Source organism: Pseudophryne corroboree, chromosome 6 (assembly GCF_028390025.1).
Source record: "Pseudophryne corroboree isolate aPseCor3 chromosome 6, aPseCor3.hap2, whole genome shotgun sequence".
Classification (NCBI taxonomy): Eukaryota; Metazoa; Chordata; class Amphibia; order Anura; family Myobatrachidae; genus Pseudophryne; species Pseudophryne corroboree.
The window spans coordinates 705,057,632-705,201,810 of record NC_086449.1 but is presented as its reverse complement, the minus strand read 5'-3'; the positions used below and the strand labels follow the sequence as shown (position 1 = coordinate 705,201,810).

Sequence of the window (144,179 nt, the reverse complement as noted above, 5' to 3'; positions counted from 1 at the left end):
TGAATTTGGTGGTGCAGAATTTTTTAAAAAACGACAGGGGCGTGCAAGAGATGCTGTCGGTGGCCAGAAGAATTGCGGGACACTTTCGGCGTACAGGCACCACGTACAGAAGACTGGAGCACCACCAAAAACTACTGAACCTGCCCTGCCATCATCTGAAGCAAGAAGTGGTAACGAGGTGGAATTCAACCCTCTATATGCTTCAGAGGTTGGAGGAGCAGCAAAAGGCCATTCAAGCCTATACAATTGAGCACGATATAGTAGGTGGAATGCACCTGTCTCAGGCGCAGTGGAGAATGATTTCAACGTTGTGCAAGGTTCTGATGCCCTTTGAACTTGCCACACGTGAAGTCAGTTCAGACACTGCCAGCCTGAGTCAGGTCATTCCCCTCATCAGGCTTTTGCAGAAGAAGCTGGAGACATTGAAGGAGGAGCTAACACGGAGCGATTCCGCTAGGCATGTGGGACTTGTGGATGGAGCCCTTAATTTGCTTAACAAGGATTCACGGGTGGTCAATCTGTTGAAATCAGAGCACTACATTTTGGCCACCGTGCTCGATCCTAGATTTAAAGCCTACCTTGGATCTCTCTTTCCGGCAGACACAAGTCTGCTGGGGTTGAAAGACCTGCTGGTGACAAAATTGTCAAGTCAAGCGGAACGCGACCTGTCAACATCTCCTCCTTCACATTCTCCCGCAACTGGGGGTGCGAGGAAAAGGCTCAGAATTCTGAGCCCACCCGCTGGCGGTGATGCAGGGCAGTCTGGAGCGACTGCTGATGCTGACATCTGGTCCGGACTGAAGGACCTGACAACGATTACGGACATGTCGTCTACTGTCACTGCATATGATTCTCTCAACATTGATAGAATGGTGGAGGATTATATGAGTGACCGCATCCAAGTAGGCACGTCACACAGTCCGTACTTATACTGGCAGGAAAAAGAGGCAATTTGGAGGCCCTTGCACAAACTGGCTTTATTCTACCTAAGTTGCCCTCCCACAAGTGTGTACTCCGAAAGAGTGTTTAGTGCCGCCGCTCACCTTGTCAGCAATCGGCGTACGAGGTTACATCCAGAAAATGTGGAGAAGATGATGTTCATTAAAATGAATTATAATCAATTCCTCCGCGGAGACATTGACCAGCAGCAATTGCCTCCACAAAGTACACAGGGAGCTGAGATGGTGGATTCCAGTGGGGACGAATTGATAATCTGTGAGGAGGGGGATGTACACGGTGATATATCGGAGGGTGATGATGAGGTGGACATCTTGCCTCTGTAGAGCCAGTTTGTGCAAGGAGAGATTAATTGCTTCTTTTTTGGGGGGGGTCCAAACCAACCCGTCATATCAGTCACAGTCGTGTGGCAGACCCTGTCACTGAAATGATGGGTTGGTTAAAGTGTGCATGTCCTGTTTTGTTTATACAACATAAGGGTGGGTGGGAGGGCCCAAGGACAATTCCATCTTGCACCTCTTTTTTCTTTTCTTTTTCTTTGCATCATGTGCTGATTGGGGAGGGTTTTTTGGAAGGGACATCCTGCGTGACACTGCAGTGCCACTCCTAAATGGGCCCGGTGTTTGTGTCGGCCACTAGGGTCGCTAATCTTACTCACACAGTCAGCTACCTCATTGCGCCTCTTTTTTTCTTTGCATCATGTGCTGTTTGGGGAGGGTTTTTTGGAAGGGACATCCTGCGTGACACTGCAGTGCCACTCCTAGATGGGCCCGGTGTTTGTGTCGGCCACTAGGGTCGCTAATCTTACTCACACAGCTACCTCATTGCGCCTCTTTTTTTCTTTGCGTCATGTGCTGTTTGGGGAGGGTTTTTTGGAAGGGACATCCTGCGTGACACTGCAGTGCCACTCCTAGATGGGCCCGGTGTTTGTGTCGGCCACTAGGGTCGCTAATCTTACTCACACAGCTACCTCATTGCGCCTCTTTTTTTCTTTGCGTCATGTGCTGTTTGGGGAGGGTTTTTTGGAAGGGCCATCCTGTGTGACACTGCAGTGCCACTCCTAGATGGGCCCGGTTTTTGTGTCGGCCACTAGGGTCGCTAATCTTACTCACACAGCTACCTCATTGCGCCTCTTTTTTTCTTTGCGTCATGTGCTGTTTGGGGAGGGTTTTTTGGAAGGGACATCCTGCGTGACACTGCAGTGCCACTCCTAGATGGGCCCGGTGTTTGTGTCGGCCACTAGGGTCGCTTATCTTACTCACACAGCGACCTCGGTGCAAATTTTAGGACTAAAAATAATATTGTGAGGTGTGAGGTATTCAGAATAGACTGAAAATGAGTGTAAATTATGGTTTTTGAGGTTAATAATACTTTGGGATCAAAATGACCCCCAAATTCTATGATTTAAGCTGTTTTTTAGTGTTTTTTGAAAAAAACACCCGAATCCAAAACACACCCGAATCCGACAAAAAAAATTCGGTGAGGTTTTGCCAAAACGCGTTCGAACCCAAAACACGGCCGCGGAACCGAACCCAAAACCAAAACACAAAACCCGAAAAATTTCAGGCGCTCATCTCTAATCATCATTACTCACTCAGTGTGCATTAGGGAACACAAATTGTTTTTTCTTACACAGAATTACCCCTCCCTTTTAGCACCTGACTGATATTACATCTGATTGAGCAGCTTTCCAATATTTGTTTATTGTATTTAGAGAGGCATGGATGGGTCAGCATTAGGAGGGATTGCTGACTCCAGAGTTCCATTGGAGAAGCCAGGGGTATCTCCAGGTAAGCTGGCTCTCAGATGCTGTAGGAGCCATTATTATGTGGCCTTACACTGGGCATTTAGACCCAGACATATATGTCATTATTTATGGGGTGGGTGTGGGGTGCGGTGGCCCCTGTGTCGGTATGGCTGGGCGGCTTCAGGTCGGCACACCCTAACACTTTATTAACACTCATGATTTTCCCTATCACTTTGTATATATTTTTGTATTTTAATCACACTTCACTTATATAGCACTTCTGTGCTTCTTATTAACCCTTATTAACTTTCACCTGTTTGCTGACCTGGGGTAGCCGACCTGTGCCGGCATGATGGGGTCCTGCACCCCGGACCCATACCTAGTATTAGGGACCCCCAGTGACGGAGAAGCCTTGTCAATCGGCCTGGGGGCTTAACCCTATATCTGCAGATATACGCAACTAAGATCTCCGTATTATCTGATTATTATGTAGTATCATTACTCACTCAGTGTGCATTAGGGAACCCAAATTGATTTTTCTTACACAGAATTACCCCTCCCTTTTAGCACCTGACTGATATTACATCTGATTGAGCAGCTTTCCAATATTTGTGTATTATAAAACAAAGTGGAAAGAAAATGGAATCATTGAAAAGGGAGTTTAGTGACTTCTGCTGTCCATTCTTGTGAATAAAAGATGAGAAAGCCACATAAAAGATCACAGATTGTGCACATTGACTTCAGTGACCTTTGCATTTTACTGTTAGCAAATATGCATTGGCGGTAAATGAGAGAGTTTTATATATATATATATATATTTCTCTTACGTCCTTGAGGATGCTGTGAGGTCCACATTAGTACCATGGGGTATAGACGGGTCCACCAGGAGCCATTGGCACTTTAAGAGTTTGAGAGTGTGGGCTGGCTCCTCCCTCTATGCCCCTCCTACCAGACTCAGTTTAGAAAATGTGCCCAGAGGAGCCGGTCACAGCTAGGTGAGCTCTACAAGCTTCTTTAGTAAAAGTTTATTTTAGAGTTTATTATTTTACAGGGAGGCTGCTGGCAACAGCCTCCCTGCTTCGTGGGACTAAGGGGGCAGTAGTGTCCACCCTGTGGGGTCTGAGCCACTATCTCCGCTGACAGGATACTGAGCTTCTGAGGGGATAGATCCTTCCCCGCCACAGGGGATCACTCACCCCAGCAGCATGCCGCCACACTTTTACAGAGCCAGAAGATTGGTGGCGAGTGAGTCACCGACCTCCCTAGCAAACGGGGGGCCGGTGTGAAGATGGCGGCAACAGGGTATGGAGCGCAGTACTAACTGCGCTCCGGGGCTCAGCGGTACATAGTGCGGTGCTGTGAGGGGCACCCTGAGCCAGCGCCTACACCCTACACTGGTCACACAGCCTGTCGGGGTCCAGGGATCTCTGCCAGCATAATTCCTCAGGCCAGTATAATCCTATGAAGAGCGGGAAGACAGCGCCATTTTGGGGGTGGAGCTTCTCCCCAAAGCGGACCCAGCAGCATTCAACGCTGTCAGTGAAGAGAAAGTCCCTCCAGAACAACTCCAGCCAGGGTCGGACTGGCCCACAGGGGAAACCACTGGTGGGCCCCACTGCCTGTAGGCCCTCCTCCTCCTCTAGGGATCAGGTTCCAGACTCTATCCTAGTGCACTTTAATTGTGCATTATACTTCACAAGAATATGGTTTATTATATATTTACCAAGGGGTACAGAACATGTACTCTGTAATAGTTAGCCAAACCTCTGTGGTGGCTGGCCACACCCTTAAGCATGGGCCCCTCCAACAGCATTCCCCCGGTGGGCCCTTCATACCCCAGTCCGACACTGTCTCCAGCTATCTCTCACGGTACCAGGGGGTTGTAGAAGGGAGGAGGCTGTATACAGGTTGTGTAACCTATTAAGGTGCACAGTCAGGGGTGGTCTTCTGGTTGCCGAATGTCGGAGGGAGAATAAATAGCGTGGCGCGCATAGCGCGCCACCATACCCACAGCGTGGCGAGCGCATCGAGCCTGCAAGGGGCTCATTTGCGTTCGCCACGCTGTTGGTATGCCGGTGGTCGGGCTCCCGGCGCTGGTATGCTGATCGCCGGGAGCCCGGCCGCCGGCATACCATACTACACCCCACAGTCAGCACTGGTTGGGGGTCTCCCTTTACCTAAATGGTCTCCATTAAGCTATGTCCAGGGACTCTGTGTCATATGCTGCAGAGGATATGTCCTCTCAGGATGATCCCATTCCATGTAATCAGGACTGCACTGTTTTAGCACAGATACCAGCAAGGGAGACTGAGTGGTTATCCTCTATCAAATCTATGATTTCTCAGATTTCTACTAGGGTTATGTAAAACCCCACTGGTACTAGGGGGAAATTTACTAAGGTCCCGATTTTGACCGAGATGGTGTTTTTTCTTCAAAGTGTCATCTCGGGAATTTACTAAACTCAAATCACGGCAGTGATGAGGGCATTCGTATTTTTATTACGGCTGTGTATTAAAAATACGAATGAATACACCATCGGTCAAACGCGGCTGTTTAGATCTAGAACTCGGTCATTTACTAAGCATTCGTATTTGAAATCTCTACCGTGAAAATGGATTTGCGGCCGGAAAAAATTACTAATCGTACAAAAAGCCTAAAAAAAAGTAGACCTGCTTTTGAGAAGCTTGTTTACATGTGTTGTCAATTCTACATTAGTCACACCTGACTTTTTGGACCTTTAAAAGGGGCCCAAGCACATTTTTCACCACTCTCAATCTGAAATGGCTGCTACTGTGTGTAGTACTGTTGTCTTGTTTGCTGGGGGATACCTGACACTGCTCCATGAGGCTACAATAAACCCAGGCCAGGAAAATCAACAGGGTGAGCAGGTTGTACATGTTCCGCGTAGGCTGGCCATGGCTTGTTTTTTTATTGGGACTTTAAACGATAACAAATTTGCTGATGACCATGTTATACAGATGCTCAGACTAAATGTAATTCATTTTTTTCCCTCTGTATGACCTTGTCAAACTGACCCTAGACCCTGAGACAGTACGCTCTCGCTCTGTCTCAGGCCTGCACAAACTCCTGCCTGTGTTGCACTTTATGGCTACCGGCAGCTTCCAGCCTGTGACTGGCAATGTAATTAGTATCTCACAGGCCACCTTTTAAAAAGATTTAATTCAGGTGAGTTAAAACATACATACACGTCTATGTCTAAGTGGTGCTTCTGTAATGTAATTGAAAACAGTATTGTATTGATTACAGGTCATGACACTCACATTTAATTTTTGAATGGCCACTCAGGTTTTGGATGTCTTGGATGTCTACATAGATGCCTCTCTCTGCTTCCCTACCCAGGAGTCGCAGTGGTATGCAGTCAGGGTAGCTTTATCTGATCTTGCGGCCATGGACAATGTGCTGGGTGACATAGCTTAGAAACATGTTGAGCTGAGGACACCTAGGGGCAGGCAATATATTTCTAACAATCCACATCTGGGCCAAGACACTAATGTGCATGTGGTTTGTGGAGCTAATTAAACAATACACATATTGCGTGTTACATAGTAACATAGTAACATAGTATCTGAGGTTGAAAAAAGACAATTGTCCATCGAGTTCAACCTATTTGTGGTCTCCTATGCATGATAATTTGATTAAAATTTCTGACTGATGCTGCTGTCAGCCGTTGCATTTTATCCCTATTTATAGTAACTATAATGCATGACTATGCACCATACCCCTGGATATCCTTATCCATTAGGAATTTATCTAACCTATTCTTAAAGGTGTTGACAGATTCCGCCATTACAACTCCCTCGGGCAGGGAATTCCAAACACGTATTGTCCTTACCGTGAAAAAGCCTTTACGCCGTATTGTGCGGAATCTCCTCTCCTCTAACCTGAGCGAGTGTCCACGAGTCCTCTGTGTTGATCTAACCAAAAACAGGTCCCGCGCAAGCTCTGTGTATTGTCCCCTTATATATTTGTAGATGTTGATCATATCCCCTCTTAGTCTCCGCTTTTCCAATGTAAACATGCCTAGTCTTTCAAGCCTTTCCTTGTATTCCATCGTCTCCATGCCCTTAATTAGTTTGGTCGCCCTCCTCTGTACCTTTTCAAGCTCCAGGATATCCTTTTTGTAGTACGGTGCCCAGAATTGTACACAGTATTCAAGGTGTGGCCTCACTAGTGATTTATATAACGGGAGTATAATACTCTCGTCCCTAGCATCAATACCCCGTTTTATGCATGCTAATATCTTATTAGCCTTCTTTGCTGCAGTCCTACTTTGGGTACTACTGCTTAGCTTGCTATCTATGAGGACACCTAAGTCCTTTTCCAGTACAGAATCCCCTAATTTTACCCCATTTAGTAGGTAGGTGTAATTTTTGTTCTTGTTACCACAGTGCATTACCTTACAATTGTCTGTGTTGAAGCACATTCTCCATTTGGCTGCCCATGCTTCTAATTTAACTAAGTCGTTCTGAAGAGACTCAGGCATCCTCCTCTGTATTTATAGCCTTACACAATTTGGTATCATCTGCAAAAATTGACACCATGCTCTCTAGACCTTCTGTTAGGTCGTTAATGAAAATATTGAACAATAGCGCTCCTAATACTGAGCCTTGCGGCACACCACTTAGCACTTCAGTCCAAGTTGAAAAAGATCCATTAACCACAACGCGCTGCTCCCTGTTATCTAACCAGTTTTTGACCCAAGTGCATATTGTGCTTCCTAGCCCTGATTCTTGTAGCTTGTAGATAAGTCTCATGTGTGGTACAGTATCGAACGCTTTGGCAAAGTCTAAAAAGATTACATCCACGTCTTTACCCTGATCTAGGTTTGCGCTTACTGTTTCATAAAAGCCAAGTAAGTTGGTTTGACAGGATCTGTCCTTCATAAACCCATGTTGATTCCTTTTAATGACCTTATTGACTTCAAGGAACTTCTGAATACTATCTCTTAGAATACCTTCCAATACTTTCCCCACTATAGATGTAAGACTAACTGGTCTATAATTACCTGGTTCAGCTTTACTTCCCTTTTTGAATATAGGCACTACTTCCGCTATACGCCAGTCTTTGGGAACCATACCTGATATAACTGAATCCTTAAAGATCAAAGATAGCGGTTTTGCCAGTTCAGAGTGAAGCTCCATTAGAACCCTTAGGTGAATACCATCGGGCCCTGGTGATTTATTAATCTTTAAATGTTTTAATCGGTCACAGACTACTTCCTCGCTTAAATAAGTACCTATCAGTGGTATATTCTCATTATTGAGATTGTGTGTCAGTCCCTGAAATGGGTCCTCTCTAGTGAATACTGTTGAAAAAAACTCATTTAGTGTGTCCGCTATGTCATTATCATTTTTGCTTAGGACTCCCAACTTGTCTTTTAAAGGGCCTATACTCTCCTTCTTTAATCTCTTGCTATTAATGTATTTAAAGATTTTTTTGGGATTCGCTTTGCTTTCCTTTGCTACTAGTTTTTCAGTTTCTACTTTAGCCGCTCTTATTTCCTTTTTGCAAATTTTGTTACATCCCTTATAGTGCTGAAATGACTCTGCTTCCCGGTCAGATTTGTATTTTTTAAATGCTCGCCTTTTCTTGCCCATAAGTTCCTTAATCTTTTTGTTAAGCCACATCGGTTTATGATTTTTATTCCTTTTTTTGCTAGTCATAGGAATAAATTTGAGTGTATTTTTAGCTAGCAGGAATTTTAGTACCTCCCATTTCTCAGTAGTATTTTTTCCTAAAAACAAACCTTCCCATTCAATATCCCTGAAAAATACCCTCATCTTTTCAAAATTTGCTTTGCTAAAGTTTAGAGTCCTAGTTGAGCCAGTATAGGGCTGTTTATGGAAACTGATATTGAATGTGACCATATTGTGGTCGTTGTTTCCTATGGGTTCCCCTACTATAATACCTGATACCAAATCCCCATTGTTTGTTAATACCAGGTCTAAGATTGCATTGTACCTAGTTGGTTCCTCAATTAGTTGGACTAAGTAGTTATCATTAAGTGTGTTTAAAAACATATTGCCCCTAGCAGTATCACATGAATCGTTTTTCCAGTTTATCTCTGGATAGTTAAAATCTCCCATCACTACTATGTCTCCTACTCCTGCTGCTCTTTCAATTTGCTTTAGTAATAATTCCTCATCAGATGCGTTGATACCAGGCGGCCTATAGCATACACCCAATACTAACTTTTTTATTCCTTTTTCCCCGCATGCAATTTCTACCCATAATGTCTCGACAGTGTCTACAGTCCCCTCCTGAATATCTTCCCGTATATCAGGTTTTAAAAACGGCTTTACGTAAAGACACACCCCTCCACCCTTTTTATTTAGTCTGTCTCTCCTAAACAGTGTATAGCCCTCTAGATTGACTGTCCAATCATGAGATTCATCCCACCAAGTTTCAGTAAATTTATTAACACACAATTTAACACACAACTTTTTGAGATCAATCTTAAAGAAAAAACACTGTAATGGTCAATAGATTCTGACCGAACATTATTAATTTTTTTTTTGTGTGTGCTGGGTGCCGATGATTGTGCTGGCTTGTTGGTGCGGGTTCGACTTGAGCGTCGGACTGGGGAATGAACTGGGGTGTGGCTTGGTGTCGTTGTCCCAGAACAAGATGTGGCATGGTGTGATGCCAACACACTTAGGCTTTGACTAAGATTGTTCAAGCTTGCTGTGAGCTGAGTGTTAGCGGCAGTGTTGTTAGCTATCATGCGTGAGAGGTTGTCGTTGATCATTTGGTTGTGTTGTATGATCTGTATAAGTGATTGTTGCTGCCGCTGCTGATCATCCAAGATGCGTTGGAGGTTTGACTGCATTTGGGTGTTGTCTGCCCTCATCTGCTCCATGGAGTTTGCGATTCTGCCCACCTGCACTGTAAGTCTGCCTGAGTTGCGACTCAGTCTAGGCAAATGATGGGGCAGACTTGACAGGTATTTGCTGTGGGTGTTGAGGCTTGCGCAGTATTGCACCTGTTGTGATGACCAACGGCTCCAAAACTCAGGGCCCATTTGTGTGTCAACTTGTGTTGTGCTCAATTGGGGGCTGTGGGATGTTTGGGGTGGTTGGGGTATGTCCTGCGGCGTGGTTGTCTGAGTCGGATCGATGGGCTGCAGGTGGAGTGTGAAAGTCTCCTGGTCACGTTCCTGCTGGGCATCCTCGGTGATGATGGCTGGGTCTGTATGGGGTTGAAGATAGCCACTATTTAGTAAATATGTAGCATTGGTCATACTATAGCTTTACCTAAACATGCATTACTTCTAAATATTAATGTTGTAATTGCTAAATAGATTGTGGCATAAACTTAACTATGTTGCTCACCTGTTTTTATAAATATGTGGCTTCTAACGTTCACTACTCATTTTTTTTTTGGGGGGGGGGGGGAATAGTAGGATTCTGAGCCATAATTACTGTTTAAACACGAAGAACTCTAACAAATACAAAGTAATACATTTACATATTGGGTATGAAGCTTCCTTTGGAACAACACACACAATACAATACATGTGTTGGCCAATACACTCATACATTGTTCAAGGCAGTCAGTGGTCTGCCAAAAACGAAAATAAATATAGTGGCCTAAAATGTACACATTAACAATGGATGAAAAAGTATTAAGGTGCCCTAAGTTTAGAAGTGGTGTTGTTGGCCAAGCAAAACAATTGGATGTGCCTACACATTTCTGTTGTTTTTTGACTACAAAAATTATGTGTCACAAATGTGTTGATATGGCCAACATCCCATCTGACAATTATCCATCTAAAAATACCTTAACACCATCTGCTTGTTGTTGATGATTATTGCAAGGATGACTGGTCATTAGTGTATTTTAATTTTCGATGTACTAACAGTGGGGCAGATGTATTAACCTGGAGAAGGCATAAGGAAGTTAAAAAGCAGTGATATGTGCAAGGTGATAAAGGCACAAGGCAAACAGATCAAATATGTACATTAACAGTTGTGTTTATTTTGTACTGCTGCTTTTATCACCTTGCACATATCAGTGTTTTTTCACTTCCTTTTGCCTTCTCCAGGTTAATAAATCAACAACACTGTTTGTTTACTTATTTACACGTAATTGTTATGTTTACTCACCAGACAACTGAGGGGATTGTGGATCCTCACTTTAGGGGCTGGCCAATAGAGCAAGTGGTGGTACGGCGCCGACACTGCGGAGATGCGCCGTTGGGATGGTGATGCTGGTGCTGGAGCTGGAGCCTCAAGACGGCGTCTCTTGGGTGGCCTCGTTGCCACAGTAACCGAGCCCTGTGATGGGCGCTTAGTGTAGGTGGATTTGCCGAAGAAGAACCTGTGTGATAAGATAATCATTAAAATTTTGTGTTTCTATGTGTTTGCAGAATATGTGTATACAGTTAAATCTTACCGGCATTGCCACCATCTGCATCTCTTGGCAGTGTTGGCTGTGGCCTGGCTGTGCTGCTTCTCTGGCATACTGTAGAAATATGAAGAATGTCCTTATGAGCATACTATTTTGGTGATATGTTTTTGCAAATTCCTTATTGTGATGTAAACATATGTGGTACCTGATGAGAATTAAACTAAACGATGCTTATGCTTTTCTGCCTGACGTAATTGGGTGCGTATTCTTTAATTTAGCATAAATTATGCTAAAAATACAATACACAAAGGCGCATAATGCAAACAATTATACTAATTAAAAACAAAACGTCGTAGCTTGACACAACCACAATATTGCACGCTAAGGTCCCAATTTTGGATAATAATAATAAAACACTAGACAAAAATATCTAGTAAAAAATGGAAACATCACAACCAAATATGCTTTCAAAAACACATCAAGCACACAAAGGGCAACCCATAACAACACACAATAATCATAAATGATATGAAATGTATTTACAAAAAACCTTTGTTTACAAATTAAAAATTTAAATGCATGAAAACACACCTACAAACACTTACTTTTGACTTACAACACCAGAAAAACTCAAAGGCAGCCAGTAATAATTTTAAAAAAGATAAAAAAAAACCAAAAAACAGTACATCAGGCCTGGCCAACCTGTGGCTCTCCAGATGTAGTGAAACTGCCACAGTTTTAGCATTCCCTAATAGCAAAACTGTGGCAAGACATGATGGGACTTGTAGTTTCACAACAACTGGAGAGCCGCAGGTTGGCCAGGCCTGCACTACATCACCAACACATTAGAAGAATGAACAAACTGACAACCACAATTAGCAAGAAGACATTTCAGACAACTAAGTACAAAGCACACATGCTTAAATTTAAAAAAAACTCACCATCCTGCCTTGGGTGATCCGAATACCGGACATAAGTGGCACCAACCACTTCTTGCGGAATGAGTGCACGCACAGGCTCCTCCCAATCTCGGTAAGATGCACGGAAGGGGGGTCCACCCCCGGTTTGGCGGGCCGATTTAGCCTCCTTATCCATCTTCGCCTTGACACGGCGCTTTATGTCGTAAAAACGCTTACGACACGTGTCCTCTGTCCGCCTCACCACACCCTCACTATTCACAGCCGCAATGACCTTCCCCCACAGAACACTCTTCCTGCGTGACGACACCTTTGCAGCATCATGGCCAAACAACTGCCGATGATGCCTCATCAGCTCCCGCACCAAAGCCATATTTTCAGCATAGCTAAATTTGACATTGCGGCCAGTCTTTGTAGTGGTGCGTGGCTGCGGAGCCACAACACCATCACTATCACTGGAGGCCGCAGCAGCAGCCACCCCCTCCTCCTCACTAACCTCCTCCACCTCACTAACCTCCTCCCTCTCACTCACCTCCTCCCTCTCACTCAACTCCTCCACCTCACTCACCTCCTCCCTCTCACTCACCTCCTCCACCTCACTCACCTTTGACTGGGACATAATCAGGACAAACAACAAATAACACTGAGAAAAAAAAACAATAAACACACTCCTCCACTACCACTACACACCACACACCAAACACTCACTCACTCACTCACTCACTCACAAACAATGACAATAGACGTTAAATAAAAAACAATGACAAAAAAGTAAACAAACTTTTAAATAACTACACAACAAGTATGACAAGACTACTTACACACACAGTACAGCACTCAACAATCGCAAAAAACCTCCACAAATCCTCCACAAACTCCAAACAATTCTCCAACTCCTAACACACCTTCCTCTCACCTCTCCACTAGCTAAACCCACGAGGTGCTGACGGTTTGGGGCGTTTTTATAGTAATGTGCACAGATACTCCTCCATCACGAATCAAACCAATCACGGACGAGTGACAAAAACGAAACTTAGGAAAAAAACGCGGCCGTGAACGGACAAACACTACCGTAACCAAAATGTGACGCAGTCGTAAAAAAAACACATAACACGGCCGCAAAGCCGCATTCTACCTTACAAAACTACGAATGACATCGACATCGGAAAACACGAAAAATACAAATACGACAGCTTAGTAAATTAGTCGTAATAATTTCAAAAAGTTGCACAATTACACATTCGATGTCATTCGTGATGAATCTCACTCCAAATCGGTACAGATACGAATTTTAGTAAATATACCCCTAGGTATGAAAAAGCTGCAGTCACTGTGTATAGTGCATGACATTTACTCGGGTTCAGGCACAGATACCAGAGGGTCCCCTGAATTATCAGGTGTTTAATTACAGGTGTATTGTGGGAGTGGACTACAGGTGTCGGTGCAGCGCATAAAGAATTGGGCGCCAGGCCATCTCATAAAACAGAATAACGGTTTATTTTAACATAAAGCAGGGATATAGCAGGGATAACTTCTGAACACTCCTCCAGCACAAAGCTTAATGGTTACATTCGGTTATACATCAGGGCACCTGCTCCAGCACATCACTTAATCACAGTGGCATGAATATGGCGAACAGCATTACGTACCAGGGCATCCTGTGACCAGTAGTGCTACACATACAAGGTTACCGTTTCTCTCTCTGTCATAGCGAGGACTCTTGTCCATGGGGGGCTTCTAATCATGCCGCGTGGCTTCCGACCACTCCCCAAATACATCCTCTCATGAGACTCACACCTGTGGCACATTCTTCTCCTGGCATCACCCTTTCACTGGATTCTGAGTACTGCTGCTCTCACACTGCGATCTCTCCCTCTGTCAGGTGCCTTGCTGTGTCTGGCATCTCTCCCCACATAAACATGTGAGGAGCCCTCACTAAGACTACATCTTTTCAGCTCACACACCACGCTTCTCTCCTAGCTAACATACGTGCTTCTGCTAGCTAACACTCCAGGCTTCTAGGCTGCAAAGACCATGCTGCTGCTGCATGACAGCCTTTTATAATCTTTTATTCCCAGGGAGACATTCTATCTGGGATTTCCCACCCTGAGCTCATTTGGGATTTCCCGCCCTGAACTGCAACTTGGTGAGTCCTGCATTTGCTTTTGCAGGCTGATCTGTTGTGCTGTGAGCTGGGCTGCTAACCCCTTCTGTGCTGCAAGCTGTAGGCTGCTGGCTCAGTTCTATACAGCTCCAACAACCTTTTACTTTTATTACAGTCATGCTGGCACCTGTAGTGCCACAGTTGATTTGTGCTTGCAGGCCCTTGCAGTTCCAGGGTATTACAGTTGCACAGAATGAGTCTGCAACTCAGGCTTTACAGAGCTCTATGGCAGTCTGGCCCAGTTCTGTTGCCTCAGGGCCCCCCGCTGTATATTCCCAAAAACGTGCTATTGCACAGATTATGCAAGATGACACGGATACCGATTCTGACACTGAGGACGGTGATGGGGATGTGTTGCGGGGGGCAGCATCTCTTGCAAAAGGGGTGCAGTTGATGATGGAGGCCATTAGGGATGTGTTGAATATTACTGATACAACCCCTGTGCAGGTTGAGGAGGCTTACTTTACTGAAAATAAGAAAGCCTCGCTAACCTTCCCTGTGTCAAAAGAATTAAATGCTATTTTTGAAAAAGCATGGGAAAACCCTGAGAAAAAATTCCAGATCCCTAAAAGGGTCCTGGTGGCGTTTCCTTTCCCTGTGGAGGATAGAAAAAAATGGGAAAACCCGCCCATTGTTGACGCGTCTGTATCCAGACTCTCAGAAAAGGTGGTTTTACCTGTTCCAGGATCCACCACCTTCAAAGAGCCGGCTGAACGTAAAATTGATAATACGCTCAAGTCCATGTACATGGCTTCAGGGGCTATATTACATCCCACTATTGCCAGTGCTTGGATTGCCAAAGCTATAGTAAAGTGGTCAGGCACGTTACTTGAAGATTTGGATACTATGGATAAATCTGATGTTGAATTGTTTTTGCGTAACATTTAGGATTCGGCAGGATTTCTTGTAGAATCCATGAAAGACCTGGGTTCTGTGGCTGCAGGAATTTCTTCCATGTCTGTCTCAGCTCGTTGAGGACTGTGGCTGCGACAGTGGTCTGCCTACGTGGAATCCAGGAGAAGTTTGGAGACCCTACCCTACACAGGTCAGACTCTCTTTGGGGAAGTGTTAGATGCGTGGATCTCCATGGCTACGGCGGGTAAGTCACCTTTTCTTCCCTCAGCTGCACCTGCTACGAGAAACCCTTTTCTTCAACTGCATCACAGCCCTTTCGGGCTGCCAAGTCACGAAAGGCCAGACTGTCCAACACTTTCTTTAGAGGAGGCCAGCCCAAATCCAAGAAACCGGCTGCGACCGGTTCCCAGGAACAAAAACCTGTTTCAGGTACGCCGAAGTCCTCCGCATGACGGTGGACTGCACTCCCTGGAGGTTGGGCCGGTGGGAGCGAGACTCAGGCTTTTCTGTCACGTCTGGGTGTCGTCCGGCCTGGACCCCTGGGTGCAAGATATCGTGTCCCAGAGGTACAAGCTGGAATTTCAAGGACTCCCTCCTCACCGATTCTTCAAATCAGGCTTGCCAGGTTTGCTAGCAGATAGGGCTGTCCTGCAGACAGACGTCCAGAAGTTGGTGGAGGCACAGGTCATTGTACCGTTCCCTCCTCATCTACAAAACAAAGGTTACTATTCAAACCTTTTTGTGGTACTGAAACATTCTGAACCTAAAATCGCTAAACCCCTTTCTGAAGGAGTTCAAGTTCAAAATGGAATTTCTAAGGGCAGTGATATCAAGTCTGGAAGAGGGGGAAATCCTGGTATCCCTGGATATCAAGGATGCGTACCTCCACATTCCGATTTGGCCGCCGCATCAGGCTTATCTCTGATTCGCACTGTTGGACTGTCACTATCAGTTCCAGGCTCTGCCATTTGGCCTCTCCACAGCACCGAGGGTTTTCACCAAGGTGATGGCGGAAATGATGATTCTCCTCCGCAGACAGGGGGTGAACATAATTCTATATCTGGATGATCTGCTGATAAAGGCACCGTCCAGAGAAGATGTTACAATCCATACTTCTCACGACCCACCTGCTCAGGGAACACGGTTGGATCCTGAATCTTCCAAAATCAAATTTGGAACCAACCAGGCGGTTGTCCTTTCTGGGAATGATCCTCGACATGGGGGTGCAGAGGGTGTTTCTTCCAGAGGAAAAAGCGTTGGTGATACAAACAATGGTCCGGGATGTCCTGAAGCCAGCCCAGGTGTCGGTTCATCAGTGCATTTGCCTTTCTGGGGAAGATTGTGGCCTTTTACGAGGCTCTACAGAAAGGGAGGTTTCATGCTCGGTCCTTCCAACTGGATCTCCTGGACAAGTGGTCGGGATCCCATCTACATATGCACCAGCGAATACGTCTGTCGCCAAAGACCAGGATTTCACTCCTTTGGTGGTTGCAACTACCTCACCTTCTGGAGGGCCGCAGGTTTGGGATTCAGGACTGGGTCCTTCTAACCACGGATGCAAGTCTCCGAGGCTGGGGTGCAGTCACTCAAGGGGAGACCTTCCAAGGAAGGTGGTAAAGTCTGGAAGCCAGCCTGCCGATAAACATTCTAGAACTAAGAGCCATCTACAACGGTCTTCTCCAAGCGGCCCATCTTCTGAGAAATCGGGCCATTCAAGTGCAGTCGGACAATGTAACGATAATGGCTTACATCAACCGACAGGGCGGAACGAAGAGCAGAGCTGCAATGTCAGAGGTAACAAGAATCATCCTCTGGGCAGAAAAACACGCGTTGGCGCTGTCAGCAATCTTCATTCCGGGAGTAGAAAACTGGGAAACGGACTTCCTCAGCAGAAACAATCTCCATCCAGGAGAGTGGGGACTCCATCCATAGGTGTTCACGGGGGTGACAAATCTTTGGGGTATACCTCAAATAGACATGATGGCCTCTCATCTCAACAAGAAGCTTCGGCGGTATTGGTCCAGGTCGAGGGACGCACAACCAGTGGCGGTGAACGCCCTAGTGAGGCCACATCCACTCATTCCAAGAGTGCTAAAGCTCATAAGGAGAAAAAGGGTTCAAGTGATCCTCATTGCTCCAGACTGGCCAGAAGGTCTTGGTACGCGGATCTTCTGGATCTACTGTTAGAAGAGCCGAGGACCTCTTCCTCTTCGGGAGGACCTGCTGCAGCAGGGGCAATTCGCCTATCAAGACTTACCGCAGCTGCGTTTGATGGCATGGAGGTTGAACGCCAGATACTAGCTCGGAAGGGCATTCCGAACAAGGTCATTTCTACCCTGATACAGGCTAGGAAAGGAGTTACGTCTAAACTTTACCATCGTATTTGAAAAAAATATGTGTCTTTGTGTGAGTCCAAGAAGTTTCCTATGATGGAGTTTCAACTGGGATGTTTTCTCCTCTTCCTACAAGTAGGTGTGGATATGGGCCTGAGGTTGGGATCCATAAAGGTCCAAATTTTGGCCCTATCCATTTTCTTCCAGAAACAGTTGGCTGCCCTCCCTGAGGTTCAGACTTTTTGAAGGGAGTTCTGCGCATCCAACCTCCTTTTGTGCCGCATACGGCGCCCTGGTACTTAACGTGGTGTTGCAGTTCCTCCAGTCGGACTGGTATGAGCCTCTACAGGAGGTTGAGGTCAAGTTTCTCACGTGGAAGGCTGTCACTTTGTTGGCCTTAGCTTCTGCTAGACGTGTGTCGGAGTTGGGGGCTTTGTCTTGTAAAAGCCCATACTTGATCTTCCATGAACAGAGAGCTGAGCTCCGGACACGTCCGCAATTCCTTCCGAAGGTTGTGTCGGTATTTCATATCAACCAACCTATTGTGGTGCCAGTGGCTACTGATGCCTCAATTTCATCAAAGTCCTTGGATGTTGTAAGGGCTCTGATAATCTATGTGAAGACGACTGCTTGTCACATAAAATCGGACTCGCTGTTTGTCCTGTATGATCCCAAGAAACTTGGGTGTCCTGCTTCTAAGCAGACAATCTCTCGCTGGATCAGGTTCACTATCCAGCATGCGTATTCTAAGGCAGGATTGTCGTGTCCTACGTCTGTTAAGGCCCACTCTTCTCGTAAAGTGGGTTCTTCCTGGGTGGCTGCCCGGGGTGTCTCGGCTTTACAGCTTTGTCGAGCGGCTACTTGGTCTTATATACAGTCATAAAAAAAAAAAAGGTACTCACGGGACACTATTTCACTGCACAATCAAGGTGTATTGATTTCAATGTTTCAAGGCTTCCGCCCCTTCATCAGGACACACCTGGTGTTGGTGTGTCCTGAGAAAAGAAGAACGAAGAAAGTGATCGCTGCAGCGGCGTGCCCAGGCATTTGGAGGGCGGATGTCTGACGTCAATTCCGGGACCTGCAACCATTGGCGTTTCTATAATGGGTGCATTGTGTGCGGTGCACATGGGCCCCTGGGTCTAGGGGGGGCCCACACCGCACACATCACACCCATTTAAATACTTACCTAACCGGAGTCCAGCGGCGGGCGCAGCGTCCGCGGTGGAAATTGCCACCAAACTGGCCACCGGTAGCCAAATTGGTCTCCAGATCATGGCGGGTGCCATGTTTCCGGAGACCTGCGCAAGCGCAGTAGACTCTGGCACATTGCCGGAGTCTACAGAGCCGTTCAGAGGAGGGGGCCCACCCGGAGGTGCACACGGGCCCCCTCCTATGTAGAAACGCCCCTGCCTGCAATGCTGTATTGATCGCACAGGGTAAGTAACTCTTACCCTGGTCTTGTTCTACACAAAACTTTTTTTGCATAGCAGGGCTGCACAAGCGATCTCAGCCTTGCTATGCAAAAATACACTCCCGCAAAGGTGAAGTCTAGTTGATCGCACGGGCTGCAAAAAGTTGCAGCGCGCGATCAACTCGGAATGACCCCCTTTGTTCGTGGTCTAAATTCTCGTCAGAAAAAAAAACTGATCCAGTTGGTAATAATATAACGTAGGGGGTCATTCCGAGTTGATCGCTCGCTAGCTGCTTTTAGCAGCATTGCATAGGCTAGGCCGCCGCCCTATGGGAGTGTATCTTAGCTTAGCAGAATAGCGAACGAAAGATTAGCAGAACTGCTACTAAATATTTTGCTGCAGTTTCTGAGAAGCTCCAGACCTACTCCTAGACTGCGATCACCTCAGTCTGTTTAGTTCCTGGTTTGACGTCACAAACACACCCTGCATTCGGCCAGCCACTCCCCAGTTTCCCCAGCCACTCCTGCGTTTTTACCTGGCACGCCTGCATATTTTAGCACACTCCCTGAAAACGGCCAGTTTCCACCCAGAAACACCCACTTCCTGTCAATCACACTACGATCACTCGAGCGATGAAAAAATGTCGCTCGAGCTTGTGTAAATCTACAAAGTTTTGTGTGAAAGTACTTAGCGCATGCGCGCTAAGTACCATGCGCATTTTTGCCGTTTTTTTACTTAATTGCTGCACTGCAAAAATCGGCAGCGAGCAATCAACTCGGAATGACCACCATAGGGCCTAATTCAGAGTTGATCGCAGCAGCAAATTTGTTAGCAGTTGGGCAAAACCATGGCCCTCATTCCGAGTTGTTCGCTCGCAAGGCGATTTTAGCAGTATTGCACACGCTAAGCCGCCGCCTACTGGGAGTGAATCTTAGCTTCTTAAAATTGCGAACGAAAGATTCGCAATATTGCGATTACACATCTCGTAGCAGTTTCAGAGTAGCTTCAGACTTACTCGGCATCTGCGATCAGTTCAGTGCTTATTGTTCCTGGTTTGACATCACAAACACACCCAGCGTTCGCCCAGACACTCCTCCGTTTCTCCAGCCACTCCCGCGTTTTTTCCGGAAACGGTAGCGTTTTTTCCCCACACGCCCATAAAACGGCCTGTTTCCGCCCAGTAACACTCATTTCCTGTCAATCACACTACGATCGCCTGAGCGAAGAAAAAGCCGTGACTAAAAATCCAAACTTCATAGCAAATTTACTTGGCGCAGTCGCAGTGCGGACATTGCGCATGCGCACTAAGCAGAAAAACGCTGCGATGCGAAGAAATTTTCCGAGCGAACGACTCGGAATGACCTCCCATGTGCACTGCAGGGGGGACAGATATAACATATGCAGAGAGAGTTAGATTTGGGTGGGGTGTGTTCAAACGGGATCCGGATTGAAAGTCGACAGTAACTAGGTCGACAATGTCTAGGTCGACCACTATTGGTCGACAGTAACTAGGTCGACAGGGTCAAAAGGTCGACAGGGTCAAAAGGTCGACATGTTCTAGGTCGACAGGCCAAAAGGTCGACATGAGTTTTTCCAAATTTTTTTCTTTTTTTGAACCTTTTCATACTTAACGATCCACGTGGACTACGATTGGAACGGTAATCTGTGCCGAGCGAAGCGCCAGCGGAGCGAAGGCACCATGCCCGAAGCATGGCGAGCGAAGCGAGCCATGCGAGGGGACGCGGTGCACTAATTGGGGTTCCCGGTCACTCTACGAAGAAAACGACACCAAAATAACATTAAAAACTCATGTCGACCTTTTGGCCTGTCGACCTAGAACATGTCGACCTTTTGACCCTGTCGACCTTTTGACCCTGTCGACCTAGTTACTGTCGACCAATAGTGGTCGACCTAGACATTGTCGACCTAGTTACTGTCGACTTTCAATACCACACCCGTTCAAACTGAAATCTAAGTTGCAGTGTAAAAATAAAGCAGCCAGTATTTACTCCTCACAGAAACAAAATAACCCACCCGAATCTAACTCTCTCTGCAAATGTTATATCTGCCCTCCCTGTAGTGCACACAGTGGCGTACGTTCGTCCCAGTAGCCCGGAGGCGAGATGGAGCTATTTGCTCCTGTATAGGAAGCAGGAGAATTCTTACTATATGAAGTTACATGTAATTGTCAGAGAAGAAACTTCATGTAGTTAGAATTCTCGTATTTCCTATACAGGAGCAAATAGCTTCATCAGTAAGGTGTCTGCTTCCAGTGTAATAGGTCATGGTTTCTAATCCCAGGTATGACACTTGTAAAATGTATATCTAAAGTATAATAAAAAGGGTGAGATTTGTAAGGTACAGGGACCAGTGAGGCAATTGGCTACTGACAAGAGAGTAGCAGCTATCAACTTAATTTAATGGTGTCACAGAATGGGAGGAGAGGTGCCCCCTTCAGAGCAGGAGCTCGGCGGCAGATGACTCCATTGCCTCCCAGAGTTCTGCCTCTGAGTGCATATGGGCCCTCATTCCGAGTTGATCGCAGAGATTCATCGCATCGCAAATGTGCAAACACTAAGTGTCTGCACATGCGCAAAAGCGTGAATACGCATGCGCGAGCACATCCGTACGACATTGGTGCAAAAATACAAAATAAAAACCCACACGTAACTGGCAAACGAAAACGAGGAGTGGCGTAGGCGTGGCGGAGGCGAGACTTCGCAATGCTTGGACATGGGCGTGAAAGTGGGCGTACAGTGTGGGAGTATGCAACTCGCAATGGGCGTGTTTTTCGCAATTAAACATTGTCGCTGTTAAAACTAACATAGGAAACCGTAGCAACCTTCACGCAGCAGCCGAGTAGGTCTGCAGTTACTCTACATTTGCGAAGTACTGTTACAAGTGTGTATGCAGTAATTAGCTGTTAATTGGAGAGCACATTCATCTGATGGCCAATTACTTGTTAATTACTGCGCAGATGAAAGTTAGCAACCAGCAATTGTCTGAACCCACATTACATGTTTATTCTACTCACATATAAATCTCACACACTGCCAAATAAGGTTGTTATTTGTGTTCAAGTTGGTGTGTAAACATTTGTTAAAATTGTTTTAATGTGTGTAAGACTAACAAATACAAACAAGTGAAATTATTAATAAATTAATTTGAAAGCTGCAACATTTTTGCAAAAGAAACCGACACCCACATAATGCAGCATACACTTTAATTTTGTCAGAAATGTAACATTAATATTTGTTTATAATATCTGACAATGTTTTAAATGATGTCCTGTTGACCATAGATAAATCTAAAAAGTGTTGTGTCAGTTTACTTAATATGGACATTAAAGTGTGGTGCAAAGCATACCTGTATTTTTTGGTTGATGCAATTTTTTGGGATAAATTGCAGATTGGTCTACAAGTGTCTATATGCTGACCTAATCTTTCTGGAACTAAGATTTACCTAATGCATTACCTTGAATAAACTGCACATTTTTTATTTTTTTATTTTTTATTACTGTAGTAATATTTAACAACATGAAAACAACATGGCTACACGTGAGTCTCACAGGCAGAGATGGACCAAGCAGCAAGCATATGGCACTGACACAAATGATATAGCAGAACTCAGTACTCTGCAAAATTCAGCTTCTGACAAAATTATATTTTTTAAGCATAAATAAAACATATTACACACCCTGCCACACAAAAATGTGGACCCAACTGAGAAAGAATTAGGATCCACACACAAACACAACAATACATAGCACACTAGTAAGAGGAAGATGGCTCTGGTGTTTATACAAAAAAACTCACAGGCTACAATACCTCCAAACATAAATAATACATTTCACTAAGAGGGAGTTATCCATTCTGGCCACACAAGCCAACTCCAAAATAACATAGAGGCAACATGAAAAACATGGGTGCTGCCCATCTGGAGAGACATCACTTTCTTTTTTTTCTCCCCGCCTGAGGCTGTTCTTCTTGGCTTGGTCTGCGGAGCGACCTTCGTTGGGCCTGCCCAGTGGGCTGTTCTTCCTGGGCAGGTGCAGGGGAGGGAGCCGATGTGGGTGGCTCTCTGCCACTGTGGGCAAGGGAGACAGCGATGGCCTGGAGCCCTTGCAAGATGTTATTTGCAAGGCTTTGGAATGAGGAGGCAAGTTGTTCTTGGCCCTGCCTGATCTCTGCCAGACCTTGGCAGAGTTGAGCAACACCTTGCTCAACACTGGTTCGGTGCTCAGTGAGCCGGACAGCTATCTGGCTTACCTCCTGGATGACCCTGTCTTGAAACGCATTTAGGCTCTCACCATACCTAGCGATTTCAAGCAGGATCTCCGGGATAGCAGAGGGTTGGGTGGGGGGGCCAGTAGGAACCTGCAGAGGTGGGATTTGTGGCCCCACACTGGCAGACCCACTAGGTCTCTCCACCTCAGCCTCAGCCACATAACCCTCCTGTGACTCAAACTGATCACCCCCCTGTGCTGTGTTTTGTGGCAAGCAAATAGAAGAATGTGTGGGGGAAAAGTAAAATAAAAAATTAGGTTTTTTTTTATAAATACAGTTTAAATTGCAGACAAATACATGTGTAAACTTACCTGGCAAGTCATGTCCCGTCAGGATCTCAGGCAGGTCCGTGTCCATATTAGACACCCCTTGGCCCTCCTCATAACTGACACAGGCCATCGCCATCTCCTCCAAGTCTGTAAACTCCACAGCGACAGATGGTCCTCCACCTGTAGCCCTTGAGGCATTCCACTCCGCAGACCTCTTTGCCTTCAGGCGGGATTTGAAGTCGACCCACCTACATATGTATTGTGAAAGAGGGGCAAAGTAGAGTCTTATTATTTGTGTATGTAAATATATAGGACACATGTTCTGCTTCTGTTTGCTATACATAACATCACATGTCACTACATTTTTAAGTCAACTTAGCACAGAAAAAGGACTGGCAAGATGCACTTACCGTCGTCTAACTTCCTGCGATGTTCTGACGACAGAGCCAACTTCATTCACAGAATGTGTGATGTCCCTCCAGATGCGATCTTTTGTAGCAGCACCCATGTTTTTGGGGCCTCTATGTATTTTGGACATGGCCTGCGTGACCAAGACACGCAACTCCCTCTTAGTGAATGCTGGCTGTCTTTTCTTACGTCTGGAGGTAGCCTGTGAGGTTTCTTCCTGTTGCTCCTCACCATATTCCTCCTCACTAGCAGCTTCTGTCTGTTGTGTTTGTGTGGCTAATGCTGATTCACCCTCAGTTTGGCCAGTATGTGTGTGTGGCAGGGTATCCCCACTCAATTGTTGGGGCTCAGAAGCTGACATTTGCAGAGTACTAGGTCCTGCCTGTTCAGAATCCGCAGAGGCGGATTCCAACATCCGTCTCTGGCACTCTAGGCGTTTTTTCGCCAATGCCATCTGCTGCTGTGCAATGCGGTCCATCTCTGCTGCTAATTCCTCATGAGAAGCCATGTTGGAGATGACGTGTGTACGCCCAGGTGTGTGCCTATTTATACCTACGTGCGGCGCGTTCATTCACACAGGTGTGCAGTATGGTAATCTTGCTAATGATTGCACTGCTTATTTAAGGGCCTAGTTTGCACGCTGTGAGTGTTGGTAGTTTGGAGTTGTTTGGATTTTGCAGTTTGGAGTTTTTTGGCCCATGCGTAAAGGTGCTATTGTGCTTTTCTGAGTGAGTAATTGTCAAGCATACATTTTCCCGTTTGTTCGCGTTTAGCATATAGACAGTATTGCATACTTTTTGCGAAGTTCCGTTTGTGAGTATTCGTGCAATCGTCTTGTTGTTAAATGCAACTCTGTTTGTTGTAGCAATGTATGTTATATTTTTTTAATAAATATTAAATGTTGTTAATCTATATTTTGATTGTCAATTTATAAAACAAAACCTGTGCTTTAGTGTTTCTGTTTTGTGGACTAATGTAAAAATGTTGTTCTTAGTGTCATTTTGTGTCTCTTGTAGGTGTCTTATTTTGGGAGAATTATCCCCTTATTTTATTTGGATTCCCTTACACTTTATTTGTTTAGTGTGCCTTACAACACTAATCTTCTGTTGTTTTTGGAGGAGCCGGTAAGTCCCCTTGGCCTGTGTTTGTGGCTGTTTGTGTTAATGGGCTCTATGTGTGCTTACTGTCATTTTGTGTCTCTTGTAGGTGTCTTATTTTGGGAGAATTATCCCCTTATTTTATTTGGATTCCCTTACACTTTATTTGTTTAGTGTGCCTTACAACACTAATCTTCTGTTGTTTTTGGAGGAGCAGGTAAGTCCCCTTGGCCTGTGTTTGTGGCTGTTTGTGTTAATGGGCTCTATGTGTGCTTACTGTCATTTTGTGTCTCTTGTAGGTGTCTTATTTTGGGAGAATTATCCCCTTATTTTATTTGGATTCCCTTACACTTTATTTGTTTAGTGTGCCTTACAACACTAATCTTCTGTTGTTTTTGGAGGAGCAGGTAAGTCCCCTTGGCCTGTGTTTGTGGCTGTTTGTGTTAATGGGCTCTATGTGTGCTTACTGTAATTTTGTGTCTCTTGTAGGTGTCTTATTTTGGGAGAATTATCCCCTTATTTTATTTGGATTCCCTTACACTTTATTTGTTTAGTGTGCCTTACAACACTAATCTTCTGTTGTTTTTGGAGGAGCCGGTAAGTCCCCTTGGCCTGTGTTTGTGGCTGTTTGTGTTTGTTCAAAGTGTTTTGCTTCTGTTTGTCATCCATCTTTATAATAAATGAACTAATTTTTCCCAGGATTGTTCAGCAAAGTAGTGCTGTTCTTGCCTGTAATAGCTACTAAAGGGCTAAATTTGGATTTTAATCTATTTTAGATGTCTAACCTATTTTTCGTAATTTATACTTAGGTGTTTGTTATGTCTTTGATGCTCTTATTATGTGTCTGTTTGGTTGGTTGACATATTTGTTTTTTTTTTGTCAATAAACTATGTAGGTTTCACACTTTTAATTTGTGTTTTTCCTTTTTTGTCTCGATTTCAAATTGTTCCGGAATTGAACCCAGAAAAAATGTCGTATGCTCCTGCAGTAAGTTGACACCCCGTTTTTAGTTAAAATATTATGTTTTTTTTGTTTTTTTATTGCATTTGTCTTATTCACCATATCCTTTTAATTTTTTTAAGTGTGTGATGTCAGTGTTTGTGGCAGCAGAAGCCCTCCCACCCCAACCCACGGCAGCACTCCCACCCCAACCGCCAGCCCCACAACCACAACCGGCTCCTCATCAACCAAGGCAACGGAGGCGTGCTAGGCCACTAATTTTCCGCACCCGTGTCCTACTTTTTGGGATGCCAGATGATGTTGTTGTGCGTAGATACAGGCTGCCACCACATCTAATCCTAGACACTCTCTCCATAATAGAGATTGATCTGGAGTCTTCAATTCGGTATCCTACAGCAATACCACCATTGACACAATTCCTTGCTGTGTTACATTTTTTGGCCACAGGGTCATTTCAGCATGTTGTTGGAGACCTGGTTGGCATGTCGCAGGGCCAGTTCAGTAAGGTCCTGCGGCGTGTCAGCCAGGCTTTCATAAAGCGTGTGAAGCAATTTATTGCTATGCCTCTGGATGATGGTGCCCTAGATGTGGTGAAGCGGCAATTTGAGGAAGGTGGTAGTCGCTTCCTACATGTTATTGGGGTTGTGGATGGCACACATGTAGCTATTGTGCCACCAAGACATAATGAAGAAATTTATAGAAACAGGAAACTGTTTCATTCTCTGAATGTAATGGTTGTTTGTGGGCCATCCCTCCAGATCCTTTCCCTGAATGCCAAGTTTCCCGGAAACTCGCATGATGCTTATGTCATTAGACAATCAGGGATATGGCACAGATTAAGATCAAGTCAACGAGCAGACATGTGGTTATTGGGTGAGTTGGCCAACATAATTTCCTGCCATTTTTAATCAATTTTAGGAATCTACTCTTTCTAATTTTTTCTTCTCCTCAAACAGGAGACCGTGGATATCCTTGCACCCCCTGGCTCATGACTCCTTACCGTAATCCCAGGCCAGGACCACAGACGGAATTTAACTCCGCGCTTACTGCCACTAGACAGCTGGTGGAGCGCACAATTGGGGTCCTTAAAGGCCGGTTTCGTGTGCTCCACCGCACTGGTGGCGACATCATGTATTCGCCGGAGATGGCAAGTAAACTAGTGGTCCTGTGCGCTATACTACATAACATCGCGGTAAGGAGTAGCGTAGAGCTTCCTCAGCCAGAGGAATTGCCAGATGAGGAGCCAGGGGTTGTCCGTCGATTCGGTGGGGGGAGTGTTACACGGAGGGGAAGCCAAGTCAGGGCAAGCATTGTTGAAGAATATTTCAGGTATAGTGTTTTTTTAATTACTTTTTCGAAATTAATAAAAAACAGTATGCTTATGCTCATTTTGTTACTATGTAATTTGGCTTGCTATTGCAATGTCATTGTGTAATTATTCGGGTGTGTGTGAATCTCTAATTATTTTTTAAACAAATAACCTTAAACAGGTTAAGCTTGCTATGTTTTATTTTAGAATCTAATAATGTGATGTTGCTAAATAGTGTCCTTATTTGTTTTCTTTCATCTAATCGTGTTTTTAATGAAAAAAACACAAACAAATGAAATTAAATGTTGGCCACTTTGTGACTGTCCAGCTGAATTATCACACCAAATGTGGTGAGTACACAGAGTTTTTGTTAAATTTTTAACAAAGTGTGTGTGTGTGTGTGTGTGTGTGTGTGTGTGTGTGTGTGTGTGTGTGTGTGTGTGTCTGTGTTTGTGTGGGTGTTTTAGTTGGTTGTGTGTAAAATTTTTAGTTTATTTTTCCTCTTCCGCGACTGCGTATTTCCGCTCGAGCGAAATTACCACTCTGCTCTTCACAGCATTGCAAAGATCAATAAAGTTTATTGAAATGACAGCATAGATTTTAGACAAATCACATGCTAACACACACTATAAATATATGCCCAAATAAGGAAAACGCCATTGCCATGATGCGTGCAGCACCTTTCACCAGGCGGGAGCTCCGCGTCCTGGTTGCGGTGATGGACCGCCGCGTAGGCCGCGTTGGGCGCTTTATCCCAAATCGGGTTAAGCGCGAGGCCTACGCGGAGGTCTGCCACCTACTGCGGTCTCGCGTCCGCAGCAGGCGGACCATCATCCAACTCGAGAGGAGATGGAGTGATCTCCGCAGGAGGACTCCTGAACTGTTGGCGGAGATCCGCCAGCAAATCCGGCAAATGCGTGCACGCAGTAAGTTACATTACATAACAGAGATTATTAGCATAAACTTAGCAAATTTTCACTAAGTGGTAGTCTGTAATTGCAACACTGACTGAACTAATTTAATAAATATGACAGTGTGTGTGGTTAGGGCAAACAGTACTGACTGTAGCAAAATGATTCTAAACAAGTGCATGTTGTACAGAATTAATACCCAGGCTGGAAACTGTACCAAATAACTTGATCAGTGGTGTCTATATAATAAGGTGGCTTGAATAGTGATCTGGTGATGTTGCCTATACCAATCAATATGACTCAATGGAATAGATTCAGTAATGAGCATCAAAAAAGTTTAGTAGAATCATTTTGGTTGCTGTGGACAACATGAACAGTTTTAAAAATCATAAGAATAAAAAACAAAACAAGCCCTGTGTCTTTTACATGGGACAGAACAGTGTAATTGACAAATGGTGTTTCTGAAATTTAACATGCAATCTAAAATATAACACATATATCATTATAGGATGACCACAACGGCAAGCAGATGCAGGGAGGCAACATCAGGCCCCTTCTCAGCCCCCCTCCCCTTCTCACTCCCCCTCCCCTTCTCACTCCCCCTCCCCTTCTCACTCCCCCTAGCCTTCCCAGTCCCCCTCAGCTTCCCAGTCCCCCTCAGCTTCCCAGTCCCCCTCCCCTTTCCACTCCCCTTCTCAGCCCACCTCTCCTTCTCTTTCTGTGCCCCCTTCTCCTCCTTCCCAGTCCCCTTCTCCTTCTCCTTCCAACTCCCCTTCTCAGCCCCCCTCACCCTCTATTGGACAAACATTCTCTCCGCCCCAAACATTCTCTCCGCCCCCCTCGCCCTCTCAATCAGACCCACCCTCAGAAAATACATCCCCAATCCCTCCTCCTTACCCCATCTCTCCTCCTTCCCCAATCCCTCCTCCTTCCCCCATCCAGCCTCCTTCCCCCATCCCTCCTCCTTCCCCAATCCCTCCTCCTTCCCCCATCCAGCTGCCTTCACCACCCAGTGAATGGGCAGAAGAAGCCCCTGATGGTCTCAGTGGTGATCATAATCTTGCTGAGGAAAGTAAGTGTTTTAACATTTGTAAAATAAATATTACCTACTTACACTTACAATGTAAAAACATGCACTGTTGTACTGTTGAAAATCAGCTAGCAAGGAAAACATTTTAAGTTATTATTGATGGTGTTCATGTTGCATTGTAATTTTTGTGAGTATCATTATATGTAGTGTTTATGTGTGCAATGTTTTGTGTGTCCACTCTAGGTCGACACTCATTAGTTCGACAGGGTTGCCAGGACAACATGGTTTAATATGTGCTCAGTTTTCAGCCTAACATTTCTACCTGAGTGGAGTTTAGTATGTTGTTAGTCTTTTACACTTGTGCCTGTGTATTCATAATGTTTGCACTTTCAAATCACATGCTTCACTTTGTTAGCCAGCCGAACAACACAATGATTTGTGGTGTGAAAGTTACACTCACAAAATGCTTATTGTATTTTTCAAAACCTGTTTGACCTTATTTAGTAAATGCGTTTTTCAGGGATTGTGGGCATGCTAGGATATGTAGTCCTTCTGAAGATGTTGATATGCAGTGTGATGATGCAGGACCAAACCTCCAAAAATTTAATTATCTTCACTACAGATGTGAATGAATGCCAACATGGTGTTACATTTACTAAGATGGTAGTTCTCTTTAACATGGGATGTTGCCCATAGCAACCAATAAGATTATAATTGAAATTTTTATGCCCACTTTTACAAGATAACATGTTTAATTTGATTGGTTGCTATGGTCAACTTCCCATCTTAAATAGAACTCCCGTAGTAGTAAATGTACCCCATGGTGTGGTACACTTTCTTGTTTAAAAAAAAAAAAACATTGCTGAGCAGGCTTGTGTGTTGTTATGCTAATGATTTATCCTTAAAGCAGCCATGATGTAGTCACTTAGGCATTAAAGCAGGCCTGTCCAAACTGCGGCCCTCCAGCTGGTGAAAAACTACACATCCCAGCATGCCCTGACACAGCTTTGGCATTCTTTGACCACAAAACTGTGTCAAGGCATGCTGGTATATGTAGTTTCACAACAGCTGGAGGCCAGCAGTTTGGACATGCCTGCATTTAAGTGTGCTTTGTGCCTTGCTTGGATAATAAGTAATGTGATTAAGTTATTAATGTTTGTGTTGCATCTTAATTTCAGATGTTGCAGTTGGAGATCCCACAAGTTTTGGGGGCATTCTTGAAAACATGCGCCAACACCTGCATGGATTAATGAATTGTATTGATCAGTTACAAAAATGTGCTTGATTTCTTTTTTTTTTTTTTAAATTAATGATTACAAAAAAATTACAAATAAAAACAAGTTGTTTAAAGTTAACCGGGTGTTGTGTTTATTAATGCAAAAAAGGATCAGCAGATTGCCAAGCAGAAATTGATTTCCTAAAACATTTCACACATCTAACGTAAGATTTAAAAAAAAAAAAAAGTAAGGAGATTATTGTGTTAATAAACATGTAAACACCTTCATTCACAAACAACACCTTTAAACCAAAAAAAAAAAAAAAAACATTTAAAACATCTATATTTATCTTTTAGACTTTTACATGTTGATGGCCAATTATGGCAACAAAGTGTTCTTCAGGTATTTTTGGCTGACTTAATTGGTTAGGAACATTATCAATCATTACACTAATTGGATTCGTAATTGACGAGGGCTTGTGGACTTTAAACTGAAAGGTGTAATTTCACTTAATAGCAAAAAAAAACATTGTTGTGCGTTTTTCCTTTAAAGTGTGCACTTTTAATGAAAAATGTGTAAATCTACTACAACTTAGTATTTCTACGATGAAGTATGTGTTAATGCGATAGTTTCGCATTGCTGCGATGGTTTCGCATTACTGCGATGTCATTTGGCGTACGCCCACTTTGTGTAATACTGCGTACGAATGAGCAAAAATACGTTGGGGGCGTATGTTCGCTAATTTACTACATTAACGCAACTTTGCGAATATGTTGTGCGAACGAAAAACTTAGGGTGTGTACACACGGTGAGATTTTTTCTTAAGATTTTGACTATATAGTCAAAATCGTAAGAAAAGTTAGTGCAGATCGCAAGGTGAAAGTCACCTTGCGATCCCGATGCGCGGTCCCGCCAGGTCGGCATCGCAAGAAAAGATAGACTGTGCAGGCAAGTCAATCCTTGCTAGATCGGTGTACTATCTAGTTCTTCTCACATGTCAATGACATCTCACATAAGCCAAAATCTCACATAAGCCAAAATCGTAAGCACACATAGTCAATATCTCAAGAAAAGTTAGTCAAAATCTGTCCTATCTGGCCTCCGGGGAGTTCAAGGGAAATCGCAAGTAAAAATAGAACATAGCAAGGATCTCACCGTGTGTACACACCCTTAGCGACCAACTCGGAATGACCTCCATGGTTTTGCCCAACTGCTAACAAACTTGCTGCTGGATCAACTCAGAATTACCCCCATAGATAGAAAACATAAACCTATATCACAACATTTGAGATCTTTAGTGAGTTCAAATCCAAAACTCCTATTTACAGCATATATTGTGTGATGGTACAAACTTTGAAAATCACACATATGAGTGTAGGGTCTGATTATCAATTACACACAGATTCCAAGATATTAATAGTGATGTGCACCGGAAATTTTTCGGGTTTTGTGTTTTGGTTTTGGGTTCGGTTCCGCGGCCGTGTTTTGGGTTCGGACGCGTTTTGGCAAAACCTCACCGGAAATTTTTTGTCGGATTCGGGTGTGTTTTGGATTCGGGTGTTTTTTTCAAAAAACACTAAAAAACAGCTTAAATCATAGAATTTGGGGGTCATTTTGATCCCATAGTATTATTAACCTCAATAACCATAATTTCCACTCATTTTCAGTCTATTCTGAACACCTCACACCTCACAATATTATTTTTAGTCCTAAAATTTGCACCGAGGTCGCTGGATGGCTAAGCTAAGCGACACAAGTGGCCGACACAAACACCTGGCCCATCTAGGAGTGGCACTGCAGTGTCAGACAGGATGGCACTTGAACAAAATAGTCCCCAAACAGCACATGATGCAAAGAAAAAAAGAAGCGCAATGAGGTGTGACTAAGCTAAGCAACCCTAGTGGCCGACACAAACACCTGGCCCATCTAGGAGTGGCACTGCAGTGTCAGACAGGATAGCACTTGAAAAAAATAGTCCCCAAACAGCACATGATGCAAAGAAAAAAAGAGGCGCAATGAGGTAGCTGTGTGACTAAGCTAAGCGACCCTAGTGGCCGACACAAACACCTGGCCCATCTAGGAGTGGCACTGCAGTGTCAGACAGGATGGCACTTGAAAAAAATAGTCCCCAAACAGCACATGATGCAAAGAAAAAAAGAGGCGCAATGAGGTAGCTGTGTGACTAAGCTCAGCGACCCAAGTGGCCGACACAAACACCTGGCCCATCTAGGAGTGGCACTGCAGTGTCAGACAGGATGGCACTTGAAAAAAATAGTCCCCAAACAGCACATGATGCAAAGAAAAAAAGAGGCGCAATGAGGTAGCTGTGTGACTAAGCTAAGCGACCCTAGTGGCCGACACAAACACCTGGCCCATCTAGGAGTGGCACTGCAGTGTCAGACAGGATAGCACTTGAAAAAAATAGTCCCCAAACAGCACATGATGCAAAGAAAAAAAGAAGCGCAATGAGGTAGCTGTGTGACTAAGCTAAGCGACCCTAGTGGCCGACACAAACACCTGGCCCATCTAGGAGTGGCACTGCAGTGTCAGACAGGATGGCACTTGAAAAAAATAGTCCCCAAACAGCACATGATGCAAAGAAAAAAAGAGGCGCAATGAGGTAGCTGTGTGACTAAGCTAAGCGACCCTAGTGGCCGACACAAACACCTGGCCCATCTAGGAGTGGCACTGCAGTGTCAGACAGGATGGCACTTGAAAAAAATAGTCCCCAAACAGCACATGATGCAAAGAAAAAAAGAGGCGCACCAAGGTCGCTGTGTGACTAAGCTAAGCGACCCAAGTGGCCGACACAAACACCTGGCCCATCTAGGAGTGACACTGCAGTGTCAGGCAGGATGGCCATTCAAAAAAATAGTCCCCAAACGGCACATGATGCAAAGAAAAATGAAAGAAAAAAGAGGTGCAAGATGGAATTGTCCTTGGGCCCTCCCACCCACCCTTATGTTGTATAAACAGGACATGCACACTTTAACGAACCCATCATTTCAGCGACAGGGTCTGCCACACGACTGTGACTGAAATGACTGGTTGGTTTGGGCCCCCACCAAAAAAGAAGCAATCAATCTCTCCTTGCACAAACTGGCTCTACAGAGGCAAGATGTCCACCTCATCATCATCGTCCGATTCATCACCCCTTTCACTGTGTACATCCCCTTCCTCACAGATTATTAATTCGTCCCCACTGGAATCTACCATCTCAGGTCCCCGTGTACTTTCTGGAGGCAATTGCTGCTATTGAATGTCTCCACGGAGGAATTGATTATAATTCATTTTAATGAACATCATCTTCTCCACATTTTCTGGAAGTAACCTCGTACGCCGATTGCTGACAAGGTGAGCGGCTGCACTAAACACTTTCGGAGTACACACTGGAGGGAGGGCAACATAGGTAGAATAAAGCCAGTTTCTGCAAGGGCCTCCAAATTGCCTCTTTTTCCTGCCAGTATACGTACGGACTGTCTGACGTGCCTACTTGGATGCGGTCACTCATATAATCCTCCACCATTCTTTCAATGGTGAGAGAATCATATGCAGTGACAGTAGACGACATGTCAGTAATCGTTGGCAGGTCCTTCAGTCTGGACCAGATGTCAGCACTCGCTCCAGACTGCCCTGCATCACCGCCAGCGGATGGGCTCGGAATTCTTAGCCTTTTCCTCGCACCCCCAGTTGCGGGAGAATGTGAAGGAGGAGCTGTTGACGGGTCACGTTCCGCTTGACTTGACAATTTTCTCACCAGCAGGTCTTTGAACCCCTGCAGACTTGTGTCTGCTGGAAAGAGAGATACAACGTAGGTTTTAAATCTAGGATCGAGCACGGTGGCCAAAATGTAGTGCTCTGATTTCAACAGATTGACCACCCGTGAATCCTGGTTAAGCGAATGAAGGGCTCCATCCACAAGTCCCACATGCCTAGCGGAATTGCTCTGTTTTAGCTCCTCCTTTAATGTCTCCAGCTTCTTCTGCAAAAGCCTGATGAGGGGAATGACCTGACTCAGGCTGGCAGTGTCTGAACTGACTTCACGTGTGGCAAGTTCAAAGGGTTGCAGAACCTTGCACAACGTTGAAATCATTCTCCACTGCGCTTGAGACAGGTGCATTCCACCTCCTTTGCCTATATCGTGGCCAGATGTATAGGCTTGAATGGCCTTTTGCTGCTCCTCCATCCTCTGAAGGATATAGAGGGTTGAATTCCACCTCGTTACCACCTCTTGCTTCAGATGATGGCAGGGCAGGTTCAGGTATTTTTGGTGGTGCTCCAGTCTTCTGTACGCGGTGCCTGAACGCCGAAAGGGGCCCGCAATTCTTCGGGCCACTGACAGCATCTCTTGCACGCCCCTGTCGTTTTTTTAAATAATTTTGCACCACCAAATTTAAGGTATGTGAAAAACATGGGACGTGCTGGAATTTGCCCTGATGTAATGCACGCACAATATTGCTGGCGTTGTCCGATGTCACAAATCCCCAGGAGAGTTCAATTGGGGTAAGCCATTCTGCGATGATCTTCCTCAGTTGCCGTAAGAGGTTTTCAGCTGTGTGCGTATTCTGGAAAGCGGTGATACAAAGCGTAGCCTGCCTAGGAACGAGTTGGCGTTTGCGAGATGCTGCTACTGGTGCCGCCGCTGCTGTTCTTGCAGCGGGAGGCAATACATCTACCCAGTGGGCTGTCACAATCATATAGTCCTGAGTCTGCCCTGCTCCACTTGTCCACATGTCCGTGGTTAAGTGGACATTGGGTACAACTGCATTTTTTAGGACACTGGTGAGTCTTTTTCTGAGGTCTTTGTACATTCTTGGTATCGCCTGCCTAGAGAAATGGAACCTAGATGGTATTTGGTACCGGGGACACAGTACCTCAATCAAGTCTATATAATTGCCTCTGAATTAACGATGGATACCGGAACCACGTTTCTCACCGCCCAGGCTGCCAAGGCCTGAGTTATCTGCTTTGCAGCAGGATGACTGCTGTGATATTTCATCTTCCTTGCAAAGGACTGTTGTACAGTCAATTGCTTACTGGACGTAATACAAGTGGTCTTCCGACTTCCCTTCTGGGATGACGATCGACTCCCAGCAGCAACAACAGCAGCGCCAGCAGCAGTAGGCGTTACACTCAAGGATGCATCGGAGGAATCCCAGGCAGGAGAGGAGTCGTCAGACTTGCCAGTGACATGGCCTGCAGGACTATTGGCTTTTCTGGGTAAGGAGGAAATTGACACTGAGGGAGTTGGTGGTGTGGTTTGCAGGAGCTTGGTTACAAGAGGAAGGGATTTACTGGTCAGTGGACTGCTTCCGCTGTCGCCCAAAGTTTTTGAACTTGTCACTGACTTATGATGAATGCGCTGCAGGTGACGTATAAGGGAGGATGTTCCGAGGTGGTTAACGTCCTTACCCCTACTTATTACAGCTTGACAAAGGCAACACACGGCTTGACACCTGTTGTCCGCATTTGTGTTGAAATAATTCCACACCGAAGAGCTGATTTTTTTTGTATTTTGACCAGGCATGTCAATGGCCATATTCCTCCCACGGACAACAGGTGTCTCCCCGGGTGCCTGACTTAAACAAACCACCTCACCATCAGAATCCTCCTTGTCAATTTCCTCCCCAGCGCCAGCAACACCCATATCCTCATCCTGGTGTACTTCAACACTGACATCTTCAATTTGACTATCAGGAACTGGACTGCGGGTGCTCCTTCCAGCACTTGCAGGGGGCGTGCAAATGGTGCAAGGCGCAAGCTCTTCCCATCCAGTGTTGGGAAGGTCAGGCATCGCAACCGACACAATTGGACTCTCCTTGGGGATTTGTGATTTCGAAGAACGCACAGTTCTTTGCTGTGCTTTTGCCAGCTTAAGTCTTTTCTTTTTTCTAGCGAGAGTATGAGTGCTTCCATCCTCATGTGAAGCTGAACCACTAGCCATGAACATAGGCCAGGGCCTCAGCCGTTCCTTGCCACTCCGTGTCGTAAATGGCATATTGGCAAGTTTACGCTTCTCCTCAGACGCTTTTAATTTTGATTTTTGAGGCATTTTACTGATCTTTTGTGTTTTGGATTTTACATGCTCTGTACTATGATATAGGGCATCGGCCTTGGCAGACGACGTTGATGGCATTTCATCGACTCGGCCATGACTAGTGGCAGCAGCTTCAGCACGAGGTGGAAGTGGATCTTGATCTTTCCCTATTTTTTTAACCTCCACATTTTTGTTCTCCATATTTTAATGCGCACAACTAAAAGGCACCACAGGTATACAATGTAGATGGATGGATAGTATACTTAATGGATGACGAGTGACGACACAGAGGTAGGTACAGCAGTGGCCTACCGTACTGCTATATACAGTATAATGGACCTGGTGGACACTGTCAGCAGACTGCTAAACTACTAGTATAAAAAAAAAGCCACCACAGGTATACAATGTAGATGGATGGATAGTATACTTAATGGATGACGAGTGACGACACAGAGGTAGGTATAGCAGTGGCCTACAGTACTGCTATATACAGTATAATGGACCTGGTGGACACTGTCAGCAGACTGCTAAACTACTAGTATAACAAAAAAAAGCCACCACAGGTATACAATGTAGATGGATGGATAGTATACTTTATGGATGACGAGTGACGACACAGAGGTAGGTACCGCAGTGGCCTACCGTACTGCTATATACAGTATAATGGACCTGGTGGACACTCAGCAGACTGCTAAACTACTAGTATAAAAAAAAGCCACCACAGGTATACAATATAGATGGATTGATAGTATACTTTATGGATGACAAGTGACGACACAGAGGTAGGTACAGCAGTGGCCTACCGTACTGCTATATACAGTATAATGGACCCGGTGGACACTGTCAGCAGACTGCTAAACTACTAGTATAAAAAAAGAGCCACCACAGGTATACAATGTAGATGGATGGATAGTATACTTTATGGAAGACGAGTGACGACACAGAGGTAGGTACAGCAGTGGCCTACCGTACTGCTATATACAGTATAATGGACCTGGTGGACACTGTTAGCAGACTGCTAAACTACTAGTATAAAAAAAAAGCCACCATAGGTATACAATGTAGATGGATGGATAGTATACTTAATGGATGACGAGTGACGACACAGAGGTAGGTACAGCAGTGGCCTACCGTACTGCTATATACAGTATAATGGACCTGGTGGACACTGTCTGCAGACTGCTAAACTACTAGTATAAAAAAAAAGCCACCACAGGTATACAATGTAGATGGATGGATAGTATACTTTATGGATGACGAGTGACGACACAGAGGTAGGTACAGCAGTGGCCTACCGTACTGCTATATACAGTATAATGGACCTGGTGGACACTGTCAGCAGACTGCTAAACTACTAGTATAAAAAAAAGCCACCATAGGTATACAATGTAGATGGATGGATAGTATACTTAATGGATGACGAGTGACGACACAGAGGCACAGAGATATGTACAGCAGTGGCCTACCGTACTGCTATATACAGTATAATGGACCTGGTGGACACTGTCAGCAGACTGCTAAACTACTAGTATAAAAAAAAGCCACCACAGGTATACAATGTAGATGGATGGATAGTATACTTTATGGATGACGAGTGACGACACAGAGGTAAGTACAGCAGTGGCCTACCGTACTGCTATATACAGTATAATGGACCTGGTGGACACTGTCAGCAGACTGCTAAACTACTAGTATAAAAAAAAAGCCTCCACAGGTATACAATGTAGATGGATGGATAGTATACTTTATGGATGACGAGTGACGACACAGAGGTAGGTACAGCAGTGGCCTACCGTACTGCTATATACAGTATAATGGACCTGGTGGACACTGTCAGCAGACTGCTAAACTACTAGTATAAAAAAAAGCCACCACAGGTATACAATGTAGATGGATGGATAGTATACTTTATGGATGACGAGTGACGACACAGAGGTAGGTACAGCAGTGGCTTACCGTACTGCTATATACAGTATAATGGACCTGGTGGACACTGTCAGCAAACTGCTAAACTACTAGTATAAAAAAAAAAGCCACAGGAGTGTTTTTCAGGCAGACAAACGTATACTGGTGGTCACTGTCAGCAAAACTCTGCACTGTACTCCTGCTATAGCTGCTCCCCAGTCCCCACAATTAAGCAGTGTGAGCACTCAGCACAGATATATCATGCAGCACACTGAGCACAGATATGGTATGGAGCGTTTTTTTCAGGCAGAGAAGAGAACGGATAAAAAACTGGTGGTCACTATCAGCAAAACTCTGCACTGTACTCCTCCTAACAGCTGCTCCCCAATCCTCCCCACAATAGTAAAATAAACAAGCAAAGCAATCAGATCAACTGTCTCGTATATAAACGGAGAGGACGCCAGCCACGTCCTCTCCCTATCAATCTCAATGCACGTGTGAAAATGGCGGCGACGCGCGGCTGCTTATATAGAATCTGAATCTCGCGAGAATCCGACAGCGGGATGATGACGTTCGGGCGCGCACGGGTTAGCCGAGCAAGGCGGGAAGGTTCTAACCTGCCTCGGACCCGTGTGAAAAAGGTGACGTTTGGGGGGTTAAGCCGAACCCGCTCATCACTAGATATTAATACATGAATATACCTGTACAGAGCCCAGGGCCGGACTGGGACTAAAAATAGGCCCTGGCATTTTCGAAGCACACAGGCCCACCTCTGTGACTCCTCCCCTTACTATTCCTGACTCCTCCCACTTATTAGTCTATGCTCTTACAAATATAATTAATATTCTAACAACATACAAGCGTACATCATTCTCTATTAAAATACACACAACCAGTGGTTGAAGAGGACATTTTTAAGTGGGGGTATGGAAATGTGAAGTTTGTAATTATGCGCGCGCCTCCGGAAAAGGGGGCGTGGCCACTCAAAGGGGGCGTGGCCTTCAGTGTAGTTTTCCACACCATACACCCCTTATACGCATTATGTACCACAATAGTAGGACCGCTTATACTATCTAGTACTGGCGCCTCTTTCACATTATACCACACAGTATGAGCCAAAATTCACATTATAGCACCCGGTATGAGCCGAAATGTACATTATATGCCCCCAATAGTGCAGTGCCAGATCCACAATTGCCCCCACAGTGCCAGGTATACAAATGCCCCACAGTGCCAGGTATACAAATGCTCCACAGTGCCAGGTATACAAATGCCCCCACAGTTCCAGATCCACAAATGCCCCACAGTGCCAGGTATACAAATGCCCCCACAGTGCCAGATCCACAAATGCCCCCACAGTGCCAGATCCACAAATGCCCCCACAGTGCCAGGTATACAAATGCTCCCACAGTGCCAGATCCACAAATGCCCCCACAGTGCCAGATCCACAAATGCCCCCACAGTGCCAGATCCACAGATGCCCCCACAGTGCCAGGTATACAAATGCCCCCACAGTGCCAGGTAAACAATTGCCCCCACAGTGCCAGGTATACAAATGCCCCACAGTGCCAGCCAATTGCCCCCACAGTGCCAGCCAGGTATACAATTGCCCCCACAGCAGCCAGTGCTGCAGCTGCTTACTGCTGCTACACTGCTGCTGCTGCTGCTGCTCCTCCTCCGGGCTCCGGCTGTGAGGGACGGGTGAGTCAAGAGAGGTAGCGCCCGCCAGCGCGGCTGTGTCTGGCGCGGCGGCGTATAGCGGACGTCGTTCAAACCAGCCGCCGGTTCGTGAGCCAATCAGAGCTTGCGGACCGGCGGCTTCTGATTGGCTGCCGGTCCGCAAGCTCTGATTGGCTCGCGAACCGGCGGCTGGTTTGAAGTCCGCTATACGCCGCCGCGCCAGACACAGCCGCGCTGGCGGGCGCTCTCCTCTCCTGACAGCTGAGACATGCTGCCGCCGGACTGAGCGGCAGCGTGTCTCAGTCAGCGCTGGACCGGCCCACGTGGCCATCGGACCTTCTGGCATTTGCCAGAAGTGCCAGATGGCCAGTCCGGCCTTGACAGAGCCTAACCACAGTAGAAAAAGATTATTTGGATATACAGTGAGCTCAAATCCCATGGTATTCTAGGAATATATTAACCTAAGTTCATAACATATCATGCAGTCTTTAGATGAAATTTCCAAGCATAAGCAAATAAAAACATTTCCAAGACACCAATCATGCATAAGTGTAGGGAAAAACTGGGGCCAGTGTGCACCACTAATGCAGACAGATACAGTAGCACATACTTTGGTGGGGTTAGATCCCAAAAATATGAATGGATCATATTAGTTTCTTCAGGTTGCACATCATCACACATATAATGAACATGCAATTTCCTGAAAGGCAAACTCAACATACAAGTATTGGCAATCCTAATGCTGTATCACAATATCACTGATACGTTGATCACAATTGTATACTGTATTTATTATTATTATTATTATTATTATTATTATTATTATTAATATCCTTATTTATATGACACCACAAGGGTCGTACAGCTCCAAACAAAGCACATAAACAAATAACCACACAAGAAACAGTGACTTACTGTATAATTAGAGAACATTGCATCAGAGGCGGGATCCGAGTCCGGCCCTGGTTTTCCCATTAGACTCGGATCCCAAAATGAGGCAAAACGTCATCCTCCCGCTGTTAAGGTGTGTACACACGGTGAGATCCTTGCTATGTCCTATTTTTTCTTGAGATTTCCCTTGAACTCCCCGGAGGCCAGATAGGACAGATTTTGACTAACTTTTCTTGAGATCTGTGTTTGTGTGCTTAAGATTTTGGCTTATGTGAGATTTTGCCTTATGTGAGATTTCGGCTTATGTGAGATTTTGACTATCTCATTATAATAGTGGGATGGCATTACAGGGTTAGGGGGAGTGTCTTTTTCGACTGTCAGCCATTTTTAAAACAGTGCATTTCTGCTCTGTGGCTGATTTTTGTTGCCATTTTTTTCCAGTGAACCTATGGATTCTACATGGACAAGAGGACCGAGGGGCTGCGTGGGACACTAGGTAAGTATGTGCGAGTGTGTTGGTGTGTGTGTCAATAAACTTTTACCTTCACGGTGTGTGTGTTTTGTCTTTCTTGGGGTATTTCATTTGTTGTGGAACTATAGGTACCAGCAGGCCTTTTAATTCTCTGCATGCTGGTACTTGTGGTTCTCCAAGTACCAGCATGTGGGGAGGCTTGCTGGGACTTGTAGTTCCACAGCAAAAGACAATATTCTTTTTTGACACAATTTTGACTATCAGCCCGGCACCCACCGCCCAGGGGTGCTGGGGACAGCCTCGGGCTTCACCTCTGGCCCTTGGGTGCCTGGAGGTGGGGGGGCCCTTTATTTAATGGGTCCCCAACCCCCCAGGGAACCCCGGCCAGGGGTGACTAGTTGGAGGTGTGTGATGCTGTGGCCGCAGGGACCTGTATAAAAGTGTCCCCCGGCTGCGGCATCACCTCCCTGGCTAGTGGAGCCCGGTGCTGGTTTCAAAAATATGGGGGACCCCTACTCTTTGTCCCCCGTATTTTTGGAACCAGGACCGGACCAAGAGCCCGGTGCTGGTTGCTTAAATATGGGGGACCCCTACTCCATTTTTCCCTCATATTTTTGAAACCAGGACCGGCTCAAAGAGCCCGAGGCTGGTTATGTTTTTTGGGGGGACATGCACATAATTTTTTTTTTTTTTTAACACTTAACATTTTTACACAGAAGCATGCACGGATCTTACTGGTCTGTGTATGCTTCTGAGTAAGGGGGTCATTCTAACCTGATTGCTTGCTGCAGTTCTCAGCGATCAGGTCAGAAGTACGCAGAATGGCCGACAGCTGTCGTGGCCTTGAGATCACCTCTGCCTGATTGACAGGCTGAGGCGGGAGGGGGCGGCACGGCGGCGTTCGGCTGCCGTTTTGTGGGCGCGGTCCGCCCAACGCAGCCGTGGTCAGACTGTGCGGGGGGGCAGGCCGCAGCAGCGTGGCGTCACACGGAGCCGCTGTGACCCGGCCAACGACTAGTAGCTCCCGCCTAGCGCGCAAAAGTTGTGCTGGCTGGGAGTTACTACTGAAGTGCAAAAGCATTGCAGCTGTATGATGCTTTTGCACTTATGTGGGCCTGACACGCGGGGCAGACTAGCCCTGTGCATGGCGGCCCCCTGCATGTCAGTGTGCCTGATCGTAGACCTGCAAAATTATGCAGGGCTACGATCAGGTCTGAATTAGTCTCTAATAAAACATGACCCCAAAAAAACATAAAAAAGATGTGGTTTTCGGCAGTATCCCCCCCACCCCCACCTCAGCAACACTCAACTCCCATCCACCCCCCCCCCCCAAAAAAAAAAAAAAAACACCACCCCCCCCACCTAAAAATGCTACAGGGCGTTTTTACTACCTGCCGATAACACAATATAAGCCCCTTTACATTTTTTAAAAAATACACAACACAGTTTGATTTTTCGTAAACTTTATAAAAATATTAAATGCCAACGCCAACTCTGGCCAGGATTCATAAGCTGTACCATGAGAACGAGTGCCTTTGGACAGGGACTATGCCAACAGAACAGGAAACGGGCAAATCCGAGTACAGTAGAGGTAAACAGTGCAATTTTGCCTTGGGTGAAGAACATCATCAAATTTCCAAACAGTCTTGAAGGAACACAAGAAGTGCAGTCTTCACAACGATCCGTAGTCCGGGACAGTGAGGACACAAAACCGACGCTGCAGTACTAATGACCTCAATACAGTTCACTTTGAGCAAGAGCGTAGGATAAGGTCACCAGCAGATTTTTCAAACAAAACTAAAAAACCGGGTCCAAAAAACTAATTATAAATGAAAAAAGCGTGGGTCGCCCAGCACAGAGGACTGTGTACTCTGCATGTCAGAGTACATGCCACTGGACGAGGTGCTAGATTGGGGGGAGGGGCTGGGCTGTGTGGCTCCCGACGGAAAAAAATACGGTTGCTGAGGGGGGTTTACCGGCGCATGCTCCATGGGGGGGTTGTTTGGGAAGGGGGGACGGGACAAATTTGGGTGATACCAAGGGTCAGTTGGCACTATCTCACACGCCGACACCAGTGTTTGGCGCCTGCCGCGTGAGACAGTCTCATTGACTAACCGTTGGACGATGAATTTTTGATCATCCGTCATCAGGCACATTTCCGATGCAATAAAATTGCCAAATTGTTGTTCGGCATCCGGGGGCCTATGCAAAACCTCCTCAGCGCGTTGAAAAAACTGCTGGGAGCCAGAGGGGGTGCTATAGGGTGAAGAAGTGGTCCTCCTTGCCGTGCGCCTCGGTCTTCCTGGGCGCGCCTGTGGGGGTGCCACCGGCTCCGCTACCGGCTCCTCCACTTCTGCCCCTTGGCCTGTGGTAGGCTCCACCTCCAGCTCCGGGGTAGCATCCTGCAATATAAGAAAAACAAAAATTAGGTCTATGTCAAAATTGGTGGGTGGCATATGAAACAAATGTGTGTGTACTTACCAGATCCAGACTCTCCTGGGCCTCCTCTTCGACAAGAACTGGAGACTCTGGATCTAGAGCGTCCCGTGACCTTACCCGCGCCTCTTGCTCTATAATGAACTGAATTTGGTCATAGTACCACAGCGTCGGTTTATAGACCTCATCAGTCCCGGCTCCGGATCGCTGTGAATCTTGCACCTTCTTGCGTTCCTTCACGAACACTGTTCGGAAATTTGAAATTTTTTTCTTCACCCAATTGACATCAACATCAGAGTTTTTGCCTCTACTGTACTCAATAAGCTGCTGATATGCCCGATTCCGCTTGATTCTGTTGGCATAGTCCGGGCTTCTGACACGCCACAGGCACTCGTTCTGACGGTACAGATCAATGAATCCTGACCAGAATTGGCGGTACTCCTCAGATGACATTGCTGGTTGAAAATACAATAACACAATTAGCCGACAAAATACAACCGTCACATACAAAAAGTCTAAAAATACTATTTATCTATCTATCTATCTATCTATCTATCTATCTATCTATCTATCTATCTATATATATCTATCTATCTATATATCTATCTATATCTATCTATCTCTATATATATATATATATATATATATCTACCCCAAAAATGCATCCCTTAATGTGTCGCCAGCATCCCCCCGGCAAGGGGGCGTGTCCTCATTATTTAAATGTGCTGGCCTCATTTTAATGGGCGTGCCTCATCTGAAAAGACTACCTCAAACCCCAGTATTTGACAGTGTACCAACAGATCACGCCCACCATAGGGAAATAAAAATTCAACCATCTTAAGCCCCACACAGTAATGCCCCCTGCACCATATTATGCCACACTCCGCAATGCCCTTGATACATTAAATCCCCACATTATGGCAGGCAAGAGTCCACATTTTATACATTACTGCAGGCAAGTGTCCCCCTTTTTACACATTATGGCAGGCACGTGTCCCCATTTTATACATCAGGGCAGAATGCCCATTTTATACATTACTGCAGGCAATTGTCCCCATTTTTTACATCACGGCAGGTAAGAGTCCACTTTTTACCAGTGGCGTGCGGTGAGGTCAGTGGCTAGTGAGGCACTACAGCCATAATGTTCACCGAATCCTGCCGATGACCCCTACCGCTGCCGAGCCAATGCCCACTACTGCCTATGAGCCAATGTGCGCCCACCATCAACTCACCCAGCCCTCTGCCACTAATTTGCATCTCCAGGCCTGCCTGCTCATCATACTAGTAATATATTGTACATTTTTATAGAATAAATAATAATTACTGATTGGGAAGGGAGTGGGAGGAGGACATGAATGCAATGTTGTTGTCCAGGGCTTCCATTAACTTAATGGAGAAGGGTCTGAATGTGTTAAAAAAGTAAAAAAAAAATATGCGTGGGGTCCCCCCTCCTAAGTATAACCAGCCTCGGGCTCTTTGAGCCAGTCCTGGTTGTTTAAATACTGGGAAAAAATTGGACAGAGGTTCCCCGTATTTCGACAACCAGCACCGGGCTCTTAGTCCGGTCCTGGTTCCAAAAATATGGGGGACAAAAGATGTAGGGGTCCCCCGTATTTTTAAAACCAGCACCGGGCTCCACTAGCCAGGGACATAATGCCACAGCCGGGGGACACATTTATGGAGGTCCCTGCGGCCGTGGCATTACCCCCCAAACTAGTCACCCCTGGCCTGGGGATCACCTTGCGATCTGCACTATCTTTTCTTCCGATTCTGACTATATAGTCAGAATCGGAAGAAAAAATTGTACCGTGTGTACACACCCTTAGAGTCCCACGGGTTTTGCATCGTGTAAAGGTCTCCTGTGATCGGCGCACAACTTCACTCCAGCTGTGGAGCTTCAATGGTGCAGTATGTCCAGGGGTGCTGTGTCTGTCCAGGGTTGCTGTGTCTGTCCAGTGATGCTGTGTTGTTCATCCAGGGGCTGATGTGTCGTACAGGGGTGCTGTGTCCATCCAGGGGCTGCTGTTTCCATGCAGGGGCTGCTGTGTCAATCCAGGGGCTACTATCTGTGTCCACCCAGGGGCTGCTGTCTGTGTTCATCCAGGGGCTGCTGAACTGTGTCTGTTCAGAGGCTGTAGGCTATATCCGTCCAGGGTCTCTGCTGTGTCCATCCAGGGTCTCTGCTGTGTCTTTCCAGGGGCTATGCTGTGTCCGATCAGGAGCTCTGCTCCAGTGGGGGAAAAAAAGTAAAAAATCTAAGTTAAAAAAAGTTTATGTTGTACCCCAGTGTAATATTCATACATGTACTGTGATGCTGCAGGCTGTACCCCAATTTCATCCAAGTATTGTGACACTGCAGGTCATACCACAGCTTAATATTCATACACATATTGTGCCGCTGCAGGTCAGACCGCAGTGTAATATTCATACATGTACTGTGATGCTGCAGGCTGTACCCCAATTTCATCCAAGTATTGTGACACTGCTGGTCATACCACAGCTTAATATTCTTATGCATATGTGTATCCATAACACAAGTACTGTGATGCCTCAGGCTGTACCTTACCTTAGTGTGTATCCATAACGCAAGTACTGTTACCTCTGGCTGTACCCCAGTGTGTATCCATAACACAAGTACTGTGATGTCTCAGGCTGTGCCTTAGTGTGTATCCATAACACAAGTACTGTAATGCCTCAGGCTGTGCCTTAGTGTGTATCCATAACACAAGTACTGTGATGTCTCAGGCTGTGCCTTAGTGTGTATCCATAACACAAGTACTGTGATGTCTCAGGCTGTGCCTTAGTGTGTATCCATAACACAAGTACTGTGATGCCTCAGGCTGTGCCTTAGTGTGTATCCATAACACAAGTACTGTGATGTCTCAGGCCATACCCCAGTGTGTGTCCATAATGCAAGTACTGTGATACCTCAGGCTGTACCCCAGTGTGTATCCATAACACAAGTACTGTGATGTCTCAGGCCATACCCCAGTGTGTGTCCATAATGCAAGTACTGTGATACCTCAGGCTGTACCCCAGTGTGTATCCATAACACAAGTACTGTGATGTCTCAGGCCATACCCCAGTGTGTGTTCATAATGCAAGTACTTTGACACCTCAGGCTGTATGTCAGTGTGTATCCATAATGCAAGTACTGTGACTCATCATGTCATACCCCATTATATTCACATAAGCAGTGTAACTCTGCTGTTTCATTTTTAAGCAAAGTTAAAAAAAAGTTAGTAAAAAGTAAATTGTTTTTGTTGTGTGTGCTGTACATCACTGCATTGTTGCTCACATACATATGATGCCCGGCAGTGTGGTCATTTGCAAAAAAAAAAAAAGTAAAAAAGATAAATTGTTCTATTGCTGTACTGCTTCATGTTTTTCAATATGGATAACAGTTATAAATGAGCAGGAACCACATACTAGTGCTGAAGTTGCTGCTACCAGTCATGACGATACTAGTCCTTCAATGTCATCTTCTAAAGCCAAGGGCATAGAGGGTTTAAGTCAGGGCATGTAAAATCAAGAGAACAATGGGCCTAATTCTTAGTTGATCGCAGCAGAAAATTTGTTAGCAGTTGGGCAAAACCATGTGCACTGCAGGGGGGGGGGGCAGATATAACATGTGCAGAGAGAGTTAGATTTGGGTGGGGTGTATTCAAACTGAAATCTAAATTGCAGTGTAAAAATAAAGCAACCAGTATTTACCCTGCACAGAAAATAAGATTTTACTCACCGGTTAATCTATTTCTCGTAGTCCGTAGTGGATGCTGGGGACTCCGTAAGGACCATGGGGAATAGACGGGCTCCGCAGGAGACTGGGCTCTCTAAGAAAGATTTAGTACTACTGGTGTGCACTGGCTCCTCCCTCTATGCCCCTCCTTCAGACCTCAGTTAAGGAAACTGTGCCCGGAAGAGCTGACATTACAAGGAAAGGATTTTGGAATCCAGGGTAAGACTCATACCAGCCACACCAATCACACCATATAACTTGTGATAAACTTACCCAGTCAACAGTATGAACAACAACAGAGCATCAAACAATGGATGCCAACATAACATAACCCTTTATTAAGCAATAACTATATACACGTATTGCAGAAAGTCCGCACTTGGGACGGGCGCCCAGCATCCACTACGGACTACGAGAAATAGATTTACCGGTGAGTAAAATCTTATTTTCTCTAACGTCCTAGTGGATGCTGGGGACTCCGTAAGGACCATGGGGATTATACCAAAGCTCCCAAACGGGCGGGAGAGTGCGGATGACTCTGCAGCACCGAATGGGCAAACACAAGGTCCTCCTCAGCCAGGGTATCAAACTTGTAGAACTTAGCAAATGTGTTTGAACCCGACCAAGTAGCTGCTCGGCAAAGCTGTAATGCCGAGACCCCTCGGGCAGCCGCCCAAGAAGAGCCCACTTTCCTTGTGGAATGGGCTTTCACTGATTTTGGATGCGGCAATCCAGCCGCAGAATGCGCCTGCTGAATCGTGTTACAGATCCAGCGAGCAATGGTTTGCTTTGAAGCAGGAGCACCCAGCTTGTTGGATGCATACAGGATAAACAGCGAGTCAGTTTTCCTGACTCCAGCCGTCCTGGCTACATAGATCTTCAAAGCCCTGACTACATCAAGCAACTTGGAATCCTCCAAGTCACGAGTAGCCGCAGGCACCACAATGGGTTGGTTCAAATGAAAAGATGACACCACCTTCGGCAGAAATTGCGGACGAGTCCGTAATTCTGCCCTGTCCATATGGAAAACCAGATAGGGGCTTTTACATGACAAAGCCGCCAATTCTGACACACGCCTAGCCGAAGCTAAGGCCAATAGCATGACCACCTTCCACGTGAGATACTTTAGCTCCACGGTCTTAAGTGGCTCAAACCAGTGGGATTTCAGAAAACCCAACACCACGTTGAGATCCCAAGGTGCCACTGTTGGCACAAAAGGGGGCTGAATATGCAGCACTCCCTTAACAAACGTCTGAACCTCAGGAAGAGAAGCCAGTTCCTTTTGAAAGAAAATGGATAGAGCCGAAATCTGGACCTTTATGGATCCAAACTTCAAGCCCATAGTCACTCCAGACTGTAGGAAGTGCAGGAACCGGCCCAGCTGGAATTCCTCTGTAGGGGCCTTCCTGGCCTCACACCAGGCAACATATTTTCGCCATATACGGTGATAGTGTTTTGCCGTCACGTCCTTCCTAGCCTTTATCAGCGTAGGAATAACTTCATCCGGAATGCCTTTTTCCGCTAGGATCCTGCGTTCAACCGCCATGCCGTCAAACGCAGCCGCGGTAAGTCTTGGAACAGACAGGGCCCCTGTTGCAGCAGGTCCTGTCTGAGAGGCAGAGGCCATGGGTCCTCTGTGAGCATTTCTTGCAGTTCCGGGTACCAAGTCCTTCTTGGCCAATCCAGAACAATGAGAATTGGTCTCACTCCTCTTTTTCTTACGATTCTCAGCACCTTGGGTATGAGAGGAAGAGGAGGAAACACATAGACCGACTGGAACACCCACGGTGTTACTAGTGCGTCCACAGCTATTGCCTGAGGGTCTTTTGACCTGGCGCAATAACTTTGTAGCTTTTTGTTGAGACGGGGTGCCATCATGTCCACCTGTGGCAGTTCCCATCGATTTGTAATCTGAGTGAAGACTTCGTGATGAAGTCCCCACTCTCCCGGGTGGAGGTCGTGCCTGCTGAGGAAGTCTGCTTCCCAGTTGTCCACTCCTGGAATGAACACTGCTGACAGTGCTTGCACGTGATTCTCCGCCCAACGAAGAATCCTGGTGGCTTCCGCCATCGCCACTCTGCTTCTTGTGCCGCCCTGGCGGTTTACATGAGCCACTGCGGTGATGTTGTCTGACTGAATCAGCACCGGTTGGTTGCGAAGCAGAGGCTCCGCTTGACTCAGGGCATTGTATATTGCCCTTAGTTCCAGGATATTTATGTGCAGACAAGCCTCCTGACTTGACCACAACCCTTGGAAGTTTTTTCCCTGAGTGACTGCCCCCCATCCTCGGAGGCTCGCATCCGTGGTCACCAGGACCCAGTCCTGTATGCCGAACCTGCGGCCCTCGAGAAGGTGAGCACTCTGCAGCCACCACAGAAGAGACACCCTGGCCCTGGGGGATAGGGTGATCAGCCGATGCATCTGAAGATGCGATCCGGACCACTTGTCCAACAGATCCCACTGAAAGATCCTCGCATGGAACCTGCCGAAGGGGATGGCTTCGTATGAGGCCACCATCTTTCCCAGGACTCGCGTGCAGTGATGCACCGACACCTGTTTCGGTTTTAAGAGGTCTCTGACTAGAGTCACGAGCTCCTGAGCCTTTCCCGCCGGGAGAAACACCTTCTTCTGGTCTGTGTCCAGAATCATGCCCAGAAAGGGCAGACGCGTCGTAGGAATCAGCTGCGACGTTGGTATATTCAGAATCCAGCCATGCCGCTGCAACACTTCCTGAGAGTGTGCTACGCTGATCAGCAACTGCTCCCTGGACCTCGCCTTTATGAGGAGATCGTCCAAGTATGGGATAACTGTGACTCCTTGTTTTCTCAGGATCACCATCATTTCTGCCATTACCTTGGTAAAAATTCTCGGTGCCGTGGAGAGCCCAAACGGCAACGTCTGGAATTGGTAATGACAGTCCTGTACCACAAATCTGAGGTACTCCTGATGAGGTGGATAAATGGGGACATGCAAGTAAGCATCCTTGATGTCCAGAGACACCATAAAATCCCCCTCTTCCAGGCTTGCAATGAACGCTCTGAGCGATTCCATTTTGAACTTGAATCTTTTCAGATAAATGTTCAGGGACTTTAAATTCAATATGGGTCTGACCGAACCGTCCGGTTTCGGTACCACAAACATTGTGGAATAGTATCCCCTTCCCTGTTGAAGGAGGGGAACCTTCACCACCACCTGCTGGAGATATAACTTGTGAATTGCCGCTAACACTACTTCCCTTTCTATGGGGGAAGCTGGCAGGACAGATTTGAGGTAACGGTGAGGGGGCATCACTTGAATTCCAGCTTGTATCCCTGAGACACAATCTGTATAGCCCAGGGATCCACCCGTGAGCGAACCCACTGGTGGCTGAAATTTCGGAGATGCGCCCCCACCGCTCCTGGCTCCACCTGTGGAGCCCCAGCGTCATGCGGTGGATTTAGTGGAAGCCGGGGAGGACTTCTGTTCCTGGGAACTAGCTGCATGGTGCAGTTTCTTTCCTCTACCCCTGCCTCTGGCAAGAAAGGATGCACCTCTGACCTTCTTGCTTCTTTGTGATCGAAAGGACTGCATTTGGTAATACGGTGCTTTCTTAGGCTGTGAGGGAATATATGGCAAAAAATTTGACTTCCCAGCCGTAGCTGTGGAAACTAGGTCCGATAGACCGTCCCCAAACAATTCCTCACCCTTGTAAGGCAAAACCACCATGTGCTTTTTGGAGTCGGCATCTCCTGTCCATTGCCGAGTCCACAGGACCCTTCTGGCAGAAATTGACATTGCATTTATTCTAGAGCCCAGTAGGCAAATGTCCCTCTGGGCATCCCTCATATATAGGACAGCGTCTTTTATATGCCCCAGGGTCAGTAAAATGGTATCCTTGTCTAAGGTATCCAGGTCCTCAGACAGATTATCTGTCCATGCTGCTACAGCACTACACATCCAGGCCGACGCAATCGCCGGCCTCAGTAGAGTACCTGAATGTGTATAAACAGACTTCAGGATACTTTTCTGCTTCCTATCTGCAGGATCCATTAGGGCGGCCGTATCCTGTGACGGCAGGGCCACCTTCTTAGATAAGCGTGTCAGAGCTTTATCTACCCTAGGGGAGGATTCCCAGCGCATCCTGTCCGTTGGCGGGAAACGGTACGCCATAAGTAACCTTTTGGAAATCAGCAATTTCCTATCGGGGGAATCCCACGCTTTTTCACATAACTCATTTAACTCATGTGAAGGGGGAAAAGTCACTTCTTGCTTTTTCTCCCCATACATATAAACCCTCTTGTCAGGGACAGGGTTTTCCTCTGATACGTGCAATACATCCTTAATTGCTATAATCATGTAGCGGATGGCTTTAGCCATTTTAGGCTGCAATTTTGCATCATCGTCCTCGACACTGGAGTCAGAATCCGTGTCGATATCTGTGTCAACAATTTTGGATAGTGGGCGCTTCTGAGACCCTGACGGCCTCTGCGCTGTAGGATCAGGCATGGGCTGAGACCCCGACTGTCCCAAGGCATCAGCTTTTTCCAACCTTTTATGCAAGGAGTTTACATTATCATTTAACACCTTCCACATATCCATCCAATCAGGTGTCGGCGCCGTCGGCGGAGACACGTCATTCATCTGCACTTGCTCTGCCTCCACATAGCCCTCCTCGTCAAACATGTCGACACACGCGTACCGACACACCACACACACAGGGGATGCTCTATATGAGGACAGAACCCCCACAAGGCCTTTTGGAGAGACAGAGAGAGAGTATGCCAGCACACACCCCAGCGCTATATGACCCAGGAATCACACAGTAACTTAGTGTTTACCCGGTAGCTGCTGTATATATGATTAATGCGCTGAATTTATGTGCCCCCCCTCTCTTTTTACCCTCTTTCTACCGTGAGTCTGCAGGGGAGAGCCTGGGGAGCTTCCTCTCAGCGGAGCTGTGGAGAGAAAATGGCGCTGGTGAGTGCTGAGGAAGAAGGCCCCGCCCCCTCAGCGGCGGGCTTCTGTCCCGCGATTTTGTGTAAAATTAATGGCGAGGGCTCATGCATATAACAGTGCCCGGCTGTATATATGCTGCTTTTGCCAGGAGGTAATCAATTGCTGCCCAGGGCGCCCCCCCCTGCGCCCTGCACCCTACAGTGACCGGAGTGTGTGGGTTAGTGTGGGCGCAATGGCGCACAGCTGCAGTGCTGTGTGCTACCTCAGTGAAGACAGGAGTCTTCTGCCGCCGATTTTGACGTCTTCTTGCTTCAACCCGCCGGCTTCTGTCTTCTGGCTCTGCGAGGGGGACGGCGGCGCGGCTCCGGGAACGGACGACCAAGGTTAGGTTCCTGTGTTCGATCCCTCTGGAGCTAATGGTGTCCAGTAGCCTAAGAAGCGCAACCTAGCCGCAGTTAGTAGGTTTGCTTCTCTCCCCTCAGTCCCACGTAGCAGAGAGTCTGTTGCCAGCAGAAGCTCTCTGAAAATAAAAAAACCTAACTAAAATACTTTCTTATTAGCAAGCTCAGGAGAGCTCACTAAAATGCACCCAGCTCTGTCCGGGCACAGATTCTAACTGAGGTCTGGAGGAGGGGCATAGAGGGAGGAGCCAGTGCACACCAGTAGTACTAAATCTTTCTTAGAGTGCCCAGTCTCCTGCGGAGCCCGTCTATTCCCCATGGTCCTTACGGAGTCCCCAGCATCCACTAGGACGTTAGAGAAATTAAATAACCCACCCAAATCTAACTCTCCCTGCAAATGTTATATCTGCTCTCCCCTGCACTGCACATGGGCCCTCATTCCGAGTTGATCGGTCGCAAGGCGAATTTAGCAGAGTTACACACGCTAAGCCGCCGCCTACTGGGAGTGAATCTTAGCTTCTTAAAATTGCGACCGATGTATGCGCAATATTGCGATTACTAACTACTTAGCAGTTTCAGAGTAGCTTCAGACTTACTCTGCCTGTGCGATCAGTTCAGTGCTTGTCGTTCCTGTTTGACGTCACAAACACACCCAGCGTTCGCCCAGGCACTCCCACCGTTTCTCCGGCCACTCCTGCGTTTTTCCCGGAAACGGTAGCGTTTTCAGCCACACGCCCCTGAAACGCCGTGTTTCCGCCCAGTAACACCCATTTCCTGTCAATCACATTACGATCGCCGGAGCGAAGAAAAAGCCGTGAGTAAAAATACTTTCTTCATAGTAAAGTTACTTGGCGCAGTCGCAGTGCGAACTTTGCGCATGCGTACTAAGCGGATTTTCACTGCGATGCGATGAAAAATACCGAGCGAACAACTCGGAATGAGGGCCATGGTTTTGCCCAATTGCTAACAAACTTGCTGCTGCGATCAACTCAGAATTACCCCTATTATCCAGTGTTAAAGAAACAAACACCTTTGATAAAGGGAAAGTTTGGTGCAGAAAAACACAAAATTGCTAACATGCCATTCACCACACACAGTGGCAAGGAAAGACTCAGGCTTTGCCCTTTATTTATGAGTGGTGGTTCTGCAACTGTCAGTGAGGCATCTTCTTCTGACTCCTATGATGATGCAAGAACTTTTCACTTACAGTCTAGAAGAGATGTCAAAAAAATGAAAACCACTAAGACAGTAAAACAAACTTTATATTCAGAATCATCACAAAATCCTGAGGAGAGTTTATGGTTTGCCAAGGTTAGCTATTTGTGAGTCTGACATTTCTCACACTGTCCTCATAGAGAGGCCTCCTTCGCATCCTTCCACCATTTATGCTATATCTGCAAATGCGGGGAGCTGTGCAAGTAAAGATGGTGATGAGGGCATAATAGAAATTTAGGATTCTTGTGTGGAAATGGAACAGGATGAGGGGGATATGTGTGTACTACTACTATCTGGCACTGAGGATGTTGATGATGTTGTTTGTATAAGTCATCCACCAGTGGCTGCAATTCTTGCCCATAATAAAAAGAAAGCCATTGTGATGCCTGGGCAAAAAAAAAAAAAAGCCACCAGCTGGGTGTGGGATTATTTTATCCAAATGCTGACAACATTTGTGAAGGCACCTGCTCCATTTGTGAGGTCAAAGTTAGTAGAGGTAGGGATGTTAGACATCTAGGCACTTCCTCCATGTTATGTCATTTGCTGCAAGTTCATGAAATTTATTTTACAATATTATAATGTAATTAACACCCTCATCTTCAACCTTCTCATTAGTGATCGGAGGTAGTCCTTCCAAAAAATTGTTTTGTGGCGGCCCAAACAAACAAGCACTTCAGCCACAGTAAGTCCCTGTTGCTTTAGTGCTTGGTTTGTTAAACTGTGCATGTCCTTTTTAATATCCCATGTGAGGGTGGGTTGGAGAGCCCAAGGACAATTTCATCTTGCACCACTATTCAATTCTGCACTGTTGTGTGGCAATGTTTCATAGATGTGCTATAAACTGCTGTGTGTTTGTGCCGCTGTTTTGTCGGTTAGTAACCAGCCAGCTCACTGCAGCCTTTGGCCTAAACTGGATGGAAACAATATTGTCAGCTGTGAGGTGGTCAAAATTGACTGGAAGTTACTGTAAATTAATGCTATTATGGCTAATAATACTTTAGAAACAAAAACAGGCCCAAATTAAGTGATGTATCTGTTTTTATGATTAAAAAAAAATACAGATCCAAACCAAAATACACATTTGTTGTTTGGGCAAAACCAAATACAGATCCAAAACACGAAGGAAACGCAGATCCAAAACCAAAACACAGAGGTCAGCACTAGTGATGAGCGGGTTTGGTTCCTCGGAAACCGAACCCCCCCGAACTTCACCCATTTTACACGGGTCCGAGGCAGACTCGGATTCTCCCATATGGCTCGGTTAATCCGAGCGCACCCGAACGTCATCATCCCGCTGTCAGATTCTCGCGAGATTTGGATTCTATATAAGGAGCCGCGCGTCGCCGCCATTTTCACTCGTGCATTGGAAATGTTAGGGAGAGGACGTGGCTGGCGTCCTCTCCGTTTGTGCTTATTGCTTAATTTTGGGGACTGGGGAGCAGCTGTATAATATAGGAGGAGTACAGTGCAGAGTTTTGCTTATCAGTGACCACCAGTTTTATCCGTTCTCTGCCTGAAAAACGCTCCATATCTGTGCTCAGTGTGCTGCATATATCTGTGCTCACACTGCTTTATTGTGGGGACTGGGGACCAGCAGTATTATATAGGAGGAGTACAGTGCAGAGTTTTGCTGACAGTGACCACCAGTATACGTTGTCTGCCTGAAAAACGCTCCATATCTGTGCTCAGTGTGCTGCATATATCTGTGCTCACACTGCTTTATTGTGGGGACTGGGGACCAGCAGTATTATATAGTAGTGATGAGCGGGTTCGGTTTCTCGGAAACCGAACCCCCCCGAACTTCACGCTTTTTACACGGGTCCGAGGCAGACTCGGATCTTCCCGCCTTGCTCGGCTAACCCGAGCGCGCCCGAACGTCATCATCCCGCTGTCGGATTCTCGCGAGGCTCGTATTCTATCGCGAGACTCGGATTCTATATAAGGAGCCGCGCGCCGCCGCCATTTTCACACGTGCATTGAGATTGATAGGGAGAGGACGTGGCTGGCGTCCTCTCCGTTTAGATAGAGAGTGAGACACTTGATTTACTGGAGCATTAGGAGTACTCAGAGAGTGCAGAGTTTTGCTGATAGTTATACTAGTGACCACCAGTTTTATTTATTATTTAATATAATCCGTTCTCTGCCTGAAAAAAAACGATACACAGTCACATACCATATCTGTGCTCAGCCTCAGTGTGCTGCATGATAATATCATCTATGTATATCTGACTGTGCTGAGTAGTGCTCACTGCTCACACAGCTTAATTGTGGGGGAGACTGGGGAGCAGTTATAGCAGGAGTACATATTTAACAGTGCACACTTTTGCTGCCAGAGTGCCAGTGTGACTGACCAGCAGTGACCACCAGTATATTGTCTGCCTGAAAAAGTTAAACACTCGTGTGGTGTTTTTTTATTTATTCTATAAACGCATTCTGCTGACAGTGTCCAGCAGGTCCGTCATTCATTATATTTCTATCTTCTTCATACTAGTAGTTTAGGAGTCTGCAGTGCTGACAGTGTCCAGCAGGTCCATCATTATATAATATATACCTGTCCTGCAGTAGTGATATATATATATATATTTTTTATATCATTATCATCCAGTCTATACTAGCAGACGCAGTACGGTAGTCCACGGCTGTAGCTACCTCTGTGTCGGCAGTCGCTCGTCCATAATTGTATACCTACCTGTGGTGGTTTTTTTTTTTTATATCTTCTTCATACTAGTAGTTTAGGAGTCTGCAGTGCTGACAGTGTCCAGCAGGTCCGTCATTATACAATATATACCTGTCCTGCAGTAGTGATATATATATATATTTTTTATATCATTATCATCCAGTCTATACTAGCAGACGCAGTACGGTAGTCCACGGCTGTAGCTACCTCTGTGTCGGCAGTCGCTCGTCCATAATTGTATACCTACCTGTGGTGGGTTTTTTTTTTCTATCTTCTTCATACTAGTAGTTTAGGAGTCTGCAGTGCTGACAGTGTCCAGCAGGTCCGTCATTATACAATATATACCTGTCCTGCAGTAGTGATATATATATATATTTTATATCATTATCATCCAGTTTATACTAGCAGACGCAGTACGGTAGTCCACAGCTGTAGCTACCTCTGTGTCGGCAGTCGCTCGTCCATAATTGTATACCTACCTGTGGTGGTTTTTTTTTTTTCTATCTTCTTCATACTAGTAGTTTAGGAGTCTGCAGTGCTGACAGTGTCCAGCAGGTCCGTCATTATACAATATATACCTGTCCTGCAGTAGTGATATATATATATTTTTTATATCATTATCATCCAGTCTATACTAGCAGACGCAGTACAGTAGTCCACGGCTGTAGCTACCTCTGTATCGGCAGTCGCTCGTCCATAATTGTATACCTACCTGTGGTGGTTTTTTTTTTTCTATCTTCTTCATACTAGTAGTTTAGGAGTCTGCAGTGCTGACAGTGTCCAGCAGGTCCGTCATTATACAATATATACCTGTCCTGCAGTAGTGATATATATATTTTTTTTATATCATTATCATCCAGTCTATACTAGCAGACGCAGTACGGTAGTCCACGGCTGTAGCTACCTCTGTGTCGGCAGTCGCTCGTCCATAATTGTATACCTACCTGTGGTGGTTTTTTTTTTTTCTATCTTCTTCATACTAGTAGTTTAGGAGTCTGCAGTGCTGACAGTGTCCAGCAGGTCCGTCATTATACAATATATACCTGTCCTGCAGTAGTGATATATATATATTTTTTATATCATTATCATCCAGTCTATACTAGCAGACGCAGTACGGTAGTCCACGGCTGTAGCTACCTCTGTGTCGGCAGTCGCTCGTCCATAATTGTATACCTACCTGTGGTGGGTTTTTTTTTTCTATCTTCTTCATACTAGTAGTTTAGGAGTCTGCAGTGCTGACAGTGTCCAGCAGGTCCGTCATTATACAATATATACCTGTCCTGCAGTAGTGATATATATATATTTTTTATATCATTATCATCCAGTCTATACTAGCAGATGCAGTACGGTAGTCCACGGCTGTAGCTACCTCTGTGTCGGCAGTCGCTCGTCCATAATTGTATACCTACCTGTGGTGGTTTTTTTTTTTTTTTCTATCTTCTTCATACTAGTAGTTTAGGAGTCTGCAGTGCTGACAGTGTCCAGCAGGTCCGTCATTATATAATATATACCTGTCCTGCAGTAGTGATATATATATATTTTTTATATCATTATCATCCAGTCTATACTAGCAGACGCAGTACGGTAGTCCACGGCTGTAGCTACCTCTGTGTCGGCACTGGCAGTCGCTCGTCCATAATTGTATACCTACCTGTGGTGGGTTTTTTTTTTCTATCTTCTTCATACTAGTAGTTTAGGAGTCTGCAGTGCTGACAGTGTCCAGCAGGTCCGTCATTATACAATATATACCTGTCCTGCAGTAGTGATATATATATATTTTTTATATCATTATCATCCAGTCTATACTAGCAGACGCAGTACGGTAGTCCACGGCTGTAGCTACCTCTGTGTCGGCAGTCGCTCGTCATCCATAAGTATACTAGTATCCATCCATCTCCATTGTTTACCTGAGGTGCCTTTTAGTTGTGCCTATTAAAATATGGAGAACAAAAATGTTAAGGTTCCAAAAATAGGGAAAGATCAAGATCCACTTCCACCTCGTGCTGAAGCTGCTGCCACTAGTCATGGCCGAGACGATGAAATGCCATCAACGTCGTCTGCCAAGACAGATGCCCAATGTCATAGTACAGAGCATGTAAAATCCAAAACACCAAATATCAGTAAAAAAATGACTCAAAAATCTAAAATAAAATCGTCGGAGGAGAAGCGTAAACTTGCCAATATGCCATTTACGACACGGAGTGGCAAGGAACGGCTGAGGCCCTGGCCTATGTTCATGGCAAGTGGTTAAGCTTCACATGAGGATGGAAGCACTCAGCCACTCGCTAGAAAAATTAAAAGACTTAAGCTGGCAAAAGCACAGCAAAGAACTGTGCGTTCTTCGAAATCACAAATCCCCAAGGAGAGTCCAATTGTGTCGGTTGCGATGCCTGACCTTCCCAACACTGGACGTGAAGAGCATGCGCCTTCCACCATTTGCATGCCCCCTGCAGGTGCTGGAAGGAGCACCCGCAGTCCAGTTCCTGATAGTCAGATTGAAGATGTCAGTGTTGAAGTACACCAGGATGAGGAGGATATGGGTGTTGCTGGCGCTGGGGAGGAAATTGACCAGGAGGATTCTGATGGTGAGGTGGTTTGTTTAAGTCAGGCACCTGGGGAGACACCTGTTGTCCGTGGGAGGAATATGGCCATTGACATGCCTGGTGAAAATACCAAAAAAATCAGCTCTTCAGTGTGGAAGTATTTCAACAGAAATGCGGACAACATTTGTCAAGCCGTGTGTTGCCTTTGTCAAGCTGTAATAAGTAGGGGTAAGGACGTTAACCACCTCGGAACATCCTCCCTTATACGTCACCTGCAGCGCATTCATCATAAGTCAGTGACAAGTTCAAAAACTTTGGGCGACAGCGGAAGCAGTCCACTGACCAGTAAATCCCTTCCTCTTGTAACCAAGCTCACGCAAACCACCCCACCAACTCCCTCAGTGTCAATTTCCTCCTTCCCCAGGAATGCCAATAGTCCTGCAGGCCATGTCACTGGCAATTCTGACGAGTCCTCTCCTGCCTGGGATTCCTCCAATGCATCCTTGCGTGTAACGCCTACTGCTGCTGGCGCTGCTGTTGTTGCTGCTGGGAGTCGATCGTCATCCCAGAGGGGAAGTCGTAAGACCACTTTTACTACTTCCACCAAGCAATTGACTGTCCAACAGCCCTTTGCGAGGAAGATGAAAAATCACAGCAGTCATCCTGCTGCAAAGCGGATAACTGAGGCCTTGGCATCCTGGGCGGTGAGAAACGTGGTTCCGGTATCCATCATTACTGCAGAGCCAACTAGAGACTTGTTGGAGGTACTGTGTCCCCGGTACCAAATACCATCTAGGTTCCATTTCTCTAGGCAGGCGATACCGAAAATGTACACAGACCTCAGAAAAAGACTCACCAGTGTCCTAAAAAATGCAGTTGTACCCAATGTCCACTTAACCACGGACATGTGGACAAGTGGAGCAGGGCAGACTCAGGACTATATGACTGTGACAGCCCACTGGGTAGATGTATTGACTCCCGCCGCAAGAACAGCAGCGGCGGCACCAGTAGCAGCATCTCGCAAACGCCAACTCTTTCCTAGGCAGGCTACGCTTTGTATCACCGCTTTCCAGAATACGCACACAGCTGAAAACCTCTTACGGCAACTGAGGAAGATCATCGCGGAATGGCTTACCCCAATTGGACTCTCCTGTGGATTTGTGGCATCGGACAACGCCAGCAATATTGTGTGTGCATTAAATATGGGCAAATTCCAGCACGTCCCATGTTTTGCACATACCTTGAATTTGGTGGTGCAGAATTATTTAAAAAACGAGAGGGGCGTTCAAGAGATGCTGTCGGTGGCCAGAAGAATTGCGGGACACTTTCGGCGTACAGGCACCACGTACAGAAGACTGGAGCACCACCAAAAACGCCTGAACCTGCCCTGCCATCATCTGAAGCAAGAAGTGGTAACGAGGTGGAATTCAACCCTCTATATGCTTCAGAGGTTGGAGGAGCAGCAGAAGGCCATTCAAGCCTATACAACTGAGCACGATATAGGAGGTGGAATGCACCTGTCTCAAGCGCAGTGGAGAATGATTTCAACGTTGTGCAAGGTTCTGCAACCTTTTGAACTTGCCACACGTGCAGTCAGTTCAGACACTGCCAGCCTGAGTCAGGTCATTCCCCTCATCAGGCTTTTGCAGAAGAAGCTGGAGACATTGAAGGAGAAGCTAACACAGAGCGATTCCGCTAGGCATGTGGGACTTGTGGATGGAGCCCTTAATTCGCTTAACAAGGATTCACGGGTGGTCAATCTGTTGAAATCAGAGCACTACATTTTGGCCACCGTGCTCGATCCTAGATTTAAAACCTACCTTGGATCTCTCTTTCCGGCAGACACAAGTCTGCTGGGGTTCAAAGAACTGCTGGTGACAAAATTGTCAAATCAAGCGGAACGCGACCTGTCAACATCTCCTCCTTCACATTCTCCCGCAACTGGGGGTGCGAGGAAAAGGCTCAGAATTCCGAGCCCACCCGCTGGCGGTGATGCAGGGCAGTCTGGAGCGACTGCTGATGCTGACATCTGGTCCGGACTGAAGGACCTGACAACGATTACGGACATGTCGTCTACTGTCACTGCATATGATTCTCTCCCCATTGAAAGAATGGTGGAGGATTATATGAGTGACCGCATCCAAGTAGGCACGTCAGACAGTCCGTACTTATACTGGCAGGAAAAAGAGGCAATTTGGAGGCCCTTGCACAAACTGGCTTTATTCTACCTAAGTTGCCCTCCCACAAGTGTGTACTCCGAAAGAGTGTTTAGTGCCGCCGCTCACCTTGTCAGCAATCGGCGTACGAGGTTACATCCAGAAAATGTGGAGAAGATGATGTTCATTAAAATGAATTATAATCAGTTCCTCCGTGGAGACATTCACCAGCAACAATTGCCTCCACAAAGTACACAGGGAGCTGAGATGGTGGATTCCAGTGGGGACGAATTGATAATCTGTGAGGAGGGGGATGTACTCGGTGATATATCGGAGGATGATGATGAGGTGGACATCTTGCCTCTGTAGAGCCAGTTTGTGCAAGGAGAGATTAATTGCTTCTTTTTTGGTGGGGGTCCAAACCAACCCGTCATTTCAGTCACAGTCGTGTGGCAGACCCTGTCACTGAAATGATTGGTTGGTTAAAGTGTGCATGTCCTGTCTATACAACATAAGGGTGGGTGGGAGGGCCCAAGGACAATTCCATCTTGCACCTCTTTTTTCTTTCATTTTTCTTTGCGTCATGTGCTGTTTGGGGAGTAGTTTTTGGAAGGGCCATCCTGCCTGACACTGCAGTGCCACTCCTAGATGGGCCAGGTGTTTGTGTCGGCCACTTGGGTCGCTTATCTTAGTCACACAGCTACCTAATTGCGCCTCTTTTTTTCTTTGCGTCATGTGCTGTTTGGGAGGTGTTTTTTGGAAGGGCCATCCTGCGTGACACTGCAGTGCCACTCCTAGATGGGCCAGGTGTTTGTGTCGGCCACTAGGGTCGCTTAGCTTACTCACACAGCTACCTCATTGCGCCTCTTTTTTTTCTTCTTTGCGTCATGTGCTGTTTGGGGGGTGTTTTTTGGAAGGGCCATCCTGCGTGACACTGCAGTGCCACTCCTAGATGGGCCAGGTGTTTGTGTCGGCCACTTGGGTCGCTGAGCTTAGTCATCCAGCGACCTCGGTGCAAATTTTAGGACTAAAAATAATATTGTGAGGTGTGAGGTGTTCAGAATAGACTGAAAATTAGTGGCAATTATGGTTATTGAGGTTAATAATTGTTTGGGATCAAAATGACCCCCAAATTCTATAATTTAAGCTGTTTTTTAGGGTTTTTTGAAAAAAACACCCGAATCCAAAACACACCCGAATCCGACAAAAAAAATTCGGTGAGGTTTTGCCAAAACGCGTTCGAACCCAAAACACGGCCGCGGAACCGAATCCAAAACCAAAACACAAAACCCGAAAAATTTCCGGTGCTCATCACTATTATATAGGAGGAGTGCAGTGCAGAGTTTTGCTGACAGTGACCACCAGTATACGTTGTCTGCCTGTAAAAAGCTCCATATCTGTGCTCAGTGTGCTGCATATATCTGTGCTCACACAGCTTTATTGTGGGTACTGGGGACCACCAGTATATTATATAGGAGGAGTACAGTGCAGAGTTTTGCTGACCAGTGACCACCAGTATACGTTGTCTGCCTGAAAAACGCTCCATATCTGTGCTCAGTGTGCTGCATATATCTGTGCTCACACTGCTTTATTGTGGGTACTGGGGACCACTAGTATATTATATAGGAGGAGTACAGTGCAGAGTTTTGCTGACCAGTGACCACCAGTATATATAGCAGTACGGTACGGAAGGCCACTGCTCTACCTACCTCTGTGTCGTCAAGTATACTATCCATCTAGATTCTATACCTGTGGTGCATTTTAGTTTTGCAGTTTGCTGACAGTGACCATCAGTATATATAGCAGTACGGTACGGAAGGCCACTGCTCTACCTACCTCTGTGTCGTCAAGTATACTATCCATCTAGATTCTATACCTATGGTGCATTTTAGTTTTGCAGTTTGCTGACCAGTAACCACCAGTATATATAGCAGTACGTTACGGAAGGCCACTGCTCTACCTACCTCTGTGTCGTCAAGTATACTATCCATCTAGATTCTATACCTGTGGTGCATTTTAGTTTTGCAGTTTGCTGACAGTGACCACCAGTATATATAGCAGTACGGTACGGAAGGCCACTGCTCTACCTACCTCTGTGTCGTCAAGTATACTATCCATCCATACCTGTGGTGCATTTCAGTTGTGCGCAGTATATATAGTAGTAGGCCATTGCTATTGATACTGGCATATAATTCCACACATTAAAAAATGGAGAACAAAAATGTGGAGGTTAAAATAGGGAAAGATCAAGATCCACTTCCACCTCGTGCTGAAGCTGCTGCCACTAGTCATGGCCGAGACGATGAAATGCCATAAACGTCGTCTGCCAAGGCCGATGCCTAATGTCAAAGTAGAGAGCATGTAAAATCCAAAAAACAAAAGTTCAGTAAAATGACCCAAAAATCAAAATTAAAAGCGTCTGAGGAGAAGCGTAAACATGCCAATATGCCATTTACGACACGGAGTGGCAAGGAACGGCTGAGTCCCTGGCCTATGTTCATGGCTAGTGGTTCAGCTTCACATGAGGATGGAAGCACTCATCCTCTCGCTAGAAAAAAGAAAAGACTTAAGCTGGCAAAAGCACAGCAAAGAACTGTGCGTTCTTCTAAATCACAAATCCCCAAGGAGAGTCCAATTGTGTCGGTTGCGATGCCTGACCTTCCCAACACTGGACGGGAAGAGCTTGCGCCTTCCACCATTTGCACGCCCCCTGCAAGTGCTGGAAGTAGCACCCGCAGTCCAGTTCCTGATAGTCAAATTGAAGACGTCACTGTTGAAGTACACCAGGATGAGGATATGGGTGTTGCTGGCGCTGGGGAGGAAATTGACAAGGAGGATTCTGATGGTGAGGTGGTTTGTTTAAGTCATTCACCCGGGAAGACACCTGTTGTCCATGGGACGAATATGGCCATTGATATGCCTGGTCAAAATACAAAAAATAGCACATCTTCGGTGTGGAATTATTTCAACACAAATGCGGACAACAGGTGTCAAGCCGTGTGTTGCCTTTGTCAAGCTGTAATAAGATGGGGTAAGGATGTTAACCACCTAGGAACATCTTCCCTTATACGTCACCTGGACCGCATTCATCAGAAGTCAGTGACAAGTTCAAAAACTTTGGATGACAGCGGAAGCTGTCCACTGACCACTAAATCCCTTCCTCTTGTAACCAAGCTCCTGCAAACCACACCACCAACTCCCTCAGTGTCAATTTCCACCTTACACAGGAATGCCAATAGTCCTGCAGGCCATGTCACTGGCAAGTCTGACGAGTCCTCTCCTGCCTGGGATTCCTCCGATGCATCCTTGAGTGTAACGCCTACTGCTGCTGGCGCTGCTGTTGTTGCTGCTGGGAGTCGATCGTCATCCCAGAGGGGAAGTCGGAAGACCACTTTTACTACTTCCAGTAAGCAATTGACTGTCCAACAGTCCTTTGCGAGGAAGATGAAATATCACAGCAGTCATCCTGCTGCAAAGCGGATAACTCAGGTCTTGTCAGCCTGGGTAGTGAGAAACGTGTGTCCGGTATCCACCGTTAATTCACAGGCAACTAGAGACTTGATTGAGGTACTGTGTCCCCGGTACCAAATACCATCTAGGTTCCATTTCTCTAGGCAGGCGATACCGAAAATGTACACAGACATCAGAAAAAGACTCACCAGTGTCCTAAAAAATGCAGTTGTACCCAATGTCCACTTAACCACGGACATGTGGACAAGTGGAGCAGGGCAGACTCAGGACTATATGACTGTGACAGCCCACTGGGTAGATGTATTGCCTCCCGCAGCAAGAACAGCAGCGGCGGCACCAGTAGCAGCATCTCGCAAACGCCAACTCGTTCCTAGGCAGGCTACGCTTTATATCACCGCTTTCCATAAGAGGCACACAGCTGACAACCTCTTACGGAAACTGAGGAACATCATCGCAGAATGGCTTACCCCAATTGGACTCTCCTGGGGATTTGTGACATCGGACAACGCCACCAATATTGTGCGTGCATTACATCTGGGCAAATTCCAGCACGTCCCATGTTTTGCACTTTCATTGAATTTGGTGGTGCAGAATTATTTAAAAAACGACAGGGGCGTGCAAGAGATGCTGTCGGTGGCCCGCAGAATTGCGTCCCACTTTCGGCATTCAGCCACCGCATGCCGAAGACTGGAGCACCAGCAAACACTACTGAACCTGCCCTGCCATCATCTGAAGCAAGAGGTGGTAACGAGGTGGAATTCAACCCTCTATATGCTTCAGAGGATGGAGGAGCAGCCAAAGGCCATTCAAGCCTATACATCTGCCCACGATATAGGCAAAGGAGGGGGAATGCACCTGACTCAAGCGCAGTGGAGAATGATTTCAACGTTGTGCAAGGTTCTGCAACCCTTTGAACTTGCCACACGTGAAGTCAGTTCAGACACTGCCAGCCTGAGTCAGGTCATTCCCCTCATCAGGCTTTTGCAGAAGAAGCTGGAGACATTGAAGGAGGAGCTAAAACAGAGCGATTCCGCTAGGCATGTGGGACTTGTGGATGGAGCCCTTAATTCGCTTAACCAGGATTCATGGGTGGTCAATCTGTTGAAATCAGAGCACTACATTTTGGCCATCGTGCTCGATCCTAGATTTAAAACCTACGTTGTATCTCTCTTTCCAGCAGACACAAGTCTGCAGAGGTTCAAAGACCTGCTGGTGAGAAAATTGTCAAGTCAAGCGGAACGTGACCCGTCAACAGCTCCTCCTTCACATTCTCCCGCAACTGGGGCTGCGAGGAAAAGGCTAAGAATTCCGAGCCCACCCACTGGCGGTGATGCAGAGCAGTCTGGAGCGAGTGCTGACATCTGGTCCGGACTGAAGGACCTGCCAACGATTACTGACATGTCGTCTACTGTCACTGCATATGATTCTGTCACCATTGAAAGAATGGTGGAGGATTATATGAGTGACCGCATCCAAGTAGGCACGTCAGACAGTCCGTACATATACTGGCAGGAAAAAGAGGAAATTTGGAGGCCCTTGCACAAACTGGCTTTATTCTACCTAAGTTGCCCTCCCTGCAGTGTGTACTCCGAAAGAGTGTTTAGTGCAGCCGCTCACCTTGTCAGCAATCGGCATACGAGGTTACTTCCAGAAAATGTGGACAAGATGATGTTCAACAAAATGAATTATAATCAATTCCTCCGTGGAGACATTCACCAGCAGCAATTGCCTCCAGAAAGTACACAGGGATCTGAGATGGTGGATTCCAGTGGGGACAAATTAATAATCTGTGAGGAGGGGGATGTACACAGTGAAAGGGGTGAGGAATCGGAGGATGATGATGAGGTGGACATCTTGCCTCTGTAGAGCCAGTTTGTGCAAGGAGAGATTGATTGCTTCTTTTTTGGTGGGGGCCCAAACCAACCAGTCATTTCAGTCACAGTCATGTGGCAGACCCTGTCACTGAAATGATGGGTTCGTTAAAGTGTGCATGTCCTGTTTACACAACATAAGGGTGGGTGGGAGGGCCCAAGGACAATTCCATCTTGCACCTCTTTTTTCTTTCATTTTTCTTTGCATCATGTGCTATTTGGGGACTATTTTTTTGAAGTGCCATCCTGCCTGACACTGCAGTGCACTCCTAGATGGACCAGGTGTTTGTGTCGGCCACTTGTGTCGCTTAGCTTAGTCACACAGCTACCTTTGTGCGCCTCTTTTTTTCTTTGCATCATGTGCTGTTTGGGGACTATTTTTTTGAAGTGCCATCCTGCCTGACACTGCAGTGCCACTCCTAGATGGGCCAGGTGTTTGTGTCGGCCACTTGTGTCACTTAGCTTAGCCATCCAGCGACCTCGGTGCAAATTTTAGGACTAAAAATAATATTGTGAGGTGTGAGGTGTTCAGAATAGACTGAAAATGAGTGGAAATTATGGTTATTGAGGTTAATAATACTATGGGATTAAAATTACCCCCAAATTCTATGATTTAAGCTGTTTTTGAGGGTTTTTTGTAAAAAAAACACCCGAATCCAAAACACACCTGAATCCGACAAAAAAATTTCAGGGAGGTTTTGGCAAAACGCGTCCGAATCCAAAACACGGCCGCGGAACCGAATCCAAAACCAAAACACAAAACCCGAAAAATTTCCGGTGCACATCTCTAGTCAGCACACATGTACATGGTTAATAAACTCTTCTGCATCAGTGGTCATTTGCACCAGCAGGGTGGCAAAAACCAATGGTTAGATGTCGTTGAAGGGAATATGGAGTAAAGAATAATATAAGTAAAAGAAGCCAAAGTACATGAGGGAAGATGACCCTGCTCGTGAGAGCTTACAATATAAAGGGGAGAGACAGACAGAGAAGGCTTAGGATGAGAGATGGCTGGGTTTGATGAAATCTTGAGAGTCCATTTGAAGTTTTGTAGAGAGGTGGAGAGGCTGATAGGAAGAGGGAGGAATTCCACAGGTAGGGATGAGCATGGGCAAAATCTTGGATGCTGTAATGGGAGGAAGTAATCAGTTGGCATTATAGGTAGCATTCATTTGTGGAGTGAATAGTGCAAACAGTATGAAGGGACATGAGGTCAGATATGTAAATGGAACAGGAATGGGTGAGGGCTTTGGAAGTCAGTGAGAGAAGCGTTAATTGGGTTCTTAAAGGGAGAGGGGAGCCAACGTAGTCCTTGTAGGAGAGGGAAGCAAACATATTACGTTTGGCAGCAGAATGGAGGACAGATTGTAGTGAAGAGAGGCAGTAGCCAGGGAGGAGAGATAAGAGTAGGTTACAGTAATCCAATCTGGAGAAGACCAGTGAGTGCATGAGTGTCTTAGTAACATTCAAGGTGAGAAAGGGTCTGATCCTGGAAATATTTTTAAGATGGAAACGGCAGGACAGCGAAAGGTACACTAAATGCGTGGTCTGAAGAAAAGGGAAGAGTCAAGGATAACTCCAAAAGAGTACACTTGGGGGCTAGAGGAGATGGTTGTGGCATTAATAGATAATGTAATTGTCAGGCCCGCCATCAGGGGGGTGCTGCGAGCACAGTAGTCCTGGGCGGGGCCTCTCTAACAGAGAGGAGAAGGTCCGGGCCGTTTATGCCGCCGTCTGCCCACCGCTTTGCTCTGCCCCCTTTTCGTGCCCGAGATCTGACAGTCACAGGAGGGGGAGAGGACGCTGCTAGCATCAATTGTATGCGTCCCTCCCAAAATGGCCGCCGTCTCATAGGAGACAGTTATTAAAGATACTAGAGGAGGCTCCTCTAGTATCTTTAATAACTGTCTCCTCTGAGGCGGCGGCCATTTTAGGAGGGACGTTTTCAATTGAAGTTTGCAGCATCCTACCCCCCCCCCTCCTGTGACAGTGTCAGAACTCGGGCCTAAAAAGGGGTGGGGCTACCAGAATGAAGGGGGCGGGGCTACACTGGACCAGGCTGGCTGCTACCAAAGGTCACAGGAGAATGCTGTGCAACAGCTCCTGTGATAGGTAAGTTAGGGAGAGTGAGTAAGAGAGAGAAAGTGTGTGTGTATGTGTGTGTGTGGGGGGGAGGGTATGGGTATGTGTTTATCTGAGTGTGTGTGTGTGACAGGACGGTCCCGTACGAAAGCACTCGCCGCTTTCGCGTCCCTTCGGCTGCGCACAGAATGGAAGGTCAAGTCACACGAGGCCTGACCACATAGGGGATTCCCGCTTACCGTCGGGTAACCGCCTGTTACTGACTCCACCCACTGCGTTGTGGGCGGGTTTATGCTGCCACTACCAAACTCCTAACCTGCCGTGGCGTTTGGAACCACGGTTGCTGCAGCAGAGCTCCCGGCCCCCAGCGGCGGCTCTCCCTTCTCCCCGGCGCACACACTCCAGTGCGCCCGGGGCTGCACCGACTGCTGCCGGGAGCGGAGCTCCCGGACTCCGGCGGTCAGCGGCTGCCCTCTCCCCCGGCGCGCACACTCTGCTGAGCGCGCCGGGGGCTGCCCTCACTGCCGTGGTCTCCGGAGAGGTCCGGGACCACGGCACACACATATATTAACATTTTGGAAAACATTTTTTAAACCTGGCGCCAAGCGCCTATTGTCCAGCATTATGGCGCCGGGCACTAGGGGTTAACCCCTTCAGTGCCGCGGCGGCCATTTTCCTCGTGGCTGGAGCCTCTCAGGCCACACTCCTCCCCCCTCATTCAAGCAGGTCAACCAGGGACCCATGTCCCAACGATTTGGGTCCTGGTCCCGCAGTCCGTTGGGGTGAAGGGGACGCTACCTGGGGGGTGTAGGCTCTGGCCTAGACAGTTCATCCATAGTGTAGTGGGCCTCTCTTCGTGGGTGCACAATGTTCAAATAGTCCACCTGAAGTCCAAGTTCAAGGCTACACCACAAAAGTCTGTCCAATTTCCCCAAGGTAGGTTGCAACCACCTAACAGGTAGGTGGTAGGTCACCACGGTGGGGGGCTGGTTACAAACAAGTGCCACCCAAGGTGTCCCAATTGTGGCATACCCCACCTCCCACCATAGCAGTTTTCTGCTCAAACAGGCCACAGGGTGCTCCTGCCCATATGGCTCTTTCTGGCTCGGTACTGCTCCCAGTCCGTGCAGTGGCGCAATAGTTCGTAACACACAGTCCTGGTCAAGAATGTGCGCCATCAGCACTGGAGCGGGTACCTGAGCCTCCTTCAATGACTGGAATGCCAACTCGCAAGCGGGTGAAAAGTCCACTGACTTGGGAATGCCCTTCCTAGCCATCTCTGTCAAGGGGTTCACTACAGGACTAAAGTCAATGACAACAGGTCCGTAGGGCCTTACAGGTTCTAAGGTCAGTACCGGTCTGGGTGATGTGGGTCGGGGACAGCGTCTGGTTGCCTCCACCCCCTCTGGTTTGGGCCTACCCCTGTCTCCTCCCACATGGTGCCCCAGGCACTGCACCTCCGTCATACCTATCTGGCAACTGTCTGCCCTAACTGTCAGACCTGCCCTCCCATCCTCCTCTGTCGACCTATGACTCGAGAAACCTACCCTGTCACCTAGGCCTACTCCTTCCTCCTCGTCCGCTACCTGTGCCACAGTGATGGTGGCCAGACCACCAGCCTCTGGATCCTGTGTGGCATCCACTACAGGGAGGCTGCGTGTCTTCCCCGATCTACTGCGCACAGGCAGGGGACCTGCTATGTCCACAGCAACTTGCTGCAAGGGTTCTCCTATGGGCAGAGGCCCAGAGACAACACAACCGCTGGAGTGCCCCAGCTGCCAACGCATGGCACCATCCTTACAGTTGGTCTGGGCGTCATCCGACATTCCAGACCAGGGTAAGCTCTGTGTCAGGCACTTCAGGGTACGGTCTGTCTCCGGGTTACTGTCCAAAGGGGTTTCGCTGGCAACCAACACCGGTTGCGCAGGAAAGTTCCCTAGGGGGACCAGTTGGACACATTCCCTATCTGGTCTATCCCCTCCCACTTTCCTGGCTACCCTGTACCTTAACCCTCCCGCCAGGTCATACTTCCCGCCCCAACCCTGTCAAGGCCGCTGCCAGAGTGGCGCCTCATGCCTATCAGGGATGGGTCAGAGAGTTGAGCCTCCCTAAACTCCTGCCTGTGGCCCTCAATCTCTCCTAAATTGGGACACTCTACAGGGGGATCTAGGTGGGGACTACTAGGGTCAGTCTGGTAGGGGTCAGTCATGGAAAAGTCAGTGTGGTTTCTCATACTCACCACCGGAGTTGGCAAACCACTTGGGTCAGGAGCATCATTGGGCACCCCCACAGGATCAAACGAGCTGGAACCGACATCCTCTGCGTTGCTAGGGGACGTAGGCATACCAGAGGCAAAAGGCATGCGGGGTCGATGTGCTGATCTAGCCGCTGTAATCTTTTCCTCTGGGCTGGTTGATGCTGTGGTTGGCTGTGCTGGCAGTTGTCTAGCAGCTGTAGTCTATTCCTCTGGGCTGGGCTGTGCTGGAGTAGCTAATGTCAACGGTGGTTTTGGAACTTGACTCCGGGGAATGGCGCCAACAAACGTAGTGACGATCCCACCACCCAGATCATTTCCTAGGACCACATCAGTTGGAAGACCATCCATAACGGCAACTTCTCGCAACTCTGGTCCAGCTCCCCAATCCAGGTAGACTCTTGCCATGGGAACCGCTTTCTCTGTTCCTTCTGCCAGGGTGACCGTGGCAGTGCGACCCTGCAATACTGCAGCAGGATCTATAAGGTGGGGGCTCACCACAGTGATTGAGGCCCCAGAGTCTCTTAGGCCTTCTCCCTGCAGGGGTCCCACGTGCACTGGCTGTAGGTGCCTCCTCATGTTGTGTAGGCGCTGTTTGGCTATGCAGGTGACTCTCTCCGCAGAGTGCACCTGTCTCTCGCCACACTCCATCGGACTGACTGGAGGGGGAACAGTCTCTGTAATCTCATCTCCTCTCGTCAAACAAGCAAGCCGGGCTCCAGCACTCGGATTTGGGGAACGAGTCTGGCGTGCTTGGGATGCAGGACAGTTCATCCTCAGATGTCCGATTTTCCCACAGCCGTAGCACTTCTTCTCCAGTCGTGGCACCGATGATCTCTGATCAGTTGCAGGGACGCTGCGGTGCGGTTGCTGGCCAAGAGCACCCGGGTTGGAAGATGCTTGTCTTTGGGGGTGATGAGCTGAAGAGGGGGGTCCCCTTGGTGGTGCAGTCTTTTGGAGCTGGCTGCTGGCTGGGCGCTTCTGCCCCTGTGGCCGAATTGCCACATACTTGTCTGCTAACTGGGCAGCCATCTTTAAGCTGGGTGGCTCCCGATCTAGCACCCACTCCTTCACTTCTGGGGCGCACCTGCGGTAGAACTGCTCCCTGCAGATCAGGTCGATCAGTGCGTCCCACGTAGTGGCTTCCGAATCCTTCACCCACTTCACCACGTACTGCCGCAGCTGGTTGGCGAACTGCTCATGGGTGCTGCTAGGATTCTTGGGCAAGTCTCTGAACTTCTTCCTGTAAGACTCTGGAGTGATGAAGAATCGCTGGAGGAGGGCCTTCGGGACTTCGTCGTAGTTCCCACAGTCCTCCGTGGCCACTCCTCGATAGGCCTCCAAGGCCTCTCCATGCAGAGTGGGTACAAGGTGTCTCACCCACTCCGACTTGGGTAAATTGTGTAGTTTACAAGTCCTTTCAAAAACTTGCAAATGTCCATCAATGTCCCCATCACAGTCTGCAAACTTGGCAAACTGAATGCGTCCCGATCTGTGTACAACAGCTGACAACGGCTCCCGGGGTACCACAGCCTGTGGTGCCCGCTCATCACGCCACATCTGGATGATGATCAAGTGCTCTTGCTCCGTTGCCCTTTCCCCCAATTCCGCTAGCCGATCTGCTAGGGTATCCAGGCCGCTCCCCCTGGGACGTTGGGATCCTGGCCCTGCTAGGGATTGCTGGGAAACATTGCTGCTGTGAGAGAGGGCGGGGCTTGTGGTTCTCACCGGTTCCTTACGAAGGTCCACTGTTGGGCCGTCCTCTGCGATGCTGACGCCGTCAGTGCTTTCCACCTCCGCCCGATGAGACTCCTCCACGCTCCTGAGCACCGCCTTCATGACGCTTCTGGACGCGTTGGAAGGGATATCCACACCCTTCTCCTGGCACACGATCTCCAGATCGCCCTTGGACATTCCGCTGAATTCCGCCATCTTCTGCGTTCTCCTGCACTGCAGTTACTCCTCTCCTGAGTAACTCGGCTTCTCCAATCGGGTGATGAAAAGCCGCCTGGGAATATCCCACCACTATGCCATCAATTTCTGTGACAGGACGGTCCCGTACGAAAGCACTCGCCGCTTTCGCGTCCGTCGGCTGCGCACAGAATGGAAGGTCAAGTCACACGAGGCCTGACCACATAGGGGATTCCCGCTTACCGTCAGTAACCGCCTGTTACTGACTCCACCCACTGCGTTGTGAGCGGGTTTATGCTGCCACCACCAAACTCCTACCCTGCCGTGGCGTTTGGAACCACGGTTCTGCTCTGTATGTGCCGACGCACTGCCTTACCACAGCTGTGTGGTGCTGACGAATCCCTACTAGCCACTTGCTAGGCCTCTACCGGTAGCTGGCGGAAGGCGGAGCTTGGAGACGTTAGGTGAGGACGGGGCTAGGTTTGGCCTAACCCTGTTGGTCACAAGATGAAGCAGTCTTCATGAGGCAATGATGTTTATTTGCTCAATAACCTTTAAAAAGGCTCCTCCCTATTGCTAGGGGCAACAGCATACAATCAGATGTTTTCAGCAGAATAAGATGTTACAATACACAATCCTATGGGCCAATTGCCCTCCTTTTATCCCTCTCCAAGACCCCTTACCACAGGGGGTAAGCCCGCCCTGTGGTGCACAACCAATCAATGTTTACCCATGAGCTGTGCATGCCTTGGTCACATGCACAGCTAACATAGGGGGTAATTCCAAGTTGATCGCAGCAGGATTTTTGATAGCAACTGGGCAAAACCATGTGCACTGCAGGGGAGGCAGATATAACATGTGCAGAGAGAGTTAGATTTGGGTGTGGTGTGTTCAATCTGCAATCTAATTTGCAGTGTAAAAATAAAGCAGCCAGTATTTACCCTGCACAGAAACAAATAACCCACCCAAATCTAACTCTTTCTGCACATGTTATATCTGCCTCCCCTGCAGTGCACATGGTTTTGCCCAGTTGCTATCAAAAATCCTGCTGCGATCAACTTGGAATTACCCCCATTGTTCCCTATGGACAGTGGGGAGTGGTCGTTCTCCTCTGACTATCCCATCTTGGAGGATCAGGATACGCCCCGGTGCCGTTCAGTCTAGGCTGGGGGAAGTTTTCCCTCCTAAATCTGACTTCCAGAAACCTGCCCGGGACCCAGCTCACTGCCTGCAGCCTGGATTTGGGCTCCAGAGCTGGTCAGCCTGGCTCCCCGGTCCAGGTTTCTAGGCCACCGCGGGTGATCTCCATGGAGCTCCAAGAAACCACTCAGCTTGTTTCATAGCTGAGCTGCTTCTCTTTCTCCCAGTGCCCCTTGGAAGTGTGAGGCTGGATGGGAAAGCATTCCGTTTTGGGGGAAAAGGTCTGGGAGAATCCATCAGCCTGCACAGCCATGGATTCCCCCCTCCTGGGACACACAACCAAGTAAGTGCAATTTACCTTTAAATACATTACATTTAGATCACACTGTACATGTTATACATTTTTTACACAATGTCTGGTTTGTTAAACCCTGTGCCCAGTGCTGGTTCCCCTAGCCCTGCAGCCTGGCTGCTAGGGCTCTCTCAGTGCTGGAGGTATGGGGCTGGCTTCCCCCACCCTCCAGCCTGCCTGCCTGCCTGCCACTGGGGTCCAGGGAGCTGGCTCTCCCTGTCCCCCCAGTGTGGCACTAACTTTGTGGCCTCGCCGCACGCAGCGGCGCACCCCCCTGTACCGAAGCCCGGCCGCCCGGGACACTTGTCCCGCCGCCGTGACTCTGGCTCTGTTGCAGCGCTGAGGTGCCGGGAGCGTAGCTCCCGGACCCCAGCGCTCATCATCCTGCTCACCCCCCGCCGCTAGGGAGCCGGCTAGCCCTGTCCCCCATGAGCGGCGCCTGTGGTGGCCTCGCCGCGCAGGGGGCCGGCTAGCCCGGTCCCCTGTATGCGGCGCTGGATCCGTGGTGTCTCGCCGCAGCGTCCGGTGGGGAGCCGGGCTGCGGCGCACCCCCCCTTGCCGGCCAGCAGCCCGGGACGTCCGTCCCGGCTGCTGCGGCTGGCCACCCGTGCTGGGCTGAGGCGCCGGGAGCAGAGCTCCCGGCCCCCAGCGGCGGCTCTCCCTTCTCCCCGGCGCGCACACTCCAGTGCGCCCGGGGCTGCACCGACTGCTGCCGGGAGCGGAGCTCCCGGACTCCGGCGGTCAGCGGCTGCCCTCTCCCCCGGTGCGCACGCTCTGCAGAGCGCCGGGGGCTGCGCTCACTGCCGTGGTCTCCGGAGAGGTCCGGGACCACGGCACACACATATATTAACATTTTGGAAAACATTTTTTAAACCTGGCGCCAAGCGCCTATTGTCCGGCATAATGGCGCCGGGCACTAGGGGTTAACCCCTTCAGTGCCGCTGCGGCCATTTTCCTCGTGGCTGGAGCCTCTCCGGCCACAGTGTGTATGGGTGTATCTGTGTGTGTGTGGTCATTATGTGTAAGCGGCGTGGCACTACTATTGGAGGCATGTATAAGCGCCACCGCTACTGTTCACAGGATTTATTTATTTTTAGAATATATATGTATTTTTTTACTTAAATATATATATATATATATATATATATATATATATATATATTTATTTGGTGGTGGTGGGCTGCCTATTTTGTCAGTCCCGTGCCCCACAATTTCTGATGGCAGCCCTGGTAATTGTGGGAAGTGAGCTTATGCTGGAATGTGAGAAGATTATCAGCTTAGCTTTACACATGTTTAGTTTAAGAAAACACTGGGATATCTCAGAAGTGTAAGCAGAAAGACAAATGTGTGAAAAGTCGGTTGGGTGTCTGTTTTTTCCTGTCTATTACATAGGAAAAAACAGACACCCAACTGATTTTTCAAACAATTGAATATCCCCCATGGGAGGAAATCAATTGGTGACAAAGTATGCAAATTGCGTTGCCTGTAATGGCACCTAATGTCGCACCTATTGTCCAGCTGATTCACATCCCATTTCTCACAAAAGTTCTCCCTACCCTTTTGCGTGAAATCCAGCTGCCATAAAGTGCGGCAGATGCCGCACAGATTGGGGGGAACAATTCGCCAGCAATTGAATTGCCCCTATGGAGATACAAGTGAGGAGAGAGGGGGAGAGATCAGGGAAGGAAATTTAATCAGCCAGGAGAGATGATATTGAAGGTCAAAAAATCTTATGAGTTCACCTAAACAGGACATACAGTATAGATGGAGAATAGGAGAACCCCGGAACAGGAACCTTGGTGTTTGTGTGTTTGTGTGTGTGTGTGTGTGTGTGTGTGTGTGTGTGTGTGTGTGTGTCAAGGAAGGGGGGGTGGAGTCATGAGAGGATACAGTAAGCAGCACATTTAGACATTAAAAATCCAACGTTTGATGGAAAATCAAAATACAGAAAACACTTGAATGTTGACTAGTTGGGAGCTCTGATGCGACGGATGGCGTTGTGCACATAGCGGGAACCCATGTGTCTGATGCGCATTTTGCTTGTAAGCTTGATCACAGATTCAGCTAAATATAGTGGGTGCAAAGGGAGCCACTTCTATTTGTCCCAAAGCCCAGAGGCTTAGGGAGGCCTGGACCCAGGTTATAAAGTTGCATTACCAATTTCACAGATTTGCCTGCTAAACAAATGGGTTCTTATCCATTGCCTAGCCTGAATTGTGTGACATTACAGTTTCAGTGAGATGAGTGTGTAGTACATGTTATAATGATAAGGCCAATGTAATATGGCACAATAGGAACTGGAGACACTAACATGGCATAATCTGATCTGCTCATTGTATTGTGGAGGGCACTATAATATTACATGATAAGAACTGGTGCACTGTAATGTGGCACAATATGGAATGGAGGCACTATAGTGTGGCAAAATATGAATTGGGGCACTGTAACGAGGCATCATTTTAACTGGAGGACACTCTAATGTTGCACAAAATGAAATGGAGGCACTGTAATGTGGCATAATATGAACTGGGGACACTGTACTGTATGTCATAATGTAAATGTGGGGTACTGTTTGATATAATGTGTACTAACAGGCCTACAAAAAGTGACATCATGTGAACTAGAGATCTATGATCAGGGGCATCACTAAGCTTAGCGACACCTGGTGCGGTGTTAATACCCCATGCTCGTGTGAAGGCTAGTTTAGTCCAAAGGCCAGCTATGTGTGATTTGTATTCCAAAAGGGCTGCTTGTGTAATTGAAAGTGGTGGACCGCCTAAGATATCTTCAATATCTACTGTGTTCCTCCCATAGATAAATCTATGGGATATTTGACATTTTATTTAATTACTACTTTATGTTTGTTCCCAAATTTTAAATGCAACATAATATTCTGTAACTACACTGTATAAATAAATGTTAATAATGTCAATAGTGACATTAAAGCTTTGATGTACAGTACACACACAGAAAATGGAAAATGTCCCTACAGTATTTGGCATGTAATAAATTCTTCTGCAAACGTTTGTATTCCCCTGAGGACAATTTCCCTCAGTCTGTGTGTGTGCTGGTGGGTGTAACAGATTATTTTAGGATTTCATCTCTTTGTATAGCTGAATCTGCATCATTTGGAGTCTAATAGGTCATTAATTATAAATGTGGTAAAAGGCTGATAAAATGGAGAACCTTAACATTTCATTCTGTTACCAGTTGACACCTTGGGGGCTCCAGCTCACCAAAGGTCGACCTTAAACCGCATGCTTGAGGCTTCCTGTGCTCTGAGCCCATACTCAGATAGGGCAAGCTCAGCCAAGCATGAAAAGTGCAGTGATTCAACATGAAGTCAATTAGACCTAGGACAATAACGGTTTGTATGAATGAGAGCGGCCGGCAGCTGACTAGAATACTAAAACACAGCCCTTCCATGGCTGTGAGAAAAAATATATATACACTGAAAGCTGTGGACCTGTGGGAGCAGGCACAAAACGCAACTGACTGAATATGTGAATTGTTTACAGGTCTCCAGAGAGAGCGCCTGATGTTAAACAAACACATATGCTCTAGGTGCAGAGCCGGACCTGCAGGTACACAGCAGGAATGCTAGGAGTCACAAGAACAATTTGTACTAAAACCTGCTGTACTTGACATCTAGCAACTGTTTTATTAAATGCTTACACTTCACTGCATAGTCACAAGCGTAGGCAAGGGCATTTTAAAGGAATAGTATATTTTGCAAACACTTTCCTTAATACACAGTGTTTATGTGGGTGCAACAGTTAATCTTAATATAGCAGTGTAGGAATACAATATATGGTAACAATTGTCTGACATACTAAGTACACATCATTATATAAACATACTGTATTATGGGCCTAATTTAAGTTTGATTGCAAAACAACATTTTCCTCTAATGGGCAAAACAATGGCCCTCATTTAGAGTTGTTCGCTCTCTAGCTGGTTTTAGCAGCCGTGCAAACGCTAAGCCGCCGCCCTCTGGGAGTGTATCTTAGCTTAGCAGAAGTGCGAACGAAAAGATCGCACAGCGGCAACAAAAATTTTTTGAGCAGCTTCAGAGTAGTAGTACTCCTAGCTTGCGATCACTGCAGACTATTTAGTTCCTGTTTTGACGTCACGAACATGCCCTGCGTTCGGCCAGCCACGCCTGCGTTTCCCCAGGCACGCCTGCGTTTGTATGTGACACGCCTGCATTTTTACACATGCTCCCCGAAAACAGTCAGTTACCACCCAGAAACACCCACTTCCTGTCAATCACTCTGCAGCCAGCAGTGCGATAGAAAAGCGTAGTTAGACCTTGTGTGAAACTGCATTGCCCGTTGTGAAAGTACGTCGCACGTGCGCATTGCGCCGCATACGCATGCGCAGAATTGCCATTTTTTTGCCTGAACGCTACACAGTGACTGAAAACAGCTAGCGAACAACTCGGAATGACCACCCATGTGCACTGCAGGTGGGGTAGAGAGAGTTAGATTTGGGTGGGTTATATTGTTTCCGTGCAGGGTAAATACTGGCTGCTTTATTTTTACACTGCAATTTAGATTTCAGTTTGAACTTTGAACACACCCCTCCCAATTCTAACTCTCTCTGCACATGTTATATATGGGAAGCATTCAATATCCCATCTATGCCCCACCTGCAGTGCACATGGAGGGTAATTCGTAGCAGTTGATCGTAGCAGCAAATTTGTTAGCAGTTGGGCAAAACCATGTGCACTGCAGGAAGGGGGGCATATATAACATGTGCAGAGAGAGTTAGATTCAGGTGGGTTATTTTGTTTCTGTGCAGGGTAAATACTGGCTGCTCTAGTTTTACACTGCAATTTAGATTTCAGTTTGAACATACCCCACCCAAATCTTACTCTCTCTGCGCATGTTACCTCTCCCCCCCCCCCCTGCTGCTGCGATCAACTCTGAATTAGGCCCATGGTTTTGCCCATTAGAGGATAATGTTGCTTTGCAATCAACCTTGAATTAGGCCCAATATAGAAAGTAATGTTCATTTGCTGAGGTATACTCTACACAATATGGCTGTTCTGATAGCGGTACAGTTTATAGGTCACTAGTATTAACCACTTATCTTTTTTTAAATTATGAAACCACAGTATGTAAATAATACAGTTACAAAAAGACTTTAATATAGTGTCTACTTACATATAGATGCTATGGGGTATATAGACTAAAAGTCGATTTTGGTCCATGTTGATTAATTTTGAACGATTTTGTGTTTCAGTGTCTAAATGACACATTTACTAACAGATCATTTTTGACATATATTTTTTAAACAATGTCAAAAATCATGTGTCAGTAAATGTGTGAATTAGACCTTGAAACACAAAACTGATTAAAAAACAAACAAAAATCGAACAAAATCGACCCAAATCGACTTTTAGTAAATATACCCCTGAGTGTTCCGTGGTTTTGACACCAAACTTAAAAATGGCAATAAGATTAAATGCAAAAGTAGACGTGTTTGGACTTTGTATGTCATCAGAGCCATAACGACCTGTGTGCCAGGTGTGCCTGGCACACAGCGCAAGCGCCCCGAGGGCGCAACGGCCAGCGGCTTGTAATGAGTCAAACTGTGCTGTGCTGTGTGCGCCGCGGCCGTAGGAGAAGAGGAGAGCAGCAGCGCAGGAGGCAGGGGAGGAGGAGGAGGGAGGGGGACTGGACCCGCAGCTGCACTATGTAATCGGTAGTGGCGCTGCTGCAGCTGTCCCTCTCTCTTTCTGCATTGGCTGCTCGGCGCTGCTGTGAATGCTGGAATGCGCTTCCCTCATCCCAGCATTCACAGCGGCATCGGCCAGCCAATGCGGAAGAAGAGGGACTGCTGCAGCGGCGCCACAAATTACATTGCACTGCTGCGGCTCCAGTCCCCCTCCCTCCTCCTCCTTCTCCCCTGCCCGGGATCTGATGCATGAAGCCTGCACCGAGGAGTCTGAGCCAGTGGGGAGAGATAGTAAGTATCTATCTGTCTGTCTATCTATCTCTCTATCTATTCTGTCTGCCACAATGTGTAAAAAGGGGGACTGACTGCCACAATGTTTAAAAAGGGGGACTGGCTGCCGTAATGTGTAAAAAGGGGGAAGCTGTCTGCCATAATGTGTAAAAAGGGGGACGCTGTCTGCCATAATGTGTAAAAAGGGGACTCTGTCTGCCGTAATGTGTAAAAAGGAGACGCTGTTTGCCGTAATGTGTAAAAAGGGGACGCTGTCTGCCGTAATGTGTAAAAAGGAGGCGCTGTCTGCCGTAATGTGTAAAAAGGAGGCTCTATCTGCCGCAATGTGTAAAAAGGGGACGCTGTCTGCCGTAATGTGTAAAAAGGAGGTGCTGTCTGCCGTAATGTGTAAAAAGTAGTGATGTGCACCGGACATTTTTCGGGTTTTGTGTTTTGGTTTTGGATTCGGTTTCGCGGCCGTGTTTTGGATTCGGACGCGTTTTGGCAAAACCTCACCGAAATTTTTTTGTCGGATTCGGGTGTGTTTTGGATTCGGGTGTTTTTTTCAAAAAACCCTAAAAAACAGCTTAAATCATAGAATTTGGGGGTCATTTTGATCCCATAGTATTATTAACCTCAATAACCATAATTTCCACTCATTTCCAGTCTATTCTGAACACCTCACACCTCACAATATTATTTTTAGTCCTAAAATTTGCACCGAGGTCACTGTGTGACTAAGCTAAGCGACACAAGTGGCCGACACAAACACCTGGCCCATCTAGGAGTGGCACTGCAGTGTGAGACAGGATGGCACTTCCAAAAAATTGTCCCCAAACAGCACATGATGCAAAGAAAAAAAGAGGCGCACCAAGGTGGCTGTTTGACTAAGCTAAGCGACACAAGTGGCCGACACAAACACCTGGCCCATCTAGGAGTGGCACTGCAGTGTCAATCAAGACAGGATGGCACTTCCAAAAAATTGTCCCCAAACAGCACATGATGCAAAGAAAAAAAGAGGCGCACCAAGGTGGCTGTGTGACTAAGCTAAGCGACACAAGTGGCAGACACAAACACCTGGCCCATCTAGGAGTGGCACTGCAGTGTCAGGCAGGATGGCACTTCCAAAAAGTTGTCCCCAAACAGCACATGATGCAAAGAAAAAAAGAGGGGCACCAAGGTGGCTGTGTGACTAAGCTAAGCGACACAAGTGGCCGACACAAACACCTGGCCCATCTAGGAGTGGCACTGCAGTGTCAATCAAGACAGGATGGCACTTCCACAAAATTGTCCCCAAACAGCACATGATGCAAAGAAAAAAAGAGGCGCACCAAGGTCGCTGTGTGACTAAGCTAAGCAACACAAGTGGCCGACACAAACACCTGGCCCATCTAGGAGTGGCACTGCAGTGTCAATCAAGACAGGATGGCCCTTCCAAAAAATTGTCCCCAAACAGCACATGATGCAAAGAAAAAAAGAGGCGCACCAAGGTCGCTGTGTGACTAAGCTAAGCGACACAAGTGGCCGACACAAACACCTGGCCCATCTAGGAGTGGCCCTGCATGTCAGGCAGGATGGCACTTCCAAAAAATTGTCCCCAAACAGCACATGATGCAAAGAAAAAAATAGGCGCACCAAGGTGGCTGTGTGACTAAGCTAAGCGACACAAGTGGCCGACACAAACACCTGACCCATCTAGGAGTGACACTGCAGTGTCAATCAAGACAGGATGGCACTTCCAAAAAATTGTCCCCAAACAGCACATGATGCAAAGAAAAAAAGAGGCGCACCAAGGTCGCTGTGTGACTAAGCTAAGCGACACAAGTGGCCGACACAAACACCTGGCCCGTCTAGGAGTGGCACTGTATGTCAGGCAGGATGGCACTTCCAAAAAATTGTCCCCAAACAGCACATGATGCAAAGAAAAAAAGAGGCGCACCAAGGTCGTTGTGTGACTAAGCTAAGCGACACAAGTGGCCGACACAAACACCTGGCCCATCTAGATGTGGCACTGCAGTGTCAATCAAGACAGGATGGCACTTCCAAAAAATTGTCCCCAAACAGCACATGATGCATAGAAAAAAAGAGGCGCACCAAGGTGGCTGTGTGACTAAGCTAAGCGACACAAGTGGCCGACACAAACACCTGGCCCATCTAGGAGTGGCACTGCAGTGTCAGGCAGGATGGCACTTCCAAAAAATTGTCCCCAAACGGCACATGATGCAAAGAAAAAAAGAGGCGCACCAAGGTGGCTGTGTGACTAAGCTAAGTGACACAAATGGCCGACACAAACACCTGGCCCATCAAGGAGTGGCACTGCAGTGTCAGGCAGGATGGCACTACCAAAAAATTGTCCCCAAAGAGCACATGATGCAAAGAAAAAAAGAGGCGCACCAAGGTTGCTGTGTGACTAAGCTAAGCGACACAAGTGGCCGACACAAACACCTGGCCCATCTAGGAGTGGCACTGCAGTATCAATCAAGACAGAATGGCACTTCCAAAAAATTGTCCCCAAACAGCACATGATGCAAAGAAAAAAAGAGGCGCACCAAGGTGGCTGTGTGACTAAGCTAAGCGACACAAGTGGCCGACACAAACACCTGGCCCATCTAGGAGTGGCACTGCAGTGTCAATCAAGACAGGATGGCACTTCCAAAAAATTGTCCCCAAACAGCACATGATGCACAGAAAAAAAGAGGCGCACCAAGGTCGCTGTGTGACTAAGCTAAGCAACACAAGTGGCCGACACAAACACCTGGCCCATCTAGGAGTGGCACTGCAGTGTCAATCAAGACAGGATGGCACTTACAAATAATTGTCCCCAAACAGCACATGATGCAAAGAAAATAAGAGGCGCACCAAGGTCGCTGTGTGACTAAGCTAAGCGACACAAGTGGCCGACACAAACACCTAGCCCATCTAGGAGTGGCACTGCATGTCAGGCAGGATGGCACTTCCAAAAAATTGTCCCCAAACAGCACATGATGCAAAGAAAAAAATAGGCGCACCAAGGTGGCTGTGTGACTAAGCTAAGCGACACAAGTGGCCGACACAAACACCTGACCCATCTAGGAGTGACACTGCAGTGTCAATCAAGACAGGATGGCACTTCCAAAAAATTGTCCCCAAACAGCACATGATGCAAAGAAAAAAAGAGGCGCACCAAGGTCGCTGTGTGACTAAGCTAAGCGACACAAGTGGCCGACACAAACACCTGGCCCATCTAGGAGTGGCACTGTATGTCAGGCAGGATGGCACTTCCAAAAAATTGTCCCCAAACAGCACATGATGCAAAGAAAAAAAGAGGCGCACCAAGGTCGTTGTGTGACTAAGCTAAGCGACACAAGTGGCCGACACAAACACCTGGCCCATCTAGATGTGGCACTGCAGTGTCAATCAAGACAGGATGGCACTTCCAAAAAATTGTCCCCAAACAGCACATGATGCATAGAAAAAAAGAGGCGCACCAAGGTGGCTGTGTGACTAAGCTAAGCGACACAAGTGGCCGACACAAACACCTGGCCCATCTAGGAGTGGCACTGCAGTGTCAGGCAGGATGGCACTTCCAAAAAATTGTCCCCAAACGGCACATGATGCAAAGAAAAAAAGAGGCGCACCAAGGTGGCTGTGTGACTAAGCTAAGTGACACAAATGGCCGACACAAACACCTGGCCCATCAAGGAGTGGCACTGCAGTGTCAGGCAGGATGGCACTACCAAAAAATTGTCCCCAAAGAGCACATGATGCAAAGAAAAAAAGAGGCGCACCAAGGTTGCTGTGTGACTAAGCTAAGCGACACAAGTGGCCGACACAAACACCTGGCCCATCTAGGAGTGGCACTGCAGTATCAATCAAGACAGAATGGCACTTCCAAAAAATTGTCCCCAAACAGCACATGATGCAAAGAAAAAAAGAGGCGCACCAAGGTGGCTGTGTGACTAAGCTAAGCGACACAAGTGGCCGACACAAACACCTGGCCCATCTAGGAGTGGCACTGCAGTGTCAATCAAGACAGGATGGCACTTCCAAAAAATTGTCCCCAAACAGCACATGATGCACAGAAAAAAAGAGGCGCACCAAGGTCGCTGTGCGACTAAGCTAAGCAACACAAGTGGCCGACACAAACACCTGGCCCATCTAGGAGTGGCACTGCAGTGTCAATCAAGACAGGATGGCACTTACAAATAATTGTCCCCAAACAGCACATGATGCAAAGAAAATAAGAGGCGCACCAAGGTCGCTGTGTGACTAAGCTAAGCGACACAAGTGGCCGACACAAACACCTAGCCCATCTAGGAGTGGCACTGCATGTCAGGCAGGATGGCACTTCCAAAAAATTGTCCCCAAACAGCACATGATGCAAAGAAAAAAATAGGCGCACCAAGGTGGCTGTGTGACTAAGCTAAGCGACACAAGTGGCCGACACAAACACTTGGCCCATCTAGGAGTGACACTGCAGTATCAATCAAGACAGGATGGCACTTCCAAAAAATTGTCCCCAAACAGCACATGATGCAAAGAAAAAAAGAGGCGCACCAAGGTCGCTGTGTGACTAAGCTAAGCGACACAAGTGGCCGACACAAACGCATGGCCCATCTAGGAGTGGCACTGCAGTGTCAATCAAGACAGGATGGCACTTCCAAAAAATTGTCCCCAAACAGCACATGATGTAAAGAAAAAAAGAGGCGCACCAATGTCGCTGTGTGACTAAGCTAAGCGACACAAGTGGCCGACACAAACACCTGGCCCTTCTAAGAGTGGCACTGCAGTGTCAGGCAGTGTCAGGCACTTCCAAAAAATTGTCCCCAAACAGCACATGATGCAAAGAAAAAAAGAGGCGCACCAATGTCGCTGTGAGACTAAGCTAAGCGACACAAGTGGCCGACACAAACACCTGGCCCATCTAAGAGTGGCACTGAAGTGTCAGGCAGTGTCAGGCACTTCCAAAAAATTGTCCCCAAACAGCACATGATGCAAAGAAAAAAAGAGACGCACCAAGGTGGCTGTGTGACTAAGCTAAGCGACACAAGTGGCCGACACAAACACCTGGCCCATCTAAGAGTGGCACTGCAGTGTCAGGCAGTGTCAGGCACTTCCAAAAAATTGTCCCCAAACAGCACATGATGCAAAGAAAAAAAGAGGCGCACCAAGGTGGCTGTGTGACTAAGCTAAGCGACACAAGTGGCCAACACAAACACCTGGCCCATGTAGGAGTGGCACTGCAGTGTCAATCAAGACAGGATGGCACTTCCAAAAAATTGTCCCCAAACAGCACATGATGCAAAGAAAAAAAGAGGCGCACCACAGGTATAGAATGTAAATGGATAGTATACTTAATGGATGACGAAACAGAGGAAGGTACAGCAGTGGCCCACCGTACTGCTATATATAGTATACTGGTGGACACTGTCAGCAAACTGCAAAACTAAAATGCACCACAGGTATATAATGTAGATGGATAGTATACTTAATGGATGACGACACAGAGGTAGGTACAGCAGTGGCCTACCGTACTGCTATATATAGTATACTGGTGGACACTGTCAGCAAACTGCAAAACTAAAATGCACCAAAGGTATAGAATGTAGATGGATATTATACTTAATGGATGACGACACAGAGGTAGGTACAGCAGTGGCCTACCGTACTGCTATATATAGTATACTGGTGGACACTGTGTCAGCAAACTGCAAAACTAAAATGCACCACAGGTATAGAATGTAGATGGATAGTATACTTAATGGATGACGACACAGAGGTAGGTACAGCAGTGGCCTTCCGTACTGCTATATATAGTATACTGGTGGTCACTGTGTCAGCAAACTGCAAAACTAAAATGCACCACAGGTATAGAATGTAGATGGATAGTATACTTAATGGATGACGACACAGTGGTAGGTACAGCAGTGGCCTTCCGTACTGCTATATATAGTATACTGGTGGTCACTGTGTCAGCAAACTGCAAAACTAAAATGCACCACAGGTAAAGAATGTAGATGGATAGTATACTTAATGGATGACGACACAGAGGTAGGTACAGCAGTGGCCTACCGTACTGCTATATATAGTATAGTGGTGTACACTGTGTCAGCAAACTGCAAAACTAAAATGCACCACAGGTATAGAATGTAGATGGATAGTATACTTAATGGATGACGACACAGAGGTAGGTACAGCAGTGGCCTACCGTACTGCTATATATAGTATACTGGTGGACACTGTGTCAGCAAACTGTAAAACTAAAATGCACCACAGGTATAGAATGAAGATGGATAGTATACTTAATGGATGACGACACAGAGGTAGGTACAGCAGTGGCCTACCGTACTGCTATATATAGTATACTGGTGGACACTGTGTCAGCAAACTGCAAAACTAAAATGCACCACAGGTATAGAATGTAGATGGATAGTATACTTAATGGATGACGACACAGAGGTAGGTACAGCAGTGGCCTACCGTACTGCTATATATAGTATACTGGTGTACACTGTGTCAGCAAACTGCAAAACTAAAATGCACCACAGGTATAGAATGTAGATGGATAGTATACTTAATGGATGATGACACAGAGGTAGGTACAGCAGTGGCCTACCGTACTGCTATATATAGTATACTGGTGGACACTGTCAGCAAACTGCAAAACTAAAATGCACCACAGGTATATAATATAGATGGATAGTATACTTAATGGATGACGACACAGAGGTAGATACAGCAGTGGCCTTCCGTACAGCTATATATAGTATACTGGTGGACACTGTGTCAGCAAACTGCAAAACTAAAATGCACCACAGGTATAGAATGTAGATGGATAGTATACTTAATGGATGACGACACAGAGGTAGGTACAGCAGTGGCCTACCGTACTGCTATATATAGTATGCTGGTGGACACTGTGTCAGCAAACTGCAAATCTAAAATGCACCACAGGTATAGAATGTAGATGGATAGTATACTTAATAGATGACAACACAGAGGTAGGTACAGCAGTGGCCTACCGTACAGCTATATATAGTATACTGGTGGACACTGTCAGCAAACTGCAAAACTAAAATGCACCACAGGTATAGAATGTAGATGGATAGTATACTTAATGGATGACGACACAGAGGTAGGTACAGCAGTGGCCTACCGTACTGCTATATATAGTATACTGGTGGACACTGTGTCAGCAAACTGCAAAACTAAAATGCACCACAGGTATAGAATGTAGATGGATAGTATACTTAATGGATGACGATACAGAGGTAGATACAGCAGTGGCCTACCGTATGGCTATATATAGTATACTGGTGGTCACTGTATCAGCAAACTGCAAAATTAAAATGCACCACAGGTATAGAATGTAGATGGAAAGTATACTTAATGGATGATGACACAGAGGTAGGTACAGCAGTGCACTCTGCACTGTACTCCTCCTATATAATATTAATTATACTGGTGGTCCCCAGTCCCCACAATAAAGCAGTACACTGAGCACAGATATGGAGTGTTTTTCAGGCAGACAACGTATACTGGTGGTCACTGTCAGCAAAACTCTGCACTGTACTCCTGCTATAGCTGCTCCCCAGTCCCCACAATTAAGCAGTGTGAGCACTCAGCACAGATATATTATGCAGCACACTGAGCATCAGATATGGTATGGAGCATTTTTTTTAGTGATGTGCACCGGAAATTTTTTGGGTTTTGTGTTTTGGTTTTGGATTCGGTTCCGCGGCCGTGTTTTGGATTCGGACGCGTTTTGGCAAAACCTCACCGAAATTTTTTTGTCGGATTCGGGTGTGTTTTGGATTTGGGTGTTTTTTTCAAAAACCCCTATAAAACAGCTTAAATCATAGAATTAAGTGGCCGACACAAACACCTGGCCTATCTAGGAGTGGCACTGCAGTGTCAGACAGGATGGCCGATATAAAAAATAGTCCCCAAACAGCACATGATGCAAAGAAAAAAAGAGGCGCACCAAGGTGGCTGTTTGACTAAGCTAAGCGACACAAGTGGCCGACACAAACACCTGGCCCATCTAGGAGTGGCACTGCAGTGTCAGACAGGATGGCCGATTTAAAAAATAGTCCCCAAACAGCACATGATGCAAAGAAAAAAAGAGGCGCACCAAGGTGGCTGTTTGACTAAGCTAAGCGACACAAGTGGCCGACACAAACACCTGGCCCATCTAGGAGTGGCACTGCAGTGTCAGACAGGATGGCCGATATAAAAAATAGTCCCCAAACAGCACATGATGCAAAGAAAAAAAGAGGCGCACCAAGGTGGCTGTTTGACTAAGCTAAGCGACACAAGTGGCCGACACAAACACCTGGCCCATCTAGGAGTGGCACTGCAGTGTCAGACAGGATGGCCGATTTAAAAAATAGTCCCCAAACAGCACATGATGCAAAGAAAAAAAGAGGCGCACCAAGGTGGCTGTTTGACTAAGCTAAGCGACACAAGTGGCCGACACAAACACCTGGGCCATCTAGGAGTGGCACTGCAGTGTCAATCAAGACAGGATGGCACTTCCAAAAAATTGTCCCTAAACAGCACATGATGCAAAGAAAAAAAGAGGCGCACCAAGGTGGCTGTGTGACTAAGCTAAGCGACACAAGTGTCCGACACACACACCTGGCCCATCTAGGAGTGGCACTGCAGTGTCAATCAAGACAGGATGAAATTCCAAATAATTGTCCCCAAACAGCACATGATGCAAAGAAAAAAAGAGGCGCACCAAGGTGGCTGTGTGACTAAGCTAAGCGACACAAGTGGCCGACACAAACACCTGGCCCATCTAGGAGTGGCACTGCAGTGTCAATCAAGACAGGATGGCACTTCCAAAAAATTGTCCCCAAACAGCACATGATGCAAAGAAAAATGAAAGAAAAAAGAGGTGCAAGATGAAATTGTCCTTGGGCCCTCCCACCCACCCTTATGTTGTATAAACAGGACATGCACACTTTAACTAACCCATCAATTCAGCGACAGGGTCTGCCACACGACTGTGACTGAAATGACTGGTTGGTTTGTGCCCCCACCAAAAAAGAAGCAATCAATCTCTCCTTGCACAAACTGGCTCTACAGAGGCAAGATGTCCACCTCATCATCATCCTCCGATTCCTCACCCCTTTCACTGTGTACACCCCCCTCCTCACAGATTATTAATTCGTCCCCACTGGAATCCACCATCTCAGGTCCCTGTGTACTTTCTGGAGGCAATTGCTGCTGGTGAATGTCTCCACGGAGGAATTGATTATAATTAATTTTGATGAACATCATCTCCACATTTTCTGGAAGTAACCTCGTACGCCGATTGCTGACAAGGTGAGCGGCTGCACTAAACACTCTTTCGGAGTACACACTGGAGGGAGGGCAACTTAGGTAGAATAAAGCCAGTTTGTGCAAGGGCCTCCAAATTGCCTCTTTTTCCTGCCAGTATACGTACGGACTGTCTGATGTGCCTACTTGGATGCGGTCACTCATATAATCCTCCACCATTCTTTCAATGGTGAGAGAATCATATGCAGTGACAGTAGACGACATGTCAGTAATCATTGGCAGGTCCTTCAGTCCGGACCAGATGTCAGCACTCGCTCCAGACTGCCCTGCATCACCGCTAGCGGGTGGGCTCGGAATTCTTAGCCTTTTCCTCGCACCACCAGTTGCGGGAGAATGTGAAGGAGGAGATGTTGACGTGTCACGTTCCGCTTGACTTGACAATTTTCTCACCAGCAGGTCTTTGAACCTCTGCAGACTTGTGTCTGCCGGAAAGAGAGATACAACGTAGGTTTTAAATCTAGGATCGAGCACGGTGGCCAAAATGTAGTGCTCTGATTTCAACAGATTGACCACCCGTGAATCCTGGTTAAGCGAATGAAGGGCTCCATCCATAAGTCCCACATGCCTAGCGGAATCGCTCTGTTTTAGCTCCTCCTTCAATGTCTCCAGCTTCTTCTGCAAAAGCCTGATGAGGGGAATATCCTGACTCAGGCTGGCAGTGTCTGAACTGACTTCACGTGTGGCAAGTTCAAAGGGTTGCAGAAACTTGCACAACGTTGAAATCATTCTCCACTGCGCTTGAGTCAGGTGCATTCCCCCTCCTTTGCCTATATCGTGGGCAGATGTATAGGCTTCAATGGCCTTTTGCTGCTCCTCCATCCTCTGAAGCATATAGAGGGTTGAATTCCACCTCGTTACCACCTCTTGCTTCAGATGATGGCAGGGCAGGATCAGGAATGTTTGGTGGTGCTCCAGTCTTCTGTACGTGGTGCCTGAATGCCGAAAGTGGCCCGCAATTCTTCGGGCCACTGACAGCATCTCTTGCACGCCCCTGTCGTTTTTTAAATAATTCTGCACCACCAAATTCAATGTATGTGCAAAACATGGGACGTGCTGGAATTTGCCCAGATGTAATGCACGCACAATATTGCTAGCGTTGTCCGATGTCACAAATCCCCAGGAGAGTCCAATTGGGGTAAGCCATTCTGCGATGATCTTCCTCAGTTGCCGTAAGAGGTTGTCAGCTGTATGCCTATTCTGGAAAGCGGTGATACAAAGCATAGCCTGCCTAGGAACGAGTTGGCGTTTGCGAGATGCTGCTACTGGTGCCGCCGCTGCTGTTCTTGCTGCGGGAGACAATACATCTACCCAGTGGGCTGTCACAGTCATATAGTCCTGAGTCTGCCCTGCTCCACTTGTCCACATGTCCGTGCCTAGAGAAATGGAACCTAGAGGGTATTTGGTACCGGGGACAAAGTACCTCAATCAAGTCTATAGTTGCCTCTGAATTAACGATGGATACCAGAACCACGTTTCTCACCGCCCAGGCTGCCAAGGCCTGAGTTATCTGCTTTGCAGCAGGATGACTGCTGTGATATTTCATCTTCCTCGCAAAGGACTGTTGGACAGTCAATTGCTTACTGGAAGTAGTACAAGTGGTCTTCCGACTTCCCCTCTTGGATGACGATCGACTCCCAGCAGCAACAACAGCAGCGCCAGCAGCAGTAGGCGTTGCACTCAAGGATGCATCGGAGGAATCCCAGGCAGGAGAGGACTCTTCAGACTTGACAGTGACATGGCCTGCAGGACTATTGGCTTTCCTGGGTAAGGAGGAAATTGACACTGAGGGAGTTGGTGGTGTGGTTTGCAGGAGCTTGGTTACAAGAGGAAGGGATTTAGTGGTCAGTGGACTGCTTCCGCTGTCACCCAAAGTTTTTGAACTTGTCACTGACTTATGATGAATGCGCTGCAGGTGACGTATAAGGGAGGATGTTCCGAGGTGGTTAACGTCCTTACCCCTACTTATTACAGCTTGACAAAGGCAACACACGGCTTGACACCTGTTGTCCACATTTGTGTTGAATTAATTCCACACCGAAGAGCTGATTTGTTTTGTATTTTGACCAGGCATGTCAATGGCCATATTCCTCCCACGGACAACAGATGTCTCCCTGGGTGCCTGACTTAAACAAACCACCTCACCATCAGAATCCTCCTTGTCAATTTCCTCCCCAGCGCCAGCAACACCCATATCCTCATCCTGGTGTACTTCAACAGTGACATCTTCAATTTGACTATCAGGAACTGGACTGCGGGTGCTCCTTCCAGCACTTGCAGGGGGCGTGCAAATGGTGGAAGGTGCAAGCTCTTCCCGTCCAGTGTTGGGAAGTTCAGGCATCGCAACCGACACAATTGGACTCTCCTTGGGGATTTGTGATTTAGAAGAACGCACAGTTCTTTGCTGTGCTTTTGCCAGCTTAAGTCTTTTCTTTTTTCTAGCGAGATGATGAGTGCTTCCATCCTCATGTGAAGCTGAACCACTAGCCATAAACATAGGCCAGGGCCTCAGCCGTTCCTTGCCACTCCGTGTCGTAAATGGCATATTGGCAAGTTTACGCTTCTCCTCAGACGCTTTTAATTTTGATTTTTGGGTCATTTTACTGAACTTTTGTGTTTTGGATTTTACATGCTCTCTACTATGACATTGGGCATCGGCCTTGGCAGACGACGTTGATGGCATTTCATCGTCTCGGCCATGACTAGTGGCAGCAGCTTCAGCACGAGGTGGAAGTGGATCTTGATCTTTCCCTATTTTACCCTCCACATTTTTGTTCTCCATTTTTTAATGTGTGGAATTATATGCCAGTATCAATAGCAATGGCCTACTACTATATTTACTGTGCACAACTAAAATGCACCACAGGTATAGAATGTAGATGGATAGTATACCTAATGGATGACGAGTGATGACACAGAGGTAGGTACAGCAGTGGCCTACCGTACTGCTATAAGTATATATATAGTATACTGGTGGACACTGTCAGCAAACTGCAAAACTAAAATGCACCACAGGTATAGAATGTAGATGGATAGTATACTTAATGGATGACGAGTGACGACACAGAGGTAGGTACAGCAGTGGCCTACCGTACTGCTATAAGTATATATATTGTATACTGGTGGACACTGTCAGCAAACTGCAAAACTAAAATGCACCACAGGTAGATGGATAGTATACTTAATGGATGACAAGTGACGACACAGAGGTAGGTGCAGCAGTGGCCTACCGTACTGCTATAAGTATATATATAGTATACTGGTGGACACTATCAGCAATCTGCAAAACTAAAATGCACCACAGGTATAGAATGTAGATGGATAGTATACTTAATGGATGACGAGTGACGACACAGAGGTAGGTACAGCAGTGGCCTACCGAACTACTATAAGTATATATATAGTATACTGGTGGACACTGTCAGCACATTGCAATACTAAAATGCACAACAGGTAGATGGATAGTATACTTAATGGATGACGAGTGACGACACAGAGGTAGGTACAGCAGTGGCCTACCGTACTGCTCTAAGTATATATATATAGTATACTGGTGGACACTGTCAGCAAACTGCAAAACTAAAATGCACCACAGGTATAGAATGTAGATGGATAGTATACTTAATGGATGACGAGTGACGACACAGAGGTAGGTACAGCAGTGGCCTACTGTACTGCTATAAGTATATATATAGTATACTGGTGGACACTGTGTCAGCAAACTGCAAAACTAAAATGCACCACAGGTATAGTATGTAGATGGATAGTATATTTAATGGATGACGAGTGACGACACAGAGGTAGGTACAGCAGTGGCCTACCGTACTGCTATAAGTATATATATATAGTAAACTGGTGGACACTGACAGCAAACTGCAAAACTAAAATGCACCACAGTTAGATGGATAGTATACTTAATGGATGACGAGTGACGACACAGAGGTAGGTACAGCAGTGGCCTACCGTACTGCTATAAGTATATATATATAGTATACTGGTGGACACTGTCAGCAAACTGCAAAACTAAAATGCACCACAGGTAGATGGATAGTATACTTAATGGATGACGAGTGACGACACAGAGGTAGGTACAGCAGTGGCCTACCGTACTGCTATAAGTATATGTATAGTATACTGGTGGACACTGTCAGCAAACTGCAAAACTAAAATGCACCACAGGTAGATGGATAGTATACTTAATGGATGATGAGTGATGACACAGAGGTAGGTACAGCAGTGGCCTACCGTACTGCTATAAGTATATATATAGTATACTGGTGGACACTGTCAGCAAACTGCAAAACTAAAATGCACCACAGGTATAGAATGTAGATGGATAGTATACTTAATGGATGACGAGTGACGACACAGAGGTAGGTACAGCAGTGGCCTACCGTACTGCTATAAGTATATATATAGTATACTGGTGGACACTGTCAGCAAACTGCAAAACTAAAATGCACCACAGGTATAGAATGTAGATGGATAGTATACTTAATGGATGACGAGTGACGACACAGAGGTAGGTACAGCAGTGGCCTACCGTACTGCTATAGTATATATAGTATACTGGTGGACACTGTGTCAGCAAACTGCAAAACTAAAATGCACCACAGGTATAGAATGTAGATGGATAGTATACTTAATGGATGACGACACAGAGGTAGGTACAGCAGTGCACTCTGCACTGTACTCCTCCTATATAATATTAATTATACTGGTGGTCCCCAGTCCCCACAATAAAGCAGCAAACTGACTGAGCACAGATATGGAGTGTTTTTTTGGCAGACAACGTATACTGGTGGTCACTGTCAGCAAAACTCTGCACTGTACCCCTGCTATTGCTGCTCCCCAGTCCCCACAATTAAGCAGTGTGAGCACTCAGCACAGATATATTATGCAGCACACTGAGCACAGATATGGTATGGAGCGTTTTTTTCAGGCAGAGAACGGATAAAAACTGGTGGTCACTTATCAGCAAAACTCTGCACTGTACTCCTCCTAACAGCTGCTCCCCAATCCTCCCCACAAATAAGAAATAAACCAATCAACTTCTACAATAAATGGAGAGGACGCCAGCCACGTCCTCTCCCTATCATCTCCAATGCACGAGTGAAAATGGCGGCGACGCGCGGCTGCTTATATAGAATCCGATTCTCGCGAGAATCCGACAGCGGGATGATGACGTTCGGGCGCGCTCGGGTTAGCCGAGCAAGGCGGGAAGGTTCGAACCTGCCTCGGACCCGTATAAAAAAGGTGAAGTTCGGGGGGGTTCGGTTTCCGAGAAACCGAACCCGCTCATCACTAGTTTTTTTCAGGCAGAGAACGGATAAAAACTGATGGTCACTAATCAGCAATACTCTGCACTGTACTCCTCCTAACAGCTGCTCCCCAGTCCTCCCCACAATTAAGCAATGAACCAATCAACTTCAACAATAAACGGAGAGGACGCCAGCCACGTCCTCTCCCTATCATCTCCAATGCACGAGTGAAAATGGCGGCGACGCGCGGCTGCTTATATAGAATCCGAATCTCGCGAGAATTCGACAGCGGGATGATGACGTTCGGGCGCGCTCGGGTTAGCCGAGCAAGACGGGAAGGTTCGAACCTGCATCGGACCCGTGTAAAAAGGGTGAAGTTCGGGGGGGTTCGGTTTCCGAGAAACCGAACCCGCTCATCACTAGTAAAAAGGGCACGCTGTCTGCCGAAATGTGTAAAAAGGAGGCGCTGTCTGCCGTAATGTGTAAAAAGGGGACGCTGTCTGCCGTAATGTGTAAAAAGGGGCTCTACCTGGTGTAGTGGCGCTACTGTGAGGCGTAATTTGAATAATGGAGACTACTGTGCACCGTAGTATGAATTGGTATTATTTTGTGGCCACACCCCTTCCCCATGAAGCCACGCCTAGTGCTGATGCGCTGTGTCTCACCTCCCAGCTGGCTCCACTGCGCATGCACAAGATCTTGCAAGAATCGCGAGATCTCCTGTGCAGCCCAGAGCCTACAGCCATAGAGAGTAGCTGTGAATGGGGCAACGACAGCTGCAGCTGTCGAAATCGATAGTTATAGCTGTCGGAATGGTCAGTGCAACTGACCGTTCATACATTGAACAGCACATCGGTGCGCTATCTTAAAGATAGCAGCGCTGATAATGATGGGGGCACATAGCACCCCTGTTATTTAGCACACAACCCCATTTTAATACACAGAGGAGAAGCATTATCAGCGCACATAACCTATGCTGATTAGTGATGAGCGGGTTCGGTTCCTCGGAATCCGAACCCCCCCGAACTTCAGCCTTTTTACACGGGTCCGAGGCAGACTCGGATCCTCCCGCCTTGCTCGGTTAACCCGAGCGCGCCCGAACGTCATCATCCCGCTGTCGGATTCTCGCGAGGCTCGGATTCTATCGCGAGACTCGGATTCTATATAAGGAGCCGCGCGTCGCCGCCATTTTCACACGTGCATTGAGATTGATAGGGAGAGGACGTGGCTGGCGTCCTCTCCGTTTAGAATAGAAATAGATAGTGAGAGTGAGACACTTGATTTACTGGAGCTTAGGAGTACTCAGAGAGTGCAGAGTTTACTAGTGACTGACCAGTGACCACCAGTGCAGTTTTATTATTATTTAATATAATCCGTACTCTGCCTGAAAAAAAACGATACACAGTGACACAGTATACCATATCTGTGCTCAGCCTCAGTGTGCTGCATCATCTATGTATATCTGACTGTGCTGAGTGCTCACTGCTCACACAGCTTAATTGTGGGGGAGACTGGGGAGCAGTTATAGCAGGAGTACATTAACAGTGCACACTTTTGCTGCCAGAGTGCCACTGCCAGTGTGACTGACCAGTGACTACTGACCACCAGTATATTGTGATTGTCTGCCTGAAAAAGTTAAACACTCGTCGTGTGGTGTTTTTATTCTATAAAAGCATTCTGCTGACAGTGTCCAGCAGGTCCGTCATTATATAATATATACCTGTCCTGCAGTAGTGATATATATATTTTTTTTATATCATTATCATCCAGTCTATATTAGCAGCAGACGCAGTACGGTAGTCCACGGCTGTAGCTACCTCTGTGTCGGCAGTCGCTCTTCCATCCATAATTGTATACCACCTACCTGTGGTGTTTTTTTTCTTTCTATCTTCTTGATACTAGTAGCTTACTTTAGGAGTCTGCAGTGCTGACAGTGTTCAGCAGGTCCGTCATTATATAATATATACCTGTCCGGCTGCAGTAGTGATATATATATATTTTTTATATCATTATCATCCAGTCTATATTAGCAGCAGACGCAGTACGGTAGTCCACGGCTGTAGCTACCTCTGTGTCGGCAGTCGCTCGTCCATCCATAATTGTATACCACCTACCTGTGGTGTTTTTTTTTTCTATCTTCTTGATACTAGTAGCTTACTTTAGGAGTCTGCAGTGCTGACAGTGTCCAGCAGGTCCGTCATTATATAATATATACCTGTCCGGCTGCAGTAGTGATATATATATATTTTTTTTTTATATCATTATCATCAAGTCTATATTAGCAGCAGACGCAGTACGGTAGTCCACGGCTGTAGCTACCTCTGTGTCGGCAGTCGCTCGTCCATCCATAATTGTATACCACCTACCTGTGGTGTTTTTTTTTTCTATCTTCTTGATACTAGTAGCTTACTTTAGGAGTCTGCAGTGCTGACAGTGTCCAGCAGGTCCATCATTATATAATATATACCTATCCGGCTGCAGTAGTGATATATATATATTTTTTTATATCATTATCATCCAGTCTATATTAGCAGCAGACGCAGTACGGTAGTCCACGGCTGTAGCTACCTCTGTGTCGACAGTCGCTCGTCCATCCATAATTGTATACCACCTACCTGTTGTGTTTTTTTTTCTTCTATCTTCTTGATACTAGTAGCTTACTTTAGGAGTCTGCAGTGCTGACAGTGTCCAGCAGGTCCGTCATTATATAATATATACCTGTCCGGCTGCAGTAGTGATATATATATATTTTTTATATCATTATCATCCAGTCTATATTAGCAGCAGACGCAGTACGGTAGTCCACGGCTGTAGCTACCTCTGTGTCGGCAGTCGCTCGTCCATCCATAATTGTATACCACCTACCTGTGGTGTTTTTTTTTTCTTCTATCTTCTTGATACTAGTAGCTTACTTTAGGAGTCTGCAGTGCTGGCAGTGTCCAGCAGGTCCGTCATTATATAATATGTACCTGTCCGGCTGCAGTAGTGATATATATATATTTTTTATATCATTATCATCCAGTCTATATTAGCAGCAGACGCAGTACGGTAGTCCACGGCTGTAGCTACCTCTGTGTCAGCAGTCGCTCGTCCATCCATAATTGTATACCACCTACCTGTTGTGTTTTTTTTTTCTATCTTCTTGATACTAGTAGCTTACTTTAGGAGTCTGCAGTGCTGACAGTGTCCAGCAGGTCCGTCATTATATAATATATACCTGTCCGGCTGCAGTAGTGATATATATATATATTTTTATATCATTATCATCCAGTCTATATTAGCAGCAGACGCAGTACGGTAGTCCACGGCTGTAGCTACCTCTGTGTCGGGAGTCGCTCGTCCATCCATAATTGTATACCACCTACCTGTGGTGTTTTTTTTTTTTTCTATCTTCTTGATACTAGTAGCTTACTTTAGGAGTCTACAGTGCTGACAGTGTCCAGCAGGTCCGTCATTATATAATATATACCTGTCCGGCTGCAGTAGTGATATATATATATTTTTAATATCATTATCATCCAGTCTATATTAGCAGCAGACGCAGTCGCTCGTCCATCCATAAGTATACTAGTATCCATCCATCTCCATTGTTTACCTGAGGTGCCTTTTAGTTGTGCCTATTAAAATATGGATAACAAAATGTTGAGGTTCCAAAAATAGGGAAAGATCAAGATCGACTTCCACCTCGTGCTGAAGCTGCTGCCACTAGTCATGGCCGAGACGATGAAATGCCATCAACGTCGTCTGCCAAGGCCGATGCCCAATGTCATAGTACAGAGCATGTAAAATCTAAAACACCAAATATCAGTAAAAAAAGGACTCAAAAATCTAAAATAAAATTGTCGGAGGAGAAGCGTAAACTTGCCAATATGCCATTTACCACACGGAGTGGCAAGGAACGGCTGAGGCCCTGGCCTATGTTCATGGCTAGTGGTTCAGCTTCACATGAGGATGGAAGCACTCAGCCTCTCGCTAGAAAAATGAAAAGACTCAAGCTGGCAAAAGCACAGCAAAGAACTGTGCGTTCTTCGAAATCACAAATCCACAAGGAGAGTCCAATTGTGTCGTTTGCGATGCCTAACCTTCCCAACACTGGACGTGAAGAGCATGCGCCTTCCACCATTTGCACGCCCCCTGCAAGTGCTGGAAGGAGCACCCGCAGTCCAGTTCCTGATAGTCAGATTGAAGATGTCAGTGTTGAAGTACACCAGGATGAGGAGGATATGGGTGTTGCTGGCGCTGGGGAGGAAATTGACCAGGAGGATTCTGATGGTTAGGTGGTTTGTTTAAGTCAGGCACCCGGGGAGACACCTGTTGTCCGTGGGAGGAATAGGGCCATTGACATGCCTGGTGAAAATACCAAAAAAATCAGCTCTTCGGTGTGGAAGTATTTCAACAGAAATGCGGACAACATTTGTCAAGCCGTGTGTTGCCTTTGTCAAGCTGTAATAAGTAGGGGTAAGGACGTTAACCACCTCGGAACATCCTCCCTTATACGTCACCTGCAGCGCATTCATCATAAGTCAGTGACAAGTTCAAAAACTTTGGCCGACAGCGGAAGCAGTCCACTGACCAGTAAATCCCTTCCTCTTGTAACCAAGCTCACGCAAACCACCCCACCAACTCCCTCAGTGTCAATTTCCTCCTTCCCCAGGAATGCCAATAGTCCTGCAGGCCATGTCACTGGCAATTCTGACGAGTCCTCTCCTGCCTGGGATTCCTCCGATGCATCCTTGCGTGTAACGCCTACTGCTGCTGGCGCTGCTGTTGTTGCTGCTGGGAGTCGATGGTCATCCCAGAGGGGAAGTCGTAAGACCACTTTTACTACTTCCACAAAGCAATTGACTGTCCAACAGTCCTTTGCGAGGAAGATGAAATATCACAGCAGTCATCCTGCTGCAAAGCGGATAACTGAGGCCTTGGCATCCTGGGCGGTGAGAAACGTGGTTCCGGTATCCATCATTACTGAAGAGCCAACTAGAGACTTGTTGGAGGTACTGTGTCCCCGGTACCAAATACCATCTAGGTTCCATTTCTCTAGGCAGGCGATACCGAAAATGTACACAGACCTCAGAAAAAGACTCACCAGTGTCCTAAAAAATGCAGTTGACCCAATGTCCACTTAACCACGGACATGTGGACAAGTGGAGCAGGGCAGGCTCAGGACTATATGACTGTGACAGCCCACTGGGTAGATGTATGGACTCCCGCCGCAAGAACAGCAGCGGCGGCACCAGTAGCAGCATCTCGCAAACGCCAACTCTTTCCTAGGCAGGCTATGCTTTGTATCACCGCTTTCCAGAATACGCACACAGCTGAAAACCTCTTACGGCAACTGAGGAAGATCATCGCGGAATGGCTTACCCCAATTGGACTCTCCTGTGGATTTGTGGCATCGGACAACGCCAGCAATATTGTGTGTGCATTAAATATGGGCAAATTCCAGCACGTCCCATGTTTTGCACATACCTTGAATTTGGTGGTGCAGAATTATATAAAAAACGAGAGGGGCGTGCAAGAGATGCTGTCGGTGGCCCGAAGAATTGCGGGACACTTTTGGCGTACAGGCACCACGTACAGAAGACTGGAGCACCACCAAAAACGCCTGAACCTGCCCTGCCATCATCTGAAGCAAGAAGTGGTAACGAGGTGGAATTCAACCCTCTATATGCTTCAGAGGTTGGAGGAGCAGCAAAAGGCCATTCAAGCCTATACAACTGACCACGATATAGGAGGTGGAATGCACCTGTCTCAAGCGCAGTGGAGAATGATTTCAACGTTGTGCAAGGTTCTGCAACCTTTTGAACTTGCCACACGTGAAGTCAGTTCAGACACTGCCAGCCTGAGTCAGGTCATTCCCCTCATCAGGCTATTGCAGAAGAAGCTGGAGACATTGAAGGAGGAGCTAACACAGAGCGATTCCGCTAGGCATGTGGGACTTGTGGATGGAGCCCTTAATTCGCTTAACAAGGATTCACGGGTGGTCAATCTGTTGAAATCAGAGCACTACATTTTGTCCACCGTGCTCGATCCTAGATTTAAAACCTACCTTGGATCTCTCTTTCCGGCAGACACAAGACTGCTGGGGTTCAAAGAACTGCTGGTGACAAAATTGTCAAGTCAAGCGGAACGCGACCTGTCAACATCTCCTCCTTCACATTCTCCCGCAACTGGGGGTGCGAGGAAAAGGCTCAGAATTCCGAGCCCACCCGCTGGCAGTGATGCAGGGCAGTCTGGAGCGACTGCTGATGCTGACATCTGGTCCGGACTGAAGGACCTGACAACGATTACGGACATGTCGTCTACTGTCACTGCATATGATTCTCTCCCCATTGAAAGAATGGTGGAGGATTATATGAGTGACCGCATCCAAGTAGGCACGTCAGACAGTCCGTACTTATACTGGCAGGAAAAAGAGGCAATTTGGAGGCCCTTGCACAAACTGGCTTTATTCTACCTAAGTTGCCCTCCCACAAGTGTGTACTCCGAAAGAGTGTTTAGTGCCGCCGCTCACCTTGTCAGCAATCGGCGTACGAGGTTACATCCAGAAAATGTGGAGAAGATGATGTTCATTAAAATGAATTATAATCAATTCCTCCGTGGAGACATTCATCAGCAGCAATTGCCTCCACAAAGTACACAGGGAGCTGAGATGGTGGATTCCAGTGGGGACGAATTGATAATCTGTGAGGAGGGGGATGTACACGGTGATATATCGGAGGATGATGATGAGGTGGACATCTTGCCTCTGTAGAGCCAGTTTGTGCAAGGAGAGATTAATTGCTTCTTTTTTGGTGGGGGTCCAAACCAACCCGTCATTTCAGTCACAGTCGTGTGGCAGACCCTGTCACTGAAATGATGGGTTGGTTAAAGTGTGCATGTCCTGTTTATACAACATAAGGGTGGGTGGGAGGGCCCAAGAACAATTCCATCTTGCACCTCTTTTTTCTTTCATTTTTCTTTGCGTCATGTGCTGTTTGGGGAGTAGTTTTTGGAAGGGCCATCCTGCGTGACACTGCAGTGCCACTCCTAGATGGGCCAGGTGTTTGTGTCGGCGACTTGGGTCGCTTATCTTAGTCACACAGCTACCTCATTGCGCATCTTTTTTTTCTTCTTTGCGTCATGTGCTGTTTGGGGAGTAGTTTTTTGAAGGGCCATCCTGCGTGACACTGCAGTGCCACTCCTAGATGGGCCAGGTGTTTGTGTCGGCCACTAGGGTCGCTTAGCTTAGTCACACAGCTACCTCATTGCGCCTCTTTTTTTCTTTGCGTCATGTGCTGTTTGGGGGGTGTTTTTTGGAAGGGCCATCCTGCGTGACACTGCAGTGCCACTCCTAGATGGGCCAGGTGTTTGTGTCGGCCACTAGGGTCGCTTAGCTTACTCACACAGCTACCTCATTGCGCCTCTTTTTTTTCTTCTTTGCGTCATGTGCTGTTTGGGGAGTAGTTTTTTGAAGGGCCATCCTGCGTGACACTGCAGTGCCACTCCTAGATGGGCCAGGTGTTTGTGTCGGCCACTTGGGTCGCTGAGCTTAGTCATCCAGCGACCTCAGTGCAAATTTTAGGACTAAAAATAATATTGTGAGGTGTGAGGTGTTCAGAATAGACTGAAAATGAGTGGAAATTATGGTTATTGAGGTTAATAATACTTTGGGATCAAAATGACCCCCAAATTCTATGATTTAAGCTGTTTTTTAGGGTTTTTTGAAAAAAATACCCGAATCCAAAACACACCCGAATCCGACAAAAAAAATTCGGTGAGGTTTTGCCAAAACGCGTTCGAACCCAAAACACGGCCGCGGAACCGAACCCAAAACCAAAACACAAAACCCGAAAAATTTCCGGTGCTCATCACTAATGCTGATACCACTAAACCTCATAACGCAAGCTCATACATCTACCCCATAGATTGTAAGCTCCACTGGGGCAGTGACTGGTGTAAATATCGGAAATTATTCTCTGTAAAGTGCTGTGGAATATTTGTGCTATATAAATAAATACTGATGGGTCCAGATAAAACAATCAGTGGGCAGAGATGCTGGAAACAGTTTTAAGACTTTTTACTGCAAAGGAAGAGGCTCAGATTTTTTGAGAAAGTCCCATTCTGAGGCTATGATGCCAGCATCGTACTTTTCATCGGCATTGAATTATTCATTACTGAATCATTTTTTATTTATTTGTTTTATAAAGTATTCATGCTACTGTGTTTGGAACCACTGAGAACTATAGTGGGGTTCTGAGGACATGGTGCGACTCAGACAAGTAGCCTAACGCATTCTGGCACAAATTCTGTTTACCATGACAACTAAAATATACTGCATGCCGATAGGAAAGCATTTCCCTGAGCTCACGCCTTTACTACACCACTGGAGGTGAACTCTGGATAGCAGCCTTGATTTCCGAGCATCTTACAGGAACCATCGTGTTTGATCCTACAGTTTTCTTCCATACACATATGTAAGGTTGTTGAATGTTATTACTATAATTGCTACCAAAGCTAGTACTTTCATAATTTCCTATAGTAGATGATAGAATTTGCATTTGGCAATGGTGATCCATATTTGTAGACGTAATATATGTTGGCAGGCACTTTTCATGTAGAGGGATCTGAGAAAATGTGGAAATACAGTAAAATATTTATTTGTGCTCAACCGACAATGGAAATACCATTTTATGGGCGATAGTGCCCGATCTCCCATATAAAGTGAAGTTGATCGGGTGGTGATATTTATTTGTTGTTTATTTATCACGCACATCGTGCACACAGAGGTTGGGTTTAGCTGTGGAAAGCAGCTAAACATGATCAAAGTGATGGGCACGACATGAAAAGTCCTGTTTGGGTGCCTAAAACCGGTCACTATTACTAATCTCGGCTCCCCACCCATGAAGGGGTGCGAGCTGAAATGCAGGGTCAGCAGCTTATCGCGCTAGTGCAAACAATTGAATCTTGTCCCATGTATCCTACATCCTAGCATGGTGTTCTAACTGTTGCATAGTCATGTCAATGTTATAAGATGAATATACATTATATATGGTATTTTGGATTTTTTTGCAATTTAAGGTGTTTGGCAAATATCTGTTGAAGTCTTTATGTTAGCTGCATATTTTCATGTCTCTGAGGTGAAACACAGAGCACTTTGAAATGCAACATGCAGCATTGTATGATGTCACCACTCACTTGTGGCTAAAGCGGTCTCAAACGGAAGTGTGGTAATGAGGTTAATCTGAAACATACAGCACAGTGAAATGTAAAGGAGGATCAGCTCAGATTTTATATAAGAACATATTTTCTGCATGCAGTACCATTTGTATTGTCTGACAAAATTATCAGTTTAAAAGTGAAAAATGAGCTCCATCTACAGGAAGTTTGGAGAAAAGCACCCCACATACAGTGAAACAGACATAGGCATAATTTCTAATGTAATTTAAAGAATACCTGTCATTCACAGAAAGCTGTCAAAAGATAGGTTATACCGGGTGTGGTATTGAAAGTCGACAGTAACTAGGTTGACAATGTCTAGTCGACCACTATTGGCCGACAGTAACTAGGTCGACAGGGTGTCCAGGTCGACAGGGTCATTAGGTCGACATGTTTTAGGTCGACAGGTCAAAAGTTCGACATGAGTTTTTAATGTTATTTTGGTGTTGTTTTCTTTGTACAGTGACCGGGAACCCCAATTAGTGCACCGCGTCCCCTCGCATGGCCATGCTTCGGGCATAGTGCCTTCGCTCCGCTACCGCTTCGCTCGGCACAGATTACCGTTCCAATCGTAGTCCACGTGGATCGTTAAGTATGAAAAGGTTCAAAAAAAGAAACAAATTGTGAAAAACTCATGTCGACCTTTTGACCTGTCGACCTAGAACATGTCGACCTAAAGACCCTGTCGACCTAGACACCCTGTCGACCTAGTTACTGTCGACCAATAGTGGTCGACTTAGACATTGTCGACCTAGTTACTGTCGACTTTCAATCCAGATCCCGTTATACCAGTGGCTCCCAAATTCAGTCAACAAGGAGCACTAACAGTTCATATCTTCCAGGTCACCCAGCAGGTGCACTGTGTATCACCAACTGTCACTCTTTACCGAGGCGAAGCAGGAAGGTAGATTGACAAGATGTAAGAACACTTCCCCTTCCGGCGGTCCCTGCTCTAGCGCACAGCACATCAGCCCAGCGCTAATGCGCTGAGAGTCTCCGACTGCATAACAGTACCCATATACACCTATTGTGGTCGGAACTGGAGGGACCATGTGAAATGCAGGGGATATTTAAAATTAGTGTGAAACCCCTGAAAATGACCATTTTCATGGAGATATCCAGCAAAAGGAGATTTATGGTAGACTTGCCATGGTTAAATCTCTTTCTGCGAGGTACACTGGTTTCACAGGGAATAACATTGTGGTGTAGAGTTGGATCTTGATCCGAGGCACCAACAGGCTAAAGCTTTGACTGTTCAAAGGATGCACTGCACCGCCTCCTCTGTAGCCCCGCCTCCAGGCACTGGAGCTCAGTTTTGTTAACCAGTCCGATGCAGTAGCAGGTAAGAGAGGCGGTAAATGTTAGTCACATAGAACTACGTTCTCACGACAGGAGAAGGGACTAGCGGCTATTGCCATACAAACCCAACATGCTAAGTGCGTCAGGGTGGGCGCCCTGTGGAAACCAGTGTACCTCACAGAAAGAGATTATACTATGGTAAGTCTACCATAAATCTCCTTTTCTGCAGCAGGGTACACTGGTATTCCACAGGGAATAACATCGGGTAGTCCTAAAGCCAGGGGCGTAGGGAGGGTGGAGCAAGTGGAGCTCGGGCTCCAGGCGCCGCTGTGGACAAAAGGCACCGGCTCCCTGTAACACAGCTGAGAGCCGGGATCTTGGGGTAGGAGGAGATGACTAGAAGAGAGGGAAGGGGTGACCACCACACTGCCTGCATGTTCCATGTCACTGATTCTTGCAGTGCAGAGAGTCCAGTGCAGTGTACTGTGGTGTGTTGTTAGGGAAGTGGGGAGGTTTGGAGGCTTGTCAGACGAAGCTTCCTGGCTGTCAGGTATCTGCATTCAGTGATCTGGAACATGCAGGCAGTGTGGGGGCCACTCCTTCCCTTTCCTCAGTCCTTTCCTTCTACCCACAGGGGCCCATCCTGTCAATCACATAGAAGCTCCGCTCCTCCAGGCTAGAATGAGGAGCTGCTCTGCTGCTGGCCACTTGGTGAAAATTGATGTGTGTATATTGTGTGTATGCTGTGTGTATATGTCTGTGTTTATGTGTGTAAATGTGTGTATACAGTATGTCTGTGTGCATATGTGTGTTTTGTGTATATATCTTTGTATACAGTATGTGTGTGTGTGTGTGTGTGTGTGTGTGTGTGTGTGTATATTTGTGTTTGTGTGTGTATATATCTGTGTATATGTGTGTGTTTATGTATGTCTGTGTATATTTGTGTGTGTATATATCTGTGTATATGTTTATGTATATCTGTGTGTATATTTGTGTATTTATGTGTGTATATACAGAGAACAATACAGCAGGGGAATAAGTCATTACAGCAGGGGATTAAGCCCGACTGCCCAGTCTCAGTTAATCCTATTAAAGGTCTAGATAAACATGGACCCATCTGTATATCTGTGTATATGTGTGTATATCTGTGTATATGTGTGTGTTTATGTCTGTGCCTAAATGTGTGTGAATCTATGTATGTATGTATGTATGTATGTATGTATGTGTGGTGGTGGGTGGGGGCGCCATGACATGGCCCTGCTTCGGGTGTCATGTCTCCACACTATGCCTCTGCCTAAAGCAGTTCCTCATGGGAGGGGACGCACTGTAGTGAGTACAAGAACCCGGTGTCCAAAGGAAGCATCCTGGGAGGCGGAAGTATCAAAGGCATAGAACCTGATGAACGTGTTCACTGAGGACCACACAGCCGCCTTGCACAATAGTTCTGCAGATGCACCGGGCAGCCCAAGAAGGTCCAACAGACCGAGTAGAATAGGCTTTGATAGCAGCATAAGCTGGGAGCCCAGCCTGCGCATAGGCTTGTGCAATTACCATTCTAATCCATCTGGCCAGGGTTTGATTATTCGCAGGCCAGCCACATTTGTGAAAACAAAAAAGTACAAAAGGGGACTCTGACCTCCTGATAGAGGCAGTCCTTTCCACATAAATATGGAGAGCCCATACCACATCCAAAGATCTTTCTTTGGAGGACACAAAAGAAGAGATGAAGGCCGGAACCACATTCTCCTGGTTAAGGTGAAAAGATGATACCACCTTAGGCAAATAATCAGAAAGGGTGGACGACAGGACAAAGCGCCAAAGTCCGTTGCCCTCCTAGCAGAGGCAATAGCCAACACAAACACAACCTTAAGCTTAAGGCATTTAAGGTCCACAGACTCAAGAGGTTCAAATGGAGACTCTTGTAGGGCATTCAAAACAACAGACAGATCCCACTGAGCCACAGGAGGGACATATGGAAGCTGAGTCCATCCGTAGAAGCCCCTGAGTAAAAGTGTGAACGCCAGGAATAGACGCAATTATTCTCTGAAACCACACCAACAAGGCAGATATATGGACCTTGAAGGAGGCCAGACGAAGGACCAAGTCCTGGCCCTGTTGTAGAAAAGCCAAAAGTCTGGAAGTTTTTAAAGTATATGCATCATAATTCTTAGCCACACACCTGGTGAAGTAAGAGATCCAAGCCGAAGCTGGTTTACGGGCTTTCAGCATAGTTTGAATAACCGCCTCAGAAAAACCCTTTTGCTTTCAGGAGAGATGCTTCAAGAGCCACGCCATAAAAGCCAGTCTTGCCAGGTCCGGGTAGACACAAGGGTCCTGAATGAGGAGGTCTGGGTGTTGAGGAAGTAGAAGAGGATGCTCTATCGAGAGACCCTGCAGGTCTGAGAACCAATGCCGTCTGGGCCACGCTGGAGCGACTAGAAGTAGAATTCCTCCTTCTTGCTTGAACTTCCATATTACCCTGGGCAGGAGTGACACTGGAGGGAACATATACGGCAGTCGAAAGTTACATGAAATTGCCAGTGCATCCACGAACGCTGCTTAAGGATCCCTTGTCCTTGCTCTGAAGACCAGAACCTTGTGATTGTGTCAAGATGCCATTGGGTCTACATCTGGTAGGCCCCACTTGTCCACAATGAGTTGAAAGACTTCTGGATGAAGACTCAACTCTCCGGCGTACACGTCCTGACAACTGAGGAAGTCCACTTCCCAGTTGAGGACTCCCGGAATGAACACTGCCGATAAGGCTGGTAGATGGCGTTACGCCCATTGGAAGATTTTTGACACTTCCATCATTGCTATGCAGCTTTTAGTGCCGCATTGATGATTTATGTATGCAACCGTGGTGGCGTTGTCTGATTGTACTTGAACAGGCTTGTTCTGTACCAGAGGCAGGGCCAGTGTCAGCGCATTGAACAATTCCCACAATTCCACCGACCCCGGAGAGAGTGTTGCTGTAGCACCATGCCCCAACCCCGCAGACTGGCATCCGTAGTCAGTAGCGGGTGGTCTTCTGTATGCCGACTGACGGGATCCCGGCGCACAGTATACCGGCGCCGGGATCCCAACAGCCGGCATACCGACACTTATTCTCCCTCGTGGGAGTCCACGACCCCCCTGGAGGGAGAATAAAATAGTGTGGCGAGCGCAGCGTGGCAAGCCCGCAAGGGGCTCATTTGCACTCGCCACACTGTCGGTAAGCCGGCGGTCGGGCTCCCGGCGCCGGTATGCTGGTCGCCGGGAGCCCGACCGCCGGCATATCATAGTGAACCCGTCAGTAGCACCCAAGTTGGGGATCCAGAAGCGGCGGGCACAGCTCAACTGTAGGTCCTGTAGCCACCAGCTCAGTGACAGGCAAACCTCCAGAGTCAAGGAGATCATTTGAGACCTGATCCGATGAGGCAGGCCATCCCACTTGGAAAGCATTAACCTCTGCAGAGGGCAGGAATGAAATTGAGCGTACTCCACCATGTCGAAAGCCGACACCATGAGGCCTAGTACTTGCATCGCCAAGTGTATCAACACTCTTGGGCGAGAGAGGAAGTATCTGATCCTGTCCTGAAGGTTCAGGACTTTCTCCAAAGACAAGAACAGCCTTTGTCTGTGTGTGTCCAGCAGTGCCCCCAGGCGCACCATGCTCTGAGCAGGGACCCGCGAGGACTTCTTCCAGTTTATGAGCCACCCGTGGGCTTGTAGGAAGTTTAGTCAGTCACAGATGACTGAGGAGGATATCGGGGGAGTTTGCCAGGATCAGCAAGTCATCCAGATACGGCAGGATCCTTACTCCCTGGCGACGGAAATGAGCCGTCATCATGGGCAAAATCTTGGTGAAGATCTGAGGAGCCGTGGCCAGTCCAAACGACAGAGCCTGGAACAGATAGTACAGTTTGCCAACAGCAAACCACAAATAGTGCTGATGTGATATTGCAATAGGTATATGCAGGTAAGCATAGTGTATAACTAGGGATACCATATAATCTCCGGGTTCCATGGCCAGTACAATTGAGCGCAGTGTTTCCAGATGGAACTTGGATACTCTCACAACTTTTCAGTGATTTGAGGTTGAGTATAAGCCGGAAAGACCCATTGAGTTTCAGTACTAGAAACAGGGTCGAATAGTATCCTCTGCCTCTTTGGGCTAGAGTTACCGGCACCACCACTCCTGTAACCAGGAAGGAACTCGCAACCAATGTTAGAGCTTGTGCCTTTAACGGATCCGAAGGGGTAACCATTGTGCAAAACTGGCGATGGAGACGCCTCTTGAAAGAGACTGCGTACCCGAGAGACAACTTGTCATACCCATGCATCTGAAGTGGTCAGTAAACAGACATAGGTAAATCGCAGAAGTCGGCCTTTCACCCTGGGGACTCCCAGGGGGAGGCCTGTCCCATCATGCAGCAAGCTTGTCATGTTTAGAAGCAGGCTGATGGACTGCCCAGGATTATTAGGCCATGGGCTTAGTGGTTTTGAGGCCGAAAGCAAGTAAAGGTAGTACCTTTTGCCTTCTGTGCAGAAGAATTAGCATTTGATAGAAAAGCAGACATAGTAGCCGTCGAGACAGACCCAATTTTTAATTAGGTCTTCCCCAAAGTGGATGTCTCCAGTAAAGGAGAATACCTCCAAGGACTTTTGGAGTCCAGTTCCACCTTCCATGACCTCAACCACAGGATACGGTGAGCCAGGACAGACGTATTCGACACTGTGGCAGCCGACACACCCGCCTCAGGGGACGCCTCCTTGTGTAAAGAAGAGGCGGCGGTAGCATTGTGAGACAGGGAATGTTTGGCATTGACAAATACAGGTTGAGTATCCCTTATCCAAAATGCTTGGGACAAGAGGTATTTTGGATATCATTTTTTTCCGTATTTTGGAATAATTGCATACCATAATGAGATATCATGGCAATGGGACCTAAATCTAAGCACAGAATGCATTTATGTTTTATATACACCTTATACACACAGCCTGAAGGTAATTTTAGCCAATATTTTTTATAACTTTGTGCATTAAACAAAGTGTGTCTACATTCACACAATTCATTTATGTTTCATATACACCTTATACACACAGCCTGAAGGTCATTTAATACAATATTTTTAATAACTGTGTGTATTAAACAAAGTTTGTGTACATTGAGCCATCAGAAAACAAAAGTTTCACTATCTCACCCTCGCTCAAAAAAGTCCGTATTTCGGAATATTCCGTATTTCGGATATTTGGATATGGGATACTCAACCTGTATATCCTCAGGCAGCACATCCTCTAATGCCTGCACCAATCATCAATATATTTTGCAGCCCCAAGAGGATGCAATCATGATCTATGTACAACACCTGTAAGGGAGTAACCCTCCAAACACTTATCTGTCGGTTCCTACAGTGAGGGGACAGTGGTGACAGGCAGAGTGACACATTAGTTCACTAGCAGTAAATTATTTATTTGTTATATAACTCTACAGGGGGAGGATATCGAGCTAATGCCCATTGTAGACAGGGGGAATGTCTTCCCTGGATTAGACCAGGGGTCTTGTTTAAATGGTCAGAATGTGGTAACAGAATTTTATTTACCTTCTGACATGTGAACATATCAGTTTGCTTAACCACAGTAGAGGAATCCTCTTATCATCATGATTTGTAGAATTTGCTACCCAGTAACCACAAAGGCAGTGATATAATTTAGCAATGAAAAATCCTTGTCAGAAACAGCTAATATAGATACTGACAGGACAGCATGATCCCCCTCTCTTCAGATAAAATATCTGAGAGATTATTGGATAGGGAGGAGGAAGCAGCCTGCTTAGATGACCCAGACACACAAGAGTGACCTGGAATAGGGTTTTGCCTGACCAAGGGATGAGTCATATGCTACAACCTGTGAGGTAAAATCCCCCCTCCTCCCAAAGCGGAATAACCATGGGGATATCAGTGACTGTAATGTTACAGGAGGTCCCATAGGGGGCATAAAGCATTCAGCTAGAGAACCCAATAGGTTTGAGAACACAGCCCAGGTTGGCTTCTGATTGATTACAGGAGCTGCGGACTGACTGGGAGATGTATGAGACATAGTACACAGACCATCACACAAAACTTCGCCCTCAGTTAAATCCGTTGCGCATGCCCTGCAGGGTTGCAGGAGCATCCCCAGATTTACTGCCCTACATGTTAAACATTATACACAAATGCAACAGAGAGCGGTTTAGTACGATGAAGACAGACAGAGTACAATACCTGCAAATAAATCCGTTAGCATCTGACTGAGTACCCAGTATACAACACCTGCGAATAAATCTGGTATTATGTGACTGAGTGCACAGTATAATACACTTAATAGGTAAATACTGTGACGCACTAAACATTGACCCAGACACACCTAGTCCCCTAGGGTACAGTATACAGTGATAGATATATCTGGAATACACCAGAGTGAATTACATAGCAGACACAGGCACTAGAGATGAGCGGGTTCGGTTCCTCGGAATCCGAACCCGCCCGAACTTCATGTTTTTTTTCACGGGTCCGAGCGACTCGGATCTTCCCGCCTTGCTCGGTTAACCCGAGCGCGCCCGAACGTCATCATGACGCTGTCGGATTCTCGCGAGGCTCGGATTCTATCGCGAGACTCGGATTCTATATAAGGAGCCGCGCGTCGCCGCCATTTTCACTCGTGCATTGAGATTGATAGGGAGAGGACGTGTCTGGCGTCCTCTCCATTAGAATAGAGATAGATTAGATAGAGAGAGAGAGATTGTGCAGAGTCGCAGACAGAGTTAGTTTACCACAGTCAGTGACCAGTGCAGTTGCTAGTTAACTTTTATTTAATATAATATATCCGTTCACTTCTCTCTGCTATATCCGTTCTCTGCCTGAAAAAAAAAACGATACACAGCACAGTCAGTCACACAGTGTGACTCAGTCTGTGTGCACTCAGCTCAGCCCAGTGTGCTGCACAGTCATCAATGTATAAATTAAAAGCTTATAATTAATTGTGGGGGAGACTGGGGAGCACTGCAGGTTGTTAGCAGGAGCCAGGAGTACAATTATATTAATTAACAGTGCACACTTTTGCTGCAGGAGTGGTGACCAGTGCCTGACCACCAGTATAGTATTGTTGTATACTACTAATATCTCTTTAAATATCAACCAGTCTATATTAGCAGCAGACACAGTACAGTGCGGTAGTTCACGGCTGTGGCTACCTCTGTGTCGGCACACGGCAGGCAGTCCGTCCGACCAGAATTGTATTATTTATTATTATATACCTACCACCTAACCGTGGTTTTTTTTTCATTCTTTATACCGTCATAGTGTCATCCTAATTGTTACGAGTATACTACTATCTCTTTATCAACCAGTGTACAGTGCGGTAGTTCACGGCTGTGGCTACCTCTGTGTCGGCACACGGCAGGCAGTCCGTCCGACCAGAATTGTATTATTTATTATTATATACCTACCACCTAACCGTGGTTTTTTTTTCATTCTTTATACCGTCATAGTGTCATCCTAATTGTTACGAGTATACTACTATCTCTTTATCAACCAGTGTACAGTGCGGTAGTTCACGGCTGTGGCTACCTCTGTGTCGGCAGTCGGCAGGCAGTCCGTCCATCCATAATTGTATTATTATTATAATATATACCACCTAACCGTGGTTTTTTTATACCACCTAACCGTGGCAGTCCGTCCATAATTGTATACTAGTATCCAATCCATCCATCTCCATTGTTTACCTGAGGTGCCTTTTAGTTCTGCCTATAAAATATGGAGAACAAAAAAGTTGAGGTTCCAAAATTAGGGAAAGATCAAGATCCACTTCCACCTCGTGCTGAAGCTGCTGCCACTAGTCATGGCCGAGACGATGAAATGCCAGCAACGTCGTCTGCCAAGGCCGATGCCCAATGTCATAGTACAGAGCATGTCAAATCCAAAACACCAAATATCAGAAAAAAAAGGACTCCAAAACCTAAAATAAAATTGTCGGAGGAGAAGCGTAAACTTGCCAATATGCCATTTACCACACGGAGTGGCAAGGAACGGCTGAGGCCCTGGCCTATGTTCATGGCTAGTGGTTCAGCTTCACATGAGGATGGAAGCACTCAGCCTCTCGCTAGAAAACTGAAAAGACTCAAGCTGGCAAAAGCACCGCAAAGAACTGTGCGTTCTTTGAAATCCCAAATCCACAAGGAGAGTCCAATTGTGTCGTTTGCGATGCCTGACCTTCCCAACACTGGACGTGAAGAGCATGCGCCTTCCACTATTTGCATGCCCCCTGCAAGTGCTGGAAGGAGCACCCGCAGTCCAGTTCCTGATAGTCAGATTGAAGATGTCAGTGTTGAAGTACACCAGGATGAGGAGGATATGGGTGTTGCTGGCGCTGGGGAGGAAATTGACCAGGAGGATTCTGATGGTGAGGTGGTTTGTTTAAGTCAGGCACCCGGGGAGACACCTGTTGTCCGTGGGAGGAATATGGCCGTTGACATGCCAGGTGAAAATACCAAAAAAATCAGCTCTTCGGTGTGGAGGTATTTCACCACAAATGCGGACAACAGGTGTCAAGCCGTGTGTTCCCTTTGTCAAGCTGTAATACGTAGGGGTAAGGACGTTAACCACCTCGGAACATCCTCCCTTATACGTCACCTGCAGCGCATTCATAATAAGTCAGTGACAAGTTCAAAAACTTTGGGTGACAGCGGAAGCAGTCCACTGACCAGTAAATCCCTTCCTCTTGTAACCAAGCTCACGCAAACCACCCCACCAACTCCCTCAGTGTCAATTTCCTCCTTCCCCAGGAATGCCAATAGTCCTGCAGGCCATGTCACTGGCAAGTCTGACGAGTCCTCTCCTGCCTGGGATTCCTCCGATGCATCCTTGCGTGTAACGCCTACTGCTGCTGGCGCTGCTGTTGTTGCCGCTGGGAGTCGATGGTCATCCCAGAGGGGAAGTCGTAAGCCCACTTGTACTACTTCCAGTAAGCAATTGACTGTTCAACAGTCCTTTGCGAGGAAGATGAAATATCACAGCAGTCATCCTACTGCAAAGCGGATAACTGAGGCCTTGGCATCCTGGGTGGTGAGAAACGTGGTTCCGGTATCCATCATTACTGCAGAGCCAACTAGAGACTTGTTGGAGGTACTGTGTCCCCGGTACCAAATACCATCTAGGTTCCATTTCTCTAGGCAGGCGATACCGAAAATGTACACAGACCTCAGAAAAAGAGTCACCAGTGTCCTAAAAAATGCAGCTGTACCCAATGTCCACTTAACCACGGACATGTGGACAAGTGGAGCAGGGCAGGGTCAGGACTATATGACTGTGACAGCCCACTGGGTAGATGTATGGACTCCCGCCGCAAGAACAGCAGCGGCGGCACCAGTAGCAGCATCTCGCAAACGCCAACTCTTTCCTAGGCAGGCTACGCTTTGTATCACCGCTTTCCAGAATACGCACACAGCTGAAAACCTCTTACGGCAACTGAGGAAGATCATCGCGGAATGGCTTACCCCAATTGGACTCTCCTGTGGATTTGTGGCATCGGACAACGCCAGCAATATTGTGTGTGCATTAAATCTGGGCCAATTCCAGCACGTCCCATGTTTTGCACATACCTTGAATTTGGTGGTGCAGAATTTTTTAAAAAACGACAGGGCCGTGCAAGAGATGCTGTCGGTGGCCAGAAGAATTGCGGGACACTTTCGGCGTACAGGCACCACGTACAGAAAACTGGAGCACCACCAAAAACTACTGAACCTGCCCTGCCATCATCTGAAGCAAGAAGTGGTAACGAGGTGGAATTCAACCCTCTATATGCTTCAGAGGTTGGAGGAGCAGCAAAAGGCCATTCAAGCCTATACAATTGAGCACGATATAGTAGGTGGAATGCACCTGTCTCAAGTGCAGTGGAGAATGATTTCAACGTTGTGCAAGGTTCTGATGCCCTTTGAACTTGCCACACGTGAAGTCAGTTCAGACACTGCCAGCCTGAGTCAGGTCATTCCCCTCATCAGGCTTTTGCAGAAGAAGCTGGAGGCATTGAAGGAGGAGCTAACACGGAGCGATTCCGCTAGGCATGTGGGACTTGTGGATGCAGCCCTTAATTCGCTTAACAAGGATTCACGGGTGGTCAATCTGTTGAAATCAGAGCACTACATTTTGGCCACCGTGCTCGATCCTAGATTTAAAGCCTACCTTGGATCTCTCTTTCCGGCAGACACAGGTCTGCTGGGGTTGAAAGACCTGCTGGTGACAAAATTGTCAAGTCAAGCGGAACGCGACCTGTCAACATCTCCTCCTTCACATTCTCCCGCAACTGGGGGTGCGAGGAAAAGGCTCAGAATTCCGAGCCCACCCGCTGGCGGTGATGCAGGGCAGTCTGGAGCGACTGCTGATGCTGACATCTGGTCCGGACTGAAGGACCTGACAACGATTACGGACATGTCGTCTACTGTCACTGCATATGATTCTCTCAACATTGATAGAATGGTGGAGGATTATATGAGTGACCGCATCCAAGTAGGCACGTCACACAGTCCGTACTTATACTGGCAGGAAAAAGAGGCAATTTGGAGGCCCTTGCACAAACTGGCTTTATTCTACCTAAGTTGCCCTCCCACAAGTGTGTACTCCGAAAGAGTGTTTAGTGCCGCCGCTCACCTTGTCAGCAATCGGCGTACGAGGTTACATCCAGAAAATGTGGAGAAGATGATGTTCATTAAAATGAATTATAATCAATTCCTCCGCGGAGACATTGACCAGCAGCAATTGCCTCCACAAAGTACACAGGGAGCTGAGATGGTGGATTCCAGTGGGGACGAATTGATAATCTGTGAGGAGGGGGATGTACACGGTGATATATCGGAGGGTGAAGATGAGGTGGACATCTTGCCTCTGTAGAGCCAGTTTGTGCAAGGAGAGATTAATTGCTTCTTTTTTGGGGGGGGTCCAAACCAACCCATCATATCAGTCACAGTCGTGTGGCAGACCCTGTCACTGAAATGATGGGTTGGTTAAAGTGTGCATGTCCTGTTTTGTTTATACAACATAAGGGTGGGTGGGAGGGCCCAAGGATAATTCCATCTTGCACCTCTTTTTTCTTTTCTTTTTCTTTGCATCATGTGCTGATTGGGGTGGGTTTTTTGGAAGGGACACCCTGCGTGACACTGCAGTGCCACTCCTAGATGGGCCCGGTGTTTGTGTCGGCCACTAGGGTCGCTAATCTTACTCACACAGCTACCTCATTGCGCCTCTTTTTTTCTTTGCGTCATGTGCTGTTTGGGGAGGTTTTTTTGGAAGGGACATCCTGCGTGACACTGCAGTGCCACTCCTAGATGTGCCCGGTGTTTGTGTCGGCCACTAGGGTCGCTAATCTTACTCACACAGTCAGCTACCTCATTGCGCCTCTTTTTTTCTTTGCGTCATGTGCTGTTTGGGGAGGGTTTTTTGGAAGGGCCATCCTGCGTGACACTGCAGTGCCACTCCTAGATGGGCCCGGTGTTTGTGTCGGCCACTAGGGTCGCTAATCTTACTCACACAGCTACCTCATTGCGCCTCTTTTTTTCTTTGCGTCATGTGCTGTTTGGGGAGGGTTTTTTGGAAGGGACATCCTGCGTGACACTGCAGTGCCACTCCTAGATGGGCCCGGTGTTTGTGTCGGCCACTAGGGTCGCTTATCTTACTCACACAGCGACCTCGGTGCAAATTTTAGGACTAAAAATAATATTGTGAGGTGTGAGGTATTCAGAATAGACTGAAAATGAGTGTAAATTATGGTTTTTGAGGTTAATAATACTTTGGGATCAAAATGACCCCCAAATTCTATGATTTAAGCTGTTTTTTAGTGTTTTTTGAAAAAAACACCCGAATCCAAAACACACCCGAATCCGACAAAAAAAATTCGGTGAGGTTTTGCCAAAACGCGTTCGAACCCAAAACACGGCCGCGGAACCGAACCCAAAACCAAAACACAAAACCCGAAAAATTTCAGGCGCTCATCTCTAACAGGCACACACAGTCACGTTTGCAATGCAGATAATTATTTTCATGACAATAAAATTGCATTGGATTATTATATGAACACATATATATATATATATATATATATATAAAAAAACAATGCGCAGTCTGAGACCGGATGTATATATCAGAATACTCATACAATATATTCTGGCACAGGTACACTTGTTCTTAACTAACACTGTCTTGATAGTAGAGATGAGCGGGTTCGGTTCCTCGGAAACCGAACCCCACCGAACTTCACCCATTTTACACGGGTCCGAGGCATACTCGGATTCTCCCGTATAGCTCTGTTAACCCGAGCGCGCCCGAACGTCATCATCCTGCTGTCGGATTCTCGCGAGATTCGGATTCTATATAAGAAGCCGCGTGTCGTCGCCATTTTTCACTCGTGCATTGGAAATGATAGTGAGAGGACGTGGCTGGCGTCCTCTCACTTTGTTTCAGGGGGCTGCATATCTTTATTCTGGGGACCAGCAGTATTATAGCAGGAGTACAGTGCAGAGTTTTGCTGACCAGTGACCACCAGTATTATACGTTGTCTGCCTGAAAAACGCTCCATATCTGTGCTCAGTGTGCTGCATATATCTGTGCTCACACTGCTTTATTGTGGGGACTGGGGACCAGCAGTATTATATAGGAGGAGTACAGTGCAGAGTTTTGTTGACCAGTGACCACCAGTATACGTTGTCTTCCTGAAAAACAATCCATATCTGTGCTCAGTGTGCTGCATATATCTGTGCTCACACTGCTTTATTGTGGGGACTGGGGACCAGCAGTATTATATAGGAGGAGTACAGTGCAGAGTTTTGCTGACCAGTGACCAGCAGTATACGTTGTCTGCCTGAAAAACGCTCCATATCTGTGCTCAGTGTGCTGCATATATCTGTCCTCACACTGCTTTATTGTGGGGATTGGGGACCAGCAGTATTATATAGGAGGAGTACAGTGCAGAGTTTTGCTGACCAGTGACCACCAGTATTATACATTCTCTGCCTGAAAAACGCTCCATATCTGTGCTGCATTGTAGTATATAGTAGGAGTACAGTGCATAATTTTGCTGACCACCAGTATATAATATATAGGAGTATATATAGCAGTACGGTACAGTAGGCCACTGCTCTACCTACCTCTGTGTCGTCAAGTACAGTATCCATCCATACCTGTGGTGCATTTCAGTTTTGCACAGTTTGCTGACCACCAGTATATAATATATAGCAGTACGGTACAGTAGGCCACTGCTCTACCTACCTCTGTGTCGTCAAGTATACTATCCATCCATACCTGTGGTGCATTTAAGTTTTGCACAGTTTGCTGACCGCCAGTATATAATATATAGCAGTACGGTACAGTAGGCCACTGCTCTACCTACCTCTGTGTCGTCAAGTATACTATCCATCCATACCTGTGGTGCATTTCAGTTTTGCACAGTTTGCTGACCACCAGTATATAGTATATAGCAGTACGGTACAGTAGGCCACTGCTCTGCCTAACTCTGTGTCGTCAAGTATACTATCCATCCATACCTGTGGTGCATTTCAGTTTTGCACAGTTTGCTGACCACCAGTATATAATATATAGCATTACGGTACAGTAGGCCACTGCTTTACCTACCTCTGTGTCGTCAAGTATACTATCCATCCATACCTGTGGTGCATTTCAGTTTTGCACAGTTTGCTGACCACCAGTATATAATATATAGCAGTACGGTACAGTAGGCCACTGCTCTACCTACCTCTGTGTCGTCAAGTATACTATCCATCCATACCTGTGGTGCATTTCAGTTGTGCGCAGTATATATAGTAGTAGGCCATTGCTATTGATACTGGCATATAATTCCACACATTAAAAAATGGAGAACAAAAATGTGGAGGGTAAAATAGGGAAAGATCAAGATCCACTTCCACCTCGTGCTGAAGTTGCTGCCACTAGTCATGGCCGAGACGATGAAATGCCATCAACGTCGTCTGCCAAGGCCGATGCCCATTGTCATAGTAGAGAGCATGTAAAATCCAAAACACAAAAGTTCAGTAAAATGACCCAAAAATCAAAATTAAAAGCATCTGAGGAGAAGCGTAAACTTGCCAATATGCCATTTTCGACACGGAGTGGCAAGGAACGGCTGATGCCCTGGCCTATGTTCATGGCTAGTGGTTCAGCTTCACATGAGGATGGAAGCACTCATCCTCTCGCTAGAAAAATGAAAAGACTTAAGCTGGCAAAAGCACAGCAAAGAACTGTGCGTTCTTCTAAATCACAAATCCCCAAGGAGAGTCCAATTGTGTCGGCTGCGATGCCTGACCTTCCCAACACTGGACGGGAAGAGGTGGCGCCTTCCACCATTTGCACGCCCCCTGCAAGTGCTGGAAGGAGCACCCGCAGTCCAGTTCCTGATAGTCAAATTGAAGATGTCACTGTTGAAGTACACCAGGATGAGGATATGGGTGTTGCTGGCGCTGAGGAGGAAATTGACAAGGAGGACTCTGATGGTGAGGTGGTTTGTTTAAGTCAGGCACCCGGGGAGACACCTGTTGTCCGTGGGACGAATTTGGCCATTGACATGCCTGGTCAAATTACAAAAAAAAATCACCTCTTCGGTGTGGAATAATTTTAACACAAATGCGGACAACAGGTGTCAAGCCGTGTGTTGCCTTTGTCAAGCTGTAATAAGTAGGGGTAAGGACGTTAACCACCTCGGAACATCCTCCCTTATACGTCACCTGCAGCGCATTCATCATAAGTCAGTGACAAGTTCAAAAACTTTGGATGACAGCGGAAGCAGTCCACTGACCACTAAATCCCTTCCTCTTGTAACCAAGCTCCTGCAAACCACACCACCAACTCCCTCAGTGTCAGTTTCCTCCTTACACAGGAAAGCCAATAGTCCTGCAGGCCATGTCACTGGCAAGTCTGGCGAATCCTCTCCTGCCTGGGATTCCTCCGATGCATCCTTGAGTGTAACGCCTACTGCTGCTGGCGCTGCTGTTGTTGCTGCTGGAAGTCGATCGTCATCCCAGAGGGGAAGTCGGAAGACCACTTGTACTACTTCAAGTAAGCAATTGACTGTCCAACAGTCCTTTGCGAGGAAGATGAAATATCACAGCAGTCATCCTGCTGCAAAGCGGATAACTCAGGCCTTGGCAGCCTGGGCGGTGAGAAACGTGTTTCCGTTATCCACCGTTAATTCACAGGCAACTACACACTTGATTGAGATACTGTGTTCCCGGTACCAAATACCATCTAGGTTCCATTTCTCTAGGCAGGCGATACCGAAAATGTACACAGACGTCAGAAAAAGAGTCACCAGTGTCCTAAAAAATGCTGTTGTACCCAATGTCCACTTAACCACGGACATGTGGACAAGTGGAGCAGGGCAGACTCAGGACTATATGACTGTGACAGCCGACTGGGTAGATGTATTGCCTCCCGCAGCAAGAACAGCAGCGGCGGCACCAGTAGCAGCATCTCGCAAGCGCCAACTCATTCCTAGGCAGGCTACGCTTTGTATCACCGCTTTCCAGAAGAGGCACACAGCTGACAACCTCTTACGGAAACTGAGGAACATCATCGCAGAATGGCTTACGCCAAATGGACTCTCCTGGAAATTTGTGACATCGGACAACGCCAGCAATATTGTGCGTGCATTACATCTGGGCAAATTCCAGCACGTCCCATGTTTTGCACATACATTGAATTTTGTGGTGCAGAATTATTTAAAAAACGACAGGGGCGTGCAAGAGATGCTGTCGGTGGCCTGAAGAATTGCGGGCCACTTTCGGCATTCAGCCACCGCGTGCTGAAGACTGGAGCACCAACAAACTGTCCTGATCCTGCGCTGCCATCATCTGAAGCAAGAGGTGGTAACAAGGTGGAATTCAACCCTCAACCATCTATATGCTTCAGAGGATGGAGGAGCAGCAAAAGGCCATTCAAGCCTATACATTTGCCTACGATATAGGCAAAGGAGGGGGAATGCACCTGACTCAAGCGCAGTGGAGAATGATTTCAACGTTGTGCAAGGTTCTGCAACCCTTTGAACTTGCCACACGTGAAGTCAGTCCAGACACTGCCAGCCTGAGTCAGGTCATTCCCCTCATCAGGCTTTTGCAGAAGAAGCTGGAGACATTGAAGGAGGAGCTAAAACAGAGCGATTCCGCTAGGCATGTGGGACTTGTGGATGAAGCCCTTAATTCGCTTAACCAGGATTCACGGGTGGTCAATCTGTTGAAATCAGAGCACTACATTTTGGCCACTGTGCTCGATCCTAGATTTAAAACCTACCTTGAATCTCTCTTTCCGGCAGACACAAGTCTGCAGAGGTTCAAAGACCTGCTGGTGAGAAAATTGTCAAGTCAAGCGGAACGTGACTCGTCAACAGCTCCTCCTTCACATTCTCCCGCAACTGGGGGTGCGAGGAAAAGGCTAAGAATTCCGAGCCCACCTGCTGGCGGTGATGCAGGGCAGTCTGGAGCGAGTGCTGACATCTGGTCCGGACTGAAGGACCTGCCAACGATTACTGACATGTCGTCTACTGTCACTGCATATGATTCTCTCACCATTGAAAGAATGGTGGAGGATTATATGAGTGACCGCATCCAAGTAGGCACGTCAGACAGTCCGTACGTATACTGGCAGGAAAAAGAGGCAATTTGGAGGCCCTTGCAGAAACTGGCTTTATTTTACCTAAGTTGCCCACCCTCCAGTGTGTACTCCGAAAGTGTGTTTAGTGCAGCCGCTCACGTTGTCAGCAATCGGCGTACGAGGATACTTCCAGAAAATGTGGAGAAGATGATGTTCATCAAAATGAATTATAATCAATTCCTCCATGGAGACATTCACCAGCAATTGCCTCCAGAAAGTACACAGGGACCTGAGATGGTGGATTCCAGTGGGGACGAATTAATAATCAGTGAGGAGGGGGATGTACACAGTGAAAGGGGTGAGGAATCGGACGATGAGGTGGACATCTTGCCTCTGTAGAGCCAGTTTGTGCAAGGAGAGATTGATTGCTTCTTTTTTGGTGGGGGCCCAAACCAACCAGTCATTTCAGTCACAGTTGTGTGGCAGACCCTGTCGCTGAAATTATGGGTTTTTTAAAGTGTGCATGTCCTGTTTATACAACATAAAGGGTGGGTGGGAGGGCCCAAGGACAATTCCATCTTGCACCTCTTTTTTCTTTCATTTTTCTTTGCATCATGTGCTGTTTGGGGACTATTTTTTTGAAGTGCCATCCTGCCTGACACTGCAGTGCCACTCCTAGATGGGCCAGGTGTTTGTGTGTCGGCCACTTGTGTCGCTTAGCTTAGCCATCCAGCGACCACAGTGCACCTCTTTTTTTCTTCGCATTATGTGCTGTTTGGGGACTATTTTTTAAATCGACCATCCTGTCTGACACTGCAGTGCCACTCCTAGATGGGCCAGGTGTTTGTGTCGGCCACTTGGGTCGCTTAGCTTAGTCATCCAGCGACCTCGGTGCAAATTTTAGGACTAAAAATAATATTGTGAGGTGTGAGGTGTTCAGAATAGACTGGAAATGAGTGGAAATTATGGTTATTGAGGTTAATAATACTATGGGATCAAAATGACCCCCAAATTCTATGATTTAAGCTGTTTTTGAGGGGTTTTTTGTAAAAAACACCCGAATCCAAAACACACCCGAATCCGACAAAAATATTTCAGGGAGGTTTTGCCAAAATGCGTCCGAATCCAAAACACGGCCGCGGAACCGAATCCAAAACCAAAACACAAAACCCGAAAAATGTCCGGTGCACATCACTACTTGATAGTGACATGTAGAATACTTAAACCACAGTGCTGATGTGCAGGCGGGTTTACAAAGGAGACCTTGCCCTGCAGTCCCAGAGACCAGTCGCATCTATTTTAGAAAATGGTGCCCAGCGTCTCATTCAGGGAGTGAGGGAGAGTGTGAGGCAGCGCCAGGGCGGGAACACCAGCAGTAGATGTTGGGGGAGGTGCTACAGGTCAAGTGCCATATCCCCTCTGCTAGTACTATGGAGCCTTATTAAAATGCATATATAGGTATCCAACCTGTGCTCCCATGCCCTGGTGGATATAGTGGGTCCCTGCATGGCCACAGTGTCCACGCCAGCGTCACGGTCCATCTCCTTAAACCGCGACCGGACCGTGATTTACCGGCGGGTCCCACCTGGGGGACCCTCTTACCTCCTCCCTGATGTGCAGCCATGCGATCCAGGAGAGCAGCAGCGGTGGTGTGCCTAAAAACTGGTGCGTCTCCGCTGCAAGTACCCGGGAACCAGTCAGCGGGAGTATGCAGCACCGCTGACGGAGGTGATGGAGCCGCAGCACAGCATGTCAGGATGACATAGAAAGTGCTGAGGCCATTGAAGTCTTCTAAAAAGCTCTTTTCAGGGCTGCGCTGTTAGTTGACCTGCACTGCAGGCACCAATTTACAAACTGAGCTCCAGTGCCTGGAGGCGGGGCTATAGAGGAGGCGGTGCAGTGCATCCTGGGAACAGTCAAAGCTTTAGCCTGTTGGTGCCTTAGATCAAGATCCAACTTTACACCCCGATGTTATTCCCTGTGGAATACCAGTGTACCCCACTGCAGAAATATTGATTAATAAATATCTCCCAGAATGAGATGCTTTCTGATGCCATCCTGCAATCTAATTCTCAAAATTTCTCTAATCTCACACAGCAAAATTTTGATGAACGAATCTAATGCTGGGTACACACTGGACAATATATCGCCCATTCAACTGAACACAAATCATGAATCATGAATCATGGGCTGAGCGCATCGTAACATAGCGTGTCATCCCTAGAGCACAGCCGATGGTTGATATATCTGTGCATCGTGTTGTGTATACTGTACACTTGCTGCTGGGACCGGTATCACAAAAGGCCAAGCAAATTCAAATGCCCGCCCATCTATATGACAGGGGCCGAAATATCGAGCAGCCAATCAGTAAGTGTTTACACTTACCTTGATCGGTCACTCAGTCAGCGTGACCACGGGTCCACCAGCATATCTGTCAGGTGTGTACAAAACCTTGGGAATGGCTCACAGGCAGCTGCCACTGTTTTATTGCAGGCAATTTCCACACAAATAGACCAATGTCACCATTATCCAATATTCTTCTTTTTTCATACAGATTATGTTGGGAGCTATTTTGTTAGAAAAATGCCACATTTTCTGACAAAACTTAAACATGTGTTGGTAACTTACAATAAATGTATCTGTGTCGAAACTCCATAATAGTTTTCTGTTTTCTTCCTTTATATAATACATCAATATGTTAATAAATGTTGCTAGGGAGGGTGGGAGTTAAGATATTACATGCACCTCAGAGGCTCCTAGACTTTTTTTTCAATGCTACAGTAGTAAATTATCAATTGTGCACAATTACCATTAGTAATAGTTTAATAATGAGGTCTACTCCATACTTGCCAATTATTTAGGGTCCAGGGCTGTAGCAAGGTGATATTTCACCCTGTGTCAGCCAGGAAGGTACTGACTGCCCTGAACATCCTCAGCTCTGTAGGCTGCAGTGTGATCAAGCCCACGTGGTGAAACGCGCATTCTATTCCTGGTGATGGTTAACATCAGCAAAACGCCATATTTGCTTGCAGAGCCTTCTATCACAGTACAACTAAAGTACTTTTCCTTTTCAGGTGACAGCATCTCCCACAGTGCATTTTACTGGAAGTGTATCACCTCAAAAGTAATCTAATGCCTGGCACGGGACCTGTCACTTAACTATTTTTCCATCAACACTGCCCAGTTTGTCCCACTCTCATTGTCAGGATTCTGATTTTGTTTGTTCCCGGAGGGGGCTCTAGTGGGTCAGTGTTGGTATGACGTATGAAGCGTGGAGACTGAATAAAGTCCTGCGCATATGCGCTGATCTTTAATAAACACAAAGGTCACAGAACAATGATATAATAATAAATGGTACGTAGCATTGGTAGTAGCAGAACTGAAATGATAAACGGTAACTGAATCCAAGGTAATAATAAAAAGTCTCTGGCAACACAAATATATATTGGTGACAAGTTGATGGCAGAATGCAGAAGGTTTAAAGCAAATAAAGTCACTGGTAACACAAACGTGAATTAACTTGATAAATGCAAATGGTTTGGAAAACAGAACTCCGGTAATACTTGCAAGGCACACAGTCTCTGATAACTAAACGTGGAATCACTTGGTAAATAAATGTGAATGGTTTAGAAGACAGAACTCCGGTAATACTTGTAAAAGCACACAGTCTCTGTAACATAAAAGTTCTTTAGCCAAGCAAGGCCCAGGCAGGAGACAGTCCTAACTCAGCATGCTTGTTAAGTGCTGGATGCAATGCACAGAATGGAATGCTGGTAATAAGGTGCACAAGTTAGGCAATGAATAACACCGAAGGAGAGTCTCTTACTGCTGATGAACTGTGGCTGGAGTCTGGAACAAGCAGGAGAAATGCAGAATGATGAATGGAATGAAATGATGAGAGTATCCACGGGGAACCACTGGAGACAGGAACACGGGGAACCACTGGAGGCAGGAACACGGGGAACCACTGGAAACAGGAACACGGGCAACCACTGGAAACAGGAACACGGGGAACCACTGGAAACAGGAACACGGGGAACCATTGGAAACAGGAACCAGGAGACCTTGACACACCAAATGTGACTCATTGTCCGAGGCGATGAGAATGAGCCAGGAACTGGAGTTTATACCCCTTGCTCTGTGATTATTGGATGAATCTATGTGAGAACACACCCTGCTGGATTGGGTGCCCAGATCAGCTGAGAGTTAACTGGAGCTTGTGATTAACCAGGAGAATGATTCTGTAGACAGTTAATGCAATGCACTGCTGGTTGCTGGCTGGGATCAGTAGTGCACCGGGAGTAAATGCTGTTTAACTAGAAGGACTGTGTACTCCAGGCTGCTGGCTGAAACCAGTGGTTACCAAAAGATAGAACTGGTTAGGTGGAGCACAGTGAGCTGTAGGCTGCAGGAGACTGAAGACTGGAACTGCTGGACCTGTAGTTCCACAGGTCCAATTCACAGGGGATACTTTGAAGACAGAGGACTGAAGCCAGGAGACGCCTGTTCACTGGAAGTGATGTGATGGAAAATGCAGATTCCTGACACTCATCCACATATGACAGCAGAAAGCAGAAGGGAGTGGGGCACTGAGTGTTGTGCTTACTTTACTTCACTTTCACTCTTAAGGTCATGACAGTGAATTGATAAGGTATGATTTGCTATATCATTATCCTTTGTGCAGGCTCTGACTGGCCCACAGGAGTACAGGGGAAACCACCGATAGGCCCCACTGCCTGGGGGCCCTCCTCCTCTTGGGATCAGGTTCTAGACTGTGCACTTCAATTATATATTATACATATGTTACCTTATAATGCACAGGATTATGATGTATTCTCTACAGTACATTGCTGTCATTAATCTGGCACATTATCATGCATGCACTAGCATTAATTACTATATAAATTATCAAGGAGTCCAGACCAGGTACTCTATAATGGTTAGCCAAAACTCTGTGGTGGCTGGCCACACCCCCTTTGGAGGCTGGCCACACCTTTAATCATGGGCCCCTACCACTGCATACCCCCGATGGGCCCTTCATGCTACAGTCCGACACTCCCTTTGTGTATATCCATATGAGCGGATACTCTGTTACTACAATCTCGCATATGGCAAGGCAAAAATGGACCTCCTAATCCTACAGTATGCTTGACACTGCACTGAACTAATGTATAAGCACCTTGTGTAAGATTTCAATCTCTCATACATATGTTAACAGTTTGTTACCATGCACGAAAATAGGTGTATTAACACAATAACTTACAAATCAGTATATCATGATAAACCAGGATGTTTTTGTCTGAGAGAATGTATTTGCCCTATGTGAATATTAAATTTTTTACATATCTTCATTAAATCATGTATACACTTTGCATGTGCCACACAATAATAGTATGCCATTAGGATTATTACTGTGTAATGCATTTATCCTTCTTCCTAGACCATTTATATTATAGGAATGTACGTACCTAATGTACCTGCTGGGTATATTTCTGAAAATATGTCTATGACTGACATATACGGTATGCTATTTTGCACTGGAGTATGTATGTGTACAGATTTAATTTGTAATAAATAAACCAGAATTTCACTTGATTGCAAGGTACAGTATATACAATCTGTATTGAGTCTGTGCAGAGTTTATATATACAGGTTGAGTATCCCATATCCAAATATCCGAAATACGGAATATTCCGAAATACGGACTTTTTTGAGCGAGACTGAGATAGTGAAACTTTTGTTTTCTGATGGCTCAATGTACACAAACTTTGTTTAATACACACAGTTATTAAAAATATTGTATTAAATGACCTTCAGACTGTGTATATAAGGTGTATATGAAACATAAATGAATTGTGTGAATAAAGACACACTTTGTTTAATGCACAAAGTTATAAAAAATATTGGCTAAAATTACCTTCAGGCTGTGTGTATAAGGTGCATATAAAACATAAATGCATTCTGTGCTTAAATTTAGGTCCCATTGCCATGATATCTCATTATGGTATGCAATTATTCCAAAATACGGAAAAATCCGATATCCAAAATACCTCTGGTCCCAAGCATTTTGGATAAGGGATACTCAACCTGTACCAAACACAAGCTAACCTAACACGATTAAAAACTGTACCACAAACTGTTACCTCTTTCCTAGTTGCCAACAGAAACAGAAGTGCACACACTTACCTGTTGATCTACAATTTTTCCCAAATTGCAGTGGTGCGGAACTATTTCCACTCAAGATCACAAGAATAAAGCATACTTGCCAACTTTTGAAAACTAGTTTCAGTGAGACTACAGCTGCTGTTGTCATGTGGCCGTTGAGGGTGTGTGTCTTGCACCACCCGAAGGGCGTGTCTAGTTCCACCTATGGGCGTATCTATTGCCACTCAGGGCTGTGTACAGCAGTGGCAAGTGAAAACTTAAGTACTAAGGTGGCTATTCCGAGTAAGTAACAGTTTTTGCTAAAATAGCAAAAACTGATATGTATAGTAGGCCTAATTCAGTAAGGATTGCAAATTCTGCTAATTAGCAGAATTTGCAATCCTTTTGCAAGCATGCTGGGGGCCGCCCATTGCAGAACAAGGCCGCCCAGCATGCTGACTGCCGCCCCCCCCTTCAACAAGCAGAAATTGCGAATGCATCACAATTTCTGCTTGTTAGCAGAAATAGTGGATGCCTCCTGCTAAGCTGCGCCCACAGGAGGCCCGCCGCCATCTTCCCGATGGCGGCGGCCGCATGTGATGTCACACAGTCACCACGGTCACCACCCCGACATGCCCTCGTTTGAGCCTGAAAACAGAGCGTTGCCACCACCGCCCCGCAACTGCCTCTCCCTGATTGACAGGCAGAGACGATCGCATTTTCTGCGCCCCCCCGCAGAAAGTGCGGGCACATGCGCAGGGCGATCATAGCAATTCTGGTTGGATCACGATTTGTGATCTAACATGAATTAGATCCAAAATCTCATGATGGGGCCTGCCCAGCACAGGGCAAGGCTACCCAGCATCTGTATCGGAGGTATAGGTGGGAAGGTCATTGCAAGTGCAGGTGTCGGTCGACGTACCTGGATTCTTCGCCAGGGATCCTCTTGAACCGGATCTCACTGTTGGAACCATAGGCAGAGGGACAAGGAACCCCAACCCCAGAGTCCCAACACAATAGTCACAACTCGTTAGGACAGTGACATATAGTTTATTATTCTGGAAAACTGGTCACCACTATGGAATCAAGGGGTTAACAGGCAAATGTGCTTCACAATATAATGAAAACAATGCAAGCCAGCAATAGTATTGCCAATATAAACACAGTAGTAATATGGATGAAAGGTCACAGTGTACTAATATAATACCCTCATTTACTTTAAATGTATTGATGACCTGTACTTCTTGAACATGTACACACAGTGGCAGGATAATCCTAGTTGTCACTATAAATCTGCTTTACTTGAGCATCTACTCAGTTCATAGCTGGCCTGAAGTAGCAAAGAGTCCCTTTAAGTCTCTTTCTAACCAGAAAACCCTGAAAATTAAAGTCTCAAAGGTAGGAGGTGAGGCGGATTAATCACAGTCAATAGCAAGATTTAGCACAGTTCAGTAATGCTAAAGATCAGGCAGCAAATGTAGCATATAAGGTAAGCAGTTCAGTGAAAAAAAATGGCATACAGATTCTTGACAGTGCTCAGCTAATAAGAGAAAACATGCATAAACTGATATTTAGGTGTAATCTGTCATCATAGAAAGCAAGCAAGTAAGTAAGCAAGTGAGTAAACAGTATCATGCAAGTTCAAGCAGGGATCATTGAGCATTAGCGAGCAAGTAAATGCAGGATGGAGGCATGCAGACATGTAGATACCGTATATACTCGAGTATAAGCCGACCTTTTCAGCACATTTTTCTATGCTGAAAAGGCCCCCCTCGGCTTATACTCGAGTCAACGGCTGCAGCAGACGCCGTGGGCTGTGTGGGCGTCCGCTGCAGCCGGCTCCAGGGACAGACACTAGAGGTCATTATTGACCTCTAGTGTCTGTGCGGCGTTGCTATGGGAGAGACGTCATGACGTCTCTCCCATAGAGATGATCGGGTGCCGGGAAGCGGGCGCCGGCGCGGGCGGCCAGACGGAGCGGCGACCAGACGGAGCGGGTGGACAGATGAAGCGGCGGCCAGACGGAGCGGGTGGACAGACGGAGCGGAGCAGCGCAGCAGCAGAAGAAGCGGTCGGGAAGCAGGAGCGGGGCAGTGGTAAGTATTGTTTTAGTGTATGTTTGCGTGTTTGTAAGCTGCAACGGGGGCACAGTAACAGGGGGCAAAGAAAGGGGGCACAACAACTACTGGGGGCAAAGAAAGGGGGCACAACAACTACTAGGGGCAAAGAAAGGGGGCACCACAACTACTGGGGCAAAGAAAGAGGGGTCATAACTACTGGGGGCAATGAAAGAGAGGGCATAACTACTGGGGGCAATGAAAGAGAGGGCATAACTACTGGGGGCAATGAAAGAGAGGGCATAACTACTGGGGGCAATGAAAGAGGGGGCACAACTACTGGGGGCAAAGAAGGGGCATAACTACTGGGGGCAAAGCAACGGGGGCATGTTTTTATCTGGCACTGTGGGGAGATATCTGTCACTGGGGGTATATGTGGCACTGGGGGCACAACCCTAGAAAATAAGAATTTACTTACCGATAATTCTATTTCTCGTAGTCCGTAGTGGATGCTGGGGACTCCGTCAGGACCATGGGGTTTAGCGGCTCCGCAGGAGACAGGGCACAATAATAAAAGCTTTAGGATCAGGTGGTGTGCACTGGCTCCTCCCCCTATGACCCTCCTCCAAGCCTCAGTTAGGATACTGTGCCCGGACGAGCGTGCATAATAAGGAAGGATATTGAATCCCGGGTAAGACTCATACCAGCCACACCAATCACACCGTACAACCTGTGATCTGAACCCAGTTAACCGTATGATAACAACGAAGGAGCCTCTGAAAAGATGGCTCACAACAAGAATAACCCGATTTTTGTAACAATAACTATGTACAAGTATTGCAGACAATCCGCACTTGGGATGGGCGCCCAGCATCCACTACGGACTACGAGAAATAGAATTATCGGTAAGTAAATTCTTATTTTCTCTAACGTCCTAAGTGGATGCTGGGGACTCCGTCAGGACCATGGGGATTATACCAAAGCTCCCAAACGGGCGGGAGAGTGCGGATGACTCTGTAGCACCGAATGAGAGAACTCCAGGTCCTCCTCAGTCAGGGTGTGCCCCTGACCAAGTAGCAGCTCGGCAAAGTTGTAAAGCCGAGACCCCTCGGGCAGCCGCCCAAGATGAGCCCACTTCCTTGTGGAATGGGCTTTTACTGATTTTGGCTGTGGCAAGCCTGCCACAGAATGTGCAAGCTGAATTGTACTACAAATCCAGCGAGCAATCGTCTGCTTAGAAGCAGGAACACCCATCTTGTTGGGTGCATACAGGCTAAACAGCGAGTCAGATTTTCTGACTCCAGTCGTCCTGGAAACATATATTTTCAGGGCCCTGACAACGTCAAGTAACTTGGAGTCCTCCAAGTCCCTAGTAGCCGCAGGTACCACAATAGGTTGGTTCATGTGAAAAACAGAAAACACCTTAAGGAGAAATTGAGGACGAGTCCTCAATTCTGCCCTGTCAGAATGAAAAATTAAGTAAGGGCTTTTATATGATAAAGCCGCCCATTCTGACACACGCCTGGCTGAAGCCAGGGCTAATAGAATCTTCACCTTCCATGTGAAATATTTTAATTCCACAGTGGTGAGTGGATCAAACCAATGTGACTTTAGGAAACTCAAAACAACATTGAGATCCCAAGGTGCCACTGGGGGCACAAAAGGAGGCTGTATATGCAGTACCCCTTTTACAAACGTCTGAACTTCAGGCACTGAAGCCAGTTCTTTCTGGAAGAAATTCGACAGGGTCGAAATTTGAACCTTAATGGACCCTAATTTTAGGCCCATAGACAGTCCTGTTTTCAGGAAATGTAGGAAACGACCCAGTTGGAATTCCTCTGTAGGGACCTTCTTGGCCTCACACCACGCAACATATTTTCGCCAAATGCGGTGAAAATGTTTTGCGGTTACATCATTCCTGGCTTCGACCAGGGTAGGGATGACTTCATCTGGAATGCCCTTTCAGGATCCGGCGTTCAACTGCCATGCCGTCAAACGCAGCCGCGGTAAGTCTTGGAACAGACAAGGCCCCTGCTGGAGCAGGTCCTTTCTTAAAGGTAGAGGCCACGGTTCTTCCGTGAGCATCTCTTGAAGTTCCGGGTACCAAGTCCTTCTTGACCCATCCGGAACCACGAGTATCGTTCTTACTCATCTCCTTCTTATGATTCTCAGTACTTTTGGTATGAGATGCATAGGAGGGAACACATACCCTGACTGGTACACCCACAGTGTTACCAGAGCGTCCACCGCTATTGCCTGAGGGTCCCTTGACCTGGCGCAATATTTGTCTAGTTTTTTGTTCAGGCGGGACGCCATCATGTCCACCTTTGGTTTTTCCCAACGGTTTACAATCATGTGGAAGACTTCCCGCTGAAGTCCCCACTCTCCCGGGTGGAGGTTATGCCTGCTGAGGAAGTCTGCTTCCCAGTTTTCCACTCCCGGAATTAACACTGCTGAGAGTGTTATCACATGATTTTTCGCCCAGCGAAGAATCCTTGCAGTTTCTGCCATTTCCCTCCTGCTTCATGTGCCGCCCTGTCTGTTTACGTGGGCGACTGCCGTGATGTTGTCCCACTGGATCAATACCGGCTGACCTTGAAGCAGAGGTCTTGCTAAGCTTAGAGCCTTGTAAATTGCCCTTAGCTCCAGTATATTTATGTGGAGAGAAGTCTCCAGACTTGATCACACTCCCTGGAAATTTTTTCCTTGTGTGACTGCTCCCCAGCCACTCAGGCTGGCATCCGTGGTCACCAGGACCCAGTCCTGAATGTCGAATCTGCGGCCCTTTCATAGATGAGCACTCTGCAGCCACCGCAGAAGAAAACACCCTTGTCCTTGGAGACAGGGTTATCCGCTGATGCATCTGAAGATGCGATCCGGACCATTTTCCCAGCAGATTCCACTGAAAGGTTCTTTTGCGTGAAATCTACCGAATGGGATCGCTTTGTAAGAAACCACCATTTTTCACAGGACCCTTGTGCAATGATGCACTGATATTTTTCCTGGTTTTAGGAGGTTCCTGACTAGCTCGGATAACTCCCTGGCTTTCTTCTCCGGGAGAAAACATCCTTTTCTGGACTGTGTCCAGAATCATTCCTAGGAACATTAGACGTGTCGTCGGAAAAAGCTGCGATTTTGGAATATTTAGAATCCACTCGTGCTGTCGTAGAACTACTTGAGATAGTGCTACTCCGACCGCCAACTGTTCTCTGGACCTTGCCCTTATCAGGAAAGCGTCCATATTTCTTTTAGGAAGAATCATCATTTCGGCCATTACCATGGTAAAGACCCGGGGTGCCGTGGACAATCCAAACGGCAGCTTCTGAACTGATAGTGACAGTACTGTACCACGAACCTGAGATACCCTTGGTGAGAAGGGCAAAATTTGGACATGTAGGTAAGCGTCCCTGATATCCAGTGACACCATATCGTCCTGGTTCGCTATCACTGCTCTGAGTGACTCCATCTTGATTTGAACCCTTGTATGTAATTGTTCAAATCTTTTAGATCTCACCGAGCCGTTTGGCTTCAGTACCACAATATAGTGTGGAATAATACCCCTTCCCTTGTTGTAGGAGGGGTACTTTGATTATCACCTGCTGGGAATACAGCCTGTGAATTTTTTTCCAATACTGCCTCCCTGTCGGAGGGAGACGTTGGTAAAGCAGACTTCAGGAACTTGTGAGGGGAAGACGTCTCGAATTTCCAATGTACACCTGGGATACTACGTGTAGGATCCAGGAGTCCACTTGCGAGTGAGCCCACTGGGTGCTGAAACTCTTGAGATGACCCCCCACCGCACCTGAGTCCGCTTGTATGGCCCCAGCGTCATGCTGCGGACTTGGCAGAAGCTGTGGAGGACTTCTGTTCCTGAGAATGGGCTGCCTGCTGCAGTCTTCTTCCCTTTCCTCTAACCCTGGGCAGATATGACTGGCCTTTTGCCCGCCTGCCTTTATGGGTACGAAAGGACTGAGACTGAAAAGACTGTGTCCTTTTCTGCTGAGATGTGACTTGGGGTAACAAAAGTGGATTTTCCAGCTGTTGCCATGGCCACCAGGTCCGATGGACCGCCCCTTTATACGGCAATACTTCCATGTGCCGTCTGGAATCTGCATCACCTGACCACTGTCGTGTCTATAAACATCGTCTGGCAGATATGGACATCACATCTACTCTTGATGCCAGAATGCAAATATCCCTCTGCGCATCTCGCATATATAGAAATGCATTCTTAAAATGCTCTATAGTCAATAAAATATTGTTCCTGTCAAGGGTATCAATATTTTCAGTCAGGAAATCCGACCAAGCCCCCCCAGCGCTGCACATCCAGGCTGAGGCGATTGCTGGTCGTAGTATAACACCAGTATGTGTGTATATACTTTTTAGGATATTTTTCAGCTTCCTATCAGCTGGCTCTTTGAGGGCGGCCGTATGTGGAGACGGTAACGCCACTTGTTTTTATAAGCGTGTGAGCGCCTTATCCACCCTAAGGTGTGTTTCCCAACTCGCCCTCACTTCTGGCGGGAAAGGGTATACCTCCAATAATTTTCTATCGGAGGAAACCCACGTATCATCACACACTTTAATTTATCTGATTCAGGAAAAACTACAAGTAGATTATTCCCACCCTACATAATACCATTATTTGTGGTACTTGTAGTATCAGAAATATGTAACACCTCCTTCATTGCCCTTAACATGTAACGTGTGGCCCTAAAGGAAAATACGTTTGTTTCTTCACCGTCGACACTGAAGTCAGTGTCCGTGTCTGTGTCTGTGTCGACCAACTGAGGTAAATGGGCGTTTTTACAAGCCCCTGACGGTGTCTGAGACGCCTGGACAGGTACTAATTTGTTTGCCGACCGTCTCATGTCGTCAACCGACCTTGCATCGTGTTGACATTATCACGTAATTCCTAAATAAGCCATCCATTCCGGTGTCGACTCCCTAGAGAGTGACATCACCAATACAGGCAATTTGCTCCGCCTCCTCACCAACATCGTCCTCCTACATGTCGACACACACGTACCAACACACAGCACACACACAGGGAATGCTCTGATAGAGGACAGGACCCCACTAGCCCTTTGGGGAGACAGAGGGAGAGTTTGCCAGCACACACCAAAAACGCTATAATTATACAGGGACAACCCCTTATACAAGTGTTTTCCCTTATAGCATTTTCACATATGTAATCATATCGCCAAATAAGTGCCCCCCCTCTCTGTTTTAACCCTGTTTCTGTAGTGCAGTGCAGGGGAGAGCCTGGGAGCCTTCCTCACAGCAGAGCTGAGCAGGAAAATGGCGCCGTGTGCTGAGGAGAATAGGCCCCGCCCCCTAAAACGGCGGGCTCTTCTCCCGGAGTTTGTGAGATCTGGCAGGGGTTAAATACATCCATATAGCCTCAAGGGCTATATGTGATGTATTTTAGCCATAAAAAGGTATAATACATTGCTGCCCAGGGCGCCCCCCCCAGCGCCCTGCACCCTCAGTGACCGCTGGTATGAAGTGTGCTGACAACAATGGCGCACAGCTGCAGTGCTGTGCGCTACCTTATGAAGACTGAAAGTCTTCTGCCGCCTGTTTCTGGACCTCTGGACCTCTTCAACTTCGGCATCTGCAAGGGGGGTCGGCGGCACGGCTCCGGGACGAACCCCAGGGTGAGACCTGTGTTCCGACTCCCTCTGGAGCTAATGGTGTCCAGTAGCCTAAGAAGCAAATCCATCCTGCACGCAGGTGAGTTTACTTCTCTCCCCTAAGTCCCTCGTAGCAGTGAGCATGTTGCCAGCAGGACTCACTGAAAATAAAAAACCTAACTTAAACTTTTATTCTAAGCAGCTCAGGAGAGCCACCTAGATTGCACCCTTCTCGGCCGGGCACAACAATCTAATTGAGGCTTGGAGAAGGGTCATATGGGGAGGAGCCAGTGCACACCACCTGATCCTAAAGCTTTTATTATTGTGCCCTGTCTCCTGCGGAGCCGCTAAACCCCATGGTCCTGACGGAGTCCCCAGCATCCACTTAGGACGTTAGAGAAACAAACATTACACCCTGGCAACAAGCATAACACCTACCGCATGAAATCCCTGGCAACGAGCATGACACCCTGAGCATGAAAACCCCTGGCACCGTGTATTTCCCACCCTAGGCTTATACTAGAGTCAGTAATTTTTCCCAGTTTTTTGTGGTAAAATTAGGTGCCTCGGCTTATATTCGGGTCGATTTATACTCGAGTATATACGGTAATTGAGCAGTTCAGAAGCAGTAATGAGTTTAAGCACCATACTTTCCCTATGCAGGGGTGGCAGATAACAGTATCTCAGTGAAGCAGAAAGGTGGAACTTAACCCCGGCATCCAGTATCAGCTGCTTTATCTCTTAAAATCTTAGAGCTACTCCTGTCCCTATTAAATACAGTCTACATATGGACTAATTTCCTGGGATGCATAGAGGTACTCAGTAGATTGTCCCTCACGTTTCTTTCTACCTGCCGGTAACTCTGGGTTTCTAACTGAGGTAATTACTGGAGTGTTTGTGCTTCAGAGGTAGGTACCTGCTATTAGCAGCCTCACCCACTCCCCTCTATCACCTGAAACCTTTCCCGGGCAGGCTGCTGTCACTGCAGCGGCTGGCGGCTCTCACAGCGGTCTCCTCAGCGGCAGATCCACTCTCCACAGCGTGTCTCCTCACAGCGGTCTTCTCAGCTACGGCTTCGCTCTCCACAGCATGTCCCCCTCACACACACACTGGCTCAAACCCCACCTCCTCTTTTTTCCCGCTCTGCCACAGCCAATCAAAACTCCATCAGCCTTCTCACTCCCTCCTCCATTATAAGTAAGTCCAAGGGTCCTAGTGCCTGTCTGCTCACTGGTCCTGCTCCCAGGTAACAGCAGAAGGGAGTGTTAACCCCTTCAGCATTAACAGGATGGGTAGTAATCGAAGCTCAGCAAGGGGAAAATTAGGGGACCTTACTCATGTCTTATCCAGTCTGACAGTTGCCTGCAATGCATACCCTTTGTAGTACAAATTAAGGGGCTCCAGTTCAGAGTGTCACAATCATATAGCACAAATCTTGAAAAAGAGGTAGACACCTGTACACGCAGCCAAGCAGTGTATAAAGGCGCACCGCCGCCATGTTTCCTATTGCAGGAAACGTCATCTGGCCGCACTGAAAATGGGCATGATAAGCCTGCGTTTCCCACGCCACTCCCCCCCCCCCAATGCTGCAGCTCAATCACTATGTGATCATGCGCAGGTGGACGTAAATCATCTATCTGCGATTTTTGCGAAACAGCGTCCACCTCTGAATAGTCCCCTGAGTGCAGCTTGCTGCCTGAGTGGTTTGTGTAATGGTGGCATTTTAAGTCACTGAACATAGCTAATGTACGTGATCACTGGCATTGTGTCCAAGTCCAAATCAGCCCAAGTATGTGACACTGGCTGACTCAACCAAATTAGTCCTCTGCAAAGTATTTTTAAAACCTAGACTGTTTAGACTCACAGGTGTCAGTGCTAGCCTGCACACACATAGTAGACTGTTCCATCCTATGCACACACAGGGGACAGTTCCAGCCTATAAAGAAGCTGCAGGTAGAACCACAGACACTCACCCCAGAACGGTGCACTCCTCACTGTCACTGTCTGCACTAGAACTGTTCTCCGTAGCATTTGAGTCAAAGAGGCTGCAGTCGGACTATGGATACCTAAAAAAATGCGAAAAGTATAGAAAAGTGAAATATATCTCTTTTTTAATGCAAATAACTGTTGATGCATCAGGCACTGTATATGCAGGAAGCTGTGGATGTCAGTTTTACTACTTTACAGTACCGTGATATTGTGAAGATCCATAAGGTGGGTTTGGTTAGATAGATCGACAATGTTAAGGTCAACAGTCAATAGGTTGACACCAAATGATCGACATGCATTAGATTGACAGATACAAAAGGTAGACAGATGAAAGGTTGACAGTGGAAAAGGCCAACAGGGTCAAAAGGTCAACATGACAATGTTGACACGCTAATGGTCGACGCATGTTTTTTTGGCCAAATCTTGTCTATGTCATGTTATGTGACCACCATCAGTACAGATGTATACCCTCATGGGTTTGCTTCGCTCGCCATGCTTTGGGCATGGCGGCTCGTTCCACTCTGCTTTGCTTACCACGGATTACTATTCCCAATAGATGCTTATGTGGATAGTAAATGAAGCAAATGTTGAGAAAACATGTGAAAAACCCCAAAAATTTGTGTCAACCATTTGTGTGTGTAGACCATTGTCATGTTGATCTTTTGAACCTGTTGACCTTTTGTACCTGTCGACCTTAAGCACTGTCAACCTTTCATCTGTCGACCTAATCCATGTTGCCCATAAAGCATTGACCTATTGACTGTCAACCAATACACTGTAGATCTATCACCTGGTTACCTGTAGGGTTAATGCAAGCATCCATATGGCCGCAACCGTCATCATTATCATAGCACTTGCTCCTGCCCTATGCTTGGTGCAAGAGATCGGTCAGAAACAGGCATCTTTCACCATATTCATAACTCATAATAGCATGGAAGTATAGATATATTCCCATGGCTGTCCCGTGACAATCACACGATACAGCTCCAATGCATGAATCTGCAGCTTTGCCGCCAAATGCCCATTTCATGCATAAAGATCCGCCAAGATCCGTTGTACTTAGAACTGGGCAGAGATACGCAAAATGTGTACATTTCCTCCTGCACATGTGCAATTGCTAAAACTCGCTATGGGGGTCATTCTGACCCAATCGCTTGCTGCAGTTTGTCGCAGCGCAGTGATCGAGTCGGAACTGCGCATGCTGCAGCGCCGGCGCATGGCAGTCATCGTTGCCTAGCGATAGCCTCTGATACAGAGGCGGTCACTGGGTGGGAGGGGGCGCGGTCCGGCCAACGCAGGCGTGGCCGGACCGTTGGGGGGGTGGGCCTTGGCAACTGCGTGACATCTCACGCAGCCGTTACGGCCAGCGGCAGCAATGAACAACTCCCGGCCAGCCGCAGGTGCTGCGCTGGCCGGGAGTTACTCCTGAAATACAAAAGCATCGCCGCTGTGCGATGCTTTTGCATTTGTGCGGGGGGAGGGGGGCCGGCCTCACATGCGGGGCAGACTAGCCCTGTGCTGGGCGTCCCCCCGTATGTCAGGGAAGATGATCGTAGCTGTGCTAAATTTAGCACAGCTACGATCAACTCGGAATGACCCCCCATAAGTGATCAAATAATGAGCTGCATGTGACTCAGACTCAGGCCCACTGTCAACAGCACTGAAGTACATGGCATAGAAGTGACAAGGGGTTCTTGGTTAATATTGAAGGAAGGGATAATTTCAGGAACATGAATATTCAAGAGCAAACATTTAAAACTTGGAAGTGTCTCTGGAATGCAGAGACAATTGGCAGCTGTGTAGGTACATCCTTTGATCTAGTGCTTTATCAAGCTTTACATCTTAAACTGCTTATTTTCTTCTATCATGAGATTAATGCTATTGATTTTCTGAAAATACAATGTATAAGACCTAAGGCACAAAAACAAAGGTTTACAGATATGTTTGTAGTCTTGTTTGCTCAGATAATCCCTATAGTTGGGCTCTGTCATTTTATAGCTGTGATGGTAAACTGAAAATTTAAGGTAAAAGTTTAAGAAGTAAGCATTGTTCTAGAGCACTAGTGCATGTGTGTTCCCCCGGAAGGTCATACATGGGTGTTACTGACTTCTTAAAGGTCCTGTGCACAGGTCCTATAAACCATATCATATCATAATCTAAAAGTGTTACCAGTGTGTACACTTCAATATGCAATGTGTCCATCCACTGTACCAGATGCCACCTACATACTGTCCACTGCACCAGGTGTCCCAACTAGCCACCTAGTGAGCCAGCCACTAACAGTATACACATATATTATGATTGTGCACTCACAGTGATTTGTAATGTAATTGATTGTGACAGGTGTCCCTATATACCATACAAAGTTACAAGTGTAGGTAATAAATATGCAGGTGCGCAACCAACAGCAGCAGGTAGGAGGAAGGTCAGTTCCTCAAAACTAAATAATAGAAGAAATGTTATACCAGCGCTGGCTGAATAGATGAATCAGTTAGAATTTGTATTAAAACTATAATAATAATAAAAATGATAATAAGGATGGTTTACTCTGTGTAAAAAGGTCACAATTTATTTAACATGACATATGTAACAAATCTAAAAGAAAGGAATTCCTATAGCCACTAGGTGGCGATAAAATTTCAATATATCTTGTCTGGATAAAATTTCATAGGTTCTCCTGTGTTAGAATTGTCCATTCCCAAAGGCTAGGACGACTTCCCTTTATGCATTCACTGTATGGGTAAATAATTACCAGATCGCCCCGTTGGTATGCATCAGCGTTGGAACAAGTCCTTTAGTCGCTGTAGGGGTATCGTAGACCGATTTGATGATAAGGTCCAGTGATGGAAGAAACGTCCAAATTGTGCCAAGGAATGACACGGCTTAGCGGGCCGGTTTGGAGAACAAGATCCATCCATCTGCCTGGATCTTGTTCTCCAAACCGGCCCGCTAAGCCGTGTCATTCCTTGGCACAATTTGGACGTTTCTTCCATCACTGGACCTTATCATCAAATCGGTCTACGATACCCCTACAGCGACTAAAGGACTTGTTCCAACGCTGATGCATACCAACGGGGCGATCTGGTAATTATTTACCCATACAGTGAATGCATAAAGGGAAGTCGTCCTAGCCTTTGGGAATGGACAATTCTAACACAGGAGAACCTACGAAATTTTATCCAGACAAGATATATTGAAATTTTATCGCCACCTAGTGGCTATAGGAATTCCTTTCTTTTAGATTTGTTACATATGTCATGTTAAATAAATTGTGACCTTTTTACACAGAGTAAACCATCCTTATTATCATTTTTATTATTATTATAGTTTTAATACAAATTCTAACTGATTCATCTATTCAGCCAGCGCTGGTATAACATTTCTTCAAAGTTACAAGTGTCACCACATGCTACCCAGTCTCTGAGATATATTATTACTTCACCCACACACATTACACCATAACCTCCCTCACCCATCTCCTCACACTTTACACCAATGACACACTCATCATCATCACCATGGGTATTCTCCCTGCTGTGTTTGCTGGTGTGCTCTGTGCTCTCCTCTCTTCTGGCTCATAAAGGAAAAGAGCATCAGAATTACAGTACTCTCTGGCTGTATCAATGATTATATTGCAGACAGAGGAAGCACCTGCTACTGACTGCTGATACAGCACTAGGGCGTTAGACACCATGCCCTTCTTATTGATAGCACTGAGCCCAGCTGGTAGCACAAATCTACATTTTAGTCCATGAATCATGACATGATACTCTGTCCATACTGGTGGATTCTGTTGGAGATCCTCCTATGGACCTACTGCAGCATTTACTGTAGGTAGCTGGTTGAACAAACAATATGTCACTCAGGAGCAAGTAGAGCAGTACTTGGAGTCCATAATGTAATAATGTTATGCTGCTATTAACACTCATATTAATCTATGTTCCTGATGCCACTGTTCCTTCTGCTACAGGTATTTCCCCACTTGTCAGAATTCCTACACCTGATAGATTTGATTTGAGATGCCAAGAATTGTAGAGTTTTATAAGTCAATGCTCCATTCAATTTAAACTTCAGCCATATAATTTTTTCTCAGAGAAGGCTTAGGTGGCTAATATTATTTCCCATCTACATGGCCAGGCAGCCCTGGCTTAGGCTTTCATTTTGTGAGAACGAAACAACCTCGTTTTCCATGCATTCTTTTGGGCTTTCATGAAAATGTTTGATGAACTCATATATTTTATGTCTGGAAGAGGGACCACAATATGTACAGTAGGACAGTATTCCAATCAGTTACAACATACACCTCTGAACAATAAGGCCTTAATGGTGACTTTTTGGCACGTTATGCCATGATCGCATAGGGTTTCCAGCCACCATTAGATGACCTTATCTCTCAGTGCATCAAAGTAGACCTTCATTTTAGGGGAAGGTATCAAGAGATGGAACAGCAGAGAAAGAACAGTTTCAAACAGAATCCTAACTTTTCCAATACAGTCTCATCGTTTCATGTGCTAGTTCAAGTTGGAAGAGTCCACATTTGAACTGTGCCCTGAACTTTAGGGAAACCGAAAAGCCTAAATGGTTCCAGAAGCTTATAAAGTTTAGATTCCAGAAGCTAATAAGCTTCAAAACTTATCTTTGCCTTTATCATTGCCACCATCGTTCATCAAACAGATTTCATCTCCCCATACTAATGCACTTAGAGCTTGCTGCCTCAATCATTGGAGTAAGGGCTTATTCTGTATATCACATGGTCCACCCAAGTTGATACTTCTCTCAGAAATGTCAGTGATCTGAGAAGATGTATGCCATTGGTGGCAAAGAGTTACTTATAAAAAAAACCTCACCTTAGAAGAATCACCTTCTTCTGTCGCATTACTACAAGAAGTGAGAAAAAGGGAACTCCTTTGTGGTGCATTCTTAATAATAGATATATTCGAAAAGATGTGTTTTAATGGATGTATTAAAAAATATAAATATACCTTGTGACAGGGAACTTACATAAGTAAAAGAATGTTATAATAAGGTATTGATGGAGTAACTACTTACTCCATCAACACCTAATTGTAACATTATTTTACTTATACTGTATAAGTTTTCTGTTGCAAGGTATATTTTTAACTAATACATTAAAAGTTATAATTTAGAGCATATTTATTAAGAGTGCCCCACAAAGGTGTCCTCTTTTTTTCTTTTATTGTGGTAATAATAGAAGGTGATTCTTCTAAGGTGAGTATTATTATTAAGATTCTGTGTAATTTTCAGCCCACAAAACCAATTATTATTATATTAATGTAATACACTTGGTTTTTAATTTAGTCAAGTGGCTTTACTAGGCACCTACAGGATCCGTCACATAGACTATTAGCTTTTTTAACTTGCATTATACCATCACTATCCTCATTATCAGTTCACATATCCTTGGTGCACTTCAACACAGGTATATGTACAGTAACACACATCTCTGCATACCCTGCAAGCAGCAATACCACTGACATGACCTCCATGAATACTGATTATGTGGCAGTACCCATTAAAGCCCAGTTATGGATTCTCAGTCAGTAGTGGAGATGACCGGAGATGCTGACAATTATGCATCACTGGCAATAACTTACGCTTACTGTCAGATGCACAGTGTGGAAACATGCAGGATACGTTTACCAAACAAACTTGCACTGAACTCTTTTATCAGCCCTTGAGTGTATATGATAGTGCGATCTAATTGAATAAAGCATGTACTGTATGCAGGAGTGTAGCAAGAACTTTGTGGGCCCCATAGCAACATTTTGAAGGGGCCCCTGTCCCAATGCTTCTAGAGAGACACTTCTCTGCAGCAGTTAATTGTATGCCCTACAATAGTGCCCTAGTTCATTACTGAACCATAGTAGAGCCTTATTTAATGTTATGCCCCATAGTACTGCCCTAGTTTCTTTTATGAATCGCAGTAGTGCTGAAGTTTACCTTACGTCATATTTCAGAGCTGCCAGTACACATTATGCCGCACAGTAACCCCAATTCACATTATGATATATAGTGCTCCCTGTTCATATTGTGCCTCACTACAGTGCCCAGTTCAGATTATATAACAGTAAAATGCCCTCCAGTTCATTTTATACCACACTACAATGAGCAGGTCCAGGGGGATACCTAGATATATTACAGGCCCCAAAGAAAAAGTTTGAAATGACCCCTATGTAACACACAATGGCGAAAAATGTGTATAACACATGTAACTGTGACAGGGTAGATGGGCCTCTCTCAGCTCTGAGTCCCATAGTAGCTGCATTGCCTGCACCTATGGT

At 46.6% G+C, this 144,179-nt stretch overlaps 1 protein-coding gene across 1 annotated transcript; it reads right to left on the bottom strand.

Moving 5' to 3' along the window:
- Nucleotides 1-40,344: 40,344 nt before the first annotated feature.
- Nucleotides 40,345-44,119, bottom strand: LOC134934668 (uncharacterized). The gene is made up of 3 exons (XM_063930049.1): nt 43,712-44,119; nt 43,346-43,632; nt 40,345-40,567 (listed from the first exon to the last, which is right to left on the bottom strand). The coding sequence occupies exons 1-3, from the start codon at nt 44,117-44,119 to the stop codon at nt 40,345-40,347; spliced, it is 918 nt and encodes a 305-aa protein (XP_063786119.1).
- Between the last annotated feature and the right edge of the window lie 100,060 nt (nt 44,120-144,179).

Coding starts and splice junctions, on each gene's coding strand:
- LOC134934668 (XM_063930049.1), bottom strand. CDS start 44,119: ATGTCATCTGAGGAGTACCGCCAATTCTGGTCAGGATTCATTGATCTG. Junction 43,633..43,711: donor CCCAGGAGAGTCTGGATCTG/GTAAGTACACAC, acceptor CTTATATTGCAG/GATGCTACCCCGGAGCTGGA. Junction 40,568..43,345: donor CAAAAATTCATCGTCCAACG/GTTAGTCAATGA, acceptor TTTGCCTTTCAG/GAAATTGCATGTTCATTATA.